Source organism: Salvelinus alpinus, chromosome 5 (assembly GCF_045679555.1).
Source record: "Salvelinus alpinus chromosome 5, SLU_Salpinus.1, whole genome shotgun sequence".
In the NCBI taxonomy this organism is placed as follows: domain Eukaryota; kingdom Metazoa; phylum Chordata; class Actinopteri; order Salmoniformes; family Salmonidae; genus Salvelinus; species Salvelinus alpinus.
This window is the reverse complement of record NC_092090.1, coordinates 61,652,386-61,796,564: the sequence shown is the minus strand read 5'-3', so window position 1 is coordinate 61,796,564 and position 144,179 is coordinate 61,652,386. Positions and strand designations below refer to the sequence as shown.

General features: G+C 43.1%; 3 protein-coding genes across 9 annotated transcripts; 1 reads left to right on the top strand and 2 right to left on the bottom strand.

The window, feature by feature from the left end:
• Positions 1–2,177: 2,177 nt before the first annotated feature.
• Positions 2,178–9,642, bottom strand: znf131 (zinc finger protein 131). 3 transcript variants are annotated; one of them, XM_071402547.1, is made up of 9 exons: positions 9,513–9,642; positions 8,356–8,494; positions 8,057–8,158; positions 5,886–6,030; positions 5,557–5,686; positions 5,162–5,392; positions 4,511–4,886; positions 3,966–4,096; positions 2,178–3,834 (listed from the first exon to the last, which is right to left on the bottom strand). In XM_071402547.1, the coding sequence occupies exons 2-9, from the start codon at positions 8,477–8,479 to the stop codon at positions 3,349–3,351; spliced, it is 1,725 nt and encodes a 574-aa protein (XP_071258648.1). In that variant the 5' UTR covers positions 8,480–8,494; positions 9,513–9,642; the 3' UTR covers positions 2,178–3,348. The 3 variants fall into 3 exon arrangements, with proteins under 3 accessions (XP_071258648.1, XP_071258650.1, XP_071258649.1); XM_071402549.1 differs by having other exon boundaries at positions 5,195–5,392; XM_071402548.1 differs by having other exon boundaries at positions 8,356–8,531; positions 9,513–9,625.
• A 13,109-nt stretch (positions 9,643–22,751) lies between these two features.
• selenop (selenoprotein P) lies at positions 22,752–33,263 on the top strand. 5 transcript variants are annotated; one of them, XM_071402560.1, is made up of 6 exons: positions 22,752–22,800; positions 29,598–29,717; positions 30,445–30,675; positions 30,844–31,056; positions 31,216–31,333; positions 31,447–33,263. In XM_071402560.1, exons 3-6 carry the CDS (start codon positions 30,473–30,475, stop codon positions 32,134–32,136), a joined length of 1,224 nt encoding a protein of 407 aa, XP_071258661.1. In that variant the 5' UTR covers positions 22,752–22,800; positions 29,598–29,717; positions 30,445–30,472; the 3' UTR covers positions 32,137–33,263. The 5 variants fall into 5 exon arrangements, with proteins under 5 accessions (XP_071258661.1, XP_071258665.1, XP_071258663.1 ...); XM_071402564.1 differs by lacking the exon at positions 22,752–22,800 and adding an exon at positions 23,078–23,587 and having other exon boundaries at positions 29,602–29,717; positions 30,448–30,675; XM_071402562.1 differs by lacking the exon at positions 22,752–22,800 and adding an exon at positions 29,141–29,411 and having other exon boundaries at positions 29,602–29,717.
• A 9,446-nt stretch (positions 33,264–42,709) lies between these two features.
• Positions 42,710–124,242, bottom strand: LOC139576438 (growth hormone receptor-like). Its single transcript, XM_071402559.1, has 10 exons — positions 123,900–124,242; positions 105,442–105,526; positions 73,081–73,213; positions 72,667–72,839; positions 55,497–55,675; positions 55,023–55,176; positions 54,730–54,820; positions 54,585–54,654; positions 52,716–52,948; positions 42,710–50,004 (listed from the first exon to the last, which is right to left on the bottom strand). The coding sequence occupies exons 2-10, from the start codon at positions 105,506–105,508 to the stop codon at positions 49,203–49,205; spliced, it is 1,902 nt and encodes a 633-aa protein (XP_071258660.1). The 5' UTR covers positions 105,509–105,526; positions 123,900–124,242; the 3' UTR covers positions 42,710–49,202.
• Positions 124,243–144,179: the final 19,937 nt, after the last annotated feature.

Below are 144,179 nucleotides of genomic sequence, written 5' to 3'. Positions count from 1 at the left end.
CATCAGATAATGTATTATTTGTGTACATTTTTGCTTTAGGACATTTATGTCATATTTTTATTAAACATATTATTTCAGCTGGAAAGTTGAAAGCTTCCGACGTTGTGAATATAAAAAGGCCATTCAAGATGGTCGAAAGTCTTTACAGCATCAACAGCCATTATTGATACATCTCTATCTTTTTTGTTGTATTGTACTAAACTGAAACATGTTCTTGTATTTGTTTTGTAAGTGTTTGACTTTAATAAACCCTGTTTGATATGTAGAAAGAAGAGGGGAAGCGCTACTAAGGTACACAATAGTACATTTGGTAGACAGAAGGTGGTCTTTGGGAAACGGGGTGAATTGGTCATCAAAAAGAAAGGAGGACCAAGGCACTCTTCATATAATTAATTAAAATGCCTTTATTTGTATGGCATGTTCAATAGAAACAAAGTTTTTTTTTTAATCGACGCGTTTCGGCTGCATGGCCTTCGTCAGGGAGTACAAAGAAATAATACAATGTCCTCTTTTGAACAGCTTTTGAACAATTGGAAAAGTCTGGTAAGACTTTTTTCATTCTATTGCTTATAAACTTTGTTATTATTTTATTGTCACAATTGATTAAACTTGTTGGTCTACAATCAGCAGGGGACTCTCCAGATTTTCCTGGTTTTAATATAATTGAAATAACAGTTTGGTACATGGAACTAGGAAGTACTGATTTTGATTTGAGTGTTGTCATTTGTGTAAATAGGGGTGGCTACTTTGTCCCCAAAATATTGAATAGAATTCTATGGGAAAGCCATCAATTCCTGGTGCTTTTCTCCATGTGAACATTTTAACAGTATATATTATTTCTTATGTCTTGTCTGTTAATGAACAAAATAATCACCTATAGATTTCATTCATTTGGACTTAACATAATTCAACAAAAAAATATTCCATTCTATTGTTTTGAAAATATATATTTTTTTAGTCTTATGTTTCTTAGGACCTGCCTAAACAAATGAGTAATGGATTTCTTTTTGAGGGTGTCTATTCAATAATGTATTAAAATAGACGCCCACCCACATCTGCACACCACAACTACCACTCTTCACTGCACGGGAGGTATACAAGGCCATATGAAGGGAAGAATGTGGCCCAAAAAAATGGGCCAAATAAATTTTTAAGCAAAATACCGTAAATCCTACGTGAAAGCAGTATTGTAGTGTATTTGAGGTTTAAAAGGCTTCGGAAGTTTGTAATTTCCACTTATAGTAGACATTTCAGACTGTATTTTCCCCTTAAAAAATGTCCATTAATTATAACCCACTTAATAATTCACATTTCCTGTTGCTGCAGGATTATCTTCCAGCTGTAGCAAACTGGCTCAAATTAAGATCCTACATCTGTACCTACTGTAAAATATTGTGGTGGATCTTTGATGTTATGGGGCTATTTTGCTTTCACTGGTCCTGGGGCTAAAAAACCTGGTTGGCGCTGCCAGGAGGCTGAAACTTGGCTGCAAGTGTATCTTCCAGCACGACCATAACCCCAAGCACACGTCAAAATTCACACAAAACATATGTTAATAGGCCACAAAATCAACTTTTTGCAATGGCCATCTGTCTCCGGACTCAGTCCCGTGTAACTGGTGTGAAATGGCTAGCTAGTCAGCGGTACGCTCTAGTAAGGTTTCAATCGGTGACATCCCTTACTCTGAGACCTCGAAGTAGTTGTTTCCCCTTGGTTCTGCAAAGGCTGTGGCTATTGTGGAGCGATGGCTAACGATGCTTCGAGGGTGACTGTTGCCGGTGTGTGCTAGAGGATTCCAGGTTCAAGCCCTGGTTGGGATGAGAAGAGGGACAGGAGCAGTACTGTTACGTAGTTCAGCATTTTTACAATTTATTTAATAATTTTGGACCCGACTAGCTTTTCACAAAACAAATGTGCAGGTTTCCTTAAATGTGACAAAAGATCTACAGCCTTTATCACTGTAAATAGTGGACTGGACAACCATCTTCATCTGTTGCATACGGTGGCTTACAGGCCTTCTTGTTAATGTAATTTCAGATGCTCCTGCAGTCAGCAGCCCAGGAAACCCTCATTGGGCTCCCGTCTGTATGCTGCCCTCTCAAGGGCCTTCTGCTGTGGTGGCAAGAAGAGCACCAAAGCAGTAAATGACAGCAACAGTGGTTGACAGTCAGAGCCAATGTGGTTTACGTCAACCTTTTATTTACAAGCATATATAAAACATTTTAAAATTGCATTTAGACCCAGCAGGTTTTTGTTCATTCTTGATGACTAGTAAACTAAACTTCCACTTCTCCGTCTGACACATTTGAAAGTGGCACATTTGAAAGCATTGTAAGAAATGTAACTGCAAAGTGTGGACACGTTTTGAGAATTCAATATGTATTGATTAAGTCACTCCCTCTTAATTGAGCTGTACAAAGAAAACAATGCAATTATGAACATTTGTAAAATAAAAAAACTTTTAACTTTTAATACTTTCTGACTTCTGTTTCTTAATAGCATAACTCATAACAGTGTCATACATAAACCCCTATGTCTTGTGGGAACAGGGCTGTGCTGCAGTCAGAACAGGAAAGAGGTAGACGAGCAGGGGAATTGGTGGGCAGAAACCAGAAAACATACGTACACTAACAGCCATTATCTTTTTATTCAAATATTAAAGCTTTTTTTTTTTTTCATCAGTTAGGGCATAGGCACCATCAAAAACATGCTCTTCAGTCGAATGCTGAATGATTTTTCAACAGATCTGTGCTTCAGATGGATTCCAACTGGGAAACAGCAGTGAGGCACATCATTAATATGTCTGCAGCTGTATGACAGTGAAACAGACTGTGCATTCCAATCAATAACTGGCGTCTGCTAGTGAAACCATTTAACGGAGAAGGGATCTTCATGGATTGCATACTGTCTTGGCAAATTAATTTTGATGATCTCAAATGTACATGCTAAAATGTAAAAAAAAAAAACACACAAAAAACAAAGAAAGCAAAAAACAAAGAAAGCTTTTGATCGGTCTGTGACAAAACCTTGAACAGGGGTCAGTGTAAGTGCATTCAGCAGGTATATCTCTGCCACAGACACACAGAGAGAAGACAGAGCCATGCTGACAGCAGGTTCTAAATAAATAGAATCTAAAAATGTGAGCAACTTCAAATACTTGTCTCTGTCCGTTACCCTATTAGTCAACAAGGTGAGGAGGTGGAGCTTTTCCAGTTTGACCATAACCAGCAGGCACATCTCAAATAAAACCCTTTTCCTCATACAGTGCACTACTTCTGGTCAAAGCAAAGGTAGATACTGTATTTATGGGGAACAGGGTACGATTTTAGATGGAGCTCCGCTCCTGCTTCATACATCCACAATCTGTTGTGATTCCTCCTCCACCTGGATCTCAGAGTTCACCTGTCCCGCCGCTGACACCTGCACCACCCGGATCTCCACTCCTGCCTCCTTCAGTCTCTGCACGTCCTCCTCACACATCTCCGTCACCTCTTCCACCACCATGTCCGTTTCCTCCATGACTACCACGTCTACGGGCTCCACGGTAACATGCTCCACCCTCATCACGTCCTCCAGTAAGAGGGTCTCGCTCTCGCCTCCCTCCTCGTCCTCCTCCCCGGCCACTTCCTCTTGCATTGCCATGGCACCGATGTCCAGTTCCTGGGTCATCAGCGTGTCGTCTGTGACACTGTGCAGTTCGCGGAGGTGTCGGCGCAGGTCGTGGGGCTGGGTGAACCAGATGTCACACATGGTGCAGTGGTTGGGCTTCTCTCCTGTGTGGGTCGTCAGGTGGTCTTTAAAAAGCTCCCAGCTGTTGAACACACTGCTGCACACCTAGAGAGAGAGATCATTTTAGAACCTCAGCAAGTGCACTAGTCAAGGGTGTGATCGGCACAACATCAGCACAAAAAACGTACATTTCAACTCCTGATTAAATCAGGGGGAAAAAGGACTGTTCTCCGTACCTGACATTCGTAGACTTTTTTGCGTCCCTTCTTGGCCCCGGCACCGTTTTGACAGGCAGCCATGTGACACTTCAATGTGCTGTTCCTGGCAAAGCGCTCATGGCAGTCTGGACACTCAAACGGCTTCTCACCTACACACAGGGACCAAAAATCATAGTGATCATAGTCATAGAGAGACAAAAAGATGTTGTTGAAGTGAAGTCTTGTTCATAATTGCAATGAAATGCTGTGGAGGCCGTTTTAGCCTGCACCAGGAACTACAAATGAACACCAGCTATAGTTAACTCGGGCACTTTGACACAGATGAACTTCAACCCCTAAATCACGTGTCAAACTTGGAGGGCCGAGTGTCTGCGGGTTTTTACTCCACCCCTGTACGTGATTGATGAATCAAGGTCGCTAATTAGTAAGGAACTCCCCTCACCTGGTTGTCTAGGTCTTAATTGAAAGGGGAAAAAATTAAAAATCCGCAGACACTTAGCCCTCCATGGAATGAGTTGACACCCCTACCCTAAATGAATCCCTCTGGGCATTATCATTCTCACCGGTGTGTTTACGTAAGTGCTCCTTGAAGTGTCCAAAGTGGTCAAACTGCTTGTCACAGTAATCACACATGTGCATCTTCTTCTTCTGGGACTGGCTGCGCGACAGCTCCTCTGCCTCGTAATGTAACGTGTTCAGGTGCTGTTTCAGCGCCGCCTCCCGCATGTACGCCTTACCGCAGTGGCAACACACATGCGGCTTGTCCAGGGCGGCCACGTGCGCGCGCATGTGCTGTTTGAGGTGGTAGTAGAGGCGGAAGCTGCGGTCACATTTGTTGCAGCGGAACATCTTGTCCAGCTGAGAGATCTGGACCTCGACCACCTCCAGGCCCTCAAGAGTCTTGGGAGCTGTCACTGTCTCCTCCTGAGACACCACCTCCTGTCACACACACACACACACACACACACACACACACACACACACACACACACACACACACACACACACACACACACACACACACACACACACACACACACACACACACACACACACACACACACACACACACACACACACACACACACACACACACACACACGACTTGTTTTAAGAAAGATTGGAAATGTCACCAAAAAGAATAGTCTCCTTATAATATTAAAATGAATGCTTTGAATCAAGGTTGGTCACAGTCCAAGTGTGTGGTTTTTTACATGCGCATTAGAGAGACCGAGTGCTTCGTTCACCTCCTCCAGTCCTTCCTTCTTCAGCACGTGCAGCATTGGCCCCCTCTGCTGGTACTTGCTGGTGATGTCAGCGAGCAGTGCCAGGGCCGAGTCGTCCGAAGCAGCCTGGGCGGTCCGAGCAGCATCCACCACCTCCTCCTCCATACCAGTCTCCTCCACCTCGATGGCCCCCTCCCCGATCTCCACCTCAATCTCCACCTGGAACGACAGACTGGGGTCAGCACAGCAACACATATTAGGAGGAAAGGACCGAGGATTAGGATGATGACGGGGAGGATTTGGGACACTTTTTAGAACTTTATGCAGGTCATAATTCTATGTCATAATAACTCAACCATAATGCGTCATTGTAGACCTCTAACCTGCTCCCCCACCACTGACGGAAGAGTCTCCATGATCACGCTGAAAGTCTCAGCCGGCTCCCTCTTTTTGGTCTTGCTCTTCCCCGCCGCCAGGGCCTGGGACGGACTGAAGGGAGTGCCATCACTCATCCTATGGAGAGAGAAGGTTAAATTCCATCAAAGTGCTCTACGTTCAAATACACAGGGATAAAATATCAGTTAACAAAAAAAGATGACAACCAAACAAGACACCAAAAAAGGGACTAACCTATATTGGTGGTAAGGGACTATAAGTAGTACGGGGCTATATTAGTAGTAAGGGGGTCCAGATGTTCTAATGGCAGGCTAACCTGTTGTTGAGGGCCTTGATGGCCTCCTGCATCTGGAGGTACTCTGCTGCCTTCCACACGTCATTGACCTCCTCTGGTCCATTGACGGCAAGTATAGCCGTGTACGTAAACTCCATCAGCTGGCGGAAGGCTGAGTTACTGACTCCTGGAGAACAAACACAGAGGATTGATGGGTGCACCGGGTTAGCATGTGATAAGTCTTGTTTTTTGCTTTTCTCAGGGGCTATAAAGCTCTTTCTGCTATTGTTTATTTTCTTGATATGACAGTAAGACAGAGGATGTGTCATTGGTTCAGCAGTACCAGGGTTTCTGCGCCGGACAACATGACCAGGAAGATTTTAATTTACTGGCCAATAGAACATGACATAGCGGTGGGTCCAATAGGGAAGTAAATAGAAATACATTTGCCAAAATTATATAATTACTCCTGTCTATATAGAAAGAAAGAAAATACTAAACCAGAAATCATGACTTAGCCAAAGAGGAATCTAGGATCGTTATACTTTTTTATAGCTGTGGATTGTTTCAAATCACAAGCTCGTAGGTCTATGCCTTTTCGGGAAGCCGGTAATTTGGGCAGCGCACGTGGCAATAAGCCTAGCTGATTATTGAGTAGCGGCTGTCAGTGAAAAGCATCTAAAATATGTTTGAAGATAATGCATCTTGAGTATATTTTAAAATGTTGAGACAAGAAGAAGAGGGATGTGTGGCAAAGATACTGTATAGGCGAGACGCTCTCCAGAACGGCTGAGCTGTCTCCCGTCGATTCTTGCACATTTCATTGTGTGAATTGTTTTCTCTTAGATATTTTTTTTGATCAATTCCCCATTACATATGTCACCAGCAGTAAATGTACCATTTATCCCCGCCATTTGGTTACATTAATGATCAATTCCCCATTACATATGTCACCAGCAGTAAATGTACCATTAATCCCCGCCATTTGGTTACATTAATTTCTGTTAATGCATGTATTAATTCGTCATTTATCGTTCTCATTCGCGGAGGGAAAACGTTGTTTGCAGAGTTCACAAACTGCTACACTTGTGAGAAACAAGTTTTGGTTTATTTCATAACCATCATTTACGAGATTTTTTTTTTTTTTTAAACATCCATTGCGAATGATAATATATTAAAACTATAGTCCCTCACAGTAAGCTATTTGAAAAATCTTTACAACAATCTCCCCCTCGATAATCACCAATCCTCAGTGTGAAAGAGCAATGGAAGTTATAGGCCTACTGCGGCATTGGCCTATAGGCTATGAGTTCCATGCGCTAATTTCTTTAGCCGCCAATGGACCAAGGTGTATCAATGTGTCCATATGGCAGAGGCTGGTGATTAGACACATTAGCTATTTTTTTATATATTTTTTATATAAATCATTTTAATTCAGATTTTTATGATAATGCTCATATGAAAATCATAACTGGCACGCAGAACAGTAGAAATGGTAGGATAAATTGTAAGCATACCCAAACTTGAAACTCACACGCCGGCTATGGAGTCTTTATAAAAGAATTGCCTCCACATTTCCATGGTCGGATTTTGCTGATAGGTTACTTTGAAACAATGCAAGACATACCTCATAATAGGAAATAAAACATTCATGTTTCAAACAATTAAGTATGTTTTCAAAATGTATACTGCCTCCAGTTCACATTGTAAAGTGGTGGGTGACTCGCTGCTAGCCTGCACTTGAATTGTGAATGGGAGGCACGCTTTAATTACCAGCTGAGAAATAAAAATAGTAGCTCTTTTTAATCCTGCACCAAAACAGTTTTTTAAGACACAATTGCATTTTGAATTGTTGCGCAATGAATGGCTTATAAAAGCACGTTTACTCCAGCAGCAACCAGCTGAGGAGCTGCAGGAGAAATAGAGCTCAAAATAGGCTCTATATGCTGTCCACGTGTGACAGTTGTTTTGGATAAGATGCATGATGACTAATGAAAATACACACAGGCCAATTTAATTCCACTCAATTATGTAAATGAACCTATAAGCATGGTGGTCAAATGTATTTCCATCAACTGGTATTTCCATAAATTAATAAAAATAATTATTTTGCACAACTTTTTGGCCGGCAAGTTTATTTTATTTTATAAAAAATAAATATATATATTAAAAATCGCTTTTGCCGGCTAACGGAAACCCTGAGCAATACACACCTTCAATCTCCACTAGTGGCTCTTGTGTGAAGTCCTGGAAGAACTTGTGGAAGAACTGACTGCATGCTGCCAACACTGCCTTATGAGCCCTGAACTGGTGCCCTACGGACCAGAGTAAGATGAGCCCATAAATGGTACAGCACAGAACATAATTAAATTGAATACTTCATACAAAGTGGACACTTGTCTTGAACACAATGATATTGAAACAGAAATGGTTTAATCTGAAGAAAATTTACAACTTTAAACTGCACCTCCACTTTCTGCAATACAACAAGCATCATTGAGGATGAGCTTACCATCCACTATGAGAGTGATGTCTGTGAACTGGTCCAACTGTCTCTGTTCATTCAATTTGTCCAGCATGACTTTATAGAGGGCTGGGAACTCACTGCCACAATCCACCTCGTCCTCGTCTGCCATGGCTCAGCCCCTCACCTAGGCACAAGGAAGATATCCATGCAAAGATGGCACACTGTACAGATTATCACATCACCAGTAATGGTCTGTGTCTGTACAGTTACATGTGGGAAAACAAGTTTGTTAAATATGACCAACATGCTTACCGCATGATGGACAGTACTGTGATGTTAACATTTTGATTTCAATAACATTTTATCATTGGGCATTTTGTAGCCTAATGAATATATGTTCATCATTATCTGCCAATGTGGGTTTATGTGAAGGAAAATAACGCTATGTCGGACTGAGTTCTCAACATTACATTATGAATAACATCTGGGATCCTTGGGACGTCCATACCCCTAACCACTTAGCTACCTAACCACGTCCCAAGAATTCCCGATACTTCATGATGGTCCGTGCTATCATAAGGATGTTCGAGGAGGGGAAAACGCGTCAATCTCATGTATTATCCAATAGAATAGTACCAATGCAAAGGAAAGAGTTCGAATTCAGCCAATCATGCGTTTGACAGCAACGACAATCGCATTAAGTTGGCCAATGACAATGGAAGACAGTGGGCGCGATCGACATTGCAGTATACTTTAAAGGCGAGGCAGATCTACAAATCACCTTGGTTCATAAATAACTACTCAATATTATTTGTAGGTTAGTCCGTCAGTCAATTTACCCATGATACATCACGGTTTTGATATCCTCGAACACTGCTAATGTAGGTCGCTAGCTAAATAGCTTAGTTACAGCGGAAGGCCTCTAGCTCTAGTCTGGCTATAATTCAGGCCGGAAAATCAAACTAACGATCAACATTTAATCATAATGTGTATCTAATCATACCAACGCTTTATAATACAGAATCGCGTTAACGTTAGCTAGGTAATCATTTCAAATAGGCCCGTGAAGGCTCGCCATGTCGAGTTTGACCATCGCCATTACGTCATCAAATCGCGCATTAAAATACACTTTTTCCAGAGACATTTCCCAATTTAGACCTCTTTTGGCCGAAATATTTCAACTCATGCATCATAAAACATACCTCAAGTTAGGTTCCGCAGCTTTAATTAGTTGTTTTTGCGTATATATCTCTTCCGACTCTAGCAGCGTTGCTCTACTTTCGTTTGTCTAAAAAGGGCGGTCACTCAATCGGGCCTCAGATTCCCGCAAGCCACTGCAAACACCAAAGGACGCCGAGGAGTGTTGCTACGCAACATATGGCCTTCCCCTTTCGATTCTCTGCATTTTGGTTGTCAATAGTTAACACCAAAGATTGCCTATTATATTGACAAGATAATCGACAAACCGCGCTAATAATGACAAATACGTCCTCAAAGATGGAAGGCAGGCAGGGGGAAGCAATTTCAAGTAGGGCCTATCTAGCCAATGAGAGGGCAGATGCACGTGTGAAAAACAGGTAACTGAGATATAGATTTTTATTTAACTAGGCAAGTCATTTAAGAACAAACATTCTTATTTACAATGACGGCCTACCAAAAGCCAAAACGCCTCCTGGGGGCCTGTGATATAAAATAAAAATACAATGTGAATATAGGACAATGCACACATCAGAACAAGAGAGACAACACTACATAAAGATAGACCTAAGACAACAACATAGCAAGGCAACAACACATGACAACACATCATGGTAGCAACACAACATAACAACAACATGGTACAAACATTGGGCACAGTCAACAACACAAAGGCCAAGAAGGTAGAGACAACAATACATCACACAAAGCAACCACAACTGTTAGTAAGAGTGTCCATGTTTGAGTCTTTGAAGGAAGAGATTGAGATGAAACTGTCCAGTTTGAGTGTTTGTTGCAGCTCGTTCCAGTCGCGACCCAGGGATGTGTGTGCTTTGGGGACCTTTAACAGAATGTGACTGGCAGAACGGGTGTTGTATGTGGAGGATGAGGGCTGCAGTAGATATCTCAGATAGGGGGGAGTGAGGCCTAAGAGGGTTTTATAAATAAGCATCAACCAGTGGTTCTTGCGACGGGTATACAGAGATGACCAGTTTACAGAGGAGTATAAAGTGCAGTGATGTGTACTATAAGGCGCATTGGTGGCAAATCTGATGGCCGAATGGTAAAGAACATCTAGCCGCTCGAGAGCACCCTTACCTGCCGATCTATAAATTATGTCTCCGTAATCTAGCATGGGTTGGATGGTCATCTGAATCAGGGTTAGTTTGGCAGCTGGGGTGAAAGAGAAGCGATTACGATAGAGGAAACCAAGTCTAGATTTAACTTTAGCCTGCAGCTTTGATATGTGCTGAGAGAAGAACAGTGCACCATCTAGCCATACTCCCAAGTACTTGTATGAGGTGACTACCTCAAGCTCTAAACCCTCAGAGGTAGTAATAACACCCGTGGGGAGTGGGGCATTCTTCTCACCAAACCACATTACCTTTGTTTTGGAGGTGTTCAGAAAAAGGTTAAGGGTAGAGAAAGCTTGATGGACACTAAGAAAACTTTGTTGTAGAGTATTTAACACAAACTCCGGGGAGGAGCCAGCTGCGTATAAGACTGTATCATCTGCATATAAATGGATGAGAGAGCTTCCTACTGCCTGAGCTATGTTGTTGATGTATTTTGAGAAGAGCGTGGGGCCTAGGATCGAGCCTTGGGGTACTGCCTTGGTGACAGGCATTGGCTTAGACAGCAGATTTTCTGACTTTATAGACTGCACTCTTTGAGAGAGGTAGTTAGCAAACCAGGCCAAAGACCCCTCAGAGACACCAATACTCCTTAGCCGGCCCACAAGAATGGAATGGTCTACTGTATCAAAAGCTTTGGCCAAGTCAATAAAAATAGCAGCACAATATTGTTTAGAATCAAGGGCAATGGGGACATCATTGAGGACCTTTAAGGTTGCAGTGACACATCCATAACCTGAGCGGAAACCAGATTGCATACCTGAGAGAATACTATAGACATCAAGAAAGCCAATCAGTTGATTATTGACAAGTTTTTCCAACACTTTTGATAAACAGGGAAAAATAGAAATAGGCCTATAACAGTTAGGATCAGCTTGATCTCCCCCTTTAAATAAAGGATGAACTGTGGCTGCCTTCCAAGCAATGGGAACCTCCCCAGAAAGAGAGACAGGCTTGGCGATGATAGGGGTAGCAACCTTGAAGAAGAAAGGGTCTAATCCATCTGACCCAGATGTTTTTTTGGGGTCAAGTTTAAGGAGCTCCTTTAGCACCTCAGACTCAGTGACTGCCTGCAGGGAGAAACTTTGTAGTGGGACAGGGGAAAAAGAGGGAGAAGTATTGGGGATAGTCGCATAAGAAGGGATGGGAGATGAGGAAATGTTGGATAGGCAACGAGGCATGGCTGAGTCAAATAGGAATCCTGACTTAATGAAGTGGTGATTAAAGAGCTCAGCCATGTGCTTGTTGTCAGTAACAAGCACATCATCAGCATTAAGGGACATGGGCAGCTGTGAGGAGGAGGGTTTATTCTCCAGGTCTTTGACTGTTTTCCAGAACTTCTTGGGGTTAGACCCACAGAGAGAGAACTGCTCCTTAAAGTAACTAACTTTGGCCTTCCGGATAGCCTGAGTGCCTGAGAGTATACGTGTGCTGAGCCTTTCGTCAAATGCAATTCTTGAGTTGGAGTAACTCTGCAAGATCACGGTCGTACCAGGGGCTGAACCTGTTTTTAATTCTAATTTTCTTAATGGGGGCGTGTTTGTTAACAATACCACTGAAAATATCAAAAAAGAAGGTCCAAGTGTCTTCGACATGGGATTCAAGCTGATTCTATACCATTTTACAGAGGTCAGGTCAAGAAGGAAGGCTTGCTCATTGAAGTTTTTTAGCAAGCGTCTATGACAAATCAGGACAGGTCGTTTCACTGAGCAGCCATTACGAACACAGGCTGTAAAACAGTGATCACTAAGGTCATTACAGAATACACCAGACTGATACCTATCAGGATTAATTGTGAGGATAACATCGAGGAGAGTAGCCTTTTCTGGGTGTTTGGAGCCATACCTTGTGGGACTGTTGATAATCTGAGAAAGATTTAGGGAGTCCCATTGCTTTAGGACTTGGTCAGGTGGTTTAAGCATGTCCCGTTTAGGTCACCTAGCAGGACAAATTCAGACTTAGTGTAAGGGGCCAGGAGAGAACTTAGGGCAGGTAGGGTACAAGCCGGTGCTGATGGAGGACGATAGCACCCAGCAACAGTCAACAAAGAGCTATTTGAAAGTTTAATGCTTCAAACCAGCAAATCAAATTGTTTGGGTACAGACTTGGTGGAGACAACTGAGCACTAAAGGGGATCCTTGGTAAAGAATGCCACTCCCCACCTTTGGAAGATCTGTCTTGCCGAAAAAGGTTACAACCAGAAAGGTTAACATCAGTATTCAAAACACTCTTTCTTAACCACGTCTCAGTAATGACCAACACATCTGGATTGGAGCTGTGAACTCACACTTTCAATTGATCCATTTTAGGTAATAGAAAACCCATGCTTTTACGAGAGCAGAAATCAGTGAAGCAGATATCAGAGCACAAGTCAGAATTAGGGCTAGCAACTGTAGATGTGCCAGGGTGTACATGCACATTTCCAGATATCATCAATGGTAATACAATCAAGGCACGGCATAGTACAGGGAGAGCTCTGCAATGCTGATTTATGACCTCTGAATGTGCATCAGATGGCAACAAGATCATATTGTACAGAAATGTCATCAGGTAACTTGTATAAAAAGCCAGCGAGAGGTGGTTAGAATAGGATGGGAGGCCAAAAGTCTGTAACCAATAGAGAATCAGAGTCCCGATGCCAGTGAATATGGTATTTGAACAGCAGGATGGGGCTTTAGGACGTTTCAAAGACTCCTGACACTTGTTGGGCCCAAAGGCCTTTTACTGCACACCTTAGTGCTCATTGAATTTGTATCTGGCTCAGTTCCAGGTTGGAATGGTGTCCTCTGGTCTCTGCTGTTTGTTGGCTGGTGCACCCTCCGGAAAGCTTGGACAAATAAAACCTTGGAAGCAGTAATCTCTCCGGTTAATTTTGGTCCAAATTAGGTTGTAGGTTTGGAGTTTTGATCTGGAGCGAAGGTCATGCTTTGGAGGGTAGCATCCTGCATATGTACCTGCCGAAAAATCCAAGTTTATCTAACTCGGCCATATTGGCACTTCCCAGTAGGCACAATCAGTTTTCCATAGGAATTAATTACATTCTACAGTATTTCATGTAACTGTTTCAAGGACAAAATTACATGTATTTAAGTATTTTGTTGTTGTAGTGGGGACAGTACCATTAGTAATCTCCAACAATTATACTTCATATATTCCAAAATGTTTTTTACACCGGTGTAGGAGTGCCAAGATGGAAGCACGGTAGCTCCAACACGGAATCCCCTATAATGGGTGTATATATAAATAATTGAATTTGACTTTGTGACTGTGTTAACTAGTGACAACCCTGAATTCTAGCAGTAGCTCGCCAGCTTGGTTACCTCTGGTTGGTTCAGCCATTCCTATGGGGGAAATTAATGGGGAAAGAATGAGGTTTTGGGATAAATGCTGAAAATAAGGTTTGAGATGAACACAGGCTTAGGTGATGTTGTACATTTTGTCATATGAGATAATATCATTCAGTTAACATGTCCTTTATGAATTATGAAGCCGTTGTGCTTTACGCGCATGTTTTTATTTCCGTAAATGCTTAAAAATTCACAAAAAGTGGCGTTAGCTAATGTTTTATTTTATTTTTATTTAACCTTTATTTTATACTGAGACAAGGTCTATTTTACAGATCAGACCTGTATTGCAGAAAATACAGACATCAAAATATAAATACAAAATGCAAACTGAAACAAAGAAAAACACGGTCATAAAAACAAACACATTCATCAGTAATGAGGTCCTCAATCAGCTTTCTGAATTGCCCTAGAGGCACCAGAACATACAATTTGAGAACATTTTGAAGATTGTTCCACAAATAAGGTGCAAGAAAACTAAAATTGGATTTGCCTAACTCAGTAGAGACCCAAGGAATTTCCAGAGTTAGCCATCCCTGATGCCGAGTGTGGTAACTCATGTCTTAAGTTTAGTAATGATGTTCGGTACAGTGGGACCTTTTGTAAAAGGGTTTTATAAATGAAAAAATAACAATATATTATGCTACGTGACATCAAAAAGTGTCAACAAACTTTCTGGTAGAGAATGCAGTGATTAGTACAAAAATTGTTGCCCGTAATAAAGTGCAGTACGCTATGATTAACCGCATCTAACGGCTTTAATGAAGCGGCAGCTGCGTTCATATAGATGTCGCCATAGTCTAGGACCGATAGGAACATCGACTTAATTATCTACTTTCTACAGTTTAGCAAAAGGCAGGACCTATTTCTACAGAAGAAGCTCATTTTTATTAACCAACTCATCAATATGCTTTTTAAAAGACAGCTTTTCATCTATCCAGATGCCCAGATATTTGTTAGCACGGACACGATCAATATGGACACCCTCCAAAGTACATATGCTTAAATCATCAGACTTATTTTTATGCGCTCTAAAGACCAACATATACTTAGTTTTACCTGCATTCAATACTAATTTCAGGATAATAAAGTTTTTCTGTAACATAATGAAGGCAGACCGTAGTTCAGATAGAGCCTGTTCAACCATGGGGGCAATAGCATACACAACAATATCATCGGCATACAAGTGCAGGTTACATATTTTGACAGACAAATCGATATTGTCAATGTAAACAGTACAAAGTTCACTACCCAGAATTGACCGCTGCAGGACACCTTTCGTAATATCCAGGAAACCTGATTTAACACCATCAGTAGATATACAGTACATTGAGTTCTATCTGTCAAGTAATTTTTAAACCAGTTACATGCAGCCTGGTCTAGGCCAATTGAGTAAAACCTCTGAATTAGTAGTGAGTGATCAACAGTATCGAAATCCTTTGACAGGTCAATGAAAGGGGCAGCACAATGTTGCCTTTTATCCATACAGATGGCCACTTATTTATTTATAATATTAATATTATATTATATATTTATTATTTATAACTAGGGATGCAGCAGAGACAGTGCTATGACCTGGTCTAAAACCCAACTGATAAAATAAAAAATATCTTAGCTGAGAATTCATCAAGGATTCTAATATTTTAGCTATCTAAATACACTATAATAATTGACTTCAATATCTTTATTTACATTTACATTTAAGTCATTTAGCAGACGCTCTTATCCAGAGCGACTTACAAATTGGTGCATTCACCTTATGATATCCAGTGGAACAACCACTTTACAATAGTGCATCTAACTCTTTTAAGGGGGGGGGGGTTAGAAGGATTACTTTATCCTATCCTAGGTATTCCTTAAAGAGGTGGGGTTTCAGGTGTCTCCGGAAGGTGGTGATTGACTCCGCTGACCTGGCGTCGTGAGGGAGTTTGTTCCACCATTGGGGTGCCAGAGCAGCGAACAGTTTTGACTGGGCTGAGCGGGAACTGTACTTCCTCAGAGGTAGGGAGGCGAGCAGGCCAGAGGTGGATGAACGCAGTGCCCTTGTTTGGGTGTAGGGCCTGATCAGAGCCTGAAGGTACGGAGGTGCCGTTCCCCTCACAGCTCCGTAGGCAAGCACCATGGTCTTGTAGCGGATGCGAGCTTCAACTGGAAGCCAGTGGAGAGAGCGGAGGAGCGGGGTGACGTGAGAGAACTTGGGAAGGTTGAACACCAGACGGGCTGCGGCGTTCTGGATGAGTTGTAGGGGTTTAATGGCACAGGCAGGGAGCCCAGCCAACAGCGAGTTGCAGTAATCCAGACGGGAGATGACAAGTGCCTGGATTAGGACCTGCGCCGCTTCCTGCGTGAGGCAGGGTCGTACTCTGCGAATGTTGTAGAGCATGAACCTACAGGAACGGGTCACCGCCTTGATGTTAGTTGAGAACGACAGGGTGTTGTCCAGGATCACGCCAAGGTTCTTAGCACTCTGGGAGGAGGACACAATGGAGTTGTCAACCGTGATGGCGAGATCATGGAACGGGCAGTCCTTCCCCGGGAGGAAGAGCAGCTCTGTCTTGCCGAGGTTCAGCTTGAGGTGGTGATCCGTCATCCACACTGATATGTCTGCCAGACATGCAGAGATGCGATTCGCCACCTGGTTATCAGAAGGGGGAAAGGAGAAGATGAATTGTGTGTCGTCTGCATAGCAATGATAGGAGAGACCATGTGAGGATATGACAGAGCCAAGTGACTTGGTGTATAGCGAGAATAGGAGAGGGCCTAGAACAGAGCCCTGGGGGACACCAGTGGTGAGAGCACGTGGTGCGGAGACAGATTCTCGCCACGCCACCTGGTAGGAGCGACCTGTCAGGTAGGACGCAATCCAAGCGTGGGCCGCGCCGGAGATGCCCAACTCGGAGAGGGTGGAGAGGAGGATCTGATGGTTCACAGTATCAAAGGCAGCCGATAGGTCTAGAAGGATGAGAGCAGAGGAGAGAGAGTTAGCTTTAGCAGTGCAGAGCGCCTCCGTGACACAGAGAAGAGCAGTCTCAGTTGAATGACTAGTCTTGAAACCTGACTGATTTGGATCAAGAAGGTCATTCTGAGAGAGATAGCAGGAGAGCTGGCCAAGGACGGCACGTTCAAGAGTTTTGGAGAGAAAAGAAAGAAGGGATACTGGTCTGTAGTTATTGACATCGGAGGGATCGAGTGTAGGTTTTTTCAGAAGGGGTGCAACTCTCGCTCTCTTGAAGACGGAAGGGACGTAGCCAGCGGTCAGAGACAGAACCATTTAACCATGTTTCCAAGAGAACCAGAATGTCAGGGCATGAGTCCTGCACCCACATGTAAATTGTATAATTTAAAAAAAATCATACTTAGCACATTTCGGTGCATTAGCCCAAGCCCCTACGAGATTTAAAGTCAGAGCAGGTATTAAGCTCATTCCCATAAGAGCTGACAGGCATAGGGCCATCTGCAGCGATTTGTAGAGTGAGTGGAGACATTTCCAAGGTCCCTTGCAAACTATGTGAGAGCAGAGCAGAGCAGACTGAACATTTGTTAGACCTCCCTCGAGTTTCTGGATGCAGGGGCTGGAGCGAGAACTAGGAGAGCAGTGTTGGCAGAGCTCAGTACACCCGGATGAAGCTGCTGCAGGGGACCAGGGTTGCTGCCAATGCTCCATTCTGGGTGTGCACAGGAGGTCTTGGTGTCTCTCCTGTTGCAGGGTTGGGGCTGCCATTGGGGGGCAGGAGTGTCCCAGGCCTGTCCTGGGGATGGGAGTAGGGGGGGTATCTAAAACTAGCCTGGGAGGGAGGTTGTAGGGGGATTGAGGAGGGTGGTGTGGAGGGTAGTGTGGCTGACAAAGCTCCAAACTCTGCATATGAGGGTTGATGTAAATGATACATGGTCTGGCCTGCATCATGTGGTGCACTACCTTCAACAGTGTTTTGCCAGACCCTAGGTTAGCAGTCGGTGCTGTGTAGAGCTTGGCTTGAGGTGGACCTGGTCTGGTTGTGCTGTGATGGGCCGGGTCTGCCTGAGCTGTGCTGGGCCGGGTCTGGTAGAGCTGGGCTGAGGCGGGCCTGGTCTGGTAACATGGGAGGGAGGTTAAGGGGGAATTGAAGAGGGTGGTGTGGAGGGCAGTGTGGCCGGCGATGCTCCAGACTCTGCGTGTGGGCTCTTTTACTGCGTACGGCTTGGGCATAGCTCAGTGTATTTGCATGCATGAAGATGACCTCATAGAACAAAACATATTAGATCTCATAAGCCTGTGTTTACCACAGACCTTATTTTCAGCGTTTATCCAAAAACCAGACAAAAACCATAGGCATTAGTAATGCCGTATTTTTGTAAGTACTAACGGAAACTATGGGGGGGGGGTTTGGATAACACCAAAGGCCTGTGGTTAACACAGACTAATATTGTAGTTCAATTTCTCTGACAGTTAGCAACTGACTTATTTTGAGTAATTAAAGGCTTCATAATTCATAAAGGTCATGATAACCATCCCCCCTAAGAACGGTGTTCAATTACTGACACAAAAAAAAGCTAAGTTTAGTAACTTGACCCTGAAGATTTGTGTGTTAAAATCTATTTTATACATTTTGTTTTGACATTTTTCAGTAATTCACTTTTAAAAGCTAAAGTGTAGGTCTTATTTTAATTAAATCAATCAAATATTGAAACACAATGGCATTGCACATCTCACTATTAATATCCTCACTATGATGAGGTTTTGATGTAAGGTCCCTCTTTTAATTTTCCCACCAAATCATGTCCAAATCATCCTAAAGTATCTAAATGCTATATAACTCAATGAAGTTACTTGTACTTGTACTTGTAGACGATTTGGACGTGATTTGGAAAATACAAATTCAGGGGGGGGGGGCTAGTTACTCCATTGGAGGGGGGGCAGTTGCCCCCAACACACTCAGCTTCAATTTGACTGCTTTATTAAAAACATATTACCATTTTTTTTTCTAAACAAGTGGATTATTTATCTTTAGGCTCAGCTAATGGTATATGTATAAAACATTTATAGATCTAACTTAATGAGATTATATATAAAACTTAATAAATGCCTAAATATTAGATCAACTTACCTCAGAGTAACTTAACATTTTTAGATAATCAAGAGTAGTGGCAGGCAGGAAAAGTGTTTGACATTTTTTGTGTGACATACAGTAAGTGTCACAGGTCAGAGGTCACCTTTGAGTGTACTCCCTGAGGGTGCCACCGGAGGGCCCCCTTATATTTTCTAGTGTCCAGGTGAGCCTCCCCTGGATTATTGGGTTAACCTCACATTATTTTTGGTGTGCAGTATATCCCCAAACACTGTTCTTTCCACATGAATTTCCTGCTTAAAGCAGGTTGATGTTTATTGTCATGAATCTTGCCCTGGAGCTAGAACTAAGTGATTTCTGCTAGATGGGCCAGCTGTCAAAATTGGTTATCTTAAAAATTCATAAAAACAAAAATGAGCTTTTTGTTCTAAATTTAAGGTTAGGTTTAGGCATTAGGGTTAGCAGTGTGGTTAAGGTTAGGTTTAAAATCATATTTTATGACTTTGTGGCTGTGCCAGCTAGAGACCACTCGACAGAGCTGCCTCCAGGGCAAGATTTGTGACAATAAATGCCAACCTGCCCATAGCAATGGCCAATGAACCAGAGGCAGAAAATGCTTACTCATTTACGTTTTTTAGGACTACAAGCTGGTCCATGGCCTTAGCATTTTTTTGAGTTTATTTTTACAGGGACAGTGCATATTAATCAAAGTTTCAGTAAAAGTGCTGGTTTTAGCCAGCTGGCAAATGTTTTAACTGCAGTCCTTGGGCAGGTTGTGGATAGAAGCATTACATTTGGTACAAACATTCCTTAGGTTTGTAACAAATTGGTTGTGACTAGATGGAGTACATCTGACTGAAAGTGACTTTTCGTAGCCGGTTAGGAGAGCATTTTAGCTAACCCTTTCCTTAATCTTAACATTAACCTAACTCTCCTAACCGGCTATGTTAATTCTCCTAACCTGCTGGATAAATTCTCCTAACCTGCGACAAAAAAAGTAACTTCCCGTCATAGCTGTAATGGTCAAAACCATTCAAACTTAACCTGCAAGCGTGTTTTTAAAAATGTGTTTCTAAGTGTTTTTAAAAATGGCTGCCATAAAAGCTGGTATCTGACAGATAAAAGAGGAACTAATTAAATATTTTCACCAGGAAGCTGAATTCAAAATGGCCACCAATGTAGATGGTAATGAATCCACAGTCATTTTTAGAATACCTTTTAAAGTGACATTTTCATTGAAAATAATGAAATAAACTACTAATACATCAAATGTCTTAAGTTATGATTAGTGTAGAAAATAAAGTACTTAGGGCTCTGGTTCACATGTGCCACAGTGGCACAATGTAGTTCATGATAATCCAGCAACCTATCATCGACACTTCTGAGAACATACATGATCACTTTTACAGCCACACCTCCGGTGTTCTCTGCAAGCTTTTGCAGCGTCTTGGAAGAGTGTCCACAAATGAGTCCAGTAATCATTGGTTTTAGCACCACCAGATATTTCTGGTGAAGGTCACCAGAAAGATTTCAGAATTGTCTTGTCATAGAGAACACAGCTGGTGTATCTCTCAAGCAATGTTAACCAGCAGATTGCTTACAGCTGGACTAGGGTTGGACAGGTTTCCTGTGTAGATTAAGACACAGCGGAGGCGGCAAGAGAAAAGGGTACCCAATAGAGGGATGAGAAATGCGTTGTACTCCGAATTGTTCCATTATCCCAACCGTTACACGAGAAGATTGAATGACTGCTAGCTTTTCTGGAAAACTGCAGTTTTCATCCTCATGCTAGCAAGCAGTAGCCACAACAGCCATTATGGAATGTCACGTAGCATTGAACAAAAAAGGGTGTGATTGGCTCACTCTGCCATTCCAAAATGTTCAGGGACCCACGATGTAATTCCGTTTCCGTAATTATGTTACCGTATGTAAATCCACTTCACCAAAATCTTTTTTTTTTAACTCAAGGTGTCATGTCAAAGCTGACACCCCATTTTCTCTACAGACATCTTTGAATCTTAATTCGGAGCAGATATTTAAGTTTTTGGAGAACATGGTTGCATGAGAAACTGAGATTTTACCCTAATTCTGTTATCAAAATTTGCATCTGCACAGTTCTTCCAGTAAATGCATTTGGTTTCATTATTTATTTACTAACTAAATAACACAGAATACACATACACACTTACATGAGACAAAAGTCCCTAGTGGACTGATAAGATATGACGGCTTGTTACACAATGGAGAGCGGGTACGGAAAGAGATAAAGGGACATTTATCGTGTATACATTCTATAATACCTTGCACATGAACCACCGCCTGTCTGGGTAAGAAATGTAATGTATTTATGTGTAGATGTCTTTGTTCGTCTCTCTGTTGCAACCAATCCTTCTATGGGAAGGGCTTGATGGGTGTAAGGTCAGAGGTCACAATGTCCTTAGTTGTCCGTGCCTTCAATGATGCACCAGTGATAGTCTGAGGTGAGCTTCTCGCCTCTTTTCTTCCTTGGGTAGGTAGTCAAAGTTCTAGACCCGTTTACATGCACAACTGCAGACTGTCAAGGTTTTGGTTTAGTGAGGTTATCATCTTCACCTAATGTTGAGCGTTTAAGAGTTTCTAACCATTTCAACGAATAGCCACAGCTGCACGCTTTCTGGTCTGGGAGTTTCAACCATTTGTAATGTTTAACTAACGCTTCACGTCTGCTGGTCTGAAGATGTTAATTCTTAGCGAGTCCTTTTAAGCACACTGGTCGGAAAGGGTGGTTCCGTCACAGTGACACGCTCTTCTGGCCTCATTCGGGGCGTGGCTTAGTTGATGTGCAACGGACATGAAAAACCCTTCTCATTAGAAAACCAAAAATCCCATTCCTATTATAACAAAAATAGTTGAATCTTTCTTCATATTGCATTAACATCATATTGGATGGAAACTTGAAAGCCGAAGGGGGTTTCCTTCCTAAGTTACATTATTTGGTTCATACAGTTTTTAATAACCTCACAAAATGAAAAGCAATATGACATGATTATTCCCACTGACCATTCTTAACATTCCTATCTTAGAAATATTGTTTCAATATTAACTGTTTGGGTGTTATAGTTTTGGCTGCAAAGGCATTCTTTTGGTTTGTTACTGAAGAGCAGAGAGAGAGAGGGAGTTTCCATCTCTCTGGTGTCACCCCCCCCCCCCCCCCCCTCTTCTGTGGGAGAGAGGGGGGTCTAGCTATCGTCAGCTATTTGCCAAGCTGATCTTAGGCCTTGTACCCTCGACCGGGAGAGTCATAACACTTTCAATGCAACAGGTCAAACTGACAATGTTTACTTTAGAAGGTGCCTATTCAGCTTGACGAGACACTATCATCTGATGTGGAACGAACTGAAACGCTATCTGAAGAAGAGCATGAACAAACACCAGAAGGAGGAGGGTGGTCAACTGTGCCCGTAATTGATTTAGCTTATCCCCCAAAAAATATTTGGGGTATCAGGTTGATTGTGGAGGTCTGCACACTGTGAAATGTATAGTAATTTAGACTAAGATTTCATTGCGATACCAATCTGTCATTACCACAAATGGGGGCCATGATGAAGTTAATGCGAGAAAAATAAGTTCAATGTAAATGTACATCCTGCCGGAGTTGGTGTGTAATCAGTTGAGGGTCTTAAATTCGAGTGATAGTGCTTAGTGCTTCACGGTTGGTTCTGTCATTCTAAATTTGGAGAGCCACTAGAATGTAGCTTGGGATAACCTTGCCCCAATCTCATTCTTATCAAGGTTAGTGTGAAACTGTTATGTTTGGTCTCTCTTTTGCTTGTGAAAGTCAATATGGTTTCTAGGTGGTATGGAACACGAGAATTGAAGGTTGTTTTTTGTTTGACAAGTTAAACATGTTTTGACAAGTTTCCGGGACAGTCACTGCAAACAGAATGTGGTAAGAGCTATGTAAACAATGGTTAAACATTGAGAGATTTAGTCACCTGAGTCTATAGATACCTTGTTTATGTGTGTATTTTAGATTGTAAAACCCAGAAGGAAGGGTTTGAAATGATGAATTAGTAAGATGGCACCGAAGAGGATGGCTGACGTTTTACATGCTCCTAACCAACTGTGCTATTTTGTATATTTTATTTACATTGTTTGTAACTTATTTTGTACATAATGTTGCTGCTACCATCTCTTATGACCGAAAATAACTTCTGGACATCAGAACAGCAAGTATTCAACCTCGACCTGGAAGAAGCTTTTTACTTTAACGAGTCCGACGAGAGGGATATACTGCTTTACGGGAACAGGCCCAAATCCCCGTTCATTGTGTGAAGAGGAAAAGGGGGCGCGGGTCGGGCTGCCTTCTGAGAATCCGTAGACGAGCGACTAAACTCCCACTGCCGTCTGTTCTACTGGCTAACGTGCAATCATTGGAAAATACGATTATCCTACCAACGGGACATTAAAAACTGTAATATCTTATGGTTCACCGAGTCGTGGCTGAATGATGACACAGATAATATAGAGCTGGCAGGATTTTCCATGCCCCGGCAGAACAGAGAAGAAGCTACATCTGGTAAGACGAGAGGTGGGGGTGTGTATTTGTCAATAACAGCTGGTGCGCGATATCTAGTATTAAAGAAGTCTCGAGGTATTGCTCGCCTGAGGTAGAGTATCTTATGATAAGCTATAGACCACACTATCTACCAAGAGTTCTCATCTAAACTCAGCGAAAAAGAAACGTCCCTTTTTCAGGACACTGTCTTTCAAAGAATTAGTAAAAATACAAATAACTTCGTAAAGGGTTTAAACACTGTTTCCCATGCTTGTTCAATGAACCATGAACATGCACCTGTGGAACGGTCATTAAGACACTAACAGTTTACAGACGGTGGGCAATTAAGGTCACAGTTATGAAAATTTAGGACACTAAAGAGGCCTTTCTACTGACTCTGAAAAACACAAAAATAAAGATGCCCAGGGTCCCTGCTCATCTGCGTGAACGTGCCTTAGGCATGCTGCAAGGAGGCATGAGGACTGCAGATGTGGCCAGGGCAATAAATTGCAATGTACGTACTGTGAGACGCCTAAGACAGCGCTACAGGAAGACAGGACAGACAGCTGATCATCCTCGCAGTGGCAGACCACGTGTAACAACACCTGCACAGGATCGGTACATCTGAACATCACACTTGCGGTACAGGTAGGCTTGTAGGGCTTGTAGGCCTATTGTAATGCAGGTCCTCACCAGACCTCACCGGCAACAACGTCGCCTATGGACACAAACCCACTGTTGCTGGACCAGACAGGACTGGTAAAAAGTTCTCTTCACTGACGAGTCGCAGTTTTGTCTCACCAGGGGTGATGATCGGATTCGCATTTATCGTCGAAGGAATGAGCATTACATCGAGGCCTGTACTCTGGAGCGGGATCAATTTGGAGGTGGAGGGTCCGTCATGGTCTTGGGCAGTGTGTCAAGAAGACATCCTCCCTCATGTGGTACCCTTCCTGCAGGCTCATCCTGACATGACCCTCCAGCATGACAATGCCACCAGCCATACTACTCGTTCTGTGTGTGATTTCCTGCAAGACCGGAATGTCAGTGTTCCGCCATGGCCAGCGACGAGCCCGGATCTCAATCCCATTGAGCACGTCTGGGACCTGTTGGATCAGAGGGTGAGGGCTTGGGCAATTCCCCACAGAAATGTCCGGGAACTTACAGATGCCTTGGTGGAAGAGTGGGGTAACATCTCACAGCAAGAACTGGCAAATCTGGTGCAGTCCATGAGGAGGAGATGCACTGCAGTACTTAGTGCAGCTGGTGGCCACACCAGATACTGACTGTTACTTTTGATTTTGACCCCCCCCCTTTGTTCAGGGACACATTATTCCATTTCTGTTAGTCACATGCCTGTGAAACTTGTTCAGTTTGTCTCAGTTGTTGAATCTTGTCATGTTCATACAAATATTTACACGTTAAGTTTGCTGAAAATAAACGCAGTTGACAGTGAGAGGACGTTTCTTTTTTTGCTGAGTTTCTATTATTCGTAGCCATCTATTTACCGCCACAGACCGATGCTGGCACTAAGACCGCCCTCAACCAACTCTATACAGCCATAAGCAAACAAGAAAATGCTCATCCAGAAGACCTACCAGTGAAGCATCACAGGCTAGTATGAGCGGTAGCTCCAGGTTGTAGTGAACTAACACCTGGCTAGTAAGTAGATGTCTCTTAGCATTCCTCGAAAGCACTTTGGTTTTTCTGTGACCATTTCCATTTGACATCTTTCTGCAGTAGAGCGGTCATAGGCTTAACTATGATAGACAGATTTTGAATGAATTTGCCATAATAGTTAAGTAAGAAAAGACCTGAGCTCAGTGGTGTTTGTAGGAATGGGAGCCTTCTCAGTAGCTTCAGTTTTCTGTTTCATGGGGTGTATTCCCTCTGCATCTATCACATGACCTAGATAGACTATGCTGTTCTGGAAGAAATACAATTTCTCTCTTTTAACCTTGATTGCATTTTCAGTCTTTTTAGCACTTCAAGATTTCTCATGTGCTCTTCTGTGTCGCGCACTGCGAAAAGTATATCATCAACATAGCTGATTACCCCGTCTATACCTTGTAGTATCTGATCCTTCATTTTCTGGAAAAATAGCTGGCGCACAGGCAACACCATAAGGAAGCCTGTTGACCTTAAACAACCCCTTATGCATATTAATGGTGAGATAGTGCTTAGAGCTAACTGTACTTGCTGGTACGCCTCATGAAAAATCCAGCTTTGTGAACTTCTCACCCCCTGTCAGCTTTGTGAACAAGTCCTGCGTACTTCCAGCCACGGATTGATAGTTACCTTGTAATCTCCAAATATTCTTACAGTATTTTCTGTTTTTAGTATACACACAATTTGGAGCAGCTCACTCACTGGAGTAAGAAACCCTTCCCTTTCAACAGCTTCTGTAAGTACATACGGCACTTACGGTCAAGATATCACAGTCTCTTTCAATAATGACAGGAATGGAGGACGTCTTTGTTCCAGTGAGATTGCTAAGGCAAACACCTCCATGTTAAGTTTTGCGCGACTTAGATCGAGGCACAGACACTGTCTCAATGGGGATAGCTGAGCTGGCTACACTGACTGTGCTAGTGGTAGACTCCACTAAACTGGCAGGCTGGCTAACAGCCTGCTGCCTGGCCTGCACCCTATCTCATTGTGGAGCTAGGGGAGTTAGAGCCCTGTCTATGTTCGTAGATAAGATGAGAGCACCCCTCCAGCTAGGATGGAGTCCGTCACTCCTCAGCAGGCCAGGATTGGTCCTGTTTGTGGGTGAGTCCCAGAAAGGGCCAATTATCTACAAATTCTATCTTTTGGGAGGGGCAGAAAACAGTTTTCAACCAGCGATTGAGTTGTGCGACTCTGCTGTGGAGCTTAACACTCCCCCTAACTGGGAAGGGGCCAGAGACAATTACTCGATGCCGACACATCTTTCTAGCTTATTTACACGCTGAAGCTATGTTGCACTTGGTGACCTCTGACTGTTTCATCCTGACATCGTTGGTGCCGACGTGGATAACAATATCCCTATACTCTCTACACTCGCCAGTTTTAGCCTTAGCCAGCACCATCTTCAGATTAGCCTTAACATTGGTAGCCCTGCCCCCTTGTAAACAGTGTATGATCACTGGATGATTCGTTTTAATTCTAATACTGCGGGTGATGGAGTCGCCAATGACTAGGGTTTTCAATTTGTCAGAGCTAATGGTGGGAGGCTTCGGCGTCTCAGACCCCGTAACGGGAGGAGGAGAGACCAAAGAAGGCTCGGCCTCTGACTCCGACCCGTTGCTTAATGGGGAGAACCGATTGAAAGTTTCTGTCGGCTGAATGAGCGACACTGGTTGAGCAATTCCTACAGCATTTCCCTCCAGAAGCCATGAGAAAATTGTCTGGCTGCGGGGACCGTGCGAGGGGATTTATACTACTATCTGTATTCATTGGTGGCACCTACGCTGTTTCCTCCTTTCCTACACTTAAATTACCCTTGCCTAACGATTGCGTCTGAAGCTGGGCTTGCAGAACAGCTATCCTCGCCACAAGGCGATCGTTCTCCTGTATATTATGAGTACATTGACTGCAATTAGAAGGCATAATGTTAATGTTACTACTTAGCTTCGGCTGGTGGAGGTCCTGACGAATCACGTCCGGGGTGAAAAAGTTGAATTAAAAAAGTTGAGCGAGGGGGGCGGAAAGTATATATAAAACGGTCATTAAAAAGTAAAAACCGTAAAGTTGGCAGGTAGCAAAGTAAGGTTAGCAACAAACCGCACAGCAGCACTTAAACAAGTCTACAAGTTGTGACCGGAAATGACATCGTTGCTCACGTATTCCTACAGTCGCAGTAAGGAGGCCTCTCCCTCAGTAGCATCCAGATGCTTGTTCTATTTCGCTTGCTTCGTGTCATTGTTTCCCACTTGACGCGAGCAGCATGCCCTGGCTATGTGTCCTTTCTTCTTGCAATCCCGACGCTCAAAATCTTTGTAGAGGCACTATTCTAGGTTGTGCCCTTTTCCAGCGCAATGGTAACATGGTTTACCTGTTGCTTCCGTTTTCTTGGCAACGCTTTTCTTCTCGACTGCATTTGCTTTAAAAGTATTTTGTGAAAACTGCTGTGCACTTTTCTTCGTTATTTCAAAAGAAAATCGCATATCCACAGCAAGTGCTAATGTTATTTTTGTTTGTGTGAGCTACGTTCAGTAAACGGTCTCTCAGCTCTGCACTTTTAACACCGCACACAAATCTATCATGTCAATGACTCTTCAAGAAACTGACTGAATTCACATGTGGCTGATAGTTTTCTTAAACTAGCTAAGTACTCACTTATCGACTCTCCCTCGAGTTAACTCCTTGCATGAAACTTGCATCTTTCAGCAATAAAATTAGTCCTCGGTATGTAGTGACTTAGTCAACAGCATTTCTTCACTTGGTTCTGTGGCGCACATAAGTCCATTAACAAATTGTGAGTCTTTCTGCCAACAATCGTCAGAAAAAATGGCTTTAGACTTGAGTCCATTAGCTTCAAAATACTGTTCCAACCTTTCCGAATAGGCTTCTAAACTTTCCTCGAAGTGAAAATCCTCAGCCTTGCCGAACGCCATCTTCGGTGCTAGCTTTTCTACACAGATTGTGTCGATGGCGCTAACACTTTCTTGCTCACTCTGTTCCCCTTCGGACAAAAACTCCATTACTTTGTTGCCAATCTGTTGCATCCCTTGTTAAAGGAAGCAGGGTTCTTTTTAGTTATTTCAAAGAGAAACTCAACAGTATAAAGCATTAACGTCCCAAAGAGGTTTATTTCCAACATGACAGCGGATACAACATAGCCGGTTTCAAGCTGAGTCCATCTGAACCCGCTCAAAGGAAGCACACTAGAATACCTTGGCAAACAACCAATAAGGGCCTGCCAATAAAACTATGCGCATCCAATCAGATACATATTTCCAATATCACGCACTGAACATGTGCATACCATTTTAACCAGGTGTGCATAATAACATGCTGCTTATCTCTCAAACACTACAGAAATTATTACTTTTAGGTCACTGTGCTCGAAGATAAGCCTTTTGGTTGCTAAAACCTCTTCATCATTGCCTTTCTCTGTGCATGCTGCCAGACAGTTCATAGGACAACTTTGGGGTTTGTCTTGCATTTATTTACAACACAATGTAGCCTTCACGGGCAGCAAGTCCATACATGTTACTTTCCATGTTACCTGTGCACTCTCCTCACTTTAATATATATATATACACACACACACACACACACACACACACACACACACACACACACACACACACACACACACACACACACACACACACACACACACACACACACACACACACACACACACACACACACACACACACACACACACAAACTCTTTATCCTCTGTGTTAGAGTTCTCTGTTTTGTGTCTGTGTCCAGTTAGGCAATCAGCCAACGTATTTGTGTTGGCCTGCATAACGTGCTGGACACTGGCCAACCCCCACTCCCTCCCCTCACTCCCTTTTTTCACTTTTCCCCTCCAGAGAAAAACAGATAGTCAGAATGTTCTGTTGTTTTAACCGTTCTGTTTCAGGCCAATGAATGAGACAGAGGTGATCATGCAGTAGTGAAAAAATCGAAGGGGAAAATATTGGGCAATTACGTTTTAGTCGTGTCTTTATTTTCCTAGTGCAATGGCAGACAACAGACAACTATGAAGCTGTCATGAGAGAGTTCACTTTCTTTCCATGTAACCCTTTCACACGCTCGAATTGCTCGCGCTTTGACTTGACTTCCAATCAAGTCCGGTTCGGAGGCGCTGTGAAACCAGAAAGTTCGACAGACAGAGAGCTGGCTGGTGGCCGAGATTACTTTCCATGTGTTCTGTGTACTCCCTTCATAAACACTTTTCAATTAAAATGTGATGACCATAAACTATTAACCACTAACTACAGTATGATGGTATTACAAAAGAGTGACTTATTAAACTGCTGTAGTGCAGGAATCTGCACAGACCCCTTGTTGAACTTTGTCCTCCTTTCAGGCAGGCAGGAAAACAACACTGCTAGCATAAAAGGAGGAGCAGAGAGAGTTGAGGGTTGTTGTTCTTCCAGAAGCTACTGCTAGACCGAGCTGAGTTGACTGAGGGACTTTTTACTAGACAGTAAGTGACTGCAAAACAATTTCAACATTTGTTGTGCATGTTGATAAGACAGAGTTTAACTCTCTCTCTATTTTTGACGTATATAACCTGTGATACCCGATCACTTGAACAAATTGAGACAAAGTGTTTTGCTATTTCTTTAGCTTTGTTATTTTGCTTGTGTTGTCTCCATATGGCATATACGCTGTATTTGATCATTCTCCAGTTGATTAGCAATTGTGTGTTTCTAAAATATGAATATGCAGGGAGAGAAAGAGAGAACTTTCTGCACTTAACCACCCTCACCGAACGTTTATTTTTCTGCCGTTCATCAGTACGCCTTTGGTTGTGCAATAGAATTTCTAAATTAACAAAAACAACATCTATCCCTGTAATAAAAGTCTAGAAATGTAAAACATTTCATACTAATCCCTCATTTCTTTTCATGTCAGCAAATAAATACTTTAAAAAATGTATACCTTTCTTTGTCTCTTTTTTAATGCCATTGATACAACTGATTTCCAGGCAGCATTGATTTTAATTAATAAGTCTACTAAGGTTAGGTTAGGAAGATTGGGACACAAGCCAAAATTGAGTTAATCTTTAATTATCTTTTGTCCAACTATCTACTACCAGGCACAGTATTGGGACACAGATAGAAAATTGTGACATAGCATTGAACTACTCTACAAACCCTGTCCTCATCACCTGAGCAGACTCTTACCCGACTTGCTTTATCTCCCCTCAGCAGATCAAGCCTGCGGTGCAGCACCGTGATGTGGGCGGGACTAAGCCTGCTCCTGGCTCTCTGCCTGCTCCCTGGGGGCGGAACAGAGAGCGAGGGGGAGGGGACCCGCTGTAAGCCGCCACCTGGTTGGAGCATTGGGGAGGTGGAGCCTATGAAGGAGGTCATGGGCCAGGTCACGGTGGTGGCCCTCCTCCAGGCCAGTTGATTGTTCTGCTTGGTGCAGGCATCCTTGTAAGTGGACCAGACAGGGCTCGGTTCCATTTTGGACCCTTAGCCACTTTCCTACCCATAGTGGAGTGTGGTTGTTGTTATGCCTGTTCTTTTTGTTATTTTGTGATTTCTTTTGACCATCTCTCCGTATCCTCATGTTTCACTTCCCTGTCGTGTTCCTCTGGGCAGATTGGATGGGCTGCGCCTGAAGCTGGAGGGTCAGGGTCTGGAGAATGTGACCTATATGGTGGTGAACCACCAGGGGGAGCAGGCCCAGCGCCTACACACCCTGCTGAGGCAGAAACTGTCTGAGAACATCACGCTATACAAACAGCAGCCCAAACAGGACGACGTGTGGCAGACCCTGGCTGGAGAGAAGGATGACTTCCTCATCTATGACAGGTCAGCTCCAGACTGTGGTCACTCTGTCTGTCTGCGGTCAGTCTACTCAGAAATACAGACCGTCCTCATCATGCTGTCTGTTCCCCTAACAATTAACCTTCTCTCGCTCTCTCTCTCTCTCTTCTCTCTCTCTCTCTTCTCTCTCTGTCTCTCGCCCAGGTGTGGTCGTCTGACCTACCATATCTCCCTGCCCTACTCCATCCTGGGTACTCCCTATGTAGAGAATGCCATCAAGGCGACCTACTGCACACGCGTCTGTGGGGACTGCACGTATGAGGTACACACACACACACACACACACACACACTGGGCGTGTCTGTGTTTGTATGTGAGAATTAGCTCTGAGTTATGGAAAACAAACCGAGACCCCTCCTCTTTTCCCCCAAAAAGAGCACGGAGATCCCAGCAGAGTGCAACAGAACAGTAGAGGCGAAGCCTGAGGGAGAGGAGAAGCCAGTCACCGGAAGGGAGACAACTCATGGTGGACACGGCCATCATCACCATGGTCACGGTCACAATGGCAACCGCCATGGTCACAATGGCAACCGCCATGGTCACGATCACCATGGTGAGAGGGGGATGGGGCGCGGTCACGGTCGTGATCATGGGGCAGAGCAGCAGCAGCAGCACCAACATGACACTGAGGGGCTCCAACACAGCCAGGCCCATGGCCAGTTGCACGTTGGTCAGGAGCATATGGGTCAGCAGGCGGTGCAACTGGGCCAGATGCCCCAGGAAGGGCAGCGAGGCCATATTATGCAGAATCCCTGAGTGAAGGGGAGGTCCAGGTGAAAGGGGGAGCACAGCTGACAGTGGAAGGAGGGGTCTGATCTAAGTCCCTCCTCCAAGGCCAGCTGATGCTGACACTGACGGAGGCTGTTTAGCGATGGGGTGAGCAACGAGCCAATCGGGCTCTGACACTGTGATGAGGCGCTGCCCGCCTCCTGACAGTGACAGGGCCTGATGGGCCTCAGGGAGACCTGACAGTGACGCTCGTCCCCCGCTGACTGACAGCAGCCTCAGCCAGTCATGTGAGCCTGACCCCTGGGTGTTGAGAGCTGAGGGTGAGGGCTGCTGTAAGCAGGGCCATGGCTCTGTGACAGTTACCTTGCTGTACCTTATAGGCCTCAGATTAACATCTGTGAGACAAACACCGGGGCGAAGCGCTCTTATAACATCTTACCAAATAGTACTACCCTGGGACCGTGAAGCCACACCTGACAGGGAGAGATGGGAGGACACACATTGGGTGTTGTAGGTGAATGCCAAGCCTAAACCCGTTACGATATGGGGAATAGGATGGCATTTGAGGTGTGACCATAGTGATGGTAAGACAGCAAGGTAGGTGTCCTCCACCACCTCCTTCTCCTTCAGTGCGTTGGTGTCACCCTCCCAGGAGTGTATGGGGCGATTATGTTAACGTTTCTCCTGCTCTGTTTTGCTCCCTCCATCCACAATGAAGGCAGGCGCAGAAACTACGCTCTAGTGGCGTCTGTCTGACATCCGGCTGGGGAGAGGGGAAAGGGAGGGACTTATAATATGACCACCCCCTAAAGTTCAAAATATCGAGAGCTTTGGAAGGAGTATGTAGTAGTAGTTGCCTATGCTGAACAAACTGGCATGATGGCTGGGAGAGATAAATCTGAACCAAAGTTGTTATATTCAGCGTTAGCAAAACCAATTTGGTTAAAATACATTATTGATAGTTCAGATTTATTTTATTTGGCCTCCAAAAAATTGGGATCTCACTAACATTTTACTTTTGCAATTGAATTAACTCTCGGGTGATTTAGAGCAGTAGTGAGTTATATAGATAAAGCTTTCAAACGTCAGTATCCATTGCTTACAGCTGTGTGGATGTGTGTTTAGTTACAGTCACTGAGTTATTTTAATTTGGCAATAATGCACACATATGTATAATGCACTCTTTGTGAACTAGCAAAACAAAGAGTGAACTGTTTTCAACTAACAAAATATAGGGAACACTTTTTAACTAGCAAAAGAAACCATCTAGAATGAGAGGTGGGTAAACAGAAAAGATTGAACGATCGTTTGAATCCATTCTGTACTTTAATGAAGGGCTCTAGGGGAAGACGACTGTCACCTAGAGCACCTGATGCTTTGTACAGAACACGTTCATTCTGACTGCGGACTGTTGGGTGGTGTGGCATGTACGAAACGATGAATAAAGATGGTTTATGCGCTCATATTGCAATGTTGTCTTGTTTATCTACTCCGTGTGTGCGTTTGTGAGTGTGCAGAGGGAGACAACGGGAATATGTAGCCTTTTTATAAGCCATGTTTAGCTCTGGCCTGTCACCTGACAGACAGACAGATCTTCAGATTGATTTGTCGAAATGCAAACAAAACAAGCAGCGACGGCGTAACATTTTCAGTCGATCGTTTGAGAAGCTTTTCAGAGTGTTTTCACTGTCAAAGCATTTGGCACGTTGCCTACACGTGTCTGGTACTTCAACACGTGACTCGCATGTTAGTCAAGTAGTGGGAGTGATATGACCACAAAAAAATGGGTAACACGTGATTTGGATAGTCCATCTGTACATCCTCAACAGACTATCAGTAACATTTCAACTAACTGTGTACTAACCCTAACCCTAGCTCTAACCCTAAACTTAACCCTTACCCTAACCCTAACCCTTATTCAAAACCTAACCCTAAACGTCACCTTACCAAGCAGTTGCTTATCAACATGTAGTTTGTTGATAGGATGACCAAGATGGAAAATCCGGACGATCCAAATAAAGTGAGACCCAAAAAATGTATCGCTGTAATAATCATGGGCAACTTGAAGTAGTTTGTGTGTAAAGTTTGATGCGTGGTTTTAACCGTACGTACATGAAAGCGCACTCAAACGCTTTCATTATTTCACATTGAAAAAAACGTTGCCTGCAGTTCAGAACAATCACCACCAGGTAGAAGAGGAGATCTGTAAAAGGTTCTAGAGCTCTCCTGCCAGAGTGCATCATTTTGTAGGTGCAGCCTGTAGACTAGTTCTTCCTACCAGAATACAGGGTAAGAGTCAGTGTTCATTTTCCTTTGCGCAGAATACTGGTATCACAAAATAAATTCCAGGGAGCAACATTGCTTCATTCCACCAATTCAGTGCCTGGTTGAAAACACTTAATTAGAAAATGTTGTCATAAAGAGCACATGTTCAACTTCATAAGAGGTTAAATAATAAAACATTACTACAGTCAGTGCCTATTAAGTGCCAAATAAAGTAACAGGGTTGACGATTTATTCTTAAATCAGCCATAAATCTACTTGTGACCGGGGGAATGGAAGCTTGCTTCCACTCGATTGAGTGGGTCGATTATAAAATGTCAACCCTGTTACCCATAGATAGACAGGGAGTGGCAATTGAATCAAGATTCACAAAAAAAATGAAATTATAAAAACAATTCTAGCCTGTCTATCTATGGGTAACAGGGTTGACATTTTATAATCGACCCACTCAGTTTCCCACCACAAAACACCAGAAAATGTCCAAAAAGAGTAGAACCAGCTGACCTGCTTTTTTACTCTATGATTTTACTATTAAATGTTAAAATATTTTAAAAGGAATAGTTTCACCATATTAAAATGATAGATCAGTTCACGTAACAGGATTGACCTTAAAATGAGGGACAGACGTAAATGAATCATTAATCACATTCAATAAATAATTATATTCAGAAATGACTTTGTCAAAGCGACAAAATAACTAGGGCTTCACGATGAGGGTGAACTTGGATATATTTTGGGATTAAGTGGGTTAAAATCTTCCTGAAGTGATACAGGGTTGACGGAGAGACATGTCAAAATGTTGAATTTTGTCACTTTAGCAAGCCTTTACTCATATAAAACATTCTCAGCGTGGTCTATATTATAGGGCACTTCATTTATTATAACAAGCCTTTAAAATTCAATATTGGTGGACAACTTCTAATTAAAATATCAAAGGGACGCAAAAGGAACTATTTTTGTGGCACAACCCAGTTATGACAATAGTCAACTTCCTCTCTGTCAGTGGAGGCTGCTGAGGGGAGGTTGGCTCATAATAATGGCTGGAATGGAGTGATGTGTATGATACATTTCCAGCCACTATACTCCATTCCAGCCATTCAACACCATTCCAGGGGCTCCCGAGTGGTGCAGCGGTCTATGGCACTGCATCTCAGTGCTAGAGGCGTCACTACAGACCGTGGTTCGATTCCAGGCTGTATCACAACTGGCTGTGATTGGGAGTCCCATAGGGCAGTGCACAATTGGCCCAGCGTCGTTAGGGTTTGTCTGGGGTAGGCCGCTATTGTAAATAAGAATTTGTTCTTAACTGACTTGTCGAGTTAAATAAAGGTACAATTTAACATTTACATTTCCAGCCAGTCCAGCCATTATTATGAGCCGTCCTCCCCTGAGCAGCCTCCATTGGTGTCTATATAGTAGGCATAATATTGCTGCAGAACACTAATAATAGTTGTGTTAATAAGATTGATGATCTACTGAAATCATTAGTTTAGCTACGTAAGTGTATGTAAACTTCCGACTTCAACTGTATACAAAAAATCTGTTTTAAATCTTTTAGCTGATCCAAGATTTTCTCAGGTAAGGCCCTTGAAAGTCACCGTCACTGAATTCACATAGCTAGTCAACAAATCAAACATCAATCAAAACAGACCTTTTTACTGTGACCAGTAGGTTACCTTTGTGTTACCAAATGTGACAGACTCAGGCCGATAGTGGTCAAGTTCCTAAGGTTCGAGGACAAAATGGCTGTTCTGAAGATTGCCAAAAACTTGAGAGGAACCAACATCTTCCTCAAAGAGGACTTCTCTGAAGATGTGTGCAAAAGGCAGAAGTAACCTATCCCAGCTTATGCAAGCTGCCATAGAGCGTGGGGACATTTCCTACATCTGCTACGACAAGCTCAATGTCCAGCGCTCCCTCCCAAAAGCTTGGGAGGAGTGAGAGAGCCAAGCTTCTGAGTCAGTAGCTTCAGCACAACGTCACACACATGCAGCAAAAAGAAAGGAGAACCAACACACACACACACACACACACACACACACACACACACACACACACACACACACACACACACACACACACACACACACACACACACACACACACACACACACACACACACACACACACACACACACACACAGAGATATACCAACTGACACTCACAAGTGCCTGACTGATTGGTCATATCTTCACTAATGCTGGCGAGCTTTGCTCCAAAGCAATATCAGTTCCCATTGGCTGTAGTGACCATTGTGGCAATAACAAGGAAAGCCAAAGTGCTAAAGGTTGGGCTTAAAGTAATTTATAAGAGATCTTACATCTTCTAGTTGAAGATGTAAAAAATGTATGTTGGTCTGATGTGTAAGAGGAATTGAATCCAGATACAGCACTGGAAGTTTTAATAAAATTAGTAATGCCAATTGTTGACAAGCATGCACCTGTTAAGAGAACTGTTTGAGCCCCTGGATTGACAATTAATTGAAAAATGGTATGGTTGAAAGAAATTATGTAAAAGAGTTGGCAAACAATTGAGACATTTTGACATTTTACTGTCCGTTGAGACATTTTGTGACTAAACTTAACAAAAATATGAAATTATATTACCAAACCAAGATAAATGACAAAACACAATGGAAAAAGACTTTGGAGTACCTTCAATTATATTACGGGCAGAAAAGTTGATGGGATCATTTATAGCAAAACCTTCAGATATTGCCAATCATTCTAATGACTATTTCACTAGTAGAACTCAGAAGTGAAATGCCAACATTGAACCATCATATTTGTGTATAAAATATATACAGTAACAATTTAAGAGAATAATTGCTATTTTGAATTTGGTCAAGTTAGTGTTGCAGAGCTGGAAAATCGATTCTAACCCATCAACAGGGTTGGGGATTAACGGATTACATGTCATTACATGTGATTACATGTCATCCGTTACATGTAAGGGATTACAAAAAACAGTAACTGTAATCCGTTACGTTACCAGCAAAAATATTGTAATCAGATTACAGATACTTTTGAAAACTAGATGATTACTTCGAGGATTACTTTTAAATTCAGAAAGGATGTTTGCGAAAAAATTATATTTGACACTTCTGTTTTCTCAATGACATTCAAATCAGGATTGAAAAAAGGCGCAAATTTAAGTTTGTTCCACCTGAGCAAGTCTGACCACAAGTCAGAGACCACTATGATCACACACCAAGTGTGTTTTGATGGATCGCAGGAAAAGAACAGGAATAGGCTTTTGTAGGCGTCAGTCCAAGCTATGTCTTCCAATGGTGCGACTGCTGTTGGCATCCAAAGACTATACAACTTGAATAAACGCTTGGAGGTAAGGATGACAGCAGTGGTTTAGTCTACGGCGATACGGATATCACTTATTATTGATATCTACATAGCGCATTGATGTGAATCACACTGCTGTTGTCTCATTTAGCTATTTGCGCCTTACAGATTGTGGTTGTTGTGGATGGCTGTTTACAAATCTAAATGTGTATTTGAACCCAATAATGGTTGAATTCAAGAAGTTAAGTTGACTATCAATCATTGTTTTTGAAACCAGTGGACAGCCAGTGAAAAATGTGCTCTTTCAACAGCTGCACAGTGCGGATCCAAGCCTATGGAATAAAGTGGGGATTTTATTGCTCAATCTAATTGATGCTGATTTTTTGTAAATCCATAGGTCTAATGGACACCAAATGGAAACTTGCACACTTGATAGACTTAAAAGGGGCAATCTGTAGTTGCTACATCATATATATATACAGTTGAAGTCGGAAGTTTACATACACTTTTGTTGGAGTCATTAAAACTCGTTTTTCAACCACTCCACAAATTTCTTGTTAACAAACTATAGTTTTGGCAAGTCGGTTAGGACATCTACTTTGTGCATGACACAAGTCATTTTTCCAACAATTATTTACAGACAGATTATTTCACTGTATCACAATTCCAGTGGGTCAGAAGTTTACATACACTAAGTTGACTGTGACTTTAAACAGCTGGGAAAATTCCTGAAAATTATGTCATGGCTTCACAAGCTTCTGATAGGCTAATTGACATAATTGGAGTCAATTGGAGGTGTACCTGTGGATGTATTTCAAGGCCTACCTTCAAACTCAGTGCCTCTTTGCTTGACATCATGGGAAAATCAAAAGAAATCAGCCAAGACCTCAGACAAAAAATTGTACACCTCCACAAGTCTAGTTCATCCTTGGGAGCAATTTCCAAAAGCCTGAAGGTACCACGTTCATCTGTACAAACAATAGTACGCAAGTATAAACACCATGGGACCACGCAGCCATCATACCGCTCAGGAAGGAGACGCGTTCTCTCTCTTAGAGATGAACGTACTTTGGTGTGAAAAGTGCAAATCAATCCCAGAACAACAGCAAAGGACCTTGTGAACATGCTGGAGGAAACAGGTACAAAAGTATCTATATCCACAGTAAAACGAGTCCTATATCAACATAACCTGAAAGGTCACTCAGCAAGGAAGAAGCCACTGCTCCAAAACCGCCATAAAAAAGCCAGACTACAGTTTGCAACTGCACATGGGGACAAAGATCACACTTTTTGGAGAAATGTCTTCTGGTCTGATGAAACAAAAATATAACTTTTTGGCCATAATGACCATTGCTATGTTTTGAGAAAAAAGGGGGAGGCTTGCAAGCCGAAGAACACCATCCCAACCGTGAAGCACAGGGGTGGCAGCATCATGTTGTGGGGGTGCTTTGCTGCAGGAGGGACTGGTGCACTTCACAAAATAGATGGCATCATGAGGCAGGAAAATTATGTGGATATATTGAAGCAACATCTCAAGGGCATCAGTCGGAAGTTAAAGCTTGGTCGCAAATGGGTCTTCCAAATGGACAACGACCCCAAGCATACTTCCAAGTTGTGGCAAAATGGCTTAAGGACAACAAAGTCAAGGTATTGGAGTGGCCATCACAAAGCCATGACCTCAATCCCATAGAAAATGTGTGGGCAGAACTGAAAAAGCGTGTGTGAGCAAAGAGGCCTACAAACCTGAGTCAGTTACACCAGCTCTGTCAGGAGGAATGAGCCAAAATTCACCCAACTTATTGTGTGAACCTTGGGGAAGGCTACCCGAAACATTTGACCCAAGTCAAACTATTTAAAAGCAATACTGCCAAATACTAATTGAGTTTATGTAAACTTCTGACCTACTGGGAATGTGATGAAAGAAATAAAAGTTGAAAGAAATAATTCTCTCTACTATTATTCTGACATTTCATTCTTAAAATAAAGTGGTGACCCTAACTGACCTAAGACAGGGAATTTTTACTATGATTAAATGTCAGGAATTGTGAAAAACTGAGTTTAAATGTATTTGGCTAAGGTGTATGTAAACTTACGACTTCAACTGTAGATATTTCCAGCTACAATAGTCATTTACAACATTAACAATGGCTACACTGTATTTCTGATAAATTTTATGTTATTTTAATGGGATTTTTTTTAATTTTCTTTCTAAAACAAGGACATTTCTAAGTGCCCCCAAACTTTTGAACGGTACTGTGTATATCCATTGATTCTTGAAGAATATAAATTATAAATGCCTTATGAGCTTAGTTCAACTGTCCTTGAGAACCAAAAATGTAAGCTTGTTTTTTCCCAATGTTTATAAACATTGTAAATGTAAACAAACACTGTATAGCCTCATAACATGGTCAAAACAATCATTTTTAAATCATGGATGGTCAGTAATTGCATTCATAGCTCTGTTTTAATCTGAAAGTGGTTACATTTCTCCAGGCCCATTCCTCAGCTTTTTACAAAAACAGAGGCAGGATGACCGTTTTGTTATTGTTTCATCTTTGGATTTGCCCTTTAAACAGCTGCATATTATCAAGATATCAAAGTGTCACCAACAAAAAGATAAACAATAGGCCTATAGCAAATGCAGCATATGGTATTCATTTTTCACATGTAAATATCACTTTTCAGTAGTGCTCAAATCATGACATTCCATGAGCGCAGCATTTATTTTTCAACTTGAATCACTGAGCCCAATCAGTCCTTCCATAACAACAAAATCATAAACAACAGAATAGAGCTGGCTAATAAGTGCCTAGTTTAGGGTAAAACAATTTGGCTAAGCTATACTTCCGTATTTCCAAGTCCTATTCTTGAAGATCAAGAGGTATAACATTTATTGGAATGACTGGAATTCTAATAGATTTGAGTTTTTAAGGTATATAATTTAATCATATTATTATATGTAGTAGAAAGTGATCGATTAGAAGACTTACTTAGCCAACCCATAAAGTACATTTTAACATCCATATATGGCCAGCTATGTAAACTTTAACATTGATGTACCTTGCAATAGATGTTGTTCAATTGGTAACCATGTAAAAGTTTTTTTCAAATTGTGATCAATACGTAATATAGTACACATATCATAATTTGGTTGTAATCCAGAGAGGTTAGAAAAATTATCTAGATCCTCTGAGGCTGTGTAGGGATCCAAGTTGTGGATAAAAAACAAAACAATAATCATCGCCAATGACACCTGTTTTTAGGCCCTGGATTTCTAATCCCTTGATATTATTGTTGGATCTAATTTTAACAGCTAACATTTTGATGGCCATAGTAAATAGATGTGCTGATAGTGGACAACCTTGTTTTACTGCTCTTGACAGTTAAAACATTTCTGAGAAGTAGCCATTATTTACTATTTTACACCTAGGGTTACTATACATGATTTTAACCCATTTTAGAAGAGATTCTCCGAAATTGAAATGTTCCAGGCATTTATATATAAACTCCAGCCGTACTTTATCAAAATCCTTTTCTAAGTCAGTTATGAATAGCAGGCCTTGTTTCCCAGATTTGTCATAGTGTTCTATTGTTTCCAGTACTTGCCTTACATTATCTCCAATGTATCGTGCATGTAAAAAACCTGTCTGATTAGAATGAATAATGTCCGACAATACCTTTTTAATTCTATGCGCTATACATTTTGCTAGAATTTTTTGCATCACGACACAGAAGTGTAACAACACCTGTTTCAGTAATAATGAAATCAGACCTTCTTGTTGAGTGTCTGATAATCTACCATTTACATTCGAGTGGTTAAAACATGCTAATAACGGTCCTCTGAGTATTTCAAAAAGGTTTGGTATATCTCAACTCGTACGCCATCCAGCCCTGGAGTTTTCCCGGATTTAAAGGCTTTAATTGCGTCAAGAAGTTCCTCCTCTGTAATTTCGCCTTCACATGAGTCTTTCTGTATGGCTGTTTATTTTACATTATTTATAGAAAAAAAATCCATACAATTAGCTTCGGTTAGAGGAGATGGAGAAGACTGAAACAAAACATATGCTTAAAGTACTTTGCTTCCCCTTTCAAAATATAATTTGGTGATTCATGGGTGACTGTCATTTGCAACAAGTTTTCAGAAACAAACAGCAAAATTACTTTTTTTTTTACAAAACAACATGGCACAATAGAGACTGTGAAATGACCCACACACAAACACACACAGACACACTAACACACATTATTCTTGTTTTATTGTATTGTTTGTATATCGTATTTAAAATGTGCGTGACTGTACTTGTCTATCAGTGTATCAGTGTTTTGTTACTTATAGTGTTTTATGTTTTTGTGTGGACCCCAGAAAGAATAGCTTGTGCTTTGGGAAAAGCTTTGGGAACAAATAAACCAATAAATGTGACCAGTGTTTCTTCTCTTTCTTTCCTCATCACAACGACCAGTGCCTTACCTCTGAGTCCTAAGTTTGGCCTGTTCACAGCACATATACTTAAGGGCTTACGTAATGGAGTCAAGGCATCCTCTTCCACCTATAAAAAGCATCTTCCAGCCTCCAGAACCATCGCTACAGCAACTCATCCCTGTAATGGAGCTGAATAACCGTTGAGAATGCTCCTCTAAAAAAGTGGAACAGGCAAGCAGAAGCAATGAACGAGGGCAGGGTGGGCAGCTAGCGTGGGCGTAATTGGCCTGAAGATCCAATACAGGGGGAGTAGTGACTTATGGGTAATTACCTGCAATGTCCAGAGACGCAGAGCTGTGAGTGGCTGGCTCTCTGGTCGAATCAACCCCACACTGTGCAGCAGAGTACACAGGCTTTGTCTAATTGGCCGATCTGCTTTCTCCACGACACAGGGCTGCTTCCAGGACGCTTCCTGGTCCACTTAGTCACGGAGAGAGACACACACAGATGCATGGACAAATGCACACACTCTCATAAGTATATATACACACACACACACTCTCTCTCTCTCTCTTTACTCCTTGCACCGTCACAGTACATTGAGAAATCATCCGGAATGACCTAAAGTGCGAAATATTATATTATTTCATTCTGCATCAGAAGGTTTATTGGTCAATACATTCAGGCCTTAGCTAAGTTAAATTATGCTCCTACTTCATTCTGCATCAGAAGGTTTATTGGTCAATACATTCAGGCCTTAGCTAAGTTAAATTATGCTCCTACTTCATTCTGCATCAGAAGGTTTATTGGTCCATACATTCAGGCCATACATCTTTGTATCTAAACAGGCATTTCTCCATGTTGTTCATATATTGTAGGTATTGTGAGAAATGACAATGTACAAATACGAAACTGACAAAGATAATATATATATTTATTGTGTACCTTTTTGAAAGATATTGAACATTAAACAAAATAGGAAAACAATTCAGAACACACCAACTTAAGCATGAGAAACCCGTCGAACATCAAGCCCCTTGAACCAGATCCTGTCAAATGATGTCAAGCAGGCTGTATAGCCAATATCATCACTAGCCAATCAACGTCAAGCAAACAAACAAAACCTGAGCCAGCGGAACGTTTTGCAACTAAAACTAGAGTTTACAATGGACAAATTGAGGTAAATCCCTCCCCGTTTCATTCTGTTTGCTACCATTTTAAGAAACCGCGTAATGATTTAAAAGCCACTATAGCCCCCTTCCTCGTCTCTCTTTTAATGTCAACATATGAAAATGTTAAGATGTCTTTGACACAGATGCCATGGGATTGTAGAAAAGCAAAAGACAACACAGAGTTTAGTTACAGCAAGATATTGGCTTATGTCTTGAAATAATACTTGGACTACTGTATCTATACTGTATGACCATATACAAAATACTCTGTATGAATGTTTCTTACAGGTTTCTCCCTGTCCAATTCTTATAAACTCAGCAAAAAAAGAAAGGTCCCCTTTTCAGGATCCTGTCTTTCAAAGATAATTCGTAAAAATCAAAATAACTTCACATATCTTCATTGTAAAGAGTTTAAACACCGTTTCCCATGCTTGTTCAATGAGCCATAAACAATTAATGAACATGCACCTGTGGAACGGTCGTTAAGACACTAACAGCTTACAGACGGTAGGCAATTAAGGTCACAGTTATGAAAACTTAGGACACTAAAAAGAGGCCTTTCTACTGACTCTAAAAAACACCAAAAGAAAGATGCCCAGGGTCCCTGCTCATCTGTGTGAACATGGAGGAGGAGGCATGAGGCATGAGGACTGCAGATGTGGCCAGGGCAATAAATTGCAATGTCTGTACTGTGAGATGCCTAAGACAGCGCTACAGGGAGACTGGACGGACAGCTAATCATCCTTGCAGTGGCAGACCACGTGTAACAACACCTGCACAGGATCGGTACATCCGAACATCACACCTGCGGGACAGGTACAGGATGGCAACAACAACTGCACGAGTTACACCAGGAATGCACAATCCCTCCATCTGTGCTCAGACTGTGTGCAATAGGCTGAGAGAGGCTGGACTGAGGGCTTGTAGGCCTGTTATAAGACAGGTCCTCACCAGACATCACCGGCAACAAGGTCGCCTATGGGCACCAACCCACCGTCGCTGGACCAGACAGGACTGGCAAAAAGTGCTCTTCACTGACGAGTCGCGGTTTTGTCTCACCAGGGGTGATGGTCCGATTCGCGTTTATCGCCGAAGGAATGAGCGTTACACCGAGGCCTGTACTCTGGAGCGGGACCGATTTGGAGGTGGAGGGTGTGTCATGGTCTGGGGCGGTGTGTAACAGCATCATCGGACTGAGCTTGTTGTCATTGCAGGCAATCTCAATGCTGTGCATTACAGGGAAGACATCCTCCTCCCTCATGTGGTACCCTTCCTGACATGACCCTCCAGCATGACAATGCCACCAGCCATACTGCTTGTCCTGTGTGTGATTTCCTGCAAGACAGGAATGTCAGTGTTCTGCCATGGCCAGCGAAGACCCCGGTTCTCAATCCCATTGAGCACGTCTGGGACCTGTTGGATCGGAGGGTGAAGGCTAGGGCCATTCCCGCCAGAAATGTCCGGGAACTTGCAGGTGCCTTGGTGGAAGAGTGGGGTAACATCTCACAGCAAGAACTGGCAAATCTGGTGCAGTCCATGAGGAGGAAATGCACTGCAGTACTTAATGCAGCTGGTGGCCACACTAGATACTGACTGTTACTTTTGATTTTGATCCCCCCTTTGTTCAGGGACACATTATTCAATTTCTGTTAGTCACATGTCTGTGGAACTAGTTCAGTTTATGTTTCAGTTGTTGAATCTTGTTATGTTCATACAAATATTTACACATGTTAAGTTTGCTGAAAATAAACGCAGTTGACAGTGAGAAGACATTTTTTTTGCTGAGTTTACAATGTAAAAACCGATTCTGCTATTCATTCATGATAGATAATTCAGATACTTGATTTAGTCTGAAATACAACATATGGACAGGGAGAAACAAAATATGGATATATGACAGGTGCCCACATACCTTTGTTCCTATAGTGTATTTACTTTTTCTCCCACACATGTTCCCTGATACGCAAAAGTACTCGTTTCATGTCGAATGCTTAGCAGGAGAGCAATATGGTCCAATTTACGCACCTATCAATATAAAACATTGTCATCCCTACTGCCTGATGATCTGGTGGAATAATTAGACACCAATACTGCCTTTGTAAATTATGTCAGTGTTGGAGTGTGCCCCTGGCTGTCCGTAAATACATTTAAAAAAATAAGAAAATTGTGCCATCTGGTTTGCTTAATATAAGGAATTTCATGTATAGCATTTACTTTAACTTTGTACTTTTACTCAAGTATGACAATTGAGAACTTTTTCCACCACTGTACTTAAGTACATTTAAACCAGATACCTTTAGACGTCTACTCAAGTAATATTTTAGTGGGTGACTTTCACTTGAGTAATTTTCTTTTAAGCTATCTTTACTTTTACTCAAGTATGATCATGTTGTACTTTTTCCACCACTGCACAAATGGTAAACAGATGTCTCGTAAGCTTGAATAGAGTTGTTCTCCGTTCTCTCTTCCTATATCTGTAACTTTCAAACATCCATAAATGTGACTCGTTTCAGGAAACTAGGCTTATGTCACAGGTCAGTACTTCATACGAGAGCCGTTTTTTGAATCCAAAATCATTTTGGGGGGCTGAAATGCCTTCTGGGGGGGGGGGCATTAAGGTTGATGATGTGCTTATCGATTGTGACCTGCGGATGCCTTGTTCATCTTGCCCGGTCAGAGACTAAAATGTGAGCTTGTTTTTCCCATTTTAATTTTTTTATAAAAAATAAATAAAACATTTGTTGACGCTTACATAAAATTATTATTATTCATTTATTTTAATTTTAAAGCATTGTAAACTTTTTATTTTTGGTTCAGTGGATGGTCGGTCTGTGGCCATGACGGTCTGTGAGTGGCATTTCTCCACCCCTATCCCTTGACTGTTTACAGGAACAATGGTGAGGTGTTTGCTCTGTCCCTGTACTATAGATTGCCCTTTAACCTTTGTAGCCTTCTACCTGGTGTGTTTAACTTGTCTAAAGTATGGTATCTTTAAAGCTATTTTTTAAATGTTATTATTTGTATTTTTTCTAGTTGAGTATATTATTTATATTGCTTTGTGTTGTCTTGTGTGTGTAAAACTGAATAAACAGAGTTTTCAAAAAAAAAAAAAGTGGTTTTATTTCAAGTTAAAGTGTGTTGTTAGCTAGCTAACGTTAGCTGGCTGGCTCGCTAGCTAACGTTATGTGGATGGTCTTATTATTTCATATCTCAGAGCCATTTTCTTGGCTAGTTATAGCTTAATGTTAGCTAAGACAATTAAAAATTTTGCTACATAAGACTGGTTTGAGCCGGCCTGTCACAAATGTCATATGAGTACTTAATTATTTAAATAATCTGATATCTCTTTCCTTATACTGTATATACACAGAGGCACCTCTGGCTTATTCAGTTGTTTGCAAAGTTTTAGAATGTTGCAGATAGAAAGGCAATGTATAGAGCTGACACTTTTTCATATTCTACTACACAACTTAGAATGATGTCTGTTGAAGACAACGCATTTCGATCTCAACCTTCTGTGAAGTTGCGCCCTCCTGTATACGCCCGTGGTAAGGCTGAATGCAGGCGGGGAAACGTACCTAGCAGCAACATTTCTGATTAGTAACAAAACAAAATACAACACACATAGTTGTTACGGCACTTGTAGATTTCTGTTTCATGCTGGTCTCATCAGCGATGGCGGCAGCAGCAGTTCACTTAATCATTTCTCAATGAAGCAGAGCGAGCAAGAGAGAATAAGCATGCCAGAGAATGGCACACTTGAGCAGGTTGTGTTGTGATATTATCTGTTTAAAAACACTTATCATCATTCATGAATTGTTGAATTGACAACTGAAAATTGATATTGTCCATATTGAACTCTGAACTGAACATTCTTAATGTGCCGGCATAATATATGTTTCATATTTACGAATCGTAATGGTCAAGAGCTCCTGTAGTGAACACCACAAAATAGTAACAGATATTCTGCACTTACAGATAGGCTTTCAGTCCTTGTGATGCAGTTTGTACAGTCTTAGGAAAAAAAGGTGTTATCTAGAACCTACAAGTGTTCTTCTGCTGTCCCCATAGAAGAATCCTTTGAGGAACCATTTTTGCTTCTAGGTAGAAACCTTTTGGTTCCAAGGTGGCGCAGAGGCTCCCGGGTGGCGCAGCGGTCTAAGGCACTGCATCTCAGTGCAAGAGGCGTCACTGCAGTCCCTGGTTTGAATCCAGGCTGCATCACATCCGTCCGTGATTGGGAGTCCCGTAGGGCGGCGCACAATTGGCCCAGCGTCGTTCGGGTTTAACCGGGGTAGGCCGTCATTGTAAATAAGAATGTGTTCTTAACTGACTTGCCTAGTTAAATAAAGGTTAAAAAAACTAGCAGAACCCTTTCCACAGAGGGTTCTACCTGAAACCAAAGGGTTTTCCTATGGGGACAGCCAAAGAACCCTTTATTCTAAGAGTGTATACGCTGAATGGATCTGACAGAATGACCACAGTCATACACAGAGACAAGACTCTCCAATAATGATGGCCCTGAAAGGTTCACATCCACCTTTAAAGCGTTCATTGCCTACGAACAATTATGACTATACCGTACAATGTCCAACACCAAACACATACTCTAGCTCCTCACGCAACCACTGGATCTGACGGTTTCTCTTCGGGATGAAGATGATCTTTCTTCTGATGATACAAGTATAATCTACTGTATCTACGGAGCGTCTTGTCAATCAGTAATGCAGATCAGATACACAAACTAGCACATTTTCAACTCACCACCAGTTTCTTTTTTACAACAATGTGTGTGCGTGTGTATACGTCAGCTCAAAAGCAAAGTGGATACTGTCTTTTCCACGTTTTGAAATGGTGTGTATGTATGTGCTTGCGTGTGTGTGTGTTTGCAAAGTTGGGTGCATATAGAAAACCCTGAGTGTCTAAGTACGTTTCACTACGTCAAAAGAGGCTCATTCCACTATCATAAAGCGCAAGCGACAGCACATTAACGTTGGCATTGCAACTACATTGAGAACAGTAGAAACACACAGAGAAAGACATATTCTAAGTACCTCTGCACATTTTCAGTTCTTGTCCCTGCAATGAAAATGAAGGCAAAGTAAGTAGAACATACAAAAGCAGTCTTTCCTGTATTGTGAGACTCTAGTCTGTGCTCGTTAATGTCTCATTACACAAGTGAAACATGTTCGCTGTTATGACCTGCCTTGTTCTCCATTTATTATGGTAATCAGAGTGAGTTTTCACATTGAGTGCAGACAGGTTGTCTAATGGCTGTGTTCCATACTGTGACCTCAGTCTGGTAGCGATTAGATGACTCTGCCGCAAGAATTCAAAGCTAAATATAAGCATGAAAATGCAAGCAACGTATAGCAAAATAACGAGTGCTAAATGAACAACAATAGTCACCAATAGTCACTTTGCGCTGATTGTGGCGGTAAGTTTGACAAACAGCACACTTAAGTGCTCTGTCAATTAATGAGGCGACAACGATGATGTAAATGTGTGCGTGTGTGTGTGATTGTATAAAATGTGCTTGTTATTCTCCATTACATTCTGTTACTTGATCCGTCTACAGTACAGTTAAGACTTAAGCCAATATGCTACAGTATTAAACATCTATATGGTATATGACATATGTGAGCTTGTTTCTTTACTCACTTCTCTCTGACATTTCTATAATCGATCATAGTAGGAAACATTAAGGTGGGACTGGGTGTGTCTGCAAGGAAATTGTTTACATAGCACCTAATCAGTCAAGGGATAGACACCTTAAAGCGTCAGATAACATACAACTAGAATCATGTCTGAGCTTGTCTGTCCGCGTATATGTGGTGCATACGTTCATCTGTGTGTAACGTTCTATTAGAAATCTGGGCATTTAAAGGTTTCAGATAGTGGGTTTTTGGGTGTCTCGGTCTTAGTCAGACAGAGCACACTAAGATTTGTTCAACACAAGTCTTTCTTTAAGCTAAGTCAAACCAGAAAGGCCAATTTACTCTTTCCTCAAGTTCCAGTATCACTTATATAAAACCCAAACACAACATCTAAACGTTTCTCTTTCCCAGCTTCCCTTCCATCCCCCTCTCAAACAAACATCGTGCCTGTCTGTCTCGTAACATATTTGGTTTCAGGTAGAACAAGACTGTCTTTCTGGTATGATTACTGACTTCCTGGCGTGTGAACTCTGACCTCTACGCCCCAAGGCCTCCTGGGAGGTGTTTTTTTCTTTAAGGCAAGAGGTTGCCTAACAGGTCCGGGGTGAGGTACCCTATGGGCATTGTGGGCAGGGGCTTGGAGGGGGGTTGTGGGGGGCAGGAGGGGGACCTCTGGGGGGAAGGAGGGTTGAGGAGAAGGCTATGCTGGGAGTCAATATCTTGAACCACAGTGTAGTCCAAAACAGGGGGCAGGAACTGAGCAGGGGAGTTGGGAAGGATGTACGGGGACTGGTAGTCCCCTAGGGGGGTGGTATGCAGGAGATAGGGGGGAGGTGGGGGGAAGGCGTGGTAAACCTCCCCAGGTGAGGAGGGGTCAGGGGTACTGATTTGCCGGCCACTGCTCTCTATCGTGTAGCCCCCAGCCTCAGGATCCACCACCAGCAGCTGAGACGGCAACTTCTTATTTCTCCTCTCCTCCTCCTCCTCTCCTCCTTCCATCTCCCCAATCCTCTTCTTATCCTCCTCTGTTGTTGGAGCGTTCTCCGGGGCTCTGACCTGCTGGCCTGGTGAGAGCACCACCCCTCCGGCGGGCATTACATCGCTGACCTGGGCATAGAAGTTTATGTTGACCCAGCTATGAGGGCCTCCCAGCTGGGTCTGGACCAGGGGCCTCTCCCCTCCCTCTAGAGGTAAGCCTGGAGCTTGGAGCATTGGGCATGGGACCTCCATCACCTCTAGGGCCGGGGGGTTGGAGTGGCTCCGCCGGTTCCCCAGGCAGGGTTCAACTTTTTCAGGTTGGCTGGACAGGAGGGCAGCCATCAACATTAGGGTCTCCTGGTCAGGCAGCTCTGGATCATATTCAATATCAGGGATGCTGAGAGAGAGCGAGAGAGCGAGAGAGAGAGAGGAGGAAAGAGAGTTACCATTCCAGTTGTCATCGCTACTGTAAGAGCTGCTTCATGCCTCCATAAGAGGCTCCAGTCTACACTTTCCTAATGTACAGCAGCCTACAGCTAGACACGAATGCGCATCCAATCTATCCAACAAGTATACGTTAATAACAGTAGGCCTACAGTTGACTCTTTCGGTTAGAAGCATACATTATTTTGGATTTGTGTGCCCATGAGAACTGTTTTAACGGCAAAACATAATTCAATGTTACGTAGGCATAGTTACACTTAGTGCATTTTCCGAGATCTCCAAGATCCAGGATTCGTACAGGGTTTAATGTTCAATGTTCGAAGTCAATTGTTAAATGCTTAATAATGACAAATAACACTAATAAATGTAATTCATGTAAGGAAAGAAAGAGAGTGTTTTGTGTCACACAATCTGTGAAGACTCCAAGCAATCAACTCATGAATTATGAACAACTCATGAAATAGTGTGTAAACATGTTTTCATTCAACTACTGTGTTGAATGTCGGCTACCTGTTCTGTATGTGTTCATGTGTGTAAAATTGCCTCGGCTAAGAGGGTGGGCTACCAACAGTGGTGTAGGCCTAGTGATGAGTAAACGCAAGTAAATGCAATTTACCCACTTTTTTCAGAAAAATGCAGTGAAAGTATATAGGGAGTGTTGCTTTTTTCACCTCAACCGGCAATCAGAGATTACCCACCAATTTTTTTTTTACCACTACATCACTGGCTGCCGGTAGGCCTGTTTGAATTTCATGGTAATACACATTGAAGCCTAGTCTAGTAAATTGACCATCCCGTTTTTCCTGGTACAGTTTCAGCCACATTTCAGCTGTCCCGGCGACAAAATAGGTCCATTTGTAAGCAAGATGCATCAATTAAAGATGCACTATGCATAACTTTCCTGGTTGCAAAAAATTCTAATAGTTCGCCTAATTTCAGTTTATCTGACAAAACAAGCAAGAATAGTGTGAAGAAACATTGCACCATCTAAACCGCTGTGAAATATATTTTCCGTAACCAACAATATTATATTTTCAGATGTTTGAACCTGGTGTACAAAACTGAAAGTAAAAAAATGCAAAAATGAAACTGGGAAGCATGGAATAGCGCACATAGAATACATCTACAGCTTCTTAGACTGGCTTTCAATGAGAACGACAGACCTATAACACACATTTCTATGTGAATTCGGGGGGTCATCCCCAAAAGTGACATATTGCAGCTTTAATGTAAGCCTAAAAATTAATTACCTTTTAATGTGGAATGAACACAACCAGTCATCATGTTGTCATCTGATTGTCAACCAAATCACTACAGAAAATAGGCTACCTGTGTATGTTTGTCCACTCCAAAATAATTCCAGCATCCAAACTGTATGTACACTCGCCCCATTTGATGATCAAAAATAGACATTGTTTACAAAACACCAAAAAGTGTACCTAATGACATTCTGCAATTGCCATTGATTATGATCTGATGAATTATGGACAACTCATGAACTAGGGTCTAAACTTGTTTTGATTCAACTTATGTAGGCCTATTATATGCATCCAGTGCATTGTATGGATACTGTAATTATTTTGGAATGGACAAACATGCACAGGTAGCCTACTTTTTGAAGTGATTTGTTTGACAATCAAATGAAAACATTATGACTTGTTTATGCCACATTAAAAGGTAATACATTTTTACCTTTAAAATACGTCTTTATTATTAGGTCCATAAAAAATACATCTATGCACGCGCACCCAAAAGAGACCCGGTTTAATTCGCAATCTGGTTTCAGCATTAAATATTATTTTTTATTTTTTACACACTTTCATTTATTTTACTATGTCAATATGTCATCTTTTTTTTTTTTTTTTTTTTTTTTTTTTTTTATCCCCTTTTCTCCCCAATTTTCGTGGTATCCAATCGCTAGTAATTACTATCTTGTCTCATCGCTACAACTCCCGTACGGGCTCGGGAGAGACGAAGGTCGAAAGTCATGCGTCCTCCGAAGCACAACCCAACCAAGCCGCACTGCTTCTTAACACAGCGCGCCTCCAACCCGGAAGCCAGCCGCACCAATGTGTCGGAGGAAACACCGTGCACCCGCCCCCCTCAGTTAGCGCGCACTGCGCCCGGCCCGCCACAGGAGTCGCTGGAGCGCGATGAGACAAGGATATCCCTACCGGCCAAACCCTCCCTAACCCGGACGACGCTAAGCCAATTGTGCGTCGCCCCACGGACCTCCCGGTCGCGGCCGGCTGCGACAGAGCCTGGGCGCGAACCCAGACTCTGGTGGCGCAGCATAGCACTGCGATGCAGTGCTCTAGACCACTGCGCCACCCGGGAGGCCCCTATATGTCATCTTTTTTGTAAATGTTTTGGCGCCAGACTGTTGGCAGTTGTCAAAAGAGTTAATAGTTGATAGAGTTGCAGAGTTAATTGAAAATAATGCCATTGTTGATTAGACACTTTTTTCATTAATTAGGCTATTTTCTCTTGAAACATATGGTCCATCTACTGGAAACTCATGGACAATATGACACAGACATACAAAATGAATACTACTGTATATACTGTATGAATACAAAAAAAAAAGTAAAAATTACCAAAATTACCATCGATTATTCCGGTAACTTTGGTAAATGACCAGTAGCTTTGCAAACATATCCATACCTGAGGGTGTGAGAGCAGCCATGGTTTGTGCGGTGGTTGTTGTGACCCAGGCTCAGCAGTCTCTGTGTGTCCGAGCCCAGGTTGTCCTCCTTCTCCCCCGGCTCAGGCTCGTCTGCGTCCAGCTCGATGAACTCCATCCAGGACTCGTCCTGGTACAGGTCAGGGGGGAAGGGGTGGAGACTCCCCATGCCACCAACACTCAGGAGGAAGTTCAGCTCATTCAGCTTTCCCTTCTGGATAGGGCGTGGATGTGACAGAGGGAGAGATAGAGGCAGAGAGTGTTTGTGAGGAGGGTACGGGTTTGAGACAGAGGTACTTACATGTCTAAGCTCTGAATTCAAGTACGGCAAGCGCTTCAATCATCTTGTACCACATTTCATTGCCAAGCCCTAATTTTTTACAAACAAAGCCTATTGCATTAGTGTAGCTTACCCATAGAAATAGAATCTAGATTCTATTTCTTTGAGCGTGCCCTGATCATGTCAATTCCCAGCATATTACAATGTGTTATTTACTGTTCATAGGGACACTTAGACAAGAGCCTGAGATTTAAATTAATAATCATCTGTATTGCGCTCTGTCCATGAGCCATAACAAACTTGTTTTCACATACTAAATACACGACATGACCAAAAGTGTGTGGACATCTGCTCGTCGAACATCTCATTCCAAAATCATGGGCGTTAATATGGAGTTGGTCTCCACCTTTGATGCTATAACAGCCTCCACTCTTCTGGGAAGGCTTTCCACTAGATGTTGGAACTTGCTTCCATTCAGCCTCAAGAGCATTAGTGAGGTCGGGCACTGATGTTGGGTGATTAGGCCTGGCTTGCAGTCGGCGTTCCAATTCATCCTAAAGGTATTCGATGGGGTTGAGGTCAGGGTTCTATGCAGGCCAATCAAGTTCTTCCACACCAATCGACAAACCATTTCAGTATGGACCTGGCTTTGTGCCCGGGGGCATTGTCATGCTGAAACAGGAAAGGGCCTTCCCAAACTGTTGCCACAAAGTTGAAAACACAGAATCGTCTACAATGTCATTGTATGCTGTAGCGTTAAGATTTCCCTTCACTGGAACTAAGGAGCCTAGGCCGAACCATGAAAAACAGCCACAGATCATTATTCCTCCTCCACCAAACTTTACAGTTGGCACTGTGCATTGGGGCAGGTAGCGTTCTCCTGGCATCCGCCAAACCCAGATTCGTCCGTCGGATTCATCACTCCAGAGAACGCGTTTCCACTGCTCCAGAGTCCAATGGTGGCGAGCTTTACACCACTCCAGTCGACGCTTGGCATTGCGCATGGCGATCTTAGGCTTGTGTACGGCTGCATGGATACCCATTTCATGAAGCTCCCGACAAACAGTTCTTGTGTTGACGTTGCTTCCTGAGGCAGTTTGGAACTCGGTAGTGAGTGTTGCAACTGAGGACAGGCGATTTTTACTCGCTATGCGCTTTAGCCATCGGCGGTCCCATTCGGTGAGCTTGTGTGGCCTACCAATTCGCGGCTGAGCCGTTGTTGCTCCTAGACGTTTCCACTTTACAATAACAGCAGATACACTTGACTGTGGCAGCTCTAGCAGGGCAGAAATTTGACGAACTGACCTATGACGGTGCCATGTTGAAAGTCACTGAGCTCTTCAGTAAGGCCATTCTACTACCAATGTTTGTCTATGGAGATTGCATGGCGGTGTGCTCAATTTTATACACCTGTCAGCAACAGGTGTGGCTGAAATAGCTGAATCCACTAATTTGAAGGGGTGTCCACATACGTTTGTATATATAGTGTACTTGACTATATACAAACCTACTCACAAGACAAAATACATGAGCACACACACATGCATGCACACAGTGTTTTTAGTCTTACCTTAAGCAGTTCTGTGTCAATCCCTTTGATTTTGGGTGCAGGGACAGGAGGCAGAAGAATCACCATAAGTCTGAGAGGAAGAGGGAGAGAGGAGATGAAGATGACGGAAGTGTGTGTGCGTTTGTGTTTGTTTGTTTGTCCTCACCTCTGCTGGTGAGAGAAGATGATGAGCATGAGGAAAATGGCCACGCCCACAGCACCGAAGATCAGGACCAGAATCCCAGTGAACGTGGACTCTAGAACAGGATCATCATCATCATCATCATCACCAAATCAATAAATAACAATGATTTAACTATTAACATTATGTGGTAATCCTACCATATCCCGGATAAGTGTGTTCCTTGCGCAAGATGGCTGCCATGTTTGTTCTTTGTGTAAACAACACTGTCCCTCCTCTCTACCCCAACCCGTGCCGCCCTGACCCTGACCTCTCACCTTTACTGGGAATCTCTGACACATGGACAAAGATGGCATCACTGAACTCCCCAAAGTTATTGAAGGCCCTCATTGAGCAGTGCACGCGCACCTCATACTCCTCTCCTGTACTAAGGCCGTAGATTGACTTCTGAGTGCCAAACTCATGCTCCAACTGAGAGAGAGCGGGAGACAGAGGCAAAAAAACGTTTGTAAGAGAGGAATACGATCGAAAGCTACGAAATGTTAAAATAAAAGGTTTATGTCTCCCTCTTATACATTAAATGACGTTTTATTCCATAAACACTCGTCTATGCCACAAACACAAACTTGGCTCTGTCGTTGATTGAGGCAGTCAACAACAGGATCTCTCTTCTTGTTATGGTGTCGACAGAGTTTCAGTGTGGTCTAGCACTCAAAACTGCAGAGGCCGCTGGGTAATAGGCCGGAAGTGCAGTCAGGGTGTGTGTGTGAGTGTGTCTATGTGTGACTCACCACTTTCCAGTGTGAGCTGTTCCTCCTCCTGAACTGGAGTTCGTACACCAGTGTCAACCATCCAACGGATACGTCAGCCGAGGGCGGGGGTTCCCAGCTCGCCATGATGTCATAGTTCAGGCCCGACCGGCTGACGTTCAACAGCGTCCAGTTCAGGGCCACCGGGGGATCAGGGTGCACTGTCAGAGGCCAAAGGGCAAAGGTCAGTAAGGGAGTGCTTAAAATGATTAAAACGCACAAAAACTATTGTGATTGTGATGAATTGTCTTTGGGAAAGAAAGATAGACATGGTTTTAAAAAGGTAGTATTAATATTTAATTAAATACAGAAATGTGTAAGTGGCTTAACTTAGCCTGTCCCGCGGATCAACTAACCCATACCCCAAGCTATGTTTTCAAAACTGTAATGTTTACATGAATTCAGATTATTTCCAGGGATACACAACATCCTGAAATATATGTCGATATCTTTGTTAGAAAGAATACTATATTTCCCTAAACAACAAGATGCTGAAGGTAATAAATGGCATAACTTACCCTACTCTCCCCTATATGAGTGACTAGTTACTAGTGACAGGACTTCTTTCTCCTTATGCATTATCCACTGACTAGAAAGAAGTGGACCAGTAAACCAAAATATCATGGTTTTTAATATAGACCTCAATTAGTTTAATCATGTGTTTTCGAGCTGGGCTGGAGCAAAAGCTTGTACTCCCTGGGACTCCCAGGACCAGTGTTTCACATCCGTGAGCTAGTCTATAGACAAGAGGTCCCAAACTGCATTCAGCCATTGGTCATTTTTTTCTTGAGAGGATGGTCAAGATAATAACAAATCATTTCCGCAAGAAGCACAAACAGATATAGTAGTTCACAAAACATAATCATTTCAAACATTTATTACATTGGCATACGATAACATACCGTGCCGTTTGAAAGTATTCATTCCCCTTGACTTTTTGTTGTTGTTGTGTTACAGCCTGAATTTAAAATTGATTCAATTGAGATTTTTTTGTCACTGCATGGCCTACGCCAGCGCTTAATTTGTGCCGGATCCTGCCGGAACAGGATCCGGCACCTCTCAATATTGGACTGTTTCATCCCAGGATCCATTTGCTAGGATCCTATACCTCTCATGGCATGAAACATTATTTTCACTGTTTGCAATGTAAAAATTCAAATAAAATCGGAGTTAATTCAAGTGGCCTCCTCTGTATTTTCCTGACCCTTAAAAAACGTAAAGTGAAAACGTGCCTGATATTCTAAGAATTGATTGTTGGGCCGGCCCGGGTTTATGGTTTGCACACATTGTTGACTATAGACCAACACATGGCCATTGCTGTGGTGAGAGAGAGAGAAAAGATCCTGTATCTCTCACAGAACTAGAATGACATTCACTTTCTCCTTCTTTCTGCTCCGATAGACATGAGCCAACTCTCATTTCTCCAGCGTTGCACTTAATTGATTTCCTTATAGAATCACAGCCGCGAGAAGGGTGCTGGAGGTGCCACAGCACCCCTGATAAATTGAAATACATTTGCCAAAGTTACAGAACTCCTGCTGCCTGTTCAGAAAGAAAGACCAGGAGTAGGCCTATAATTGAGTTACAGAGGATCAATAGCTTTTTTAAATATATAGCCTACAGTAGCTGTGGATTGTGTGTAGCCCAATCACAAGGCATGCCTACAGTCTGGAACACGCGGCAAATCTGTCAGTGAATAGCATGCGGCCAAAACAGGCCTTTTGCAATATTTCAAATACAATTATGGGAAAACAAATTGTTGGGACGCAAATAGATTATGCTGAAAAGAGAAGACTAATCTGTCTGTAGACTACCAAATATGTTCTCAACTTCAAAATAGACCTGTTGAGCGAACAGTAAAACGAGAGAGATAGGCTTTTGGCACGAGCGCATCAGCAATCGCTGGTGAGTGAGCTGCACATCATTGGGACTATAATTTCCTTCTCATATTATACGATATGTGTGTCTCCACACACCTAAGCATAGGCTATTGATGGATTCAAGACATGGTCGTTTTTATTGATCTCAGATTCTCAGTTTGTCAGTGTTATCATTTCGATAATTTTGTGAGTAATAAAAAAGATTCCTCTAAAGTCTCCATACATCTAAAAAGATGTAGAATTGCATGAAATGCGTTTATAAAAGGCAAAGAAAATTACGGACCCTAGGCTTAAAAAACCAATCCTCATGTGTGCAACTTCTGCAGATGCCTCTACTCTACCACTCTATGCCAGCATGCAAAAGCGATGATTATTAAATATATATTTTTTAAAGCCCCGAAGTACACTACAAAGATACAGGCGTTCTTCCTAACTCAGTTGCCGGAAAGGAAGGAAACCACTCAGGGATTCCATTGAGGCCAATGGCTGTGATAGGAGAAAACTGAGGATGGATCAACAACATTGTAGTTACTCCACAATACTAACCTAATTGACAGAGCGAAATGATGGAGGCCTGTACAGAATAAAAATATTCCAAAACATGCATCCTGTTTGCAACAAGGCACTAAAGTAATAAATTCAAACAATTCACTTTTTTCCCCTGAATACAAACTTTTATGTTTGGCGCAAATCCAATAGAACACATTACTGAATAACACTCTCCACATTTTCAAGCATAGTGATGGCTGCATCATGTTATGGGTATTCTTGTAATCATTAACTTCTCTAGGATAGGGGGCAGCATTTTCACGTTTGGATGAAAGCATACCCAAATTCAACTGCCAGCTACTCATCCGCAGTAGATAAGATATGCATATTATTAGTAGATTTGGATAGAAAACACTCTGAAGTTTTTAAAACTGTTTGAATCATGTCTGTGAGTATAACAGAACTTATTTAGCAGGTGAAACCCCAAGGACAAACCATTCAGATTTTCATTTTTTGAGGTCACTCTCTTTTCAATGGATTTTCATTGGGAATACAGATTTCTAATTGACCTTCTTGCAGTTCCTACCGCTTCCACTGGATGTCAACAGTCTTTAGAAATTGGTTGAGGGTTTTTCCTTTGTGTAATGAAGAAGTACGGCCATCTTGATTGAGGGTCACACAAAGTGTCCTGTTTGTTAGAGGCGCATGACCAGAAGGCTAGCTATAGTTTGTTTTAATACTGTATTGAACACAGATCATCCCGTTTTCAATTTTATCGATTATTTACGTTACGTTACCTATCGATTATTTACGTTACCTAAAGTTGTATTACAAAAGTAGTTTGAAATGTTTTGGCAAAGTTTACAGGTAACTTTTGAGATATTTTGTAGTCACGTTTCACAAGTTGGAACCGGTGTTTTTCTGAATCAAACGCGCCAAATAAATGGACATTTTGGATATACACTGCTCAAAAAAATAAAGGGAACACTTAAACAACACAATGTAACTCCAAGTCAATCACACTTCTGTGAAATCAAACTGTCCACTTAGGAAGCAACACTGATTGACAATTAATTTCACATGCTGTTGTGTAAATGGAATAGACAACAGGTGGAAATTATAGGCAATTAGCAAGACACCCCCAATAAAGGAGTGGTTCTGCAGGTGGTGACCACAGACCACTTCTCAGTTCCTATGCTTCCTGGCTGATGTTTTGGTCACTTTTGAATGCTGGCGGTGCTTTCACTCTACTGGTAGCATGAGACGGAGTCTACAACCCACACAAGTGGCTCAGGTAGTGCAGCTCATCCAGGATGGCACATCAATGCGAGCTGTGGCAAGAAGGTTTGCTGTGTCTGTCAGCGTAGTGTCCAAAGCATGGAGGCGCTACCAGGAGACAGGCCAGTACATCAGGAGACGTGGAGGAGGCCGTAGGAGGGCAACAACCCAGCAGCAGGACCACTACCTCCGCCTTTGTGCAAGAAGGAGCAGAAGGAGCACTGCCAGAGCCCTGCAAAATGACCTCCAGCAGGCCACAAATGTGCATGTGTCTGCTCAAACGGTCAGAAACAGACTCCATGAGGGTGGTATGAGGGCCCGACGTCCACAGGTGGGGGTTGTGCTTACAGCCCAACACCGTGCAGGACGTTTGGCATTTGCCAGAGAACACCAAGATTGACAAATTCGCCACTGGCGCCCTGTGCTCTTCACAGATGAAAGCAGGTTCACACTGAGCACATGTGACAGACGTGACAGTCTGGAGACGCCGTGGAGAACGTTCTGCTGCCTGCAACATCCTCCAGCATGACCGGTTTGGCGGTGGGTCAGTCATGGTGTGGGGTGGCATTTCTTTGTGGGGCCGCACAGCCCTCCATGGGCTCGCCAGAGGTAGCCTGACTGCCATTAGTTACCGAGATGAGATCCTCAGACCCCTTGTGAGACCATATGCTGGTGCGGTTGGCCCTGAGTTCCTCCTAATGCAAGACAATGCTAGACCTCATGTGGCTGGAGTGTGTCAGCAGTTCCTGCAAGAGGAAGGCATTGATGCTATGGACTGGCCTGCCCGTTCCCCAGACCTGAATCCAATTGAGCATATCTGGGACATCATGTCTCGCTCCATCCACCAACGCCACGTTGCACCACAGACTGTCCAGGAGTTGGCGGATGCTTTAGTCCAGGTCTGGGAGGAGATCCCTCAGGAGACCATCCGCCATCTCATCAGGAGCATGCCCAGGCGTTGTAGGGAGGTCATACAGGCACGTGGAGGCCACACACACTACTGAGCCTCATTTTGACTTGTTTTAAGGACATTACATCAAAGTTGGATCAGCCTGTAGTGTGGTTTTCCACTTTAATTTTGAGTGTGACTACAAATCCAGACCTCAATGGGTTGATAAATTTGATTTCCATTGATCATTTTTGTGTGATTTTGTTGTCAGCACATTCAACTATGTAAAGAAAAAAGTATTTAATAAGAATAGTTCATTCATTCAGATCTAGGATGTGTTATTTTAGTGTTCCCTTTATTTTTTTGAGCAGTGTATATAGACGGAATTAATCGAACAAAAGGACCATTTGTGATGTTTATGGGACATATTGGAGTGCCAACAACAGAAGCTCGTCAAAGGCATGAATTATATTTTTTATTTCTGCGTTTTGTGTTGAAATATGCTTCTCTCTCTTTGTTTACTATGGTGCTAACTCAGATAATAGCATTGTTTGCTTTCGCCGAAAAGCCTATTTGAATTCTGACATGTTGGCTGGATTCACAACCAGTGTAGCTTTAATTTGGTATCTTTCACGTGTGATTTAATGAAAGTAAGATTTTTATAGTAATTTATTTGAATTTGGCACTCTGCATTTTCTCTGGCTTTTGGCCAAGTGAGATAGTAGCGTCCCGCCTAAACTCAGATTTTTGGATATAAATATGAACTTTACCGAACAAAACGGTAGTGGTCCCGTGTGGCTCAGTTGGTAGAGCATGGCGCTTGCAACGCCAGGGTTGTGGGTTCATTCCCCACGGGGGGACCAGGATGAATATGTATGAACTTTCCAATTTGTAAGTCGCTCTGGATAAGAGCGTCTGCTAAATGACTTAAATGTAAATGTAAATGTAAAACATACATGTATTGTGTAACATGAAGTCCTATGAGTGTCATCTGATGAAGATCATCAAAGGTTAGTGAATAATTTTATCTCTATTTCTGCTTTTTGTTACTCCTCTCTTTCGCTGGAAAAATGGCAGTGTTTTTCTGTGGCTATGTACTGACCTAACATAATCACAAGGTGTGCTTTCGCCGTAAATCCTTTTTGAAATCAGACATGTTGGCTGGATTCACAACAAGTGTAGCTTTAATTTGGTGTCTTTCATGTGTGATTTCATGAAAGTTCGATTTTTATAGTAATTTATTTGAATTTGGCGCTCTGCATTTTTACTGGCTTTTAACCAAGTGGGACGTTAGCGTCCCACATATCCCAGAGAAGTTAAGGACTGAGGAGGGTTTCAGGATAAAAATAAATGGAATGGAGCTAAGCACAGGCAAAATCCTAGAGGAAAACCTTGTTCAGTCTGCTTTCCACCAGACACTAGGAGAATAATTCACCTTTAAGCTGGACAATAACCTAAAACAGGCCAAATCTACACTGGAGTTGCTTAGCAAGAAGATTAAAGTGAATGTTCCTGAGTGGCCGAGTTACAATTTTTACCTAAATCTACTTGAAAATCTATGGCAAGATCTGAAAATGGTTGTCTAGCAATGATCAACAACCAATTTGACAGAGCTTGAAGAGTTTTGAAAATAATAATACTAATGTTGCACAATCCAGGTGTGGAAAGCTCTTAGAGACTTACCCAGAAAGACAGCTGTAATCGCTGGCAAAGGTGCTTCTACAAAGTATTGACTCAGGGGTGTGTATACTTATGTAAATGAAATGTTTCTGTATTTCATTTTCAATAAATTAGCAACATTTTCTAAAAACATGTTTTCACTTTGTCATTATGAGCTATTGTGTGTAGATGGGAGAGGAAAAATAAAAAGTTCATCCATTTTTAATTCAGGCTGTAATACAACAAAATGTGGAATAAGTGAAGGGGTATGAATACTTTCTGAAGGCACTGTATGTGTCTATATTTATGCTTGGGAATACTTGGGAACAGATTTCCTGAATCAAAATCCCTGAGCTGATTTCTTGGTGACTTTACCGTCTTTTATATCCAACCACAAACTTCTAAAATCATTTTATTTGTATTTTTACTTGGGGGGCCAAATAAAATCACCCGTGGGAGGAATTTGGCCCGCAGGCCGACAGTTGGGGAACCCTGCTATAGACCATGTCTATCACACTGTCCACCTTACATCAGAAGAGCATGTCTGAAACCTGTGTCCCTGCCAGTGTACCTGTGTCCACTAGTCACTTGATGTGAAACCTCCCTTAATTAATAACAACACCTGCTATGGTCAAACATTTTCATAATTTGTGTTCTGATTGATCATTATCCCCCCTTCTTCTGTCCATCCCTGTTTTTATTCTTCCATCCATCTCGAAACAACTGGTTTCTGTTAAAAATGTCCTACATCCCTCGGCTATTGTTAGTCTCACATGCTGATAGTCATTTTCTGCCCTTGGAGGGGGAAGGGATGGAGGCAGATGTTGCCGTGCCTTTGTAACATTTAATTATTTTTCCTACTGTGTCTCTAATATCAATACATATTCCCATTGTTAGGTATAGTACAGACCCACAGAGGTCCAAATTACAGTGCATTTGGAAAGTATTCAGACCCCTTTTCCACATTTAGTTAAGTTACAGCCTTATTCTAAAATTGATACCAAAAAACTGAAATACCTTATTTACAAAAGTATTCAGACCCAAGGGGCCTGAATACTTTTCCAAACACACTGTAGGTACAGTATCTTAAAACTGTGGGACCGTCTAACAGTGTGTTGGTATGGTCTGATATTTTTTTTATACCTTTATTTAACTAGGCAAGTCAGTTAAGAAAAAAGTATTATTTTCATTGACGGCCTAGGAACAGTGGATTAACTGCCTTGTTCAGGGGCAGAAGGACAGATTTTTACATTGAGAGCTCAGGGATTCGATCTTGCAACCTTTCGGTTACAAGTCCAACGCTCTAACCACTAACAGGACATTGCTGTTTTTCTGCTGTTTCTGGCTACTAGTGATAACTGGTTGGCCAGCTAGGCCTTCCTAGAAACCTGCCCCTTATCCTGGGAACCCAGTGTGTTTGCAGGTTTTGATTTCAACGGAATTAGTGTACTCCCTTCATCAGTATTTAACTCCTCGCCTCATGACAAATATTGTAACAGTTTTTCACATTTAAATGACCTAATTAGCCAAATCTCCAAAGCTGTTTTGCTTTTGTATAAAGTCTAAGCTTTTTTGCATGCAGTCAGTTTTGATTGTTTTTAAACAAGTAAGCTACTAAGCCAGCAAACCGCAAGCGAAGTCTTAGCTCTCGAAAACCCTTATTATCCGTAGGGTTTTCAGCGCTTAGCGTCGCCCACGGCTGGCTGCATGTGAACTAATATTCCGACTCTGGGTTTTAACGTTTAGAAACGTCAATGATCATCGCTTGCGAAACAGTTTTCTAAAACATATGCTGATATGCCCCTTATCTTTCACATCAGCGAGAAAGAATCTTTCAAGTAAAAAAGTCACTTACAGGTACTGTAACAGTCTTGCAGATGCATGAGCTGTGTGCCTCAAATTGACAAACTACACTTCTTCCCCAGTTGCACTTACAGGTGTCTACAGCAATCCTTTAAAACCCCTAGAGTTGACATCCTTGCCCCCGTGTAAATCGAATTAGCATAACAAAACAACCCCCATAAAAATCTGTCAGTTTAAGCTAGAGATACAAAAGTATGTGGACACCCCTTCAAATTAGTGGATTCGGCTATTTCAGCCACAGCCATTGGTGTGGCACACAGCCATGAAATCACCAAAGACAAACATTGGCAGTAGAATGGCCCGTACTGGAAATCTCAGTGACTTTCAACGTAGCACCGTCATAGGATGTCACCTCTCCAACAAGCCACTTAGTCAAATTTCTGCCCTGCTAGAGCTGTCCCGGTGAACTGTAAGTGCTGTTATTGTGAAGTGGAAACGTCTAGGAGCAACAATGGCTCAGCTGTGAAGTGGTAGGCCACACAAGCTCACAGAACGGGCCGGCAGAGTGCTGAAGCGTATAGCGTGTAAAAATTGTCTGTCCTCGGTTGCAACACTCACTAACAAGTTCCAAACTGCCTCTAGAAGCAACGTCAGCAAAATAACTGTTTGTCGGCAGCTTAATGAAAAGGGTTTCCATGGCCGAGCAGCCGCACACAAGCCTAAGATCACCATGCGCAATGCCAAGCATTGCTTTACACCGCCATTGGACTATGGAGCAGTGGAAACGCGTTCTCCGGAGTGATGAATCACGCTTCACCATCTGGCATTCCGATGGACGAATCTGCATTTGGCGGCGGATGCCAGGGGAATGCTACCTGCCCGAATGCACAGTGCCAGTGTTTTCCCTGCCAAGAAATGTACTTTAATTTGAAAGTTTGTCTCTATCCTTTGTTTTTGTTGTAATGCATACTTTACAGTCACGTTTTTCCCATCATATTTTAAATAACTTGTAGAAAATACATTTTATGACATTGTCAAGAAACATTATGACCATCCTGTGTCACTTTACTTGGACTAACAAAATACACTTTATGACACTGTCAAGAAGCATTATGATCAACACCGGCTGGAATGCGCTTTTAACAAAATCAGCATTCAGGATTAGACCCACCCGTTGTATAAATGCCCTTATATCAGTCATGAGTCAAAAAGAGGCGGTCTTGTCCTGCTCCTGAAATCTGCTCCTGCATTCATCCCAGTCATCAGCAATAGAGCATTGGGGTAGGTGCATGTTTGACATCAATGTGTGCGCAATTACAATGACAATTTAACACAGTCAATTAAAACATTTTTTATATAACATAAACATACTGTTGACACATAGGCTATGGTGTGATGGAATGTTTTGCCTTGTGTGGTAGGTATTGTGGGTTTCGGCACTCTTATGTAGGTGCCATAACCAGCCATAAAATAAAACAATATATGTCACACCAGGTCTAAATATATGTCATGACAGTGTTATGATCATATTACAACAGATTATGACAAGTTATGTTTGCTGTTATGACACTGGGTGTTATGACGCTGGGTGTCAAGTAAAGTGTTACCATTAGAATAAAAATCGACAAAAAAAAAAATGAACACAAGAAAGCTGTAATGGACAAAAACGCTATGCTTCTAAAAACAAAGATGTACAAGAGGGTGTACATTAATCATGCCACCAGCACAGATAAGCTTGCTGTCAGGGGAGGGCGGGTTGTGAAGTCCACATGCCGCTCTCCGATGTTAGGTCACATGCGAGTTCTAGAATGTACAGCGCTGTAATATTGACATTTCATAAGACCCGTTGTCATTGTTTACAGCACCTTGGGCTGGATGTAGTTGGAGTGGCAGAAGCTAATTTACAGTACATTGGAAAAGTTTTCAGACCCCTTAACTTTTTCCACATTTTGTTACATTACAGCCTTATTCTAAAATTAATTAAATTGTTCCCCCCCCCCCTCAATCTACACACTTTACCCCACAATGACAAATCAAAACAGGTTTTAGAAATTTTAGCTAATTTATAAAAAAATAAAAAAGTATCACATTAACTTAAGTATTCATATCAACTTAGAACTAAGAACAGATATAGCCCTTGGTTCAAGATATAGCCCTCCAGACTTCACTGCCCTTGACCAGCACAAAAACATCATGTGGCGTACTGGATTAACATCGAATAGCCCCCGCGATATGCAACTTTTCAGAGAAGTTAGGAACCAATATACAAAGGCAGTTAAGAAAGCAAAGGCTAGCTTTTTCAAACAGAAATTTGCATCCTGTAGCACAAACTCCAAAAAGTTCTGGGACACTGTAAATCCATGGAGAATAAGAGCACCTCCTCCCAGCTGCCCAATGCACTGAGGCTAGGAAACACTGTCACCACGATAAATCTACAATAATCAAGAAGTTCAATAAGCATTTTTCTAAGGCTGGCCATGCTTTCCACCTGGCTATCCCTACCCCAGTCAAGAGCTCTGCACCCCCCCACAGCAACTTGCCAAAGCCTCCCCATTTCTCCTTCACCCAAATCCAGATAGCTGATGTTCTTTAAGAGCTGCAAAATCTGGACCCCTACAAATCAGCTGGGCTAAACAATCTGGACCCTCTCTTTCTAAAATTATTCGCCGCAATTGTTGCAACCCCTATTACTAGCTTGTTCAACCTCTCTTTCGTATCGTCTGAGATCCCTAAAGATTGGAAAGCTGCCGCAGTCATCCCCCTCTTCAAAGGGGGAGACACTCTAGACCCAAACTGTTACAGACCTATATCTATCTGCATTTCTAAAGTCTTCGAAAGCCAAGTTAACAAACAGATCACCGACCGTTTCGAATCCCACCGTACCTTCTCCGCTATGCAATCTGGTTTCCGAGGGTGCACCTCAGCCACGCTCAAGGTCCTAAACAATATCATAACCGCCATCGATAAAAGACAATACTTTGCAGCTGCCTTCATCGACCTGGCCAAGTCTTTTGACTCTGTCAATCACTGCATTCTTATCAGCAGACTCAACAGCCTTGGTTTCTCAAATGACTGCCTCGCCTGGTTCACCAACTACTTCTCAGATAGAGTTCAGTGTGTCAAATCAGAGGACCTGTTGTCCGGACCTCTGGCAGTGTCTATGGGGGTACCACAGGGTTCAATTCTCCGGCCGACTCTTTTCTCTGTATACATCAATGATGTCGCTCTTGCTGCTGGTGATTCTCTGATCCACCTCTACGCAGACGACACCATTCTGTATACTTCTGGCCCTTCTTTGGACACTGTGTTAACAAACCTCCAGACGAGCTTCAATGCCATACAACACTCCTTCTGTGGCCTCCAACTGCTCTTAAATGCAAGTAAAACTAAATGCATGCTCTTCAACCGACCGCTGCCCGCACCCGCCTGCCCGTCCAGCATCACTACTCTGGACGGTTCTGACTTAGAATATGTGGACAACTACAAATACCTAGGTGTCTGGCTAGACTATAAACTCTCCTTCCAGACTCACATTAAGCATCTCCAATCCAAAATTAAATCTAGAATCGGCTTCCATTTCGCAACAAATCATCCTTCACTCATGCTTCCAAACATACCCATGTAAAACTGACTATCCTATCGATCCTTGACTTCGGCGATGTCATTTACAAAATAACCTCCAACACTCTACTCAGCAAGTTGGATGTAGTCTATCACAGTGCCATCCGTTTCGTCACCAAAGCCCCATATATTACCCACCACTTCGTCGCCAAACCCACTGGCTCCAGGTCATCTATAAGTCTTTGCTAGGTAAAGCCCCACCTTATCTCAGCTCACTGGTCACCCTAGCAGCACCCACCCCTAGCACGCGCTCCAGCAGGTACATCTCACTGGTCATCCCCAAAGCCAACTCCTCCTTTTTGCCGCCTTTCCTTCCAGTTCTCTGCTGCCAATGACTGGAACGAATTGCAAAAATCAGTCTTATTGTAACGGCTGATTTCCTCCTCTTCGTCTGAAGTGTAGCAGGTATCGCACCGGGCTAAGCACGCGTACTGGGGACACCGTGCGCTCCACCGCATAACACGGTGCCTGACCAGTACGACGCCCTCTCACTCCACGGTAAGCACGGTGAGTTGGCTCCTCCCAATACATTTTTGGGGCTGACTCTCGGGCTTCCAACCGCGTCGCCGTGCTGCCTCCTCATACCAGCGCCTCTCTGCCTTCGCTGCCTCCAACTCTGCCCTGGGACGGCGATATTCCCCTGGCTGAGTCCAGGGTCCCTTGCCATCCAGAATCTCCTCCCAAGTCCATGAATCATGTGTCTTCTGCCGCTGCTGCTGCTGTCCTTTACCACTCTGCTTGGTCCTTGGTTGGTGGGAGTTTCTGTAACGGCTGATTTCCTCCTCTTCGTCTGAAGAGGAGGTGTAGCAGGGATCGGACCAAAACGCAGAGTGGTAAGTGTCCATGTTTTATTATAAAAAAACTGAACACTACACAAAACAAAATAACAAAGAGAATCTAACCGAACAACAGTCCCGTGTGGCACAAACACTGACATGGAAGACAAACACCCACAAACCAACAGTGAAAACAGGCAACCTAAACATGGTTCCCAATCAGAGACAATGCAAAACACCTGCCTCTGATTGAGAATACAAACCTAAACATAGAAACACATAACATAGACTGCCCACCCCAACTCACGCCCTGACCATACTAAATAAAGACAAAACAAAGGAAAATAAAGGTCAGAACGTGACACTTATATCTCTCTCACTAACTTTAAGCATCAGCTGTCAGAGCAGCTTACCGATCATTGCACCTGTACACAGCCCATCTGTAAATAGCCCACCCAACTACCTCATCCCCTTATTGTTATTTATTTTTTGCTCCTTTGCACCCCAGTATCTCTACTTGCACATTCATCTTCTGCACATCTATCACTCCATTGCTTAATTGCTAAATTGCAATTATTTCGCCACTATGGCCTATTTATTGCCTTACCTACCGAATCTTACTACATTTGCACAGACTGTATATAGACTTTTCTATTGTGTTATTGACAGTATGTTTGTTTATCCCATGTGTAACTCTGTGTTGTTTGTGTCGCACTGCTTTGCTTTATCTTGGCCAGGTCACAGTTGTAAATGAGAACTTGTTTTCAACTGGCCTACCTGGTTAAATAAAGGTTCAATTAAAAAAAATAATAATAATTATGCGACCATTACAATTAAAGCATGCTAGCTAACTCACTCTTACAGCCATATACTGTATATATACAGTACATTCGAAAAGTATTCAGACCCCTTGACTTTTTACACATTCTGTTACGTTACAGCCTGATTCTAAAATGGATAAAATATTTTTTTTTACCTCATCAATATAGACACACTACCCCATAATGACGATAATGACGAAACAGAAATATCTTATTTACATAAGTATTCAGACCCTTTGCTATGAACTTAGGTGCATCCTGTTTCCATTGATCATCCTAGAGCTGTTTCTACAACTTGATTGGAGTCCACCTGTGGTAAATTCAATTGATTGGACATGATTTGGAAAGGCACACCTGTCTTTATAAGGTCCCACAGTTGACAGTGCATGTCAGAGCAAAAACCAAGCCATGAGATCAAAGGAATTGTCCGTAGAGCTCCGAGACAGGATTGGGTTGAGGCTCAGATCTGGGGAAGGGTACCAAAAAATGTCTGCAGCATTTAAGGTCTCCCAGAACACAGTTTCCTCCATCATTGTTAAATGGAAGAAGTTTGGAACCACCAAGACTCTTCCTAGAGCTGGCCACCTAGCCAAACTGAGCAATCGGGGGAGAAGAGCTTTGGTCAGGGAGGTGACCAAGAACCCGATGGTCACTCTGACAGCGCTCCAGAGTTCCTTCAAGAAGGACAACCATCTCTGCAGCACTCCAACAATCAGGCCTTTATGGTAGAGTGGCAAGACGGAAGCCACTCTTCAGTAAAGGGCACATGACAGCCCGCTTGGAGTTTGCCGGAAAGCACGAAAAGCACTCTGACCATGAGAAACATGATTCGCTGGTCTGATGAAACCAAGATTGAACTCTTTGGCCTGAATGCCAAGTGTCACGTCTGGAGGAAACCTGGCACCATCCCTACGGGGAAGCATGGTGGTGGCAGCATCATGATGTGGGGATGTTTTTTAGCAGCAGGTACTGGGAGACTAGTCAGGATCAAGGGAAAGATGAAAAGAGCAAAGTATCAAGATCTCCTTGATGAAACCTGTTCCAGAGCGCCCAAGACCTCAGATTGTGGCGAAGGTTCACTTTCCAATAGGACAACGACCCTAAGCACGCAGCCAAGACAACTCAGGAGTGGCTTCAGGACATGTCTCTGAATGTCCTTGAGTGGCCCAGCCAGAGCCCATACTTGAACCCGATCAAGCATCTCTGAAAAGACCTGAAAATAGCTGTGCAGCCACGCTCCCCATCCAACCTGACAGAGCTTGAGAAGATCTGCAGAGAAGAATGGGAGAAAGTCCCCAAATACAGTGCCAAGCTTGTAGTGTCAAACCCAATAAGAGTCAAGGCTGTAATCGCTGCCAAGGGTGCTTCAACAAAGTACTGAGTCTTGTAAGCAAGCATTTCACTGTAAAGTCCACACCTGTTGTATTCGGGGCATGGGACAAATAAAATTAGATTTCTTACATTTATTTTTTATTTCACCTTTATTTAACTAGGCAAGTCCGTTAAGAACAAATTCTTATTTACAATGACGGCCTACCCCGGCCAACCCCAGATGACGCTGGGCCAATTGTGCGCCACCCTATTGGACTCCCAATCACGCCCGGATGTGATGCAGCCTGGATTCGAACCAGGGACTGCAGTGACGCCTCTTGCACTGCATTAGGCCCTACTAATTCAGTTATTTCCATGCTAACAGACGAATCACGAATCTACTGTACAGCCATCAACATGCTGTTGTCCAGCACATCTGTACTTCCTTGTGTCTATCGTCAGTCAGTCAGAATAAACACCAATCAACTGAGATCACTGGCTGGACAGGCCTTTCTTTAAAAACACAACGCAAGATTGTTACGAACTATGATCACATCTGATACACTGGTGCCGAGACCAGTCTTCTTGTCTTCGCTGGACATCTGTTACACAAGCTCTTTGGTTATTGCTTTTATTGCTAGGTACTACTGCACTGTTGGAGCTAGAAACACAAGCATTTCGCTGCACCTGCAATAACATCTGCAAATCTGTGTACGCAACCAATAAACTTTGATTTGATGAACTAAAGTGTTACCAACTGATAAACAAACCTGAAAGTAACAAACTGTGCACTTACTACTGTTTAAACGAACGTTTGGGACAGAACCCTATGTACGTACAGTTTTATCCAAGCAAAACTTTGATGTGGAGTGGCGCCTCTCACTATTGAGACTGGTCGACACACAAACACTCTCTTAGATAAACGTGTGTGTACTTTTGGTAAAAACGGTTTGTTCCACTGAAACAGAAGCTTGTGCCCTGCTTTTACTGTGGGTTATACAACGACATTAGGGATGATTGTTAATTCATCAGCTGTCCAGACAAAATTATAATTTTAACGGTCTTGCTGAAAATAATACATGTGTAATTTTATCAGGTAACAATAATATATAAATAATATATAAATATTCTCCAATGGAGACATTCCTTTATATATGCCTAATTGTCCTTTTATTTACTGTACTTCGTTTTTGGTTCATGCATACATGTGTATAGGTTATGTTATGCATTATAGATGACACCTGTACCATGTTTGACTATGATTGTTTTTAGTGTCTCAAAAATCCATTTGAGTGGTCCACAATGTATTTAAAACGAACTACTGTCGTATATTGTATCATTGGGTAGCGACACTTGAAACATTATTGAAGATTTATGTTAAAAACATCCTAAAGATTGATTTTATACATCGTTTGACATGTTTCTACGAACTGTTATATCACTTTTTGAACTTTTCGTCTGAACTTTCGCCTGGACTTGCCCGCGCCTCGTGAACTTGGATTGTGAACTAAACGCGCTAACAAAAAGGAGGTATTTTGACATAAATGATGGACTTTATCGAACAAAACAAACATTTATTGTGGAACTGGGATCCCTGGGAGTGCATTCTGATGAAGATCATCAAAGGTAAGTGAATATTTATAATGCTATTTCTGACTTCTGTTGACTCCACAACATGGCGGGTACCTGTATGGCTTGTTTTTGTGTCTGAGCGCCGTACTCAGATTATTGCATGGTGTGCTTTTTCCGTAACGTTTAAAAAAAATCTGACACAGCGGTTGCATTAAGGAGAAGTATATCTTTAATTCTATGCATAACACTTGTATCTTTTATCAAAGTTTATGATGAGTATTTCTGTAAATTGATGTGGCTCTCTGAAAATTCGCCAGATGTTTTCGAGGCACAACATTACTGACCATAACGCACCAATGTAAACTGAGATTTTCGGATATAAATATGAACTTTATCGAACAAAACATAAATGTATTGTGCAACATGAAGTCCTATGAGTGCCATCTGATGAAGATCATCAAAGGTTAGTGATTCATTTTATCTCTATTTCTGCTTTTTGTGACTCTCTTTGGCTGGAAAATGGCTGTATGTGTTTTGTGACTAGGCTCTGACCTAACATAATCATATGGTGTGCTTTCACTGTAAAGCCTTTTTGAAATCAGACACGATGGGTAGATTAACAAGAAGTTAAGCTTAAATGTGGTGTATTGCATTTGTGAATGTATGAAAGTTAAATATTTCAAAAAAATATATTTTGAATTTCGCGCTCTGCCTTTTCAGCGGATGTTGTCGAGCGGAACCCCTAGCCGTAAGAAGTTAACTGCCACTGACGACGTCAAGACTGAGTCCTCAAGACTTTATGACAAATGTGTATTTCAAACAGTCAAATTTGTGATTTTTAAAAGATATCAGTGGCCTCCAGAAAATGAATGGGGATTTCTTTGCTGACCCAAGTAGGTGAGCCGGTCCAGCAGTCCTCTATATTTGTAATGTACTTATCAGACCCATTCAGTTCCTTTACTTCTGTAACTTGGCATAAAGAAGTGTCTAGGGCTATCAACTAAGTATCGTTAACTATAATAGTCCATATTAGCATGTCTTTTGTGCCCTCACCGATGTCCTGCAATTCGAAGCACAATTCATCGTAGGTGATGTTCTGGCTTTTAGAGCTGAGTCGCACACAGTAGGTCGTCCAGATAACTGTGTTGTTCTTATTGAAGAAACATTCATTCTTCACAGAGGAGGAGTAGTCAGGGCACTCCCTCCATTCTTTCGTCAAATCATTTCTGAGGGAGCGAGAGAGAGAGAGATAGGACTAACACATTCTAGAGGTCTTTGGACTCTCGAGTCCACATGAGTCATTGATTAAAAGATCATATAAAACTTTAATAATTTCTTACAATACTTCCGGGGTATATAAAGCACACACACTCTTTACACGGTTTTCACTACTTTCCACACATACACAGTCACTCACCCAGTCACTCACCCAGTCACTCACTCACACTGCTCTCTCTCTCTGCTCACTTCTTCCAGTAGAACATTTGCAGTGCTCCGGGTTCCGTGAGATTCTGGAAGCTTCCGGCACTCCACCAACAGCTAAACGTCACCTGCTCCCTGGACTTACACCCAGTGAAATGAGGAGCATGGACGAAGGGATCTGAGAGCGAGAGAAAGAGAGAGAGATACACTTTAATTATCACATGGAAGCACACTTTAAGAAAATGACACAGACTACTGTGCAAGAAAAGATACCGTATGTGAAGAATCATTCATCTGTTGTGTGGATCAAATCTTTCATTAGGATAAATCTGCCTCTGGTTTCTGAGGTGTGGAAGTGGAACAAACGTTGATATAGGATTGTTGTGTTCTCAACTTAAGTCTAATCATTTTCCCATTATCTCCAAACTGTTCCCTTTCAGTTGCTACCATGGTTATGCATATGCTTTTCATATTTCTTCAGTAAGAAATTGAGCCCTATACATATAATTGAGCCCTATACATATAATTGAGCCCTATACATATAAGCCAATTACCACAATCGTAAAGGTTGAAGAAAATCTTCGAAGCTTGGTAGGGCACCTGAGTGTAACCTAAGTAGTTTCTTACTATGTGGTTCCACTGCCACTTCTCTTCCATCCTTCTCCCCTCATTAGACCCATTTTCTCTTCCTCCACCCCTCCACAGACCCACCGGCCCATCCTCCCTCCGAGTCAGTTTGTCATCCATTTGTGAGGCTCTGGGTTTGGCGTAACCATAAATAAGTGTCTGAAAGTGCCATTGATTTCTGCTCACACACACACACACACACACACACACACACACACACACACACACACACACACACACACACACACACACACACACACACACACACACACACACACAATGTTAGTTTGTGGAGCTGCTTTGCCTTTGATACGTGGTAATATCATCATCTTAACCATTATCATCACCATTATCATAACCATTATCATCACCATTATCATCACCAACATGGAAGATATTCCTCAGTTTATTTGGTTGTTAAACATAGGTCTACGTGAATATAAGCCTATATCTCATATTTCAGTGCATTCCTCTCTCTCCCACTCTCTCCCTCACAACAAGGACGATGTGTTGCTCCCTGCCCCCTTAATTCAACCCTCCCTAACTCCCACCCCTTGAATTCCAGCCGCCCCAATCAAAGAGTTGCTGCAGACCTCGAAAGCTATGATGCCAAAACATACAGCAAGGAGAATGGCCTACCCCTGCCTAGATATACTTACTGCTTTACTTTGAAAACATAAAAAAAGGCCTGATTATGCTGAAAGATAGTAGGAGTTCAATTGTAACAAAAGAGCTAACTCCTGCCTAGAACCCTGCCAACTGAAAAAGATGTTTGATTGATGGGAGAAGTGCATTTAAAGACGACACATAGCAAAAAAACAACAGAATAATGATTAGCCTTCCCCTGCCCTGCCCTGGAAATCACTGCAAAGCTAAAGAATTAAGCTATGCCTGAATGGAAATAGTGCATTAAAGAACACTGTATAATTGATGTATAATCTGTATAATCAACAACAACAAAAATGTACAGGTAGCCTACACAGTAAATTGTGTATGAATGACAAATCACCACTTTGTCTATAGAGTTCAGTTAAAAGTATTTAGCATACTTAATCAAAAAGTAGAACAGAAGACGAAAGACATCTCTGAGCCATACAATCATTTCCCATCAAAAGGAGGTGTACTCCACTGTATCGAGCGTGTGTACTAGGTAGTGATGGGGGGGGGGGGTAGAAAAAAATCGATACAGTTACATATCAGAATATTATTTTCGGCAATATATCGCATTGTTTTGACAATATCGCAATATTATTTTTGCGCCCGTCGGCTGCGCCAAAACTCCAGTATATTTCCTTCATAGCTTGTTCTACATCTTCTTTTGAAATAGGGAGCCAGTTTTCACCACATTTACTTCCATGACTGATCGAAACCAATTTTCTAATTTCCTCTCTCTTGTCCCTTTGCAGCAGACATACGGTGAGCAATATGTTTGGACCATGGAATCGCAATAAAATCACAGTATTGAATCGCAATACATATCAAATCGTGAGTATCGAAATACATATCGTATCGTGAGGACCCTGGCAATTCCCAGCCCTAGCACTAGGCTAAGTGAAATGATTGTCATGAATTAGTGCTGAAGTTGTAAATATCTTTGACGTCATTGTAAGTGGTTTTGGATCAAAGTGTCGGCCAAATTAACTTAATGTGGAAGAGGTCAAGGTTAACTGGGAGTTCTCTACTATTCTATCACCAACTGGACACATCTGCCCGGTCTCCAAGCCAAAAGTCTGTCAGAGGTGAAAGGTTATGAACAACACCTGATAAACAGTCTCCTGCTCATCTGCTGAGGACTATTCAAACCTTTGGTCTGTGAGTTTTTGACAGAGGCCTAACTGATCGATTTTAAAAGGGAAAATATAAAAATGTCCGGGCCTTTGTCTGTGGCCTTTTGTGACTCAGGGCCGTTTTTATTAAGCCTGTTTGGGGACGTATGTCAGAGGAGAGGCTTTTCATAACTGATCATTGACAGAAGGTCATCTGTGAGAGAAGGGCATCTGATATGACAAACAAAGAAGAACATGAAGGACTAGATGGAGAACATGCTTTTTTCTGATGAGAACGTCAATGTTGTCTTCTTTCAGCAGGAGAATGGCACGACTCTATATATAACCCGCATGCTCCTAAAGCAATGGAAACGCAAACATGTCGTGCATGCCTGCGTATGCTACAGACTGTGTGCATTTGTGCCCCCACTCCTCTCTCTCTCTATCAGGCTGAAAAACAGTCTTCCTCCCTGTACCAGTCCACACAGTGTAGCTAGGAAACAGAGCCCGACTCACTGACAAGACGACAGTCATTAGGCTTAAAAACGAACCTCGACAGTCAAAATAAAAACCCTTTCTGTGAGCACCAAAGCCGCAATAAATTGCGGTGTGAAAAGAGCAAAGGTGCGTTAGGGATATATCAGCGGGTATATTCCAAAACGGTTAGCTAATTGCCCTGAACAGCCTGGGGGATATGGGGCTAATGCTGAGAATCACCACCTTTTCCAGCTCATTTGGTAATGTGAGAGAGTTAGCTAACACTGGGCTAACAACACACAGAGTGATTTCTTCAGAGAGATGGAGACAGGCGGGGGTTTGTGTGTGTGTGAGTGTGAGCATATCAACAACAAAACATTCTTTCAACTTTCAGAATCTTCAGCAACTCGTGTGTCATCAAATGTCAAAGTCGTAATCATCACATTGACATTACTCCCAGATAATTAGCTAGTGGTTTCAATTTCACTCGTTCCCAAATCAGGCACGGTAACATTTACATCCACCGTGATGTGGCATTGCAGGCACATCTTCCTAATGCTATAAAAGGCCATTACCAAGGAGAAGCAGCAAGAGATTGGAACATTATCATTAAACATTAAAGCAATGACCTTTTGATCCGTCTCAGCTACCGTTTGTTACCTGGGCAAAGAACACAGCCACATTTTTCATTCTGTATCCTGTTGCTTTCTTGCAGATAAGCCAATTAGGCACAGTGTGCATGTGTCTGCATGCGCAGATAAGCCAATTAGGCACAGTGTGCATGTGTCTGCATGCGTGTGTGTGCATTTCTATATGCATACAAAGGACGTTTGCAAGAACGAAAAATCCTTCTACTGTCATTCAAATCACAGGTTCATCAGAACCTCATGCTAGTGTTTACATTTTCCGCTGTTGTTTTCAAAGGACATTCAGTCTGTTCTTTTGCCTTAAATGTTTAGCTAGTAAGTACCCTGTATCCATTCTAATAAGCCCACTGTAATATCCCTCTGCTGTATTGGACATTCTGTCCATTTAAACACATCCATTCACAAACCTTGTTGCTCTTCCCAGTTAAGTGTCTAAATCAGTGCGATTTAATGTGACTTCCGTGCAAATTGAGTTCCATCCTGCTGTGTCATCACGCACGCACACACACACACACGCACACACACACATTTCAAATACTTTATTTGAATCCACAAATCACATTACACCCATATGGGAAAAAACTATACAAAATATATTTTTAAGATACAGTTTTTAGGATATGTCACTTGTTAAATCCCCTTCAATTAGTGTAGATGAAGGGGAGGAGACAGGTTAAAGAAGGATTGTTAAACCTTGAGACAATTGAGACATGGATTATTTAGTATGTGTCCCATTCAGAGGGTGAATGGGCAAGACAAAATATTTAAGTGCTTTTGAACGGGGTATGGTAGCAGTTGTGTAAAGTACTTAACTAAAAATACTTAAGTAGTTTTTGGGGGTATCTGTAATTAACTTTTACTTCACTACATTTCTAAAGAAAATAATGTACTTTCTACCCCATACATTTTCCCTGACACCCAAAAGTACTCATTACATTTTGAATGCTTAGCAGTGATGGATTCTATTAAAAAGTAACATGTTTCAAGTTAAACTGTGGTTTGTTTGTATCCTGTTTAGTGAATGATTACTGTGAGTATTAATGGAGTTTAGGTCATGAAACTGTGTGTATGCTAATTTACAAATGTTGACCTTATCAGAGGAAATTGCCTAGGATCAGAGAGCAGGGTCAGGTGCAGAACAGAAAATGCACGGGGTGTGATTCTGACATCTGGCTAAACAAAGAGAGGACCATGGACATTTCACAGGGGAAAGGAGGGAAACTCATTGGGGTCATAAAATGTATAGCTGGAAAGGTGATGCCTACAAGGGAAGAGTATAAAATGTGGTGTGAACTTTCTAAATGTATGCACTCAGCTGACTGTATCCTTGGTATTAAACACTTGAAACTTCTCTTGAGCTTTTGATCTCAATTCCTTATGGAAAAGAGGTTGCAAAAGCATTTCTCTTTTTAACAGCAGGACAGGAAAATGGTCCAATTCACACACTCATCAAGAGCACATCGCTGTTCTTCCCTACTGCCTCTGATCTGGCGGACTCACTAAACACACATGGTTCTTCTGTAAAATATGTCTGAGTGTTGGAGTGTGCCCCTGGTTATCCGTAAATGTTTTAAAATAAATGAAAATGGTGCTGTCTGGTTTGCAATTTGAAATGATTTACACTTGTACTTTTGATACTTAAGTTTATTTTAGCAATCACATTCACTTTTGATAGTTCAGTATATTTAAACCAAATACTTTTAGACTTTTACTCAAGTAGTATTTTACTGGGTGACTAACCTTTACTTGAGTTATTTTCCTTTAAGGTATCTTTAATTTTACTCAAGTATGACAGTTGGGTACTTTTCCCACCACTGTATGGTAGTAGGTGTCAGGGGCACCGGTTTGTTTCAAGAACTGCAACGCTGCTGGATTTTCACGCTCAACCGTTTCCCGTGTGTATTAAGAGGGGCAGCAACTCAATATTAGCAAGGTGTTCCTAACATTTGGTATACTCAGTGTATTTAAATATATATATTTGATACATTTTAAATTGATTCCAAGATATATTACGGAATGTATTTAAAATGTATAAAGTGCATTCGTATAGTATTCAGACCCATTGACTTTTTCCACATTTTGTTACATTACACCCTTATTCTAAAATTGATTAAATAGTTTTTTTCACTTCATCAGTCTACACACAATACGCCATAGTGATGAAGCAAAACACATTTTTAGAAATGTTTGCAAATGTATAAAAGTTTTTAAACTGAAATATCACTTACACATAAGTATTCAGACCCTTTACTCAATACTTTGTTGAAGCACCTTTGGCAGCGATTACAGGCTCCTTGGGTATGACGCTACAAGCTTGGCACACCTGTATTTAGGGAGTTTCTTCCATTCTTCACTGCAGATCTTCTCAAGCTCTGTCAAGTTGGATGGGGAACGTTGCTGCACAGCTATTTTCAAGTCTCTTGAGAGATGTTCGATCAGGTTCAAGTCCGGGCTCTGGCTGGGCCACTCAAGGACATTGAGTCTTGTTCCGAAGCCACTCCTGCGTTGTCTTGGCTGTGTGCTTAGGGTCGTTGTCCTGTTTGAAGGTGAACCTTCGCCCCAGTCTGAGGTCCTGAGTGCTCTGGAGCAGGTTTTCATCAAGAATCTTTCAGTACTTGGCTCCATTCATCTTTCCCCCGAACATAACGAGTTTCCCAGTCCCTGCTGCTGAAAAACATCCCCACAGCATGATGCTGCCACCACCATGCTTCCCCGTAGGTATGGTGCCAGGTTTCCTCCAGACGTGACGCTTGGCATTCAGGCCAAACAGTTCAATCTTGGTTTCATCAGACCAGAGAATCTTGTTTCTCATGGTCAGAGTGCTTTTCGGCAAACTCCAAGCGGGCTGTCATGTGCCTTTTACAGAGTAGTGGCTTCCGTCTGACCCCTCTACCATAAAGGCCTGATTGGTGGAGTGTTGCAGAAATGGTTGTTCTTCTGGAAGGTTCTCCCATCTCCACAGAGGGACTCTGGAGCTCTGTCAGAGTGACCATCAGGATCTTGGTCACCTCCCTGACCAAGGCTCTTCTCCCCCAATTGCTCAGTTTGGCCGGGCGGCCATCTCTAGGAAGAGCCTTGGTGGTTCCAAACTTCTTCCATTTAAGGCCACTGTGTTCTTGGGGACCTTCAATGCTGCAGACATTTTTTGGTACCCTTCCCCAGATCTGTCCCTCGACACAATCCTGTCTCGGAGCTCTACGGCTAATTAATTCGACTTCATGGCTTGGTTTTTGCTCTGACATGCACTGTCAACTGTGGGACGTTATATACACAGTTGTGTGCCTTTCCAAATTATGCCCAATCAATTGAATTAACCGCAGGTGGACTCCAATGAAGTTGTAGAAACATCTCAAGGATGATCAATTTCAATTGAAACAGGATGCACATGAGCTCAATTTCGAGTCTCATAGCAAACGGTCTGAATACTTATGTAAATAAGGTATTTCTGTTTTTATTTTTAATACATTTGTAAAAATGTCTAAAAACCTGTTTTTGCTTTGTCATTATGGGGTATTGTGTGTCTCTGAATGTCCTTGAGTGGCCCAGCAAGAGCCCGGACTTGAACCCGATCTAACATCTCTGGAGAGACCTGAAAATAGCTGTGCAGCGACGTTCCCCATCCAACCTGACAGAGCTTGAAAGGATCTGAAGAGAAGAATGGGACAAACTCCCCAAATACAGGTCTGCCAAGCTTGTAGTGTCATACCCAAGAAGACTCGAGGCTGTAATCACTGCCACATGTGCTTCAACAAAGTACTAAGTAAAGGGTCTGAATACTTATGTAAATGTGATCAACATTTTTTTCTTACTTAATTAGTACTGCACAGGCTCACATACATCAGCAAAAAAAAAAATATTAATAAAAATCTTGAGTATCAAATAAAAACGTATATCAAGTATTCATGTGAATGAATAAGGCTTTTCACCCTTTCAATAAAGATGAAGAGAAAGATATCTTCCATTACGTTCTCACTAACGTGGAAGTCAGACTTTCTGAGATTGACATCTAGTGAGCCAATGAAGTGACCATGAGAAGGCATAAATCCGCCTACACAATCCTGGGTATAACACCGCTAACCTTCCACTGTAGAGCCGTATAATACCACAAGACCTAGACCAACACTTTGACATTTTGTTCAAATGTATTATAAAAGTTATGAGTAATTGTAAAACAAATTATTAAAAAAATATTCATATTCACTGTGGTGTTGTCTGTCTCTGATAGAGGGGGCCAAACAATACAGCATTGATTCAGGACGACCTGGAGTTTCGTTTGGTATAACCGGTGTTGAAATCAGTCAAATGCATGCATATTTATTGAAATTAAAATGTTTGCTTACAGAAGGACTGGGGACCGAGATATATTGTGGATCATTGTACGACCTATCGTTTTTTTAAACCGATAAAAACATTATTTTAGATTTTTTTTAAACAGCCTAGTGCCGAATCTCGGGTACTTGATTTTTTTCATTATTATTAGTATACTTTTTAGCCAGTAGTTCTGAAAGTTGCACTCATGAGCCAAAAGCATACTACATTACATACAGTATCAGTCAAAAGTTTGGACACACCTACTCATTCAAGGGTTGTTCTTTATTTTTACTACTTTGTAGAATAATAGTGAAGACATCAAATCTATTAGATAACACATATAGTAACCATGTAGTAACCAAAAAAGCATCAAACAAATCAAAATATATTTTATATTTGAGATTCTTCAATGTAGCCACCTTTTGCCTTGATGACAGCTTTGCACACCCTAGTCACCAGGGTTGGGGTCAATTCCATTTAGTTAAATCAGGTGCTGCTTGAGATTCCAAATTAGTTACACAGGAAGTGCTCCAATGAAAAAGTTTGCGTAAATGTTCCTAAATTCTAAAACATATATTTTTCAGAATAAGAAAAATAGGTTTGAATGTCGAAGAGATGTTCACATGAATAACGTCTATTTGTCACATGGTATCTGTGCAACTTAATGTAAGGTGTAGACTGAACAGCCTTACCTTCTTAACCCTTTGACACGTACAAACACATGGGTGTGATCATTCTACAGTGCTCCCTGCAGCGCACACTCAAACCAGTGTGATTAGAACAATTCATTTCAATGTATAGTTACGATTGACGCAACAGTCAGCGTTTGAGCTGGCCACTCTTGCATAAACAGTCTGTACAACGTTATGTCCTCAATGTGAGCAGTTTATTTTTGGATGCAATTTTCAGACATTCACAGAAGTAGCAACAACATAACACAATTCTCATCCAAATTGGAAAATGTAGGCTACAGTACATCAGTCCTAGCGCTAACTGAGGAAAGATTGAGCTAACACAAGCAGTCATATTAGGTCAACTCTCAGCTGATAGAAACCATAATATGAATTAGCTAATATAAATGACTATTTACAGTTCATCGCATATCAAAATAATTGAGTAAAACACTTTCTAAAAGTCTAAAGTAATCCCACGGTGGGTAGTTTGTGCGCACCGCCATGTTCGTTTTGCTGCATCAACCAAAGATAAGAAGAGGTGACAAGCTGACTTCGGTCTGAGTATGCATTTTGAAGGCGAAGGGGGTGTTTCGTCTACCATCATTCACTTCCCATCATTCACTTCTGGAAGTTTAAAGATGAGAACCATCCCTTCACCTTGTTTTGCTATAACATCTTTGGTCTGACAGACACCCAGAATGCATTGAATGACATCAACAAACATGGCTCCACACATAGCCGGGCAATTAGCTTAGCAACAGCTGATCATAATCAGTACAAACTTAAAAAAACGTGTTTTACACACATCTTATGTGTCCATTACAATCTATGCAAAAATTGGAATGCATGATGTCACCAGTACTTGAAAACATGTAAATAAAGAAATGATTACCCAACAAACCATTTCCTGATACTGATATATTGATACAAGTGGCCCATGTCGGTGTTATGATACTGATGATTTGTCGCCACAAACGGTTTGTTTACATTTTTACCGTTGTGGCTAGATGGGGTAGCTAGGCCTACAACAGCTCTGTCTAGTGGTCGCGTCAGGGGCAACAGTCGTTGACAACTGTAGCATTTTAGCTAAGCCTAACCCTAACCCTTTTCCTAACCTTAAGATAATGAGGTTAACATCCTACATTAATTCACCTAACCTGCTGCGTTAATTGTCCTAACCTGCCATGTTAATTATCCTAACCTGCTATGTAAACAAACCATCTGGGAAACAAATCATCATTATCACCACACCGGCAGCCAATCACGTCACCCCTGACACTCACTTGGAGCCATTGTGTTGTTGTTTATGTAGCTAGTGGGGTAAGCTGCAGCATTATAAATATCTTTCAAAAGGAGACAAACTCACAAATGTGGAAATTCAGGAGATTTTTGTCAATTCTGACAATGATTCTGAGTATGACAGTGAGGAATCAGATTCTGACAGTGACAGTGACGAGCTGCTCTCCAACCTTGTGGCCTTCAAGAACGCTGAATCTGAGGACCCCTTGCCCACCGACGAAGTCCCAGGTCCCACTGAAGATGATGGTGGTGATGGAGGCAGGCCAACAGTGGGTGAAGTACAGCAGGTCTGCGGTAGCTGGAACGCTGCCAGCCATTTCACCCATCCTGAACCTGCTGTTGGCTTTGATGAGTCCCAGCTAAGAGTGCAAAGCCACTTGCCATCTCCCTCTGAGGCAGAGTGCGTTAAGTTGTTTCTGACAGAAATATAGTGGAGGAGAACAATCGCTATGCCTTGGAGCTACAGGAGAAGAGATAGCCACAGGGAAGGTGGATCACCTGATGGGAGAGTGAAAGATCAAACCAGACTGAGTGCTTGACTATAATCGCAACATTGGGGCAGTTGATAAGGCGGACATGATGAACAGCTTTGTGGCATGCTCTCGGAAAACCACCAAGTGGTATAAGAAGATATTTGTCCGTCTGCTGTTCTCAATGGCCACATAACACTGCTATAAAAATCATAATTGTGAATAATATAACCGTAAGAAACAGTAACTGAACTGCTCCACAAGGGGGCAGGGCAGGACAGAACAGAGTTATGCTAAACAGGCCAAATGAATACATAGGCCACGGTCATGATAAGGCCTGGGCAGCTTCAAAGGAAACAACACAAGCTAATACTTATCTGACGCAATTAGCATTGTTTTACAGAGCTAATAGCTAGCTACATAAGCACAATTGAGTATAACACCATAAAGGTTATGAAATTAGTATCTTGCATGTCCGCGGTTATAAAGGAATACACAGAATACATTATTCTCCATACATACACTGAGTGTACAAACAATTAGGAACACCTGCTCTTTCCATGACATAGAACAGGGCTCCTCAACCCGCGGGGGTGGTTTATTTTGGCCAACCAAGTTTTGAGGAAAAAATATAAAAACATATTTTATTTATTTATAATTTTAATTGTTGAAAATAAGACAGTAAAACCACCAGAAAATCAGCTCCAAGTGATTTTGTAAATCTGTTCCCAAATATTCCTACCCATAATAGAGAGACACATGATCGAACACAAATGCAAGCAAGGTTTGAGATTATGTTTTAGCCAAATATGTGACACAATTCAGGAAACTAGGTGTATGTCGCAAGTTACAACTTCATAGGAGAGCCGTTTGAACGTAATTATATATATATTTTTTCATCAAAATGTTTTTTTGGGGGCAGAAATGCCTTCTCGAACATGTGAACTTTCATGTGCCTTAATAACAAACTTGTATGCCATCTGTAAAAACGAATACAATTGTTAAATTACGAGCCTTGTTGGTCAAGCCACATAAAAAGACAGCAACCACTAGCCATGATTGGCTGAGATAATAGGTGGGCTGGACATGCAGAGAGAGGAGTTCGGATTGGTCTGCCATATTGAAGGCGTCTGTCTATTTGAGCTCCTCAGTCTGTGTTGGTAATCCTGTCGAACGCAGCTTTTTCAAAAATGTATTGTGTAGTGGAGCTCCATAAGTGTTGCTCTCCATTTTCTGGAGGATCAAGTTTTGAAATCAGTGGAATTAGGGTATGATAGCTAAAGAGATGAAGTAAACACCTGTCTCCGGATTACATCTTCAAACTAAGGGCAACCGTGGTATGGCATTCCAGACAGGGAGACGCGTCCATGATGCATGTTGATGTATACAGGTTAAGATAGCTAGCTAACGCTAGACTACATTTTCAGATATTACACGTTCCTAATTTTGACAGGAAGTGGTTTCATTTCAAGCTAAAGTGTACTGTTAGCTACAGTGGTTTGTCCTTTAAAAGTTGCAGCGTACTGCAGCACAGCTTGCATGGTGACGCAGAATTCTATGGCACGTTATTTAAGTGTCAGCCACTGTTACTGTTAATGCAAGTTAGTGCTAGTTTGACCACCAGAGGGCATCATTGAGAAGCATTTGATAGCCTTCAATAGTGGCTGTGCTAGAGAATTTAAAACCTTTTTTGTAAGAACATTAGTATACGTGACTGATTTTAAGAAATTTTGTATAATTAATTTGATTAATATTATGGTGTTTCTATTCCAAGAAAAATGAAAAACCCTCAGGGTTTCCGTTAGGATGGAATGGAAAATATGGCGCTGTACAACGTGACAGTAGGGAGTAGGCTACAGTACTAAGAGCATAACATTTCCTGTCCCCATGCTTGTCTCAGAGCAGCGCGAAACGGTGCTAAAATAGTTGACCACAGGGGTAGGCTATTGCTTCAAATCCTATTGATTCTAACTTCAATATGCTCTTTAAATAAATACGACCTACACCACTTTTAACAGCACATTACTCAATACTAGTGAGACTCATATCGCCAATAATTACATATGGGTCTGCCGTAGTAAACATGCCAATGCCGTCTGGCTCTGAACCAATGCATCAGCTGTCACCCGTATTTCCAGCGAGACTACTCATGCCATCGACTCACTGATGAGTGAAGATAAAGGCCATAAAGGCCATCGGTAAAGGCCATCTGTAATCTGCTGGCTTCACGGCACATCAACATCGCTCTAATCACAGTCAGAAGACAGTTGAAGAAACTTGCATGGACTTATGGAAATGCTCGGTAAGACATGTTATATATACAGTTGAAGTCGGAAGTTTACATACACCTTATAGGCTGACCACACCGCTCGCGTCGCGTGTGCGAGCGTTGCAAAATAAATTTAGAAATCTATGTTATTCAATTATTGCACCTACACTGCTTGCGCGCGTCAACGAGCGTCTGCGTTGCCAAGGGAAATAGAACTCCTTTCTATTTGATGCAGATCGCGCTGCAAGTCCTGCCTCTCCCATCTCCTCATTGGTTAATAGAAGCAGGTACCCACGTGCCATCTCCTCATTGGTTATACCCATGTGGTGATTGAAAGACTAACTGTGTTGCCGGTCGGTGTAGAAATACTATGAAAGTTTAGATGCCAATCACCATATAAGTTCAAAGATGAAAAAGCCTGGAAGGAGGAGAGATGACTAGAAATGATTCGGTTGACCGTTTTATGTGTGGATTAATTGTCGGAGTAGAGGACCTTGTGCATTTCAGGTAAAAGAACAACTCAATGTTTATATCCCAGGACAAATTAGCTAGCAACAGCAAGCTAGCTAAATAGGACAAATTAGCTAGCAAGTGCAAGCTAACTAGCTAAATTGCCATAAATGTTTAATGCTTTTCAACCTGTTCCCAAATTAATGTAATTGGTTCAGAGTTTGTTTTGATATTTCAACCTGCGTGTCGTGATCGCATTTGGTGTGGGGGGACAAAATACATTTATGCACGATAGCGCACGTGCGCAGCCGGTTTGGGTTCCGTGTTAGCCAAATACATTTAAACACAGTTCTTCACAATCCCTGACAATTAATCCTAGTAAAAATGATCTGTCTTAGGTCAGTTAGGATCACCACTTTATTTTAAGAATGTGAAATGTCAGAATAATAGTAGAGAGAACAATTAATTTCAGCTTTTATTTCTTTCATCACATTCCCAGTGGGTCAGAAGTTTACATACACTCAATTAGTATTTGGTAGCATTGCCTTTAAATTGTAACTTTCGGGTAGCCTTCCACAAGCTACCTACAACAAGTTGGGTGAATGTTGGCCCATTCCTCCTGACAGAGCTGGTGTAACTAAGTCAGGTAAGTAGGCCTCCTTGCTCGCACACTCTTTTTCAGTTCTGCCCACAAGTTTTCTATGGGATTGAGGTCAGGGCTTTGTGATGGCCACTCCAATACCTTAACTTTGTTGTCCATAAGCAATTTTCCCACAACTTTGGAAGTATGCTTGGGGTCATTGTCCATTTGGAAGACCCATTTGTGACCAAGCTAATCTTCTGGAATTTCCCAAGCTGTTTAAAGGCACAGTCAACTTAGTGTATGTAAACTTCTGACACACTGGAACTGTGATACAGTGAACTATAAGTGAAATAACCTGTCTGTAAACAAATGTTGTAAAAATTACTTGTGTCATGCACAAAGTAGATGTCCTAATCGACTTGCCAAAACTACAGTTTGTTAACAAGAAATTTGTGGAGTGGTTGAAAAACGAATTTTAATGACTCCAACCTAAGTGTATGTAAACTTCTGACTTCAACTGCATAGCTTGGAAAATTCCAGAAAATTATGTCATGGCTTTAAAAGCTTCTGATAGGTTAATTGACATTACTTGAGTAAATTGGAGGTGTACCTGTGGATGTATTTCAAGGCCTACCTTCAAATTCAGTGCCTCTTTGCTTGATATCATGGGAAAATCAAAGGAAATCAGCCAAGACCTCAGAAAAAAAATTGTAGACCTCCACAAGTTTGGTTCATCCTTGAGAGCAATTTCCAAATGCCTGAAGGTACCACGTTCATCTGTACAAACAATAGTACACAAGTATAAACACCTTGGGACCACGCAGCCGTCATACCGCTCAGGAAGGAGATGCGTTCTTTCTCCACCGTCGCTGGACCAGACAAGACTGGCAAAAAGTGCTCTTCACTGACGAGTCGCGGTTTTATCTCACCAGGGGTGATGGTCGGATTTGCATTTATCGTCGAAGGAATGAGCTGGAGGGTCCGTCATGGTCTGGGGCGGTGTGTCGCAGCATCATCGGACTGAGCTTGTTGTCATTGCAGGCAATCTCATTCCCCCCAGAAATGTCCGGGAACTTGCAGGTGCCTTGGTGGAAGAGTGGGGTAACATCTCACAGCATGAACGGGCAAATCTGGTGCAGTCCATGAGGAGGAGATGCACTGCAGTATTTAATGCAGCTGGTGGCCACACCAGCTACTGACTGTTACTTTTGACTTCTGTCACTTCCCACGAGCCAGGTTGTGACAAAAACGCAACACTCATTCTTATGTTTAATAAATGTATTAGTGTGTGTGTGGCAGGCTTACAATGATGGGAAAAAAACTACATTTGAGAGTGCCCTGACCCTGGTGCTAGAGGGGGTATGCAGCTGGAGGTTGACTGTTTGAAGGGGTACGGGACTATAAAAAGTTTGGGAACCACTGCCCTAGACCCACTCCAAATCACATACCGCCCCAACAGATCCACAGGTGATGCAATCTCTGTTGCACTCCACACTGCCCTTTCCCACCTGGACAAAAGGAACACCTATGTGAGAATGCTGTTCATTGACTACAGCTCAGCATTCAACATCATAGTGGCCTCAAAGCTCACCACTAAGCTAAGGACCTGGGACTAAACACCTCCCTCTGGAACTGGATCCTGGACTTCCTGTTGGGCCGCCCCCCAGGTGGTAAGGGTAGGCAATGCCACAGTGATCCTCAACACAGGGGCCCCTCAGGGGTGCGTGTTTAGTCCCCTCCTGTACTCCCTGTTCACCCACAACTGGGTGGTCAAGCACAACTCCAACACCATCATTAAGTTTGCCGATGACAACAGTTGTGGGCTTGATCACCGACCACGATGACAGAGCCTATAGGAAGGAGGTCAGAGACTTAGCAGTGTGGTGCCAGGACAACAACCTCTCCCTCAACTTGATCAAAACAAAGGAGATGATCGTGGACTACAGAAAAAGGAGGGCCAAGCACGCCCCCATTCTCATCGACAGGCCTGTAGTGGAGCAGGTCGAGAGCTTCAAGTTCCTTGGTGTCCACATCACCAACAACCTATCATGGTCCAAACACACCAAGAAAGTCGTGAAGAGATAACGACAACGCCTATTCCCCCTCAGGAGACTGAAAAGATTTGTCATGGGTCCTCATATCCTCAAAAAGTTCTACAGCTGCACCATCGAGAGCATCCTGACTGGTTGCATCACTGCCTAGTGTGGCAACTGCTCGGCCTCTGACCGCAAGGAGCTACAGAGAGTAGAGCGTACAGCCCAGTACATCACTGGGGTCAAGCTTCCTGCCATCCAGGACCTCTATACCAGACGATGTCAGAGGAAGGACCTAAAAATTGCTAGCTACCCTAGTCATAGACTCTCTTCTACCACACGGCAAGTGGTACCAGAGCGCCACGTCTAAGTTCAAAAGGCTCCTTAACAGCTTCTACCCCCAAGCCATAAGACTGCTGAACAGTTCATCAAATGGCTATCCGGACTATTTGCATTGACCCCCTCTGTTTTTTTTACGCTGCTGCTACTCGCTGTTTATTATCTATGCATAGTCACTTTACCTCTACCTACATGTACATATTACCTCAATTACCTTGACTGACCTGTACCCCCCGCACATTGACTCATTACCGGTGCCCTCTGTATATAGGCTCATTATTGTTATTTTATTGTGTTCATTTCTTTTTACTTTAGTTTATTTAGTAAATATTTTCCTAACTATTATTTTTCTTATTTAAATTTTATTGTTGTTTAAGGGCTTGTAAGTAAGCATTTCATGGTAAGGTCTACACATGTATTCGGCGCCTGTGACAAATAACATTTGATTTGATAACACATCGATAATTTTCAAAATATATTCACTTACTTTAATAGGTTCTCCCACTGCCTCCATTTTCTGGGTCCTTCGAAAAACGAAATAATGGGCAATCTTTCAGAAGTTTCCGTTGGTAGCAAAACCCAGCCAGATATATGGACAATTGGAGGACTTCCACCATACTGACTCTGGTCTCCCAACATGGCGACGGGTGTGGTTGCTAGGTGATTTTTTTACGCAACTGCAACCACTCTGTAGATAATTGGCAAGCAGCATGACTTGGTTTGAGGGCAGGAGGGTTAACTGTCCTGTTGAGTAACAATCCAATTTTCGAACAGTGAGTGCATTCTGACATGACACGCTTAAAGAAAAACACACTGGGGGTTCCATTAAAGGTATTTGGAACTCACACACTGAGACTTCATCTTTCTTTTCAAGTGAAAAGCCGAGGATGAGGTATGGGTTGTGTACGTAATATTTACATGTTTGTAAAGGAAACCTGAAATATGAAATATGTCTCTGTAATGTACGTACATCATCAAGATGAAGTGAACAATAATATATGCCATAGGTCTATGTCTATAAGTTGGACAGGCTGAGGGAACAGTGTTAGGCGACACCCTGTTTTCTGGACAGGAACGAAGCAGGCAGAGAGAAATAGAGAGAGAGAGAGCGAGAGAGAGAGAGAGAGCGAGAGCGATGAGACCCACTGAACACCAGATACACAGAAGGAGGAGAGTAAACAGGTGTTAAAAGTAAGTGCCAACATACACGCACACTCCGACACATAAATTCACACTGCTTGCTTCAGGACATTGGAAAAATTGGAACTCGATACAAGACATGTGTTACCAACCACTCTTAAAGGGACAATCCTTAGTTGCTATATTGATTTTTGGACTTATAAATTAATGATATGTACCTATTGATTCTTGAAGAATAAAACTTATGCCTCATGAGTTTAGTTAAACTGTTGCAGTTGCACCCTATCAGAACCCAAAATAAGTTTGTAAATGTAATCACACACTGCCGTGTACAGCCTCAAAACAGGATTACAACTATAAATGTTGATGTCATGGATGGTCAGTCCCTGGATCCATAGATATGCCTATGAATTCGAGTGGTTATATTTCTCCAGCACCATCCCTTTACAGAAACAGTGCCGGGGAGTGTGATTTGTATTGTGTCAACTGCTGATTGCCACTTTAAACAGCTCACACACATACACAAACAATGAATCTCTTGTTCCCCATATGTCCATAACAAAACAAACCCCAGTGTACACAAAGAAAAGCTCTACAAAAACAACCAACAAACCTCTTAAGAAGAAAAAGAGAGTCCTCTATTGGTTCTCTGGGCATCCATTTCCATCCAAGGTTGAAAATCAATCAAACTTGTCAATGTTTACACCGTGTCACTATGTTCACAAACTACTATCTGCACGTACACAACTTCTTATTCTGAAAAGTGGACACCAACCTGTTAAAAGGAATTGATCAGGAAGAAGTAGGTTTTATGGTAGAACCCCAAACCATTTGGTGAATGTATTTGTCCATGGTTAAAAGAGCTACAGTTGAAGTCGGAAGTTTGCATTCACCTTAGCCAAATACATTTAAACTCAGTTTTTCACAATTCCTGACATTTAATCCCAGTAAAAAGTCCCTGTCTTAAGTCAGTTAGGATCACCACTTCATTTTAAGAAAGTGAAATGTCAGAGTAATGGTAGAGAGAATTATTTATTTCAGCTTTGTGTCCCAGTGGGTCAGAAGTTTACATACACTCAATTAATATTTGGTGGCATTGCCTTACCATTTTTTTTTTTTTAACTTGGGTAAAACGTTTTGGGTAGCCTTCCACAAGCTTCCCACAAAAAATTGGGTGAATTTTGGCCCATTCCTCCTGACAGAGCTGGTGTAACTGAGTCAGGTTTGTAGGCCTCCTTGCTCGCACACGCTTTTTCAGTTCTGCCCACAAATTTTCTATAGGATTGAGGTCAGGGCTTTGTTATGGCCACTCCAATACCTTTACTTTGTTGTCCTTAAGCCATTTTGCCACAACGTTGGAAGTATGCTTGGGGTCATTATCCATTTGGAAGACCCATTTAGGACCAAGCTTTAACTTCCTGACTGATGTCTTGAGATGTTGATTCAATATATCCACAGAAATTTCCTCCCTCATGACGCCATCTATTTTGTGAAGTGCACCAGTCCCTCCTGCAGCAAAGCACCCCCACATGATGCTGCCACCCCCATGATTCACGGTTGGGATGGTGTTCTTCAGCTTGCAAGCCTCCCCCTTTTTCCTCCAAATATAACAATGGCCATTAAGGCCAAACAGTTCTATTTTTGTTTCATCCGACCAGAGGACATTTCTCCAAAAAGTACAATCTTTGTCCCCATGTGCAGTTGCAAACCATAGTCTGTTTATTTTATGGCAGTTTTGGAGCAGTGGCTTCTTCCTTGCTGAGCGGCCTTTCAGGTTATGTCGATATAGGACTCGTTTTACTGTGGCTATAGATACTTTTGTACCTGTTTCCTCCAGCATCTTCACAGGGTCCTTTGCGGTTGTTCTGGGATTGATTTGCACTTTTCACACCAAAGTACAGTCATTTTTAGGAGTCAGAACGTGTCTCCTTCCTGAGTGGTATGACGGCTGCGTGGTCCCATGGTGTTTATACTTGCTTACTATTGTTTGTACAGATGAACAAGGGTACCTTCAGGCGTTTGGAAATTGCTCCCAAGGATGAACCAGACTTGTGGAGGTCTACAATTTTTTTTCTGAGGTCTTGGCTGATTTCTTTTGATTTTCTTACGATGTCAAGCAAAGAGGCACTGAGTTTGAAGGTAGGCCTTGAAATACATCTACATGTACACCTCCAATTGACACGAATTATGTCAATTAGCCTATCAGAAGCTTGTAAAGCTATGGCATAATTTTCTGGAATTTTCCAAGCTGTTTAAAGGCACAGTCAACTTAGTGTATGTAAACTTCTGACCCACTGGAATTGTGATACAGCGAATTATAAGTGAAATAATCTGTCTGTAAACAATTGTTGGAAAAATGACTTGTGTCATGCACAAAGTAGATGTCCTAGCCGACTTGCCAAAACTATAGTTTGTTAACAAGAAATTTGTGGAGTGGTTGAAAAAGGAGTTTTAATGACTCCAACCTAAGTGTATGTAAACTTCTGACTTCAACTGTACATAGTTAATACTTCTATGCAAGTTTGATTCAATTGAGCCATAGGACCATTATCCCCATTCTCATTAGAAATGTGATAGCCGTAGTCTACCCGGGGTCGACTCACCGTCCCATCCAGATTAGCCAAATTAAACAGGCATACAAACACAACCACAGTTCTTGCTGAGAGTAAATATAGATACGTTGGTTGGGTTACAGTTACCCCTCTCAACACAACCACGCACACAGACACACACACAGAAATGTGCACAGTGCATACAGTACATACATGTGCTCAACCAATATTACTGGCTGACTGAGGTGGTTCTACCCTAAATGTCAGAGGTAACTAGTTTTTGTGTGGGGGTTTTGGTCATCATGAGCCAACATAAAATATTTTCACAACAGTCTATGGATGAATTGAAATTAGGTAAGGGTTAAGGTCGTTAAAACTTGGCGATTTAAACAGGAAGAACTTGAAGCTTAAGTTTAGGCATTAATTCCCACTAGTTAAGGTCAGGCCAAGGTTCAAACAGAAACAATTTTAACGAGTGCCCAGCACTGCGATTGAACCTGCGATCCTCAGAGGTGAATTGCGCAGTTTAAGCCCTTCCTATCCCCATCCACAACTCCCTAGCAAGCCGCGAGCCTTCTTGATGTAATTACAGACCAGACCGTATTCATACCACTTGACTTATTCCATTCTACAATACCCCATAATGACAAAGTGAAACTTGTTTTGAGAAATGTTAGCAAATGTATTGGGGTTTGGGGTTTTAGGCTGGGTTTCTGTACATATATATATCAGCTGATATAAGAAGGGTTATATAAATAAATTTGATTTGAAATTTGATTTGATATTGAAAATGAAATACCGAAATATATTATTTACTTAAGTATTTTGTCTCCCAGTGTCTGTTGGAAAGCAGACTGAACCAGGTTTTCCTCTAGGACTTTGCCTGTGCTTAGCTCCATTCTGTTTCTTTTTGATCCTGAGAAACTCCCCAATCCTTAATGATTACAAGCATACCCATAACATGATGCAGCCACCACTATGCTTGAAAATATGGAGAGTTTGCCCCAAACATAACACTTTGTATTCAGCACAAAAAGTGAATTGCTTTGCCACATTTTTTGAAGTATCACTTTAGTGTAAGGAGAGACGCTGGAGACGAGAAGCAGGTACAGGGAGTGAACATTTAATAACCACGGACAGGAACAGAATACAGACAGCGTCTGGACAGGGGAAACGTAAAAGACAATAATGCTGACACGGGGAACCAACGCAGGAACAGACAGATATAGATGGGGCAATCAACCAGGGGAAGGAGTCCAGGTGAGTCCAATGGGCGCTGATGCACGTAATGATGGTGACAGGTGTGCGTAATGAAGGGCAGCCTGGGTGCCAGAGAGTGCCAGAGAGGAAGCAGAGGTGACATTTTAGTGCCTTATTGCAAACAATGTTTGGAATAGTTGTATTCTGTACAGACTTCCTTCTTTTCACTCTGTCAATTAAGTTAGTATTGTGGAGTAACTACAATTTTGTCTCCTATCACAGCCATTAACCTCTAACTCTGTAGCGGTTTCCTTCCTCTCCAGCAAGTACAGCAAGTTAGGAAGGATGCCTATATCTTTGTAGTGACTGCATGTATTGATACACCATCCAAAGTGTAATTAATAACTTCACCATGCTCAAAGGGATATCCAATGTCTGCTTTTTTAATTTTTTTACCCATCTACCAATAGGTGCCCTTCTTTGCTAGGCATTGGAAAACCTCCCTGGTCTTTGTGGTTGAATCTATATTTACAATTCACTGTTCGACTGAGGGACCTTACTTATAATGTGTGGGGTACAGAGATAAGGTAATCATAATCATCATGTTAAACACTAGTCTATGCAACTTATGTGACTTGTTAAGCACATGTTTTACTCCTGAACTTATTTAGGCTTGCCATAACAAACGTGTTGAATACTTATTGAGAAGACATTTCACCTTTTCCTTTTTAATTAATTTGAAAAAATTTCTGGGTTGATTTGTCCCGTATTTCAGTCAGACATTCCGACCTGTCTCCTACAGTCAAGTTGCATTATTAAAATATCATAAGGATGTGGTACTGGTGATGTTAAACACTTCTCCAATCGTTGCTGAGATCTGATATTATGTGCAGCGCAAAACGAGACATAGACCAATGTCATAGACCTATCGTCAAGCAATCACATTTCTCAAATAATTTCGGGCTAAATTCCAGCTAAACTTTCAGAGTACAGTTGCCCAACTACTTACAAAAATCGTGCTTCTGACAAACAGCCACAAAAGTAAGTAAATAGCCATATTAGACTGAAAGATTTCAGGTAATTTCGTCAAACTTGTGAGGTATTCCATGCTGCTCATTAGTTGCTCATTCAATATACACTATATATACAAAAATATGTGCACTCCCCTTCAAATTAGTGGTCGGGTATTACAGCCACACACTTATTGCTGATAGGTGTATAAAATCAAGCTCACATCCATGCCATCTCCATAGACAAACATTGGCAAACACCTCTCCAAAAAGTCAGTTAGTAAAATTTCTACCCTGCTAGAGCTGCCCTGGGTCAAATGTAAGTGCTGTTATTGTGAAGTGGGAGAAGCAATAGCTCAGCCGCGAAGTGGTAGGCCACACAAGCTCACAGAACGGGACCGCCAAGTGCTGAAGAGCGTAAAGATCGTTTGTCATCGGTTTCAATACTCCCTACCGAGTTCCAAACTGCCTATGGAAGCAATGTCAGCACAATAACTGTTCATCAGGAGCTCCATGAAATGGGTTTCCATGGCCGAGCAGCCGCACACAAGCCTAAGATCACCATTCGCAATGCTAAGCGTCGCCTGGAATGGTGTAAAAATGAGTGGTGTAAAGCTTACCACCATTGGACTCTGGAGCAATGGAAACACGTTCTCTGGAGTGATGAATCACGCTTCACCATTTGGCCGTCCAACGGACTAATCTGGGTTTGGCAGATGCCAGGAGAACGCTACCTGCCTGAATGCATAGTGTAAAGTTTAGTGGAGGAGGAAAAATGGTCTGAGGCTGTTTGTCATGGTTCGGGCTAGACCACTTAGTTCCAGTGAAGGGAAATCTTAACGCTACAGCATACAACGACATTGTACACGATTCTGTGCTTCCTACTTTGTGGGGAAAGGCCCTATCCTGTTTCAGCAAGACAATGTCCCCATGCACGCAGTGAGGTCCATACAGAAATGGTTTGTCGAGCTCGGTGTGGAAGAACTTGACTGTCCTGCACAGAGCCTTGACTTCAACCCCATCAAACACCTTTGGGATGAATTGGAACGCCGACTGCGAGCCAGGCCTAATCGCCCAACATCAGCGCCCGACCTCACTAATGCTCGTGGCTGAACGGAAACAAGTGCCCGCAGCAATGTTCCAACATCTAGTGGAAAGCCTTCCCACTAGAGTGGAGGCTGTTATAGCAGCAAAGGGGGGACCAACTCCATATTAATGCCCATGATTTTGGAATGAGATGTTCGACTTTTGGTTATGTAGTGTATTTTCTGCTGCTAGTCTCACTTCTTCACCTGAGACGGAAATGTTTCCTCGGCCAAATATTCCCAGATTTGCATAAAACAGCCATACATGTGGTCTCTCATTTCTGCATGAACAAATTTGGCGTGAGGCAACAGAGTAGGCTACGGACGCTTCAATTAGCTCGTTTGGTGCAGTGGGAGTAGGGCTGTAGCGCTGCCGGAGCTCACCGGAGCATTGCTCTGCCACTTCACAGAATGGTGCTCGTTTAGTAAAGTTAGATCAAAGCTGAATCAATGTCTTGGAAGATCACACAATGATTCATTTATATTCTACATAACATAACCAAATATAATAGCATAGTATAACTGTCACACCAAAAACACCACCTTAGTAATTTCTTCTGAGATTTTAGGATGGTTAGCTGAATAGTCCCCCAAAAATTATATTGCGGCCAAAACTCAACAGCGCACACCTCCAGGCAGAATTTGTTTGGATTGAAACAAAATACAGGAAGGCTGTATAGTTTGTTGACACCATCTGCTCTAATGTTCTTTCAAGCGGTAAATCGGTGGCCAATGCTGGTTGTAATTGAGATCAGCTGTGCTGGTGATGTTAGTGTGCATTGACCGTTTAAACGAGGAATCAGAATCAGCTGGTGATAATCTAGTGGCCATATATGGTTGCAATAGGTGTGAGGGAAAAATTATGTATTCACCTTATTTGTTGGCTATGTAACAATTATTTACTTAACGAACAGTAAGATATTTCTGTCCTGCTAATGCTGTGTTTCATGGTCTCCACTCTAGCACTCTGCAGCTTGTCTGGATGTTGAGGACATGGGTTCTACTAGAGACAGCTTTAAGCTGACAATTGATTTGTGTTGGTGATAAAAACCTAAAAGCTAGCATTCTATAGACAAGATGTGGTGTGTGTAACTAGAGATAGAGAGAGCCTGGAAGAGTCTTAATAGGGGGGCGCTGTTTTCACTTTGGAAAAAATTGTGCCCAAATTAAACGGCCTCGTACTCTGTTCTAGATCATACAATATGCATAGTATTATTACTATTGGATAGAAAACACTCTGAAGTTTCTAAAACTGTTTGAATTATATCTGTGAGTAAAACAGAACTCATTTGGCAGCAAACTTCCAGACAGGAAGTGAAAATTCTGAAAAAGGGGCTCTGTGTCAGGGCCTGCCTATTCAACTGGCTTATATTTATTGATCTGTATGCATTTCATCTGCCTTCCACTAGATGTCAACAGGCAGTAGAAGGTTGAATGGGGTGTCTAGCTTGATGTGGGGCCGAATAAGAGCTTTTGGAGTGACAGGTCCGCTCTTTTGTTAGTTTTCAACTGCGCGCCGGGGAACCTCACATTGTCTTCTGAAAAGCGTTCGGTATACACGACGAATTGCTCCGGCTCTGATTTTATTTGATACATATCAGAAAAACATCATAAAGTAGGATTTTTCAACCGAGTTTGACCAGTTTATTCAACGTTTATTGGGACTTTTGGAATTTTTCGTTCCATGCGCCAAGATTTCTTGGACACGTGAGCTCCGCATGGCTAGCCAAAGTTGCTAATTCGACAGAAGAAATGGACATTCTAAAACCAAACAACGATTTATTCTGGACCTAGGACTCCTTGCACAACATTCTAATGGAAGATCAACAAAAGTAAGAGAATATTTATGATGTTATTTCGTATTTTTGTGTAATATGTTGGCTCCAACACGGCGGAGAATAAGTGAGCGCTGTCTCACAATAATGCATGCTGTATGTTGTAGTGAAGTTATTTTTCAAAAAATCTAACACAGCGGTTGCATTAAGAACCAGTGTATCTTTCATTTGCTGTACAACATGTATTTTTTAGTAAAGTTTATGATGAGTTCTTTGGTTAGATTAGGTGACTGTCCAAAATATCTCCGGACATTTTGGTGAATTGTTGCTACGTATTCACAATGTATATCCACGATTTGCAGCTCTAAATATGCACATTTTCGAACAAAACATAAATGTATTGTATAACATGATGTTATAAGACTGTCATCTGATGAAGTTGTTCAAGGTTAGTGATTAATTTTCTCTCTATTTCTGGGTTTTGTGAAAGCTACCTATGCGGTGGAAACATGGTGAAAACATGGCGTTGTGTGTTTGGCTATTGTGGTTAGCTAATATAAATACATAGTGTTTTCGCTGTAAAACATTTTAAAAATCGGAAATGATGGCTGGATTCACAAGATGTTTATCTTTCATTTGCTGTATTGGACTTGTGATTTCATTAAATTATATTATATGATATCCCTGTCCCGTTAGGCTAGGCTAGTCAGCTTTTTTGATGAGGATGCTCCCGGATCCGGGATGGGTAGCACTGAAAGGTTAAGAACAATGCCTCATTGTCTCATCATCCTGGCATCTGAGAAACTAAGTTTTTTTTTTTTTTTTTTTTTTTTTATAATTTTATCCCCTTTTCTCCCCAATTTTTCGTGGTATCCAATCGCTAGTAATTACTATCTTGTCTCATCGCTACAACTCCCGTACGGGCTCGGGAGAGACGAAGGTCGAAAGTCATGCGTCCTCCGAAGCACAACCCAACCAGCCGCACTGCTTCTTAACACAGCGCGCCTCCAACCCGGAAGCCAGCCGCACCAATGTGTCGGAGGAAACACCGTGCACCCGCCCCCCTCAGTTAGCGCGCACTGCGCCCGGCCCGCCACAGGAGTCGCTGGAGCGCGATGAGACAAGGATATCCCTACCGGCCAAACCCTCCCTAACCCGGACGACGCTAAGCCAATTGTGCGTCGCCCCACGGACCTCCCGGTCGCGGCCGGCTGCGACAGAGCCTGGGCGCGAACCCAGACTCTGGTGGCGCAGCATAGCACTGCGATGCAGTGCCCTAGACCACTGCGCCACCCGGGAGGCCCTAGAAACTAAGTTAAAGACCATCCTGTGTAGATAACCAAGGTGGCTTATGGGAAGGTTAGAAGTGACTGACTAAGCAATCTTGGTATCAGCTATATAAAAACTGTGCATCCTCTGTAAAGGCTAGACTCTCAGCCTAACAGTCAGTCAAGACTGGTGGGCTGACGGTCTCATTATTGCAATAGTTCATCGATATTAAATAAAGATGATTGTTTGAAGAAATTACAGAGACCAAGCTTCTCTCAGTACTGAATTTCCACGGCATAGGCCCTAGAGTTTTCTATACAAAACATACCCATATAAAAAAATACTATAGTATTCACTGTAGTGTTTTTGCAGACTGTAGTATTTAATGTAGTATACTGTAGTATTTACAGTTAACTATAGTATAAATACTGTAGTAAAAGAAAACTGTAGTATATACTATAGTAATTCATGCAATGTGGTATACTGTAGTATTTACTGTAGTGTTTTTGCATATTTACTGTAGTGTTTGTGTTTTATTATCATTGACATAGAATTGGAGGCTTTCTCCTTCAGAGCAAATATTTCATAACCTGCAGGTAGGACTGGGGTCTGAATGGATAGTTCAGCGCTTCTGCTCTTTTCTATAACCTGTAGGGAACACAATTTGGTCTATACTTGGCATGTAGGTTTCTCAATTATTAATGGCACAAATTGCAATATGGGGGAGGCAATGGGCAGGGTATATGCAAATCGAATCAAATCAAAGTTTGTCAGGTGCGCCGAATACAACAGGTGAAATGCTTACAGTGAAATGCTTACTTACAGGCTCTAACCAATAGTGCAAAAAAGGTATTAGGTGAACAATAGGTAAGTAAAGAAATAAAAACAACAGTAAAAAGACTGAAAAATAACAGTAGCGAGGCTATATACAGTAGTGAGGCTATAAAAGTAGCGAGGCTACATACAGACACCCGTTAGTCGGGCTGATTGAGGTAGTATGTACATGTAGATATGGTTAAAGTGACTATGCATATATGATGAAAAGAGGGGTTGGCGGGTGGTGGATGGCGGGACACAATTCAGATAGCCCGGTTAGCCAATGTGCGGGAGCACTGGTTGGTCGGGCCAATTGAGGTAGTATGTACATGAATGTATAGTTAAAGTGACTATGCATATATGATAAACAGAGAGTAGCAGCAGCGTAAAAGAGGGTGTGGGGGGGGCACACAGTGCAAATAGTCCGGGTAGCCATTTGATTACCTGTTCAGGAGTCTTATGGCTTAGGGGTAAAAACTGTTGAGAAGCCTTTTTGTCCTAGACTTGGCACTCCGGTACCGCTTGCCATGCGGTAGTAGAGAGAACAGTCTATGACTGGGGTGGCTGGGGTATTTGACCATTTTTGGGGCTATGGCCAAGTGTAGTGTTTTTGCAGACTGCAGTGTTTCTGTAACGGCAGCCTTCCTCCTCTTCACGTGAAGAGAAGGTGTAGCAAGGATCGGACAAACACGCAGCGTAGCCAGTGCTCAACATGTTTAATACGAAACTGTGAACACTTACAAATAACAAAATAATAAATGTGGCAAACCGATAGAGCCCTATCTGGTGCAGAGAAAACACAAAGACAGGAAACAACCACCCACAAACCCCAACACAAAACAAGCCACCTATATATGATTCTCAATCAGAGACAACACAAAACACCTGCCTCTGATTGAGAACCATATCAGGCCAAACATAGAAACAGACAAACTAGACACACAACATAGAATGCCCACCCAGCTCACGTCCTGACCAACACTAAAACAAGCAAAACACACAAGAACTATGGTCAGAACGTGACAGTACCCCCCTCCTGAGGTGCGGACTCCGAACGCACCCCCTAGGGGAGGGTCTGGGTGGGCATCTGTCCGCGGTGGCGGCTCCGGCGCTGGACGAGGACACCACTCCACCATTTGTCTTTGTCCCCCTCCTTAGCGTCCTTTGAGTGGCGACCCTCGCCGCCGACCTTGGCCTAGGAACCTTCTCAAAGGGCCCCATCAGACTGAGGAGACAGCCCCGAACCGAGAGGTAGCTTAGGACAGAGAGGTAGCTTAGGACAGAGAGGTAGCTCAGGACAGAGAGATAGCTCCGGACGACTGGCAGCTCCGGACTGAATGGCAGCTCCGGACTGGAGGGCAGCTCATGACTGGAGGGCAGCTCATGACTGGAGGGCAGCTCATGACTGGAGGGCAGCTCATGACTGGAGGGCAGCTCATGACTGGAGGGCAGCTCATGACTGGAAGGCAGCTCATGACTGGCGGGCGGCTCTGGCGGCTCCTGACTGGCTGGCGGCTCTGGCGGCTCCTAACTGGCTGGCGGCTCTGGCGGCTCCTGACTGGCTGGCGGCTCTGGCGGCTCCTGACTGGCTGGCGGCTCCTGACTGGCTGGCGGCTCTGGCGGCTCCTGACTGGCTGGCGGCTCTGGCGGCTCCTGACTGGCTGGCGGCTCTGGCGGCTCTGGGCAGGCGGGCAGCTCAGATGGCGCTGGGCAGGCGGGCAGCTCAGATGGCGCTGGGCAGGCGGGCAGCTCAGATGGCGCTGGGCAGACGGGCAGCTCAGACGGCGCTGGGCAGACGGGCAGCTCTGACCTGCTGAGGCGCACAGTAGGCCTGGTGCGTGGTGCCGGAACTGGTGGTACCGGACTGGAGACACGCACCATTAGGCGAGTGCGGGGAGCAGGAACAGGGCACACTGGACTCTCAAGGCGCACTATAGGCCTGATGCGTGGTACCGGCACTGGTGGTACCGGGCTGAGGGCACGCACCTCAGGGCGAGTGCGGGGAGAAGGAACAGTGCGTACAGGGCTCTGGAGACGCACAGGAGGCTTGGTGCGTGGTGCCGGAACTGCTGGTACCGGGCTGGAGACACGCACCACAGGGAGAGTGCGTGGAGGAGGAACAGAGTTCTGGAGACGCACAGGAAGCCTGGTGCGTGGTGTTGGCACCGATGGTACTGGGCTGAGGGCACGCACCTCAAGGCGAGTGCGGGGTGCTGGAACTGGAGAGCTGGTGCATGGGGCTGCCACAGGAGAGCTGGTGCGCTGAGCTGGCACAGGACGTGCAGGGCTAGGAAGGCGCACAGGAGGCCTGGTGCGTGAGGCTGGCACAGTCTTCACCAGACGGCTAGCCCGCACCTCAGGACGAGTATGGAGAGCTGACTCAGGTGACATCAAATCCCCGACATGCTCCATCGAGCGGATGTCGTGCCTCATGCACCAAACCAGCAAATCCCTAATTTCTCTCTCCTCCAATTTCCCCATTAGATCCTTCACAGTCTCTACTTCGCTCACCTCCAATACCGCCCTCACCGGCTCTGGTTCCATCCTTGGCTCCTTACGGTAAGCAGGGGGAGTTGGCTCAAGTCTCCTACTTGACCCAGCTACACCCCCTTTTAGCCACCCCCCAAGAATTTTTTTGGGGAGCCTCTCGGGCTTCCAGCCGCTCTGCCTTGCTAGCGCCTCATAATGCCGCCTCTCTGCTTTTGCTGCCTCCAGCTCTGCTTTGGCGCGGCGACATTCCTCTGGCTCTGCCCAGGGTTCTTTTCCGTCCAGCTCGTCCTCCCATGTCCATTCCTGAACTCGCTGCTGCTGCTGCCCGTAGCCACGCTGCTTGGTCCGAGATAGGTGGGTGGGTTCTGTAACGGCAGCCTTCCTCCTCTTCACGTGAAGAGAAGGTGTAGCAAGGATCGGACCAACACGCAGCGTAGCCAGTGCTCAACATGTTTTTTTTATTTTTTTTATTTTTTTATTTATTATAAATTTTATCCCATTTTCTCCCCAATTTTTGTGGTATCCAATCGCTAGTAATTACTATCTTGTCTCATCGCTACAACTGCCGTACGGGCTCGGGAGAGACAGGAGAGACGAAGCCATGCGAAAGCCATGCGTCCTCCGAAGCACCACCCAACCAAGCCGCACTGCTTCTTAACACAGCGCACCTCCAACCCGGAAGCCAGCCGCACCAATGTGTCGGAGGAAACACTGTGTACCTGGCCCCCTTGATTAGCGCGCACTGCGCCGGGCCCGCCACAGGAGTAGCTGGAGTGCGATGAGACAAGGATATCCCTACCGGCCAAACCCTCCCTAACCCGGACGACGCTATGCCAATTGTGCGTCGCCCCACGGACCTCCCGGTCGCGGCCGGCTGCGACAGAGCCTGGGCGCGAACCCAGAGACTCTGGTGGCGCAGCTAGCACTGCGATGCAGTGCCCTAGACCACTGCGCCACCCGGGAGGCTGTGCTCAACATGTTTAATACGAAACTGTGAACACTTACAAATAACAAAATAATAAATGTGGCAAACCGATACAGCCCTATCTGGTGCAGAGAAAACACAAAGACAGTAAGAACTGTAGTAAGAACTGTAGTAAGAACTGTAGTATCCTACAGTAAACTGTCAAATTTTTTCATGTGGGTACTTATTATTTCTCTTACAGGTTGGGGTAAAAACGGGACCTTTTTTAGGACTAGAAGCACACGTGCGCCCGCACACACACACACACAGACACACCATCATCATGACTTCAGAAGGCTGCTGAAGGGAAAGATTGGGGTCTGTAAGTTAGGAGTCTGTGTTTGCTCCCACTATCAGCAGCTGTTCTTTGTGTACAGATGTTTCACGGTTGTTGAGGAACACTGGCCAGTTGGCCATCGCACAGCCGTCGTTGGCAACCAATCAAACGAATACAGAACTCTGTGGTTCCCGGAGAATGCTCAGCCTATGACAGAGTCCCAAATGACACCCTATTCCCCAGAGGGCTCTGGTCAAAAGCACTGCACTACAGTATAGGGTATAAGTTGCCATTTGGTACACAGCCTCTGTTTGAGGACCAGTTATCTAGATAGTATCAGTAGTTTTTGTAAACTGGAAGCGATAAAAGTGTTTGCAGCAGTTACGGGGGGGCAGCCTATTCCCAGGGGAACTAAGGACCACAGGTTAACGACAGACACTAGCATTAAACTATTTGTGCATCATTTTAGGTAACCCAGTTGCAAGGGGGTGCATATTCTTAACACTTCAGTAATGCATGTCAAGAACTCAAAACCAGAGAAAGCTCACTAGTGACCATTTCAAAATTAAGGAAAAAAACAGTAGTACGCACTGGACTTATGATTCTCGTTATATAGCCAATAAGCAAACTTTTGAAATGGTTAAAATGACATGTTCTACATGTTTTGTCACCTGTCTGAAGCGTATCCATACCCGCATCTAACGTTCGAAAAGTCCAGAAACAAAGTGAGGCTTAGTTTCATTCCATAGTCCACACCCATGTACCAGTGTGAGAGGAGAGAGATTCCTGTGTGGGATCTCTCTCCTCTCTCCTTCCAAAGACGTGTTCAACTCATTGAATACTCATCAGCTGGCCAACAGAGACTCATAACTTGGGCTCTGGGCAGAGGAGGAGAAAAGGAGGAGAATAGGAGAAAAGGCAGAGGAGAGAATTGAGGACTACCTATGGAAGTGAGTCCTGTTAAACCACTACCAGACAGGCACAGAGAGAGACATTCTAGATCACTCAGATTGACGCACCATTGTGTGGGGGAACAGTTTCTACAAACAGACTGGCCAAGAGCTGTTCACTTTAACCCACTTCCAATGGACAGAGTCCATTTGCGCAGCAGCCAGTGCATCGAAAGTACATCGCACCACTGCGGGTACAGCCCTCTCTGTTACTCCATATTCTGAACTCAGAGACTGGGAGCATAGTTTAACAAACACTGTGGTAACAAAATATGGCCAATTGGACATTCCTGAAATATGGTCCCTGCGATTGCACCATTCAGGAGACACACCATTTACATGGTTATTAAACCAAAACAATTGCGGTTCCCCTCTTTTCACTCATGATTTATTTTGTTTATATTGGTTTTACATATTTTTTGTCCTAGAGTAGTAGTGGTTATTAAACCTATATTTAATGCATGTCTTCTCGGGCTGTATGGGGGGTCAACATGTAGCCCATCATGTCGATCTGTCCCTGTCACAGCCCAGTCCACTTTCACTACTGATCAGATGCGGTTTGACTGGCTAGAAAAGAAAAGGCTGCTGTATGCTCAACCACCCACCTTTTCCAATGTGTGCAAATACAGGACTCTGCAACTGATGCGTGACATAACATTCGATAACAAGTGTCAATGCCATGTACTATGCAATATTGAATTAAACAAGAAAAGGACACCGATTCACGTGTTGCAGATTTTAAACAAAAAAAAAGAGCAAGAGATCTGATTGAGAGAAAAATTGTATTGTGTTATACTGTGTATGAGATGACTGTGAGAGCTGAATGTCAGTAACAGTGAGATACAATATGAGTGTCATATGTTTTAACACATCACTCTCTCATGTGGTAACAATGACATGAGACAGTGTGTGAGGCGAGTAGTAGCAGCCTACCTGATGATGTCACAGCAGACAGCCAACCCAGGGAGGGGAAGAGGAGGAGAAAGGATGGAGACGCCATGGCGGGGGCTTCACTTTGCTGGAGAGAGAGGGGGGAGAGAGAAAGAGAAGGATAATCGTCATCGATGACATCTCCTTGTGAAATATTATGCCAATATCTCTACCCAGCGCTCTCTCTCACTTTCCCTCCCCATCCCTCTCTCTCTCTCCCCCTTCTCTGCCCTGTTAGCACAAACTGTGACTGCCATTTATTTTCAGCTGGCCAATGTGAAACCTAACCCCAGACAACACATATTTAACCTCCAAATAGCTACTGAGACGCTTCATGCTACTGTGCACAAGATATGTCAGACCATGTGTTTGTGTTGTGTGTGTGTGTCCTTAATATCAGAGGTATAACTTACGTGCATATGGAATGGTTCTCTCTCAGGCTATATGCATTGATTGTACAGATGTAAGATCTTCATTTGAGACAGTTTGCTACAGCAGGAAAATAATCCTGTAGCAACAGGAAATGTGAATTATGTGGATTATAATTAATGGAAATGTATGGGGTTGATACATTTTTCGTGAGGGAAAATTAAGTCTGACATTTTAAAGTGGAAATTACAAACTTTAGAAGCCTTTTTAATCCTTGAATACATTACAAGTTGGCATTTCCTGCTGTTCAGGAAAATTCTCAGCCACAAAAGAGTGATCAAATTTAGAGCCTTCTGAACAAAACCACTATTGTTTTCATTACGTTTCACTGTTCCGACCAGCGTAATAAAGTTCTGAACCGCTTAGAACCAAAACAAAAGTACCAGTTTATATCGCTGACATTCTGTTCCTTTTTTGACCTGTGAAATCGACATTGTTTTTACATTTAGATCATTAAATTACTCCACCAATCAGTGGGGATAGAGCAGCTTGCTACTGACCGGGTAAGCTTGTTTACAAGTGTACTGTAGGGCGCAAGCTGCGACAGAAATTTTGCGGGTGGGGAGAGAGAGAAAGAGAGGGGTGGACATGGAGGAGGGTTGGCTTGAAGTGCTGGGCATCATGATATGACGCGCATTATAATGTATTTAAGATATTAGGAGAAGGCCTATCATTACTTCACTGAATTACAAAGCTAATTATAACGAGCAGCTAAGATACCTACTACTGTTAATATGGAGAAACTTTGAACATGAGTTGCCTCAACGCCCTGGACAAGAGCAAGCTAACAAGCTTGTGTGTGGGGCAGCGGTACCAGAATTCAAAACATGTCTAACCTTTTTTTAGATAATAACTACATCTGGCCCTTCTTTGGACACTGTGTTAACAAACCTCCAAACAAGCTTCAACGCCATACAACACTCCTTCTGTGGCCTCCAACTGCTCTTAAATGCTAGTAAAATGAAATGCATGCTCTTCAACCGATCGCTGCCCACACCTGCACGCCCGACTAGCATCACTACTCTGGACGGTTCTGACTTAGAATATGTGGACAATTACAAATACCTAGGTGTCTGGCTAGACTGTAAACTCTCCTTCCAGACTCACATTAAGCATCTCCAATCCAAAGTTAAATTGAGAATTGGCTTCCTATTTCGCAACAAAGCCTCCTTCACTCATGCTGCCAAACATACCCTCGTAAAACTGACTCTCCTACTGATCCTTGACTTCGTCAATGTCATTTGCAAAATAGCCTCCAACACTCTACTCAGCAAATTGGATGCAGTCTATCACAGTGCCATCCGTTTTGTCACCAAAGCCCCATATACTACCCACCACTGCGACCTGTATGCTCTCGTTGGTTGGTCCTCGCAACACATTCGTCGCCAAACCCACTGGCTCGAGGTCATCTATAAAAGTCTTTGCTAGGTAAAGCTCCGTCTTATCTCAGCTCACTAGTCACCATTGCAACACCCACCCGTAGCACGTGCTCCAGCAGGTATATTTCACTGGTCATCCCCAAAGCCAACACCTCATTTGGCCGCCTTTCCTTTCAGTTCTCTGCTTCCAATGACTGGAACGAATTGCAAAAATCACTGAAGTTGGAGACTTATATCTCCCTCACTAGCTTTAAGCGCCAACCAACTACCTACCTCATCCCCATATTTGTTTTTCTGCTCTTTTGCACACCAGTATTTCTACTTGCACATCCTCATCTGCACATATCACTCCAGTGTCAATTGCTAAATGATAATTACTTCGCCACTATTGGCCTATTCTTTGCCTTACCTCCTTACTTCATTTGCACACACAGTATACAGATTATTCTATTGTGTTATTGACTGTACTATTGTTTATCCCATGTGTAACACTGTGTTGCTTTTGTGGCACTTTCTATTCTGGTTCGAGACAGTTTACGCTGTTCTGTGAAGGGATTTGTATACAGCATTGTATGAGATCTTCAGTTTCTTGTGAGAGAGGGAGTGTTCTGGGTTTGTTAGAAATAAGATAAGGTCGTCCGCAAAGAGTGATAATTTATGGGTATGGGGGCCCACCTCAAAGCCATGTATGTCAGGGCACGTTCTAATAGCCTCAGCCAACGGTTCGATGGCGAGGGCAAAGAGGTGGGGGCTAATTGGGCAACCTTGTCTGTTCCCCCTATAGAGAGGGAAAGAGGAGGAAGTAATCCCATTGGTAGCAATCCTAGCTTTAGGAGATTTGTAGAGTGATTTTAGAGGGATCACTCTTCTGGAACATTGTTACGAGGAGGGAGTTCTTTTGATCAGCTGAAACAGAAATACCACTTGCCTAACAGGGACTTCTTTAGCTACCTACAACTACAAAACTTTATTAGGGTGACTCTCAAGGGACAATGGAACCTACCTAAGATGTCACCTATTGAACAACTCTGCCACGCAGACCAACCACTGTTCAAGACCATTTCCCGTGTTTACGATGCTCTTATGTCAGGACTAACACTGCCTGAGCTAGATAAATCCCGACTTAGATGGGAAAAAGATCTGGGTATTGATCTTGATGAGGGTCTATGTAGTGACCTATGCAGGGATGGTGTTACATCCACATTGAACTCCAGATACAGACTGATCCAGTTTAATTTCCTCCATCAGCTCTATATCACCCCATCTAGACTGCACAAGTTCAACCCTGATATCTCCTCCCTATGTTTTAGATGTGGCTCAGATGAAGGAACATTCCTTCATTCCACTTGGCAGTGATCAAAACTACACGGTTTCTGTCAGGGGGTATGCGATACCATATCCTCAATTCACGGGGTTGCATTCCCTTTAGACCTGGAGGTCTGTCTACTGGGCAACTTTACTAACACCAATCTTAGGCAAAGCCATACTATAAAGCTAACAGAAATATTGCTAGCGATTGCCAAGAAATGTATTGCCTTGAAATGGAAATTGGATTCCTCCCTGCCAGTTGCAATGTGGCTATCGGAAGTTAATAGTTGTCTCCCACTGGAGAAAATCACTTACTGCTTGAGGAATAAGTTAAAGACATTTTACAGAATTTGGCAACCTTTTATTGACTATATGGAGAATCTCCACCCACATCACATTGATTGAATCTCTATATAATCCTTATATAATGTTTCACACGTAATGTATAATATGTAGCCTACGGCAGGTGACCATATGATCCAATGTCTCATTTTTTAATTTTTTATTGTTTGTACAGTGGGGAGAACAAGTATTTGATACACTGCCGATTTTGCAGGTTTTCCTACTTACAAAGCATGTAGAGGTCTGTAATTTCTATCATGGGTACACTTCAACTATGAGAGACGGAATCTAAAACAAAAATCCAGAAAATCACATTGTATGATTTTTAAGTAATTAATTTGCATTTTATTGCATGACATAAGTATTTGATACATCAGAAAAGCAGATCTTAATATTTGGTACAGAAACCTTTGTTTGCAATTACAGAGATCATACGTTTCCTGTAGTTCTTGACCAGGTTTGCACACACTGCAGCAGGGATTTTGGCCCACTCCTCCATACAGATCTTCTCCAGATCCTTCAGGTTTCGGGGCTGTCGCTGGGCAATACGGACTTTCAGCTCCCTCCAAAGATTTTCTATTGGGTTCAGGTCTGGAGACTGGCTAGGCCACTCCAGGACCTTGAGATGCTTCTTACGGCGCCACTCCTTAGTTGCCCTGGCTGTGTGTTTCGGGTCGTTGTCATGCTGGAAGACCCAGCCACGACCCATCTTCAATGCTCTTACTGAGGGAAGGAGGTTGTTGGCCAAGATCTCGCGATACATGGCCCCATCCATCCTCCCCTCAATACGGTGCAGTCATCCTGTACCCTTTGCAGAAAAGCATCCCCAAAGAATGATGTTTCCACCTCCATGCTTCACGGTTGGGATGGTGTTCTTGGGGTTGTACTCATCCTTCTTCTTCCTCCAAACACGGCGAGTGGAGTTTAGACCAAAAAGCTCTATTCTTGTCTCATCAGACCACATGACCTTCTCCCATTCCTCCTCTGGATCATCCAGATGGTCATTGGCAAACTTCAGACGGGCCTGGACATGCGCTGGCTTGAGCAGGTGGACCTTGCGTGCGCTGCAGGATTTTAATCCATGACGGTGTAGTGTGTTACTAATGGTTTTCTTTGAGACTGTGGTCCCAGCTCTCTTCAGGTCATTGACCAGGTCCTGCCGTGTAGTTCTGGGCTGATCCCTCACATTCCTCATGATCATTGATGCCCCACGAGGTGAGATCTTGCATGGAGCCCCAGACCGAGGGTGATTGACCGTCATCTTGAACTTCTTCCATTTTCTAATAATTGTGCCAACAGTTGTTGCCTTCTCACCAAGCTGCTTGCCTATTGTCCTGTAGCCCATCCCAGCCTTGTACAGGTCTACAATTTATCCCTGATGTCCTTACACAGCTCTCTGGTCTTGGCCATTGTGGAGATGTTGGAGTCTGTTTGATTGAGTGTGTGGACAGGTGTCTTTTATACAGGTAACGAGTTCAAACAGGTGCAGTTAATACAGGTAATGAGTGGAGAACAGGAGGGCTTCTTAAAGAAAAACTAACAGGTCTGTGAGAGCCGGAATTCTTACTGGTTGGTAGGTGATCAAATACTTATGTCATGCAATAAAATGCAAATTAATTACTTAAAAATCATACAATGTGATTTTCTGGATTTTTGTTTTAGATTCCGTCTCTCACAGTTGAAGTGTACCTATGATAAAAATGACAGACCTCTACATGCTTTGTAAGTAGGAAAACCTGCAAAATCGGCAGTGTATCAAATACTTGTTCTCCCCACTGTATATATAATTTGTATATATGCACATTTGTGGCCTGCTGGAGGTCATTTTGCAGGGCTCTGGCAGTGCTCCTCCTTGCACAAAGGCGGAGGTAGCGGTCCTGCTGCTGGGTTGTTGCCCTCCTACGGCCTCCTCCACGTCTCCTGATGTACTGGCCTGTCTCCTGGTAGCGCCTCCATGCTCTGGACACTACGCTGACAGACACAGCAAACCTTCTTGCCACAGCTCGCATTGATGTGCCATCCTGGATGAGCTGCACTACCTGAGCCACTTGTGTGGGTTGTAGACTCCGTCTCATGCTACCACTAGAGTGAAAGCACCGCCAGCATTCAAAAGTGACCAAAACATCAGCCAGGAAGCATAGGAACTGAGAAGTGGTCTGTGGTCACCACCTGCAGAACCACTCCTTTATTGGGGGTGTCTTGCTAATTGCCTATAATTTCCACCTTTTGTCTATTCCATTTGCACAACAGCATGTGAAATTTATTGTCAATCAGTGTTGCTTCCTAAGTGGACAGTTTGATTTCACAGAAGTGTGATTGACTTGGAGTTACATTGTTCCCTTTATTTTTTTGAGCAGTGTATAATGAGACAAATTACAGGCAGTAGCCTACAAGTAGGAAAATATAATTAAATTGATTAAAAATGAAATGTATTTCAATATAATTGACATAGGCTTATATCCTACTGTTTATATTTTAATGCAGTCATCTCGGTTTTCATTTGAAGATTTTTTTTATACTTCGCTTGTTTGTATCAATTGCAAAGACACTGGCGACTTTTTTTGTTGGCAACTTTGTTCAGTGAGCAGGTCACAGAGATACGGATAAACCATATGATTCTACGTTTAGTGGAGATCTTCTGTGTATAAAGTGATGTGGGAGGGCAATCTGTTCGCAAAGCGTTTACTTTAAACGTTATTGCTACTATACAGTCCACAAGGGCACCATCCATGAGATGGTTGTATGGATAAGTGGCTGGCGTTCGAACGTTGGTGCCAAAATAAAGGTATTGTTCCTTTTCAGAGATCTCTGGTGGCCATTTTTATATTATAACAGGGTCTTTTTCGAGCAGGGCCGTTAATTCTCCACACCGAAGATGTATATGGCAGCTATTTTAGCGTGTCATGTAGGAATTTATGGTTCCACTCCAGTGGCTCATCCCATGGCAGTGCGGTTTTTAAAAAGGTGTGCGCCGTCTCAGACCGGTTTCTAAGCCTTTTGCGCCCACTTGGGATTTGGTTTTGGATGTGCTGTTTGAGGGCCCCTTCGAACCGATGGAGCCTGTGCATCTGAAGATCCCCTCCTATATGAAGTTTGCGCTTGGCGACTCAAAAGTAACGTTGCGGCCTTCAACCCTAAGGTCATGACTATGTCCTACAGGTCTCTAGCTTTTTCACTTTTCGCCTCCTCCATTTGCTTCTGAGGAGCAGCGGAGGTTACATGGCCGGTGTGCAGTAGGAGCGTTACACATGTACATTGAGCGGACTAGGGGTGTCCGTTTGTGTGACCAATTTGTCGGCTGACCTGGTGCAATTTCATGGTTTCTTTGACTCCAGTGAGTTTGTTTGGCACAGCTTCCTCGTTCCTCAATCCAAAAGAACTTGATACTCGATCCACTCTTCTCAAGTATTTTGAAGAGCTCCTTGGGAGTCTGCACATCTTCCTCTCCATTAAATGTGTTTGTCTGCACAATGTTTCACAGCCCCACCCACACCATCTGGTGCCCCCTTCCCATGAGCCTTTTCAGAAAAGTTCCAGGTGATTTGTTTGAATCCGTAAATACAGTGGGGAGAACAAGTATTTGATACACTGCAGATTTTGCAGGTTTTCCTACTTACAAAGCATGTAGAGGTCTGTAATTTTTATCATAGGTACACTTCAACTGTGAGAGACGGAATCTAAAACAAAAATCCAGAAAATCACATTGTATGATTTTTAAATAATTAATTAGCATTTTATTGCATGACATAAGTATTTGATCACCTACCAACCAGTAAGAATTCCGGCTCTCACAGACCTGTTAGTTTTTCTTTTAGAAGCCCTCCTGTTCTCCACTCATTACCTGTATTAACTGCACCTGTTTGAACTCGTTACCTGTATAAAAGACACCTGTCCACACACTCAATCAAACAGATTCCAACCTCTCCACAATGGCCAAGACCAGAGAGCTGTGTAAGGACATCAGGGATAAAATTGTAGACCTGCACAAGGCTGGGATGGGCTACAGGACAATAGGCAAGCAGCTTGGTGAGAAGGAAACAACTGTTGGCGCAATTATTAGAAAATGGAAGAAGTTCAAGATGACGGTCAATCACCCTCGGTCTGGGGCTCCATGCAAGATTTCACCTCGTGGGGCATCAATGATCATGAGGAAGGTGAGGGATCAGCCCAGAACTACACGGCAGGACCTGGTCAATGACCTGAAGAGAGCTGGGACCACAGTCTCAAAGAAAACCATTAGTAACACACTACGCCGTCATGGATTAAAATCCTGCAGCGCACGCAAGGTCCCCCTGCTTAAGCCAGTGCATGTCCAGGCCTGTCTGAAGTTTGCCAATGACCATCTGGATGATCCAGAGGAGGAATGGGAGAAGGTCATGTGGTCTGATGAGACAAAAATAGAGCTTTTTGGTCTAACTCCACTCGCCGTGTTTGGAGGAAGAAGAAGTATGAGTACAACCCCAAGAACACCATCCCAACCGTGAAGCATGGAGGTGGAAACATCATTCTTTGGGGATGCTTTTCTGCAAAGGGGACAGGACGACTGCACCGTATTGAGGGGAGGATGGATGGGGCCATGTATCGCGAGATCTTGGCCAACAACCTCCTTCCCTCAGTAAGAGCATTGAAGATGGGTCGTGGCTGGGTCTTCCAGCATGACAACGACACGAAACACACAGCCATGGCAACTAAGGAGTGGCTCCGTAAGAAGCATCTCAAGGTCCTGGAGTGGCCTAGCCAGTCTCCAGACCTGAACCCAATAGAAAATCTTTGGAGGGAGCTGAAATTCCGTATTGCCCAGCGACAGCCCCGAAACCTGAAGGATCTGGAGAAGATCTGTAGGGAGGAGTGGGCCAAAATCCCTGCTGCAGTGTGTGCAAACCTAGTCAAGAACTACAGGAAACGTATGATCTCTGTAATTGCAAACAAAGGTTTCTGTACCAAATATTAAGTTCTGCTTTTCTGATGTATCAAATACTTATGTCATGCAATAAAATGCAAATTAATTACTTAAAAATCATACAATGTGATTTTCTGGATTTTTGTTTTAGATTCCGTCTCTCATAGTTGAAGTGTACCTATGATAAAAATTACAGACCTCTACATGCTTTGTAAGTAGGAAAACCTGCAAAATCAGCAGTGTATCAAATACTTGTTCTCCCCACTGTATATGGCACAGTGCTGAGTAGGTATATGTTCTTCTTTTCTGTATTGGGTGACGGGACCATCGCTCATCATGTGGAGTCATGATTTGTGGATTCTTGTTCTTGACATCTCTTAGGACAGGCTCCAGGTGAGCCCAGACTGCTATCTCATCATGTCTAAGGGAGTCAGATATGGTGGCGTAGGACTGGCTTCCCTCTGATGTTTATGCAACACTTGCATGGATCGTAGCCTGCTGTCTACTCCCCCCAAAGTGGAACACCTGTATTTCTGTGGCCAATTAGCAACTGAGTCAGCAGTAATCTATGTCCTGACGATACAGGCATTTTCTTGACAGAGGCATCAGCAAATTGACCCTCAATTAACTTCTCTAGGGTAGGGGGCAGCATTCAGAATTTTGGATGAAATGCATGACCAAATTAAACTGCCTGCTTCTCTGGCCCAGAAGATATGATATGCATATAACTGGTAGATTTGGGTAGAAAGCACTCTAAAGTTTCCAAAACTGTTCAAATAGTGTCTGTGAGTATAACAGAACTGATTTGGCAGGCGAAAACCTGAGAAAAATCCATTCAGGAAGTTTTTCTTTTTTTGTTGTTGTAGTTTTCTATTCAATGCCATTACAGTATCCATTGACTTAGGACTCAAATTGCAGTTTCTGTGCCTTCCACTAGATGTCAACAGTCTTTATAAATTGTTTCAAGCTTGTATTCTGAAAAATGAGGAAGTAAGAGCAGTCTGAATGAGTGGACCCTAAAGTGTCACAGAGCTTTTTCATGACCGAGACCGAGAGAGTGCCTTTCTTGTTTACCTTTTAAATTGACGACGTTATTGTCCGGTTGAAATATTATCGATTATTTAGGCTAAAAACAACCTGAGGATTGAATAGAAACATCGTTTGACATGTTTCTATGAACTTTACGGATACAATTTTGATTTTTTTGTCTGCCTGTTTTGACTGCGTTTGAGCCTATGGATTACTGAAGAAAACACGTGAACAAAACAGAGGTTTTTGGATATAAAGAGACTTTATCGAACAAAAGGAACATTTATTGAGTAAATGAATGTCTGCTGAGTGCAACCATATGAAGATCATCAAAGGTAAGGGATTCATTTTATCTCTATTTCTGACTTGTGTAACTCTTCTACTTGGCTGGTTACTGTTTGTAATGATTTGTCTAGTGGGCTATGTTCTCAAATAATCGTAAGGTATGCTTTCGCCGTAAAGCATTTTTTAAATCTGACACCGTGGTTGGATTCACAAGAAGTTAATCTTTAAACCTATGTAAAATATGTTTCGTTTTCTGAATTTTTATAATGAGTATTCCTGTATTTGAATTTGGCGCCCAGCAGTTTCACTGGCTGTTGAAGAGGTGGGACGCTAACGTCTCACGTACCCAAGAGAGGTTAAGAAACAGAAAAAAATTGGTTATTTATGCAAACGTATTTTCAGTACAAAACTGACAAAGAACACCCTTATCCTACAAAAACGTGTGTTTTTACTTAATAGGAGATAATATGATGTATTTGTGTGTAAAAATAATAATAATTAATATTATTTGTAACTTAAATTTGTACATAATGTTTCTGCCACCGTCTCTTATCACCGAAAAGAGCTTCTATATAACAGGACAGCGATTACTCACCTCGTACTAGAAGAATAGTTTTTCTTTAACGAGTCAGATTTACTTCATACACCCGACAAGGCCCTCATCCCCATCATTCGCAGGAGAAAGAGACGGAGATCTCCGGGACGTAGGTTGGGGTGCCTTGTAAGGATCTGACGGCGAGTGAGTAATCTGCCTTTACCATCGGTCCTATTAGCCAACGTACAATCATTGGATAATAAAAGAGACTAACTACGATCACGTATATCCTACCAGCGAGACATTAACTGTAATATCTTATGTTTCACATAGTCGTGGCTGAACGATGATATGAATAACATACAGCCGGCGGGTTTTACGCTGTACTGGCAGGATAGAACAGCCACCTCTGGTAAGACAAGGGGTGACGGTCTATGTATATTTGTAAACAACAGCTGGTGCACGAAATCTAATAGTAAGGAAGTCTCTAGGTTTTGCTCGCCTGAGGTAGATAATCAAATGATAAGCTGAAGACCACACTATTTACCAAGAGACTTTTCATCTATATTCTTCGAAGCTGTCTATTTACCACCACAAACCGATACTGGCACTAAGACCACACTCAATGAACTGTATACGGCCATAAGCAAACAGGAAAACGCTCATCCAGAGGCGGCGCTCCTAGTGGCCGGGGACTTTAATGCAGGGAAACTTACGTACATACCCTAACCAGAAGCCATGGGGATTACAGTCAACATCCGCACTGAGCTAAAGGGTAGAGCTGCCATTTTCAAGGAGTGGGCTCTAACACGGAAGCTTATAAGAAATCCCGGTATGCCCTCTGGCGAACCATCAAACAGGTCAACATTCACAAGGCCGCAGGGCCAGACGGATTACCAGGATGTGTACTCCGATCATGCGCTAACCAACTGGCAATTGTCTTCAATGATATTTTCAACCTGTCCCTGACTGAGTCTGTAATATCAACATGTTTCAAGCAGACCACCATAGTCCCTGTGCCCAAGAACACTAAGGTAACTTGCCTAAATGACTATCGACCTGTAGCACTCATGTCTGTAGCCATGAAGTGCTTTGAAAGGCTGGTCAAGGCTCACATCAACACCATTATCCCAGAAACCCTAGACCAACTCCAATTTGCATACCGCCCCAACAAATGCACAGATGATGCAATCTCTATTGCACTCCACACTGCCCTTTCCCACCTGGACAAAAGGAACACCTATGTGAGAATGCTATTAATTGACTACAGCTCAGCGTTAAACACCATAATGCCCTCAAAGCACATCACTAAGCTTAGGACCCTGGGACTAAACACCTCCCTCTGCAACTGGATCCTGGACTTCCTGTCGGGCCCCAGGTAGTAAGGGTGGGTAACAACACATCCACTACGCTGATCCTCAACATGGGGGCCCCTTAGGGGTGCGAGCTCAGTCCCCTCCTGTACTCCCTGTTCACTCATGACTGCATGGCCAGGCACGACTCCAACACCATCATTAAGTTTGCCGATGACAACAGTGGAAGGCCTGATCACCGACCACGATGAGACAGCCTATAGGGAGGAGGTCAGAGACCTGGCCGTGTGGTGTCAGGATAACAACCCCTACCTCAACGTGATCAGGACAAAGGAGATGATTGTGGACTACAGGAAAAGAAGGACCAAGCACACTCCCATTCTCATCGACGGGGCTGTTGTGGAGCATGTTGAGAGCTTCAAGTTCCTTGGTGTACACATCCCCAACAAACGATAATGGTCCAAACACACCAAGACAGTCGTAAAGAGCGCACGACAAAGCCTATTCCCCCTCATTAGACTGAAAAGATTTGGCATGGTCCTCAGATCCTCATAAAGTTCTACAGCTGCACCATCGAGAGCATCCTGACTGGTTGCATCACTGCCTGCTATGGCAACTGCTCGGCCTCTGACCGCAAGGCACTACAGAGGGTAGTGTGTACGGCCCAGTACATCACTGGGGCCAAGCTTCCTGCTATCCAGGACCTATACCAGGCGGTGTCAGAGGAAGGCCCTAAAAATTGTCAAAGACTCCAGCCACCCTAGTCATAGACGGTTCTCTCTGCTACCGTATGGCAAGCGGTACCGGAGCAGCAAGTCTAAGTCCAAAAGGCTTCTTAACTGCTTCAACCCCCAAGCCATAAGACTCCTGATGAGCTAATCAAATGGCTACCCAGACTATTTGCATTGCCCCCCCCATTTTACGCTGCTGCTACTCCCTGTTTATTATCTATGCATAGTCACTAACTCTACATATTACCTCAATTACCTCGACTAACCGGTGCCCCCACACATTGACTCTGTACAGGTACCCCCTGTATATAGCCTCGTTACTATTATTTTACTGCTGCTCTTTAATTATTTGTTACTTTTATTTATCTATTTTTTACTTAACACTTATTTTTCTTAAAACTGCATCGTTGGTTAAGGGCTTGTAAGTAAGCATTTCACTGTAAGTTCTACACCTGTTGTATTCGGCGCATGTGACAATTAAAATTTGATTTGAACATATTGACATCATTCAGTACAACAGTTTAGTCATATGGTGTAATCGGAATTTCTGGTGACTCCGAATGATAATTTTGGTTACACCATATGACTTTCCTCACCTAAACATGTTTTAGAGGCAACTGCTTATGCACCCATGTGAACACTTGACTTTGGCATCAAGTATGTATCTTGAGTATCTAAATTAAATATAAGCTTTTCCGGTAATTCATCCTTTTTATTGGTTTGTAGTAGTCGCACCGAATTATCAGATTTTGGGGGTAAAACCTGACAGGGAGTGGAAATGTAAACTTCAAACAATCAAACATTTACGAGAGACTTGCTTACCTTTATTCTTAACCAAAGGGTATCTCACAGGCATCTTAATGATGTCACATCCTGTCACGTGATTACCATTATGTGATTTGATCCAAAATTGTGACTATGTCGGTCCCCAATGGATAGTCATGATGGCTATTTTTCCGGACAAAAGTATTTAAAACCTTTCTGCCTAACCTGTCTTACCCATACAGACGTATAGTGCAATAGACCCTTAAAAATATCATGCCAGAATAATAATTTGACAGTTTTGTTATGATTTGAGATGTTTTATTAACATTTATATAGATTGCATTTGTCTTCGGGCAGTTGTATGACTTTAGAGCACTGAAAGTGACAGTTTTGTTCACATTTAACCATGAACTATTTTAGAACTAAATAAAAGAGAAGGGGCATAGTTACATAACATAAAATGTGTATAAATTGGTTGTTGATTTTAATATTTAATTCGGACCACAAAATATGCACGTCACGTCATTGACCCAAATGTCTGCAATCCAGAATTCCATCCTTAGTTTTTTTGTTACATTGCATCTAAAACACATCGCTATGACTTCTCACTGCTCTTAGCATTGTATTACTGAAAGAACATTAGATGTGGCTTTTACATTAATATTGTAGGCTGGCTAGGCCTAACTCATTTGTATTGGAGCAAGACAGGGCCGGTTCTAGCAGTGTGTAATACAATACATTCAATGTATAGCACTCAGATTTTATTGTAACACCCACCACCCACATAAAATTAGGGCTGTGACAGTGATGGAATTAAAACAAAAATAATTAAATATTTAACCTTTTATTTACCTAGGCTGACGGTAATTAGCCAGCCAAATGACCGCAGTCTCTGTAATAACCGTTCAAATAGCAAAGAAATATAAATACATATAATTTTTTTGCCACACATTTTCTCCTCTCCACTCCTGGCTGCATGTGCTGCCATAGATATAGAATGAATAGAACAGGCATCCCTATTCAAGTCAATGATGGCATAATGGGTGGACTGGCGGCCATTGTTGTGTACCCATAGGCGCAAAGCTGGAAGTAAAATCAGGAAGTATACCCATCAATATGTGCTGTGATTTGTTGATTCAACTCAACTGACATTACAAAAAATACTTTCCAATACATGAGCCACATCAGTTAACATCATTTGATTGAACATTCTACATTACCATGGAAATGATTGCAACACAGCCATTAAGGCAGCCATTAAGAGTGTACTCATGAGTTTACCAGTTCGAATTGCCAGGGTTAGATGTTCCAAGTCCATTTCATTCTATGCCTATGTGTGCTGCTGCTGCACCTTGCTTACACCTTTCTGTGTGTGCTAGTTTGCTACAACAACTTGCTTGTTTCAGCAAGAAGCAACAAAGTTTCATCATGTTGTTAAGAGTCAATGTCACTGCAGAAAAGGACTAAACCGTACGAATGGCCTGCTTCAGTCAGGTGTTTGTCCCCGCCCACAAAAAAAAGGTTACCATGGTTATTTTATTTTCATTATGGTTTTCATCCATAACCATCAATTACACTGTAATTGTGCCAGCCATACATAAAATTAGATTTTCCACTTTTTTCTCACCTTTCTTTAAACATCTGTAAAAGGCGTTGTTTGGGTAGAGATCTAACCAATCCACATTTCAAGTATTTATAAATGTAGTAACATAAATGAAAAGCCCTTGTCAACCCACTCTGTACCCAGAGGACCACTCAGGCTGACCCCTGTCTCAGGGGGACTAGTGTTAATGTAACATAAAACAGAGAACCCTCCTCTCCTCTCAATCTTTACTGCTGTTCCCACACACACTGGGATTGACAGGCCCATCATTGCAGCCTGAGATTGGAGTGTTTGTGTGTTCATTTAAGGGTTTTTAGAGAGCTGGACTTGTAAAAGGTAGATTTAATGGTCTATGTGGGTGGACGAACACTACAAATAGAGCTGATGGAACTGGTCTCTTTTAAAAAGCGTCTGTCCTCATTTATAAAACTCTGTTTTTAGCCACATGCAGTACATTACGTATGGCAGATAGCCTGTTCGCCCGTCCATTACAGAGAAAGACAGCGGAGGTGGCCTCTGAAGTCCAATGCTATTCACTATACTAATTTCTAAAAGGTCCCTATTGCTGTCCTCCGCACTGAGCACTCAGACGTAGTTACAAAAGGGGGAAACAAAGTTTGACGTCTGTAAAGCCTATGCTATATTCCATTCAGCTCATTTCTGCTCAACCCGTACCTGATTCTGAATAGTGAATGACCATGCACTAGACCGAGCGTAATCAAGAACTAATTTGACAAGGTCTGGTCCCAGAAACTCCCTAGATGGCAAAGGCCCGAATAGATATTGTCATTTATCAGCGTAGTAACCAACCCCCATCTCGCAACCCATGCGATCCCAAACTGTTCAAACAGTTTACACCCTTTTTGATGGTGGAGAGAAATATGTTCTTTCCTGCAATTCTACACATTTTGCCATGCATTATGTGTGTTCATATGATACCAGGGGTCGAAGCCCAACTGAGTTCCCCCCCCAAAAAAACGTGGCCCGTATTGACCCCGTTCTGGGTCCGGATCCAGCACGTGGTCCGCCTGTTCAGTATGGGGGCACTAGACCTCCACTCCATAGATTAACAACAGAGAGATAATGGAAGCCCTCTCTTATCAGCTCTCCAAACAACAAATTTAAAAGATGTATTTTTTTCACTCCAATATTGTGTTATTTTTTCTGATAAAAATAGGCTAAATAAAAATATGGTTAACAATTTACAGTATCACTCAGCCAGTGGTCTCACTTTTCTTGGTCATGTAACAATGTACGCACACATGCAGGCAAACGTACACCACACACAATTCCTTCACCTTATCATGGCCACCTGGCAATGATGTGAGATGTGGTATTGGTTTCCAATGCAAGAGTCTCCCCAATGGATATTACCCCCATGGCTGAGGCAGGGCTGTATATGTGTAGTGGCGTCTGCGTGTAGGCTAGGAATAGGGCTGGGCAATATATATCGTATTTTAAGATTTACCGGTATGGATCCACATACTGGTATGGATATTTACAATAAGATCTATAACAATATTTTGATATAGTGCTAAATAAATGAAAAGTGGTCCAAATTGGACTACTTCACAGTCAGTTTTGTCCTAGTTTGGTTGAGCAATCAGAATGGAGGAAGACCATTAAAACCATTTAGAATTTTTGCTGTTCATGCACTACTAGTACTCCTAAAAAATGTTTATAACTTTTACCATTCTGAAACATGAAATACCGCTATACCGTCCAAAATGTGAAAAGATATTGTGATATGTGTCACGCCCTGACCATAGAGATCCTTTTATTCTCTATGTTGGTTAGGTCGGGGTGTGACTAGGGTGGGTTATCTAGGTTATTATTTGTCTATGTTGGCCTGGTATGGTTCCCAATCAGAGGCAGCTGTTTATCGCTGTCTCTGATTGGGGATCATATTTAGGCAACCTTTTTCCACTGGGTTTTTGTGGGATCTTGTTTGTTTGTGTGTAGTTGCCAGTTGCACTGCATTTGACTTCTGTATTGTATTGTTCTGTATTGTTTTGGTGAGTTTCTTTAATTAAACATATGGAACTCTATGCATGCTGCGCCTTGGTCCGTTAATTATACAAACGACCGTGACAATATGATATTTTGGCCATATCGCACAGCCTTTGCTAGGCCTAACATGCTGACCAGACCGCCTGCGTTGCATATGCGAGCGGTGCAAAATAAATGTACACATACATGTTATTCAATCATTTCATCCAAACTGCTTGAACACGCACGTCAACGGGTGTCTGCGTAGCCAGACCCTAAAATAGAACTTAGTTCTATTTGACGCTTGACGTGCTGCAAGTCCCGCCTCTCCCATCTACTCATTGGTTTTTACGAGCATATACACACGTGGGGGATTGAAAGATGAACGAGCTCCTCACTCCAGTTGGTGGCGGTAATGCATCTTAAAGTTGGTTGCCAACCTCCATATAAAATCAGAAGAAGAATGAAGAAGGAGAGATTAATCAAAGAAAACTAACTATGACTCATAAATGGGTAAAAATTCTAAAAAGATCCAGCAAAGAAAATTACCATATGTATTTCAGGTAAATTGGCAACCCAATGTTTATCTCCCAGGACAAATGAGCTAGTAACAGCAAGATAGCTAAATGTCCATGAATGTTTCCAATGTGTTTCAAACTCTCCCCAAATTAATAGAGTTGGTTCATGGTAGGTTTTGGTATTTTAACCTGTGTGTCATGAACGCGTCTGGTGGGGATAGACAAAATCAACATGGGCACATTGTGCCCCATTGTCACGGAGTCAGTTTGGTCATCAGCTACATCTGCCCAACAAGACAGGAATCAAAATGATTTGGACATGATGTTACACCACCATTCCATTCCCAACTATTGGGGAATAGATCAAATAGACCATGGATCACATTCCTACGGTAGATGCACCCACAACATTGCACCTCAAGAATGATCAATAAAGAACATAGAATATTGTATACTTTCATAACTGCTATTGCATAGCTTGTAGCCTGTTTAATGTAAAAACCCTAATAAAAACTTTTTTCTTTTAAATGGATAAAGTATCCTATTGCATGCATTGCCTGTTTTTTTAAATGTATTCCTGCACATTCATCATATTTCCCATGCAAAAACCTAGCCTTTGAGTGACCAAAAAATAATTATGGTTTTACAACAACAAAAAATATGACATGGTTTGTTTATGCTCTGCATGCAATAGGTCACTCCATGCATTTGGAATTGTAATGCAATAGGTCAGTTCCATACTTCACATTTGGATTTTGTGTCGTTGCCATTTTAGACTAGGCTATCATCCACAAACTGTCAACAGGGGTCAGACTCGGAGCCCTGTGAAATCAATAGGGAATGGAGAATTTTTAACTATTGAAGCAAGAATGGTAGAGCATAATGATGGATTAAAGCGTGTTTAAATAGTGAATTCCAGAGGTGTGACCTTGTTAAAACTACTGAACTTCTTATGGAAACCGAAACACTCTAACCAACTCCATCTGCATCTTTCATGCAAAAATAAATACCAAACGCTAACATCGCAGAAACGTGCACCACACACACGTGCCTCATAATCGCTTAGGGCAGATCACTCAAAATAATGAAAATAACTCGTTTCCTTTATATTTTCCGCAAAAAGAAAGAAACAGCTTTAATCAATAATATGGAACAATACAATTGAATGTAGCAACACGATGTTTGATGTTGAACAGCGACTCATCAAAACTTTTTGCTAGTGCCAGTCTGCGAGATTCATCCCCCGAAAAGCATTGAGAAAACATCTAAAATGAAATTCATTTTTATAATAGGCAGACGATTGCATGCATAATTATATTATATACACGCACTCACCTAATACTATGTTGTCAGCTGGAAAAATGCGTGAGTGGTGTCGACTTCTTAAAATGTGTTCATCTGACAGAACCAGGACAGACGCAACTGGTCCGCATTTTAACTCCACGATGTAGCCTGCCCCCTCAACGGACGATGTAGCCTTAATAAATAAAACAATCTAATGTTAACATTACCATACTTCAAGCTATGAGTGATCACTACTAACAGCTATTCATTTTGATGTATTCCTCTATACGACCAAATTGACACTATCGCTATATTATTTCGTCTGGGATAAAAACAAGTACGACAGGGATTCTTAGAGATACAGTCAGCTCCGTGCTCTCTCAACAGTCAAGCGTGAGAATAAGCGCCCCCGTCCGGAAAATGTTCACGGAATTTCTCCGCGAAATCAAGAGGGTGAGATACATTTGTAATCGTCAGCATTTCTAGAGATAACAAGCAGTGTGTTTTGTAAATGTGTTCATGTTATGTTCATACCTATGAATTGAATTGTAGCCTATAATTTCCAATCTCATCACGGACAATTATAGCTATTTAGCAACTTTTCAACTACTTTCTACTGCTACTTAGCATGTTAGCTAACCCTTCCCCTAACCCTTTCAGCTAACCCTTCTCCCAACCCTAACCTTTTAACCTAACTCCTAAACTTAACCCTAACCCCTAGCCTAGCAAATGTTAGCCACCTAGCTAGAATTATTAAACATAAAGAACGTTTTGCAAATTCGTATCATATTGTACGTTTAGCAAATTCGTATCATATTGTACGTTTTGCAAATTCGTAAATATACTACGAATTGTAATTTTTTACATATCATACGAAATGGGTGATGGACATCTACAAATTAATACCTACCATACGAAACATGTCATACTAAATGGAGTGTCTTGGATTTATGTACAGAATAATACAAAATGCTCTGAGTATAGCTTGAGTATAGCTGCAGGCCTTACACAAGTTCAGATTTCATTCACAAAATGCCTTATGAACTAACACTCAGACTTGATTCTGTCTGAAATTATACCTCAAGTCTGTAGCTTGACAGCACTAGTACCTATTTCTATCATCCTTCAATAACTGTTTGAATAAGTCAGGATGTTCACTGGCATCAAATACAATGTTTTTGGATCACTAGAAAGAAAAGAGATGGATATATTCCCGTGGGTGAAATCATGGGACATCACAACATTACAAACTACTGGAGTCTATGGAGTCAGACTACTAGAAGAGATGAACAACGCCTTTTATAATCAAACTACAGAAGGACTTGAAAGAGAAATATACCACTAAATATACCAAATACATTTACATATTCAATTTATTTAACAAAACAAACTATGACAAATTACATAATTACAGCAACACAATGAACACATCACAACACATCACAGGAACTGAATGGCTAATGAGAGTGGATTATGGTTGTACACTCTTAGGAAAAAAGGTAATAAGCAGAACATATAGTCTACTTGTAAGCGGTGCGTAACTGGCAGCAGGGAAGTCAGGCGCAGGAGAGCAGAAATGGGTAACAGTCGGAGCACTTTAATAACCTCTTATGCAAGGGGGCACTATTTTCACGTCCGGATGAAAAGCGTGCCCGTAGTAAACTGCCTGTTACTCAGGCCCAGAAGCTAGAATATGCATATAATTAGTAGATTTGGATAGAAAACACTCTAAAGTTTCCAAAACTGTTAAAATAATGTCTGTGAGTATAACAGAACACATATGGCAGGCAAAAACCTGAGGAAAATCCAACCAGGAAGTGGGAAATCTGAGGTTTGTAGTTTTTCAAGTGATTGCCTATCCAATATACAGTGTCTATGGGGTCAGATTGCACTTCCTAAGGCTTCCACTGGATGTCAACAGTCTTTAGAATGTTGTTTCAGGCCTCTACTATGAAAGGGGAGCGAATAAGAGCTGTTTGAACCAGGGGTCTGGCAGAAAGCCTTGAGTTTAGTCACGCGAGCGGCCGTGAGCACGAGCTCCGTTCCCTTTAATTTCTAATGACAAAGGATTTGTCCGGTTGGAATACTATTGAAGATTTATGATAAAAACATCCTAAAGATTGATTATATACATCGTTTGACATGTTTCTACAAACTGTAATGGAACTTTTTTGACTTTTCGTCTGGACTTAGTGCTCGCGCCTTGTGCATTTGGATTACTGGACTAAACGCACGAACAAAAAGGAGGTATTTGGACATAAATGATGGACTTTATCGAACAAAACAAACATTTATTGTGGAACTGGGATTCCTGGGAGTGCATTCCGATGAAGATCATCAAAGGTAAGTGAATATTTATAATGCTATTTCTGACTTTTGTTGACTCCACAACATGGCGGGTATCTGTATGGTGGCTGAGCGCTGTAATCAGATTATCGCATGGTGTGCTTTTGCCGTAAAGCTTTTTTGAAATCTGACACAGCGGTTGCTGATACACTTGTATCTTTCATCAACGTTTGTGATGAGTATTCCTGTAAATTGATGTGGCTCTCTGCAAAATCACCAGATGTTACTGAACATAACGCGCCAATGTAAAGTGAGATTTTCGGATATAAATATGAACTTTATCGAACAAAACATACATGGTTAGTGATTAATTTTATCTCTATTTCTGCTTTTTGTGACTCCTCTCTTTGGCTGGAAAATGGCTGTGTTTTTTGTGACTAGGCGCTGACCTAACATAATCGCATGGTATGCTTTCGTGGTAAAGCCTTTTTGAAATCGGACACTGTGGTTGGATTAACAACAAGTGTATCTTTAAAATGGTGTATAATACTTGTATGTTTGAGGAATTTTAATTATGAGATTTCTGTTGTTTGAATTTGGCGCCCTGCACTTTCACTGGCTGTTGTCAAGTCGATCCCGTTAACGGGATTTCAGCCATATTAATGATGCAAAAACAAACGGCACCCAGAACAGCAAAATACGGGTTGAAACAACCCGTCGCCAACCAGCCAGAAATGCACAAACACTTACAACAAACAATTCCACACACAGACATGGGGGGAACAGAGGGTTATATACACGTCAAATAATGAGGGAATGTAAACCAGGTGTGTGGGAAAACAAGACAAAACAAATAGAAAATGAAAGGTGGATCGGCGATGGCTAGAAAACCGTCGACGTCGACCGCCGAACGCCGCCCGAACAAGGGGAGGAACCGACTTCGGCGGAAGTCGTGACACTACTTCTGCTTGTCTACATAGGGGAACCACATTTGGTGCTAGGTAGAAACCTTTGCAGATGTTTCTACCTACAATATACAACAAAAAGATCAGTCAAATCACTGTGTTTGTGTGTGTCTGTGTGTTTGTGTGTGTGTCAAATCAAATCAAATTTTTATTGGTCACATACACGTGTTTAGCAGATGTTATTGCAGGTGTAGCGAAATTCTTGTGTTTCTAGCTCCGACAGTGCAGTAATATCTAACAAGTAATATCTAACAATTTCACAGCATGTACCCAATACACACAAATCTAAGTAAAGGACTGTAATTAAGAATATAGAAATATATGGACGAGCAATGTCAGAGTAGTATAGACTAAGATACAGTAGAATAGTATAGTATATAGATATGAGATGAGTAATGCGAGTAATGCAAGATATGTAAACATTATTAAAGTGACTAATGTTCCATTTATTAAAGTGGCCAGTGATTTCAAGTCTATGTATATAGGCAGCAGCCTCTATGTGCTAGTGATGGCTATTTAACAATCTGATGGCTTTGAGATAGAAGCTGTTTTTCAGTCTCTCTGTCCCAGATTTGATGGCCCTGTACTGACCTCGCCTTCTGGATGATAGAGCGGTGAACAGGCAGTGGCTCGGGTGGTTGTTGTCCTTGACAATCATTTTGGCCTTCCTGTGACATCGGGTGCTGTAGGTGTCCTGGAGGGCAGGTAGTTTGCCCCCGGTGATGCGTTGGGCAGACCGTTGGGCAGACCCTCTGCAGAGCCCTGTGGTTGCGGGCAGTGCAGTTGCCGTACCAAGCAGTGATACAGCCCGATAGGATGCTCTCAACTGTGCATCTGTAAAAGTTTGTGAGGGTTTTAGTTGCAAAGACACATTTCTTCAGCCTCCTGAAGTTGAAGAACTTGAAGCTTTCCATCTTCTCCACTGCGATCCCATCGATGTGGATATGGGGTTGCTCCCTCTGCTGTTTCCTGAAGTCCACGATCATCACCTTTGATTTTTTGACATTGAGTGAGAGGTTATTTTCCTGGCACCACACTCCCAGAGCCTTCACCTCCTCCATTTAGGCTGTCTCGTCATTGCTGGTAATCAAGCTTACTACTGTTGTGTCGTCTGCAAACTTGATGATTGAGTTCGAGGCGTGCTTGGCCACGCAGTCATGGGTGAACAGGGATTACAGGAGGGGGCTGAGAACGCAGGTGTTGTTTCCTACCTTCACCACCTGGGGGTAGCCCATCAGGAAGTCCAGGACCCAGTTGCAAAGGGCGGGGTTCAGACCCAGGGCCTCGAGCTTAATGATGAGCTTGGAGGGTACTATGGTTTTGAATGCTGAGCTATAGTCAATGAACAGCATTCTTACATAGGAATTCCTCTATTGCACCTCTTCAACCTCAGGAGGCTGAAAAAATGTGGCTTGTCACCAAAAACCCTCACTAACTCTTACAGATGCACAATCGAGAGCATCCTGTCGGGCTGTATCATCGCCTGGTATGGCAACTGCACCGCCCACAACCGCAGGGCTCTCCAGAGGCCCTCAGATTGTTAAACAGCCATCACTAGCACAGAGAGGCGGCTGCCTACCTACAGACTTGATATCATTGGCCACTTTAATAAATGGAACTCTAGTCACTTTAATAATGCCACTTTGAGAATGTTTACATATCTCGCATTACTTATCTCATATGTATATACTGTATACTGTATCATACACTATCTATTCTATACTATCTATTGCATCTTAGCCGCTCTGTCACTGCTCATCCATATATTTTATATTTATATATTCTTATCCCATTCCTTTACTAGATTGTGTGTATTAGGTTTTGTTGTGGAATTTGTTAGATATTACCTGTTATATCCTGCTGCTCTGACGGATCTAGAAGCATAAGCATTTCGCTACACTCGCAATAATATCTGCTAACCATGTGTATGTGACCAATAAAATGTATTTGATTTGATTTGATGACATGATGCGCACTCATTGGGATGGCATGGGAGAGCACAAAAAAGCCATAGACTCTGCCTCTGTAATAAGGTCAGAGGCTGAGAATCCCAGGAGAGTGTGGAGACAGTAAGGGTGATTCCTTTCACCAGTGCCTTGACATTTACCTTCGCACCCTTGAGCCTGACTACACTCAATCATAGGACCTACTGAAGAAATGAGTCTTCAGTAAAGACTTAGAGGTTAAGACCGAGTCTGCTTGTCTCACATGGATCGGCAGACCATTCCATAAAAGATGAGCTCTGTAGGAGAAAGCCCTGCCTCCAGCTGTTTCCTTCTAAATTATAGGGACAATACGGAGGCCTGTGTCTTGTGCCCGCAACGTACATATAGGTATGTACAGCAGGACCAAATCAGAGAGATAAGTAGGAGTAAGTCCATACAATGCTTTGAAGGTTAACAGTAAAACCTTGGAATCAGTCATAGCCTTAACAGGAAGCCAATGTAGAGAGGCTAGCACTGGAGTAATAGGATCAGATTTGTTGGTTCTAGTCAAAACCTCTTAACACTAAATGGGAGACTGGGGGCTGAGTGGAGGGTAACATACAGTAGCTGTTGTTTGAAGAGATGGTTTGTGAGTCTGATTTTAAATATGCAAATGAGGTGATGGATACTCCAGGGGTTTCAGGGAAGTGGAACTGAGTGGAAGACTCCGAAGACAATGTTCCCAGTGCCCATTCTGGTGTTGGAGGTGATAAGGAGGCCGGAGTCAGATCAGAAGAGTGAGTGACAGGGGATTTAGGTGTGCAGCATGTCAGAGGTAAGAAAGAGCCAGGACATCGAGAGATTTGTAGGTGAGCAGTGGAGACGGATGTGATGTTTTTCCAGGTTTCGGTGTGGATGTAGGGAAAGTTTGGTTTCCAGTGGTGTGAAATAAAAGATCCAAGGATAAAGCGAACAACGATGGTCTTTTAAAGGTTTAATAACATTCAGACAATGTGCACAATCGTAAGAAGTTGCATAGAGCCTGCCTGCAAAGTTCTCCAATAGTCCATAGCATTACTTTGTACTATAACATCAAATAAGGACCCAGAGGAGTTAGAAATATATTTTGCCTTCCCCCTGCCAGCCTATCAGAATGCCTGCAAACAGATTGAGCCTTTCAGGGTGAGCACTGAAGCAGCAGACTTCTTAACATATAGAAGAGGTTTGACAGAGAGGCTATAGAGATGAGTGTTGCAGTAGTCCAGGTAAGAGGTGGAAATCTGACAAACTCAACACAATACTTTTCAGAATGTCCAAAACCTGGCGGTCCAACTTTGCAGAGCAGAAAGTCTTATTGTTGTGTGAAACTGAAGGAGTCAGAGAGTTGGGGCTCAAATGTTGTGTTTTATGGGGTAAACCAAAGGCTATGAAATGTGTCCCTACCCTGTGAACAATACAAAGTTGGTTTAAGGTGACTAGGTCACATGGTCAAGGAGCTATTGAAATTGTAAGTCAAAAGTTGAACTAATAAATTAAGGGAAAAAAGAATGTAGCCTGGAATGTAGCCTCATGCTTTGATGTCATCCTTCAGAAGAATAAGCTGACAGTAACAAATCATGGATCATCTGGAAATTGAAGATGATGAGACAGTCTATGATGAATATCTGTGTGAGCAAATTTCTGAGTAAGCACTTCCAAATGCAGTGAAACTGATTTTGTTTCCGGTGTGGTTGAAAGAGAAAATGTTGTCTGATTTGTGTGATTGCAGTATTTAATAAAAGTTGACAAAACGGTTGTTCGGGATAACTTGGAGGTCCTACTGGATGGCTGTTTGTGGTCCCTGAATTTCAGCTGTCAATGAATGTGACCTCTGACCCCAACAGCTATCAACTAGGGGCCCGGGCTACACTGCCTCAAGTCTGCACGCCCTGCCTCTGCTCGTGAGAGGGAAAAACTCAGCACTTCTTTGCACACATACCACTTGGAAGAGGTGATGTTTTGTAACAGTGCACATTGGCATAGGCCTACCGGCAAGGCACGTATTTTTTTTAACATTCTGAGAGCGAAAATAAACATTTAGCCTGTTCTGAGAACTTATATTTTTGGATTGGAGGGAGGTTGTGAGAACATTTTACACCTGAACATCTTCCTGGGAGCGTCACGATCGTCATAACTTTGAGGAAGAGTGGACCAAGGCGCAGCGTGAGAGAAATACATCTTCTTTAATGAAGACAAACAAAACACTTACAAACGAACAAAAAACGATCGTGAAGCTAAACAAACTACGTGCACACATGCAACATAGACATAGACAATTACCCACAACAGCCTAATGCCTATGGCTGCCTTAAATATGGCTCCCAATCAGAGACAACAATAAACAGCTGTCTCTGATTGAGAACCAAACCAGGCAACCATAGACTTTCCTAAACACCTACACTGAACACAACCCCATACACTCTACAAAACCCCCTATACAATACAACCACCCAAGACGAGACAAATACACACAAACATCCCCATGTCACACCCTGACCTAACTAAAATAATACAGAAAACAAAGATAACTAAGGCCAGGGCGTGACAGCACCCCCCCCCCCCCAAAGGTGCGGACTCCGGCCGCAAAATCTGACACAGAAGGGGAGGGTCCGGGTGGGCCTTCCTACGGCGGCGGCTCGGGTGCAGGATGTGGCCCCCACTCCACCATAGTCAATACCCGCTTCGGTGGCTCTGGCAGAACCTGGCTGACCGGCGGCTCTGGCAGATCCTGGCTGGCCGGCGGCTCTGGCTGCTCCTGGCTGGCCGGCGGCTCTGGCTGCTCCTGGCTGGCCGGCGGCTCTGGCTGCTCCTGGCTGGCCGGCGGCTCTGGCTGCTCCTGTCTGGCCGGCGGCTCTGGCTGCTCCTGTCTGGCGGGCGGCTCTGGCTGCTCCTGTCTGGCGGGCGGCTCTGGCTGCTCCTGTCTGGCGGGCGGCTCTGGCTGCTCCTGTCTGGCGGGCGGCTCTGGCTGCTCCTGTCTGGCGGGCGGCTCTGGCTGCTCCTGTCTGGCGGGCGGCTCTGGCTGCTCCTGTCTGGCGGACGGCTCTGGCGGCTCCTGACTGACGGACGGCTCTGGCGGCTCAGGACAGACGGGCGGCTCTAGCGGCTCAGGACAGACGGGCGGCTCTAGCGGCTCAGGACAGACGGGCGGCTTTGAAGGCTCAGGACAGACGGGCGGCTTTGAAGGCTCAGGACAGACGGGCGGCTTTGAAGGCTCAGGACAGACGGGCAGTTCAGGCGGCTCTGGGCAGATGGGCAGCGCAGGCGGCGCTTGGCAGACGGACAGCTCAGACGGCGTTGGGCAGACGGGCAGTGCAGGCGACGCTGGGCAGACTCTAGCCGGCTGAGGCGCACAGTAGGCCTGGTGCGTGGTGCCGGAACTGGAGGTACCGGGCTAAGGACACGCACCTCAAGGCTAGTGCGGGGAGCAGCAACAGGACGCACAGGACTCTGGAGACGCACAGGTGGCTTGGTGCGTGGTGTAGGCACTGGTGGTACTGGGCTGGGGCGGGGAGGTGGCGCCGGATATACCGGACCGTGCAGGCGTACTGGCTCCCTTGAGCACTGAGCCTGCCCAACCTTACCTGGTTGAATGCTCCCCGTAGCCCGACCAGTGCGGGGAGGTGGAATAACCCGCACTGGGCTGTGTTGGCGAACCGGGGACACCATGCGTAAGGCTGGTGCCATGTATGCCGGCCCGAGGAGACGCACTGGAGACCAGACGCGTTGAGCCGGCCTCATGGCACCTGGCTCAATGCCCAATCTAGCCCGGCTGATACGAGGAGCTGGTATGTACCGCACCGGGCTATGCACCCGTACAGGAGACACCGTGCTCTCTACCGCATAACACGGTGTCTGCCCGTACTCTCGCACTCCACGGTAAGCACAGGGAGTTGGCGCAGGTCTCCTACCTGACTTCGCCACACTCCCTTGTAGCCACCCCCCCAAGAAATGTTTGGGTTTGACTCGCGGGCTTCCAGCCTTGCTTCCGTGCTGCCTCCTCATATCGCCTCCTCTCGGCTTTAGCTGCCTCCAGCTCTTCACGAGGGAGGCGATATTCTCCCGGTTGTGCCCAAGGTCCCTTACCATCCAGTATCTCCTCCCAAGTCCATGAATCCTGTGTATGTTGCTCCTGCTGCTGCTTGACACGCTGCTTGGTCCTGGTATGGTGGGTAGTTCTGTCACGGTCGTCATAACTTTGAGGAAGAGTGGACCAAGGCGCAGCGTGAGAGAAATACATCTTCTTTAATGAAGACAAACAAAACACTTACAAACGAACAAAAACAACAAACGATCGTGAAGCTAAACAAACTACGTGCACACATGCAACATAGACATAGACAATTACCCACAACAGCCTAATGCCTATGGCTGCCTTAAATATGGCTCCCAATCAGAGACAACAATAAACAGCTGTCTCTGATTGAGAACCAAACCAGGCAACCATAGACTTTCCTAAACACCTACACTGAACACAACCCCATACACTCTACAAAACCCCCTATACAATACAACCACCCAAGACGAGACAAATACACACAAACATCCCCCATGTCACACCCTGACCTAACTAAAATAATACAGAAAACAAAGATAACTAAGGCCAGGGCGTGACAGGGAGGTTTTATTTTTGTTCTGAGAACAGAAATTATAGGTTATTTTGAGTTTTTTTTAACTTTCACTGAGTGTTTCAATCAGACTTTTAATAATACCGCTAGCTTAGGTTAAATGTTTCATACTCCAAGCACAGATAGTGACACATGGAAATTAACTTGCTGAAAAATAAATGTGTTTGCATGATTAATTTATTAATGTGGCAAGGATTCAATCAGTGAGATATGAACATATGATCTTCTGTTTTCTATCCATGGAATTAGTCCACTGTACCACCAGGATAGAGTTAGCATGCCATGTTTTTTAACTCATACAAAGCTGTTCATTTTAGTCTATTCAAACGAACCCCATTTCAAAGGAAACAAGCACTCATTAAGATCAGGTGTGGCCAATTAGTGGGTGCGGCCAACCCTCCTGAACACACTTAACACATTTTTTTATAACATTCTTAGCACGTTTTTTTAAACAATACTAATGTTTTCTTGTGTTATCTTATGAAAAGTTTTCTTAATGTTCTGAGAACATGATTTTAAATAGAACCACGAACAAACCTGCAGAAAACGTTATTCTGAAGTACTGAAATTCCCAAAGAAGAACGTTGTTTCTTAACGTTCGCTAAACATTCTGAGAACATGATTTTAAATAGAACCACGAGGAATCCTGTAGGAAACATTATGCTGAAGTATTGAAATTCCCCCAGAAGAACTTTGTTTCTTAACGTTCTCGGAACAATTTGAGAACGTTACTTTAAATAGAACAATGAGGAAACCCGGTCGAAACGTTATGCTGAAGTATTTCAATTCCCACAGGAGAACGTTGTTTCTTAACGTTCTCTGAACTATTTGAGAACATTCCCAATGTCAAACCAGTTGGATAACATTCCTAAAACATTACCAACATTTCTATTAAATGTAACAATGTTGAAGTTTTAGGAAACGTTCTGTTAAAGTAATGAAATACCAAGAAAATTACGTAATTTTGTCAAGTTCCTTAAATGTGCTGAGAATGTTAAAAAGCCAAGCAACTTTCCTGCACCTTTCCCTCCCAGAACGTTGTGGGAAGGTTTTATGCAAAATAACCACAGGACAACGACATTCTAAGAAACATATGGTTCTCAGAACATTATGTGCTAGCTGGGATAGTTACACTGTGAAAACTACAAATCATACTGCAGCCCTTATTGGAACACTATCTTTCTTTCTCTCTCTTCCAAATACCCACATAAAATACAATTCTCATATATCAATGCATGCATAGACATTTTCCCTATTAATTTGACAATCTAGGCATTTGCTTGCTGGTGTGGAATCTGCCATGCTGCATTTTGCATGCATGCCTCGGCCTGCATAACTATGGCTGGTAGAAAATGCCTGTAATATCCAAAGTGCTCAGCAGCTGAGGGCAGCAGCTCGGTTTTTCTGGCCATGTGCCATTTCTATGTTTGCCTCCAGATTGCTCTGCTGATATAAATTGTGCTGCAGAAGGATAGATTGATAGGGGCTCAGAAGTTACGGCTTCCCCTGTTTTTCTCTCTTCTGTGCATAAAACGCTGTGCAGATGAGCGGGATGGATCCGATGTAACAAAATATGGAGGGATGAGTGTAAAAGGGGAAGGACTCCCCAACCCCAGTGCATCTGTTAATGTGTTTTCGGGAAATGCATCTCTCTGTTTGCAATTCAAACTGGGAGTATTCACTCAATTTTGCTGTGAGGTCAGAGATTGGGGCTACACGTGACGCTATTGCTTTGAGTTCAAGACAGTGTGATATTTGGCAAAGAAAATCCGTTACCCTTATATAAGGTTGCAAAGATCTGGCAACTGTCCCAAAATTCCCTGGTTTTCCAGAAAACCTGGTTGGAAGACTCCCGGAATAGGGAGAGAATAAGCAGGAAATCCGGAACCCTCCAACCAGGACTTCTGGAAAACCTGGGACTGTGGGAAAATTACCGGAGTTTTGCAATCCTACACTGGTATGATCCATCACAATGTATCAACATGTTTTTTCCTCTATACACCTGGGATATAAGGTGTGTGGAACAACCCTCTTTTCAATTGTGTTATTTAAAAGCACAGTACACCAGAGCTTTGACTGGATGGAGGGCCACTCCATTAAATCCACGTAAAAAAGGGTTGGGGCTAAAAAATAAGAAAGAATAGATTATTTGGTTGTTTTGTTCCCTTTTGGTTCACCTCTGAATGATCATGGGGGAGGGGGTCGTGAGAGTAAATTAAATGTGACATGAGAACAATACAGCTAACCCATATGGCCGAGGTCCACCTCGCTCTTGTACTGAAGAGCAAGTCTGGAGCCAGGCTGTTTTTCTGTATTGTCCTCTGGGCCCCGCTACAATGCTTTTATTGGATTTTTGGACAACAATTTTAGTTGGTAATTAACATGACTGTGGAAAAACTGCATCGTGTTCCACAACACAACAACAGATAGTGCAAAATGAGTGTTGTTGGCCTTGTTGAACAGGGTCAATAGGCTACAGTGGGCGATGAAAGAAGAGCAATTGCACACAACTAAATATAGCACTAAGGCTGAACAAGACATGAAAACAATACTTTTAATCAGGCTTTGTCAGAACAGGTTACTTACCGTGAAATGCTTACTTACAAGCCCTTAACCAACAATGCAGTTCAAGAAAGAGAAAATATTTACGAAATAAACTAAAGTAAAAAATTATAAAAAGTAACACAATAAAATAGCAATAACGAGGCTATATTTAAAAAAATATATATTGTTTTTCTGTTATTTTACCAGGTAAGTTGACCCAGAACACGTTCTCATTTACAGCAACAACCTGGGGAATAGTTACAGGGGAGAGGAGGGGGATGAATGAGCCAATTGTAAACTGGGGATTATTAGGTGACCGTGATGGTTTGAGGGCCAGATTTGGAATTTAGTCAGGACACCAGGGTTAACACCCCTACTCTTACAAGTGCCATGGGATCTTTAATGACCTCGGAGAGTCAGGACACCCGTTTAACATCCCATCCGAAAGATGGCACCCTACACAGGGCAGTGTAGGGTGGGGCATTGGGATATTTTTTTAGACCAGAGGAAAGAGTGCCTCCTACTGGCCCTCCAACACCACCTGGTCTCCCATCCAGGGACTGACCAAGACCAACCCTGCTTTGCTTCAGAAGCAAGCCAGCAGTGGTATGCAGGGTGGTATGCTGCTGGCTAAATATACAGTGGGTACCGGTACCGAGTCAATGTGCGGGGGTACAGGTTGGTCTAAGTAATTTGTACATGTAGGTAGGGGTAAAGTGACTATGCATAGATAATAAACAGCAAGTAGCAGCAGTGTAAAAACAAATGGGGGGTCAATGTAAATAGTCCGGGTGGACATTTGATTAATTGTTCAGCATTCTTATGGCTTGGGGGTAGAAGCTGTTTAGGAGCCTTTTGGGCCTAGACTTGGCGCTCCTGTACCGCTTGCCGTGCGGCAGCAGATAGAACAGTCTATGACTTGGGTGACTGGAGTCTGACAATTTTTTGGCCTTTCCTCTGATAACGCCTAGTATATAGGTCCTGGATGGCAGGAAGCTTGGCCCCAGTGATGTACTGGGACGTACGCACTACCCTCTGTAGCGCCTTACTGTCAGATGCCGAGCAGTTGCCATACCAGGTGATGATGCAACCGGTCAGGATGCTCTCGATGGCGCAGCTGTAGAACTTTCTGAGGATCTGGGTCCCATGGCAAGTCTTTTCAGTCTCAACTGTACCACAAAGGTTTACATACACTTAGGTTGGAGTCATTAAAACAAATTTGTCATCCACTCCACAAATTTCTTGTTAACAAACTATAGTTTTGGCAAGTCGGTTAGGACATCTACTTTGTGCATGACACAAGTCATTTTTCCAACAATTGTTTACAGACAGATTATTTCACTTATAATTCAGTGGGCGATGAACCTGAAAGGCCGCTCAGCAAGGAAGAAGCGATTGCTCCAAAACAGCCATAAAAAGCCAGACTACGGTTTGCAACTGCACATGGGGACAAAGATCGTACTTTTTGAACAAATGTCCTCTGGTTTGATGAAACAAAAATAGAACTGTTTGGCCATATTGACCATTGTTATGTTTGGAGGAAAAAGGGGGAGGCTTGCAAGCTGCAGAACACCATTCCAACCTTGAAGCACGGGGGTGGCAGCATCATGTTGTGGGGGTGCTTTGCTGCAGGAGGGACTGGTGCACTTCATATAATTGATGGCATCATGGAAAATCAGGAAAATTATGTGGATATATTGAAGCAACATCGCAAGACATCCGTCAGGAAGTTAAAGCTTTGTCGCAAATGGGTCTTCCAAATGGACTATGACCCCAAGCATACTTCCAAAATTGTGGCAAAATGGCTTAAGGACAACAAAGTCAAGGTTTTGGAGAGTCTGTTATGCTGGTGAATGAGGACCCAAAAGCGACGTAATAGTAACAGAGTCTTTATTCCAGTATTAAACAAATAATGATTCTCCTGGATATTATCAATGGTCAATCCAAAACAGGAAACTGAAATCCTCTCGTCAATAGAGAGGAACGACTGGAGACGCGACCACAGACTGCAGGTCGCTTCAGGAAGGCACTGGCCGTAGCTGACATAGACACCTGCTCACACGCAGCATCTGAAGAAGGCAAAGAACACGACAGGGCGGAACAAGGACACAGGAACAGCAAACATCAAACAAGAATCCGACAAGGACAGAAGCGGAAAACAGAGGGAGAAATAGGGACTCTAATAAGAGGGCAAAATAGGGGACAGGTGTGAAAGAGTAAATGAGGTCGTTAGGAGAATGAGAAACAGCTGGGAGCAGGAACGGAACGATAGAGAGAGAGAGCGGGAGAGGGAGAGAGGGAGGAGGAGAGAGAGAGAGAGAAAGAGGGAAAGAACCTAATAAGACCAGCAGAGGGAAGCACAGGGACAAGACATGATCAAAGACAAAACATGACAGTACCCCCCCACTCACCGAGCGCCTCCTGGCGCACTCGAGGAGGAACCCTGGCGGCAACGAAGGAAATCATCAATCAACGAACGGTCCAGCACGTCCCGAGATGGAACCCAACTCCTCTCCTCAGGACCGTAACCCTCCCAATCCACTAAGTACTGGTGACCACGTCCCCGAGAACGCATGTCCATGATCTTCCGTACCTTGTAAATAGGAGCGCCCTCGACAAGGACGGGGGGGGGGGAGGGAAGACGAACGGGGGCGCGAAGAAAAGGCTTGACACAAGAGACATGGAAGACAGGGTGGACGCGACGAAGATGTTGCGGAAGAAGCAGTCGCACAGCGACAGGATTGACGACCTGAGAGACACGGAACGGACCAATGAACCGTGGAGTCAACTTGCGAGAAGCTGTCGTAAGGGGAAGGTTACGAGTGGAAAGCCACACTCTCTGACCGCGACAATACCTAGGACTCTTAATCCTACGTTTATTGGCGGCTCTCACAGTCTGCGCCCTGTAACGGCAAAGTGCAGACCTGACCCTCCTCCAGGTGCGCTCACAACGTTGGACAAAAGCCTGAGCGGAGGGAACGCTGGACTCGGCGAGCTGGGACGAGAACAGAGGAGGCTGGTACCCAAGACTACTCTGAAACGGAGATAGACCGGTAGCAGACGAAGGAAGCGAGTTGTGAGCGTACTCAGCCCAGGGGAGCTGTTCTGCCCAAGACGCAGGGTTTCGAAACGAAAGGCTGCGTAATATGCGACCAATCGACTGATTGGCCCTTTCTGCTTGACCGTTAGACTGGGGATGAAACCCGGAAGAGAGACTGACGGAAGCACCAATCAAACGACAGAACTCCCTCCAAAACTGTGACGTGAATTGCGGACCTCTGTCTGAAACGGCGTCTAACGGGAGGCCATGAATTCTGAACACATTCTCAATGATGATTTGTGCCGTCTCCTTAGCGGAAGGAAGCTTAGCGAGGGGAATGAAATGTGCCGCCTTAGAGAACCTATCGATAACCGTAAGAATCACAGTCTTCCCCGCAGACGAAGGCAGACCGGTAATAAAGTCTAAGGCGATGTGAGACCATGGTCGAGAAGGAATGGGAAGCGGTCTGAGACGACCGGCAGGAGGAGAGTTACCTGACTTAGTCTGCGCGCAGTCCGAACAAGCAGCCACGAAACGACGCGTGTCCCGCTCCTGAGTAGGCCACCAAAACCGCTGGCGAATAGAAGCAAGCGTACCCCGAACGCCGGGGTGGCCAGCTAACTTGGCAGAGTGAGCCCACTGAAGAACAGCCAGACGAGTAGAGACAGGAACGAACAGAAGGTTACTAGGACAAGCGCGCGGCGACGCAGTGTGAGTGAGTGCTTGCTTTACCTGTCTCTCAATTCCCCAGACAGTCAACCCGACAACACGCCCTTCAGGGAGAATCCCCTCGGGGTCGGTAGAAGCCACAGAAGAACTAAAGAGACGGGATAAGGCATCAGGCTTGGTGTTCTTATTTCCCGGGCGATAGGAAATCACGAACTCGAAACGAGCGAAAAACAACGCCCAACGAGCTTGACGTGCATTAAGTCGTTTGGCCGAACGGATGTACTCAAGGTTCTTATGGTCAGTCCAAACGACAAAAGGGACGGTCGCCCCCTCCAACCACTGTCGCCATTCGCCTATGGCTAAGCGGATGGCGAGCAGTTCGCGGTTACCCACATCATAGTTGCGCTCCGATGGCGACAGGCGATGAGAAAAGTAAGCGCAAGGATGGACCTTATCGTCAGAGTGGAAGCGCTGAGACAGAATGGCTCCCACGCCCACCTCTGAAGCGTCAACCTCGACAATGAATTGTTTAGTGACGTCAGGAGTAACAAGGATAGGGGCGGATGTAAAACGCTTCTTGAGGAGATCAAAAGCTCCCTGGGCGGAACCGGACCACTTAAAGCAAGTCTTGACAGAAGTCAGAGCTGTGAGAGGGGCAGCCACTTGACCGAAATTACGAATGAAACGCCGATAGAAATTAGCGAAACCGAGAAAGCGCTGCAACTCGACACGTGACTTAGGGACGGGCCAATCGCTGACAGCCTGGACCTTAGCGGGATCCATCTGAATGCCTTCAGCGGAAATAACAGAACCGAGAAATGTGACAGAGGAGACATGAAAGGCGCACTTCTCAGCCTTCACGTAGAGACAATTCTCTAAAAGGCGCTGGAGTACACGTCGAACGTGCTGAACATGAATCTCGAGTGACGGTGAAAAAATCAGGATATCGTCAAGGTAAACGAAAACAAAAATGTTCAGCATGTCTCTCAGTACATCATTAACTAATGCCTGAAAGACAGCTGGAGCATTAGCGAGACCGAACGGCAGAACCCGGTATTCAAAATGCCCTAACGGAGTGTTAAACGCCGTTTTCCACTCGTCCCCCTCTCTGATGCGTACGAGATGGTAAGCGTTACGAAGGTCCAACTTAGTAAAGCACCTGGCTCCCTGCAAAATCTCGAAGGCTGACGACATAAGGGGAAGCGGATAACGATTCTTAACCGTTATGTCATTCAGCCCTCGATAATCCACGCAGGGGCGCAGAGTACCGTCCTTCTTCTTAACAAAGAAAAATCCCGCTCCGGCGGGAGAGGAAGAAGGCACCACGGTACCGGCGTCGAGAGAAACAGACAGATAATCCTCGAGAGCCTTACGTTCGGGAGCCGACAGAGAGTATAGTCTACCCCGAGGGGGAGTGGTCCCCGGAAGGAGATCAATACAACAATCATACGACCGGTGAGGAGGAAGGGAGCTGGCTCTGGACCGACTGAAGACCGTGCGCAGATCACGATATTCCTCCGGCACTCCTGTCAAATCACCAGGTTCCTCCTGAGTAGAGGGGACAGAAGACACAGGAGGGATAGCAGACATTAAACACTTCACATGACAAGAAACGTTCCAGGATAGGATAGAATTACTAGACCAATTAATAGAAGGATTATGACATACTAGCCAGGGATGACCCAAAACAACAGGTGTAAAAGGTGAACGAAAAATCAAAAAGGAAATGGTCTCACTGTGGTTACCAGATACTGTGAGGGTTAAAGGTAGTGTCTCACATCTGATACTGGGGAGAAGACTACCATCTAAGGCGAACATGGGCGTGGGCTTCCCTAACTGTCTGAGAGGAATGTCATGTTTCCGAGCCCATGCTTCGTCCATAAAACAACCCTCAGCCCCAGAGTCTATCAAGGCACTGCAGGAAGCAGCCGAACCGGTCCAGCGTAGATGGACCGACAAGGTAGTACAGGATCTTGATGGAGAGACCTGAGTAGTAGCGCTCACCAGTAGCCCTCCGCTTACTGATGAGCTCTGGCTTTTACTGGACATGACATGACAAAATGTCCAGCAGAACCGCAATAGAGGCAAAGGCGGTTGGTGATTCTCCGTTCCCTCTCCTTAGTCGAGATGCGAATACCTCCCAGCTGCATGGGCTCAGTCTCTGAGCCGGTGGGAGGAGATGGTTGAGATGCGGAGAGGGGAAACACCGTTAACGTGAGCTCTCTTCCACGAGCTCGGTGACGAAGATCTACCCGTCGTTCTATGCGGATGGCGAGTGCAATCAAAGAGTCCACGCTGGAAGGAACCTCCCGGGAGAGAATCTCATCCTTAACCTCAGCGTGGAGTCCCTCCAGAAAACGAGCGAGCAACGCCGGCTCGTTCCAGTCACTGGATGCAGCAAGAGTGCGAAACTCTATAGAGTAATCCGTTATGGATCGATCACCTTGACCTAGGGAAGCCAGGGCCCTGGAAGCCTCCTTCCCAAAAACTGAACGATCAAAAACCCGTATCATCTCCTCTTTAAAGTTCTGATAATCGTTAGAACACTCAGCCCTTGCCTCCCAGATAGCTGTGCCCCACTCCCGAGCCCGACCAGTAAGGAGTGATATGACGTAAGCGATCCGAGCTCTCTCACTAGAGTACGTGTTGGGCTGGAGAGAGAACACAATATCACACTGGGTGAGAAAAGAGCGACACTCAGTGGGCTGCCCAGAGTAACATGGTGGGTTATTAACCCTAGGTTCCGGAGACTCGGAAGACCAGGAAGTAGCTGGTGGCACGAGACGAAGACTCTGAAACTGTCCAGAGAGATCGGAGACCTGAGCGGCCAGGGTCTCAACGGCATGACGAGCAGCAAACAATTCCTGCTCGTGTCTGCCGAGCATTGCTCCCTGGAACTCGACGGCAGTGTTGAGAGAATCCATAGTCGCTGGGTCCATCTTGGTCGGATTCTTCTGTTATGCTGGTGAATGAGGACCCAAAAGCGACGTAATAGTAACAGAGTCTTTATTCCAGTATTAAACAAATAATGATTCTCCTGGATATTATCAATGGTCAATCCAAAACAGGAAACTGAAATCCTCTCGTCAATAGAGAGGAACGACTGGAGACGCGACCACAGACTGCAGGTCGCTTCAGGAAGGCACTGGCCGTAGCTGACATAGACACCTGCTCACACGCAGCATCTGAAGAAGGCAAAGAACACGACAGGGCGGAACAAGGACACAGGAACAGCAAACATCAAACAAGAATCCGACAAGGACAGAAGCGGAAAACAGAGGGAGAAATAGGGACTCTAATAAGAGGGCAAAATAGGGGACAGGTGTGAAAGAGTAAATGAGGTCGTTAGGAGAATGAGAAACAGCTGGGAGCAGGAACGGAACGATAGAGAGAGAGAGCGGGAGAGGGAGAGAGGGAGGAGGAGAGAGAGAGAGAGAAAGAGGGAAAGAACCTAATAAGACCAGCAGAGGGAAGCACAGGGACAAGACATGATCAAAGACAAAACATGACAGAGTCCATCACAAAGCCCTGACTTCAATCCTATAGAAAATTTGTGGGCAGAACTGAAAAAGCGTGTGCGAGCAAGGAGGCCTACAAACCTGACTCAGTTACACCAGCTCTGTCAGGAGGAATGGGGCAAACTGTACCACAAAGGCCATGTTTAATTTAGTTAATTTAATTCAAATGGAATTTATCCTCCTATTATTCACTTAATGTCCCTCATAATGCATTTAGTAAGGGTTCACACCGAGTGAGTAGCCGTTCACCACCACTGTCAGCAGCTTGCTCTCTATTGAATTATGATGGCAGGAGCTGAGAGCGCCGCAGGCTTCACTCACACATACACTCACACTTCACACACACATGCATGTAATGGCATTAATGCTTTTATTGGGAAGGACAGGAGTGTGTGTGTGTGTGTGTGTGTGTGTGTGTGTGTGTGTGTGTGTGTGTGTGTGTGTGTGTGTGTGTGTGTGTGTGTGTGTGTGTGTGTGTGTGTGTGTGTGTGTGTGTGTGTGTGTGTGTGTGCGGGTGTTTGGAAATGACAATAATCAGGTTTTGTATACTTAGAACTGACATAAATCATAAAGAAGTGAACCCTATACACAAGTCCAATTCATCTCATTTACTAAACAGGGACAGAGAAGATGTGAGAACACATGTCTATATCTGATGAAGACTAATAGCCTCACATCGGGTCTGACACTGGGTTTCACCCGCCATTTAGGCAATGCATC

Excerpts from the sequence above, each read along its gene's own strand:
- znf131 (XM_071402547.1), bottom strand. The coding sequence starts at position 8,479 with ATGGCAGACGAGGACGAGGTGGATTGTGGCAGTGAGTTCCCAGCCCTC. Across the intron at positions 4,887-5,161 it reads TCGGTCTCTCTAATGCGCAT|GAGGTGGTGTCTCAGGAGGA; the intron begins GTAAAAAACCAC and ends TGTGTGTGACAG. Across the intron at positions 3,835-3,965 it reads AAAAAGTCTACGAATGTCAG|GTGTGCAGCAGTGTGTTCAA; the intron begins GTACGGAGAACA and ends CTCTCTCTCTAG.
- LOC139576438 (XM_071402559.1), bottom strand. The coding sequence starts at position 105,508 with ATGGCGTCTCCATCCTTTCTCCTCCTCTTCCCCTCCCTGGGTTGGCTG. Across the intron at positions 72,840-73,080 it reads CAAATGTTCTACTGGAAGAA|AAATGATTTGACGAAAGAAT; the intron begins GTGAGCAGAGAG and ends TCGCTCCCTCAG. Across the intron at positions 55,676-72,666 it reads CTTCGAATTGCAGGACATCG|TGCACCCTGATCCCCCGGTG; the intron begins GTGAGGGCACAA and ends GGCCTCTGACAG.